The 144,179-nt window shown below is 44.5% G+C and overlaps 3 protein-coding genes across 3 annotated transcripts; 2 read left to right on the forward strand and 1 right to left on the reverse strand.

Moving 5' to 3' along the window:
* Positions 1-24,528: 24,528 nt before the first annotated feature.
* On the reverse strand, positions 24,529-27,725 carry ASCL1 (achaete-scute family bHLH transcription factor 1). The gene has a single exon (XM_081999071.1). The coding sequence runs from the start codon at positions 26,871-26,873 to the stop codon at positions 26,208-26,210; it is 666 nt and encodes a 221-aa protein (XP_081855197.1). The 5' UTR covers positions 26,874-27,725; the 3' UTR covers positions 24,529-26,207.
* Positions 27,726-36,164: 8,439 nt separating this feature from the next.
* PAH (phenylalanine hydroxylase) lies at positions 36,165-74,979 on the forward strand (the record flags this gene model as incomplete). Its single annotated transcript, XM_082012833.1, has 13 exons — positions 36,165-36,221; positions 40,483-40,590; positions 51,251-51,434; positions 59,375-59,463; positions 61,615-61,682; positions 64,471-64,667; positions 65,037-65,172; positions 66,467-66,536; positions 68,148-68,204; positions 69,226-69,321; positions 69,647-69,780; positions 74,208-74,323; positions 74,936-74,979. Exons 1-13 carry the CDS (start codon positions 36,180-36,182, stop codon positions 74,977-74,979), a joined length of 1,341 nt encoding a protein of 446 aa, XP_081868959.1. The 5' UTR covers positions 36,165-36,179.
* Positions 74,980-82,494: 7,515 nt separating this feature from the next.
* Positions 82,495-112,890, forward strand: LOC309402898 (tyrosine 3-monooxygenase-like; the record flags this gene model as incomplete). The annotated part of the gene is made up of 12 exons (XM_081996863.1): positions 82,495-82,692; positions 83,591-83,765; positions 87,816-87,904; positions 91,167-91,234; positions 92,117-92,167; positions 95,901-96,046; positions 99,654-99,789; positions 100,446-100,515; positions 102,203-102,259; positions 105,388-105,483; positions 110,961-111,094; positions 112,731-112,890. 12 exons carry the CDS (start codon positions 82,495-82,497, stop codon positions 112,888-112,890), a joined length of 1,380 nt encoding a protein of 459 aa, XP_081852989.1.
* Positions 112,891-144,179: the final 31,289 nt, after the last annotated feature.

Below are 144,179 nucleotides of genomic sequence, written 5' to 3' on the forward strand. Positions count from 1 at the left end.
GAGCTTCCTATCTCCTGCCTTGTGCCTGTTTAGACTGTCAGATCTGTTACAGCTGTGAAGGGATTGTATCTGGCATATATAGCCCCTTATTTCCCATAAACATTGCTAATTCAAGAATTTCTGGAGGTGTTTATGGATGGCAGAACACCACAGAGCACTATGAAGGGTCTCACGGCCATTGGACAAAATCCATGGTCTGCACAGTACATTCACAGAGACCCAGAACACCCTTTCTCTTAGACATAGTTTAAAAATCACAGAGGAATGACTAGATGCTATATATCTACGAATCATGAATTAACTGTGTATTTAGTCCCACAGCCATTGTCCTACAAGGCTCAAAGGTTGGCTGGGTGAACACTGTGTAGCATCCAAAATCTGCTGCTTCTTGTACCAGGAAAGGTGGTGTTGACATAGAAAAGAGTGTCTGTATAGTTGATCAATGAACATATTGACTAAGTGATCCCTTGGTGTTGAAGATGTTAGGTTAAACTTTGCACCTGAAATCTGTGAACCTTGCACTACACCTAGACCAGTGCTGTATTAGCACAGCATACGGCCAGTCACTCTCAACCTGCTGATGTCTCTCAGACCTGCCTGCTACTCATGGAGCTAACTTCCATACATAGACTCCATGTCATCCTTCTAATACGTATGGATCTGCTTTTCTAACCATCACCAGAAGGCTCATCTTACTTAATCTTGCTGCTGAAACAGCTTCTTTCTTGGCCAAGTAGTGAGCGTTGAGACTTGGTGAACTTCAGCTGTTGTGTCCAGGTAACACTAACTGTTCTTCCACCATTACACGTTCAGCAAGAACCACAACCACATTCCCCTGGAAGCTAGGAGTATCATCTCAACCAGGCCATCACTTTTGAAGTCCTCACTGGCTAAGGAAGTAGCTCTTTTGTGGCTCCGTGCTGGGGCATGAGGGGATGCGCTGTTGTTATGGCCTGTATCAGCGTGCTGGATACGAGTTATTAAAAATGTACCTGAGAAAACATTACTGTTACAGGGAAAATGCTCCTGCCTTCGCAGTCCTATGTTGCAGCATGGAAATAAAGATCTTTTTGATGCCTTTAGTTGTAAGAATGATTTCTGGGTGGGTGTATTTCCTAGGTGCTTAAACCAGGTGATTCTAAAAATATTCCCTTTGAAACAAAAGGGACTCGGCAGGGGTTTTGGCTGGTGCGTTTTACTGGGGATTGGAAATACTTCCCGCGTGACTTTGCCTCTCGCTCCCAGAAGTATTTCCATGCTTTTCAAGCAGGGCTACAAGCGCACCGGTGGGAGGGAGCCTCAGCGCTGGCAGCGGGCCGGGCCGGGCCGGGCCGGTCCGGGCGCGGCGGGGCGGAGCCGGGGCCGGAGGGGCGGGGCGCTGGCGGCGCGGCGGGCGCTGTCCGTGGTGCTGCCCCGGCGGCGGCGCGGGGGTGCCTCTGCGCCGTGAGGGCGGGGTGTGGCGGGGTGCGTGTGCGCCTGTGCGTGCGTGTGCGTGGACATGTATGAGCGTGAAGGGATGCGCGTGTTTGTGCAGGTGCGTGCATAGGTGGTTTTGTGCAAGGGGGCATCGGTGTGGGTGTGTGCGCCTATCTGCATCTGTGCCTGTATATGTAAGTGTTTGTGTGTGGAGGCATGCGCGTATGTGTGTGGGTGCGCATACATGCGTGCAAGTGTGCGATTGTTTGTGTATGTCTATGTGCACAGGTGTGTGTGTGTTGGGGTGCTTGATTGTGGGTGAGTATGACTGGATGTTTATGCGGGTGTGTGCACACACGCAGGGGCGCATCTGTATGCATGTGCATCCAAGTGTGTATGTGTCCATGCAAGTGCAAGAGTGCTCATACAGGTGTGTATGGATGGAAATATGTTGCAAATGGCATGTTCTGAGCTGTACTTGTTTATATATGTGCATAAATGGTCATGGACATGTGCTGGGATGCATGCTTGTGCATGCAAGTGTGTGGGTGTGTCTAGGTGTGCCTGTACATACGTGCAGACCTGTGTACAAGTATGTCTGTGGGCTTGTGGGTGAATGGTTGGCTGCATGTGTGATGTGTATATGTGTCTGTGTGTGTGAACTTACGTGCATTCATATGCATTTGCGTGGGCTTGACTATATGTGTGTGTGGGCAGAGATATATGCAGGTGTGCACACGTGAGCTTATGGGCTCCTATCTACTCACAAACATGCACTTGCTCACACAGAAGTCTGGTTAAGTAATAGAAGTTTTTTCCAGTGAGTAGGCATTTTAATAACACTTAAGATGCATAATTCATTAGCAGGAGATTAACATCTTTGTCACACTCAAAAGCATACACTGAAATGACAATATAGTCAGTTAAAATTGCAAACAGCACCAAAAAAAGTTGTCATCTTTGTTTATCATAACAGCAGTTCTCTGTAGAAGACAAAACATTCAGCTCTACTATTATTATTTAAAAGTTTTATCATTTTTATATCTTATCATTATAGACACAGAGTCAGACTCTCAGTGCAACTCCCAGAATTTCCTTACAGGCCTGAAGTTTTCAAAACCTGAGCAAGATAGAAAAGTCAATATGAGCCAGAGAAAAACAGCATGAGTTACTATTGCCCTCATATCCCTCTCCTTCCCCTGTTAGAAATACTACACAGAGAATGTTTCAAAATAGATTGAAATATTTCAGAAACCTTTGAGTGATTCTGGTGATCATTTTTTCACTGCTTGGTGCTGGTAGAGAGCAGAACTTGCCCCAACAGCTGTTGTAGCATTTCAGTCACATAATAGAAATGCTGCGGGTTATTTAACAACTTGCTGGGAAAAAAACAAAACAGACAAAAAAAAAAAAAAAAAAAAAACACAACCACCCACCTTTTTGCTCTATCCTTCCAAGATTGATTCATTCCTGTGAATACAGGTACAGATGCCTGTTTCAGTTGCAGCCCAGGTGTGGGATTGAATATTTAAAGTGTTTCTGCAGTACCAGAGAAACCAGCCAGCAAAGGGACCCTGGCAAAGCTGTTCATCAAAACCCATCTTGCAGCTGATGGGATGTGTCCTATTGCTTCATCTCCGGGCAGCACCTTTTCTGCTGCCCATCACCTAGGAATCCATTCCTGTATCTTTTTGACAGAGTCATGGCCTGCTTACTCTGTTGTTTGCTGCTGGCGACCAGCACCTCTTAATGACCATGCTCCCTCATAATTAGGTAACCTGTGAAGAATAACCTTTAGTCTAGCAGACGTTTCACTAACAGCAGAATATGCCCCGCATTGTAAGAATATACTAATTTGGGTCTGAAATTCCATCCCTCCTTGGGGTGGTGGGAGGGTTCTTCATGGAGAACTCATCATTCATGATATTTATTTACAACTCGCCCCAGGTAGCAGAGTTTTACCCAAATGCAATCACAACTAAGTCACAATGGAGACCCCATAAGGGTTTTTCTCTGTGTCTCTCCATGTGTTTTGATGGTGTCCTGTGGGGCACCAAATCCTTTCCCAGGATCTTACCACAGGGAATGTGACAGAGCCACTGGGGAGTTATTTTGGTCCGCAGGATGCCCACAGCAGCTGCTCCAGCTCTCGCCAGATCTGGAGCACCACGGAAGCAGCTGCTGGTGGGCTTTGCACTCACTGGGGATCTGGGGATGTTGTTCCCACTGCCTAGTGCTCTTGGTTTGAACCTTTTAGTGTCTGTATGCTGACCTTTGCGTACTTAGCATCCTCTTACTGGAGTGAAAGGGACGAGTAGTTCTCGCCCCTTTGTTTCAGAGAGCAGTTCATTGTCCACTCTGTTTTCTAACACAAAATAAATAAGGAAATCATTTAATCATTATTTGTTAGTTTGGCTGGTTTTTAATAGGGCTGTAGGGCAGCTGCACGGTGCCCTCAGAGTTTCCTTAGAAAACCTCAGGCCTTAAATACTGAAGTAAAGTCCTGGAGAGGATGAAGAATGACAATGTACTTTGCTGTCTGTAATTGGCAAGACTGGCAAGTGGATATACAATGTGTTGCCTAATTACAAGGACATCTACCATATGATCAATTATCCTTTAGTTTCATCACTTTACTAGTATGTCATTTTGGATTTGTGACACATTTGGACAGCACATATGACCAAGGCTGGGGATTTGGCCTGTCTCAGTGAATAGGATCTGCTCGTCCCCATGCCTGCACCCAGTATCTCAGAGGTGGAGGTGCCTGAGGGAGAGTGGGGGTTTAACTTTTCTCCCTTCCTCAGCAGATTCATGTTTCTAGGCTGAAAATAAGTATAGGATGCAAGGGGAATTATACACAACAAAAAACCCCATTCTGATGCACAGCTTAATTCAGAATTTTTTTGTTGTTGTTAGTAAACAGAAAAAACAAAACCACAACTACAAAGCCCAGCCCTTCTCAGACCCCTGAATGCAGGAAAGGTATTAATTTTAGCTACTTACCTCGGCCCATTGCCCAGAAGCCTCACACACTAATATTTTCTTCTCCACCACCCCCAGAATGCAAAATGCAATACTTTACAGCTGGAATCTGAACGACAAGAAGGCAAACCATAGGGCCAAATTGTAGGCCCCATCTACTTGGCTTTTCCAGCTTGCCTTTCGCTGTAACACAGCTCGGTTCATACAGGCAGGACACTCAGCTTCCCCTTTTCCCCTTCCAGCTGCAACTTTCGTCGAAGGTTAGTAATCAGGGTATGGAAGGTAAATGATGCTTCCCACCAAAGTATCTCTGGTGAGATAAATACCTCTCCGTGAATCTGACTGACATCAGGAAAACAGCTGAAGACACAGTCTGAAGCCTCAGCCCCGCAGGATCGTTAAGAATATTACTGTCCCGACCTAATGAGCTACCACTGATCCTAAACAATGTCTAGGACAAAAGACTGGAGGGGGATTGGCTGCCCTCTCTCTGCTGCCAGCAGACTTCTGACAACCCATTAAGATTATAGCTATTCAGCCCTGTTCAGACAGCCCTTTTTTTCTTCTTTTTTTTTTCCCCCTAACAACTCCCAGCTAATGAGCAGACAGCGTTATTTTCATTTTGCGCAGGGAACGTACAGCTAAATAGGCGCCTGTGCATGGCTCGGGAAATGGAGTGAGATGCGGGAAGGAGAGGGAGAGAGACCAGAGGCCTTTCAGAAATGTCCCCCTCACCTTCATCCGTCGGGCAGAGAGGTTTGGCTGTGGAGTCTTCCTTGCGGGGACGGGCGAGAACTCGAGGCTGAGCCCGCGGCACGTTGGGCTAGCTGAGGGCGAGCAGCCTGGCCCTGCTGCTTCTTGCAGAAATGAGCAGGGGAGGCGAAGCCAAGGCGCGGCTTGGCATGCGCCTTCGGCTCCAGGCGCTCCTCGGACGCTGCCCTCGCCGTGTGCCACCTCCATCCACTTTTACTATAAAAATTCCCAAAGGCGCCAGTCTCTCTCTCCCTGTGCCTGCCCCCCTTTCCCTCGCACTTTACTAAGTGATTGGAGTTGCCCTCTTCCTTTTGCGCCTTCCCACCTCCTTCAAGCTCCCTCTTCAGCGACAAGCAGCATCACTAATTGCTTTTTAGGGTCTCTTTTCTGCGCTCTGTTCAAAATTCACGGGGCATTCCCTGGCCCCATTATGCTCCTTTCTGAACCTTTTCAGCTTCTTTTACAAACTTAGCACTTTCTGTGCTTCTCTTAGACTTTGCGGGGAAAAAAAAAAAGTTTGGATTTTTTTTTTTTTTTTTTTTTTTGCAAGAAGGCCCCCTCCCTCTGCAGCCCCCCTCCCTGCCAGAAAAGCACACGCACGGGCCCGCCTCCCATTGAATGGGTGGCTTTGTGCGGGGAATTTCCGGAACACAGCCCAGGGCTGGAGGCTCAGTGTGAGTGGAGGGGCTTTGGGCAAGGAGCCTCCCTTAAGCCCACCCCATTACCACGGTCACTGTTTGCCCTGGGCTCTCTAAAAGGACTATTGTTGCCTGTTGCCAGGTATTCCTTAGCAACACTTAAGCCAAGCTGCCTCCTCTATTTATGGCAGAAACTTTTCAATGGTCTCCAAAACACGTGCTTGTCAACTTGGGAGAATACCTTCAAACAGACACAGAGGAGGAAAAAAAATAATCCCAAGTGCTTGCTTTAGTTGAAATATGTGTGTTGGGGGTGTTTTTTGATTTCTTGTCATTTACATTGGATCAGCAACCCAAACAATTGCAATTTGAAAAAAAAAAAAAAAAAAATCCCTCCCCATCACATTCTCCCAGCCCCCGTCCCCTGCACTACCGAGTCTTTCTACTGGTGGGTGAGTTGGGGGCGTTCATTAAATGGATGAGCCTTTGCTACACTTGGAAACTTTCTGCACAAAAGGTTTCTTCATTATTTTAAGACAGATTTTGACTTCTTTTTTCGTGCCAGAGCCTTTACAGGAACCACTGTACTTCTTGTGTTGTCTGCCTGCAAATGACCTATTACCCAGAGGGGTGTAGGGTTGGGGAGGGTGACAGTTATATGCCTGTACAGCATAGGCGTAACACCACCAAGTTACGTCACCAAACAGTTGAGGTAATCTCTTGTGGTGGATGCTGGATTTGAATACACACATGCACAAGTGGTTTTTTTTCCAGGAAGGACAAAGTTTACACACTTACATTTCTGCAGTAAGTTTGGCAGTTATAGACAGCCTGTGGTCCAGTCCAGTTCAAAGAGGGAATTAAGCCGTTGCATCTGCAAAAACGTGCATACACATTTTGATGACCGAGTGTAATGATGTGACAGAAAAGCTCTTTATGGCAAGTCTCCCTTGATAGAAACAGTCTTTGCTCTTTGTGCGATGTGTCATACAAAGGATTCTAGCATAAACTGGTGTCTTTGCCTACTAGCATCGTATTACTTGCAGATTGTTATTGCTACAAAGCAGTAAAGTCATTGTCACTGTTGGGAAAACCTTATCAGATAACACAGAAATGTAAGGTAAGGCCAGGATTTGCAAAGACAGCTGAAGCAGCACGGTACCCAACTCATAGTGAATTCCAATGGGCTGTGAACGTCTCTGAGCTGCCCATCCGTATATCCATGCTAGCAGCGGGTGCATTTCCACTGCCATGGAGGACAACACACTGATGGAGTGTCAGCACCGTGTCTGGCGTGATAATCTGAAGTTTTCCCATTTGCAAATTCATACCAGTTTTCATGACTTGTCCTTTAAAGAAAGCTTCAGTATATCAACATGACGACTCGTTTCTTAGTTGTAACCTCCAAGCTGCTGCAGTGGCCCCACGAGCTGAGCTGCACAGAGGCATGCAGGAGGCCAGCCTGAAGTGTCTGCCTGCGGTGTGAGCACCACAGAGGCTTTCGGAGCTGAAGCAAAGCCCTAGGAGTGAAATGGGACAGCTGCTTTCAGACAGCCTTGGGTCTGACTGACAGGGAAATACTGTGCTGCTTTTTGCTGTTCTCTTTCCAGAGTAGATGGCAGAGATCAGAGCTGCCTCTCTTGTTCTGACTGCAAAACTGAAAATATTGCATAGACGTTATTCATTCTGCATGTGATTTGGGGTTGCAACTCTCTGGTGAGCTGTGTCAGGCTTGTAGGAAGATCAGAGCATATAACAACACAGTAGTTCTCTTTTACGACCTATAACTATGGAATCTACTCAATCAATGAGAGTGTGTTCTTACTCCAAAATGACATGCACATTTTGTGGTAATATGTCTTTTCCCAGGCACGTATGCCAGTGTCTCCACAGAGAAGTAAAATATAGCATACCCCTCTGTCTGCGACTGGCGCTGGTGCTTCTGCATTCCCGTCTGCCACGGAATAGTGCCTGCTCTCAGCTCAGCCTTCAAGACTCAGATTTGTTTCTGTTTTATAGAAATACTCTAATTAGAAGATGCTACATTTCCTGTGTTAACGTATTCCCCTGCAAGAGCTTGACATTTGAGAGAATGTAAATGGTTTCATGAAGTACAAGATTAGGGCTGTTTAAATAATTGTTGTAATTGGAAATATGTGTATTATTATCTCTCAAGTTGTTTTAGATTAAATTAATGAAGTTCACATCTGGAGGAGCAGATATTAACCCTTTCTGGAGGAGCAGATATTAACCATTTATGTGATTCTGATCCCTTAACCAGGTAATACGAAACTCAGATTTTTGCTCCAGCCTTCATAACCCAACTGTTCTTAGCTTTGAAAAATACTTTGTCTTAGCCCTTGCTACTTATTCTATTAACCTCTGGATTACAGTGCTCACCTTAAAGCAAACGCAGCAAAAACTAGCATCTTGATCTGTGGAAAAGTCAGCGCCATAATTCCTATTAAAACCAGCAGAGTATACAAGACCCGATAGAGGTACTTGTCTTGCCCTGCATTTCGTTAGCAAGCAGAATAAAATACACTAGAAGGGCAAGATTTTTATTTCTGGAACACACACCCGCCATTGTTCTTCTGCATGACCACAGGCAGTGTGGAAAAAGGGAATTCCTGTTCCTTGCAAAGTCTCTCCCAGGTTCTTAACTACTTTAGCCCCATGACCCCATTTTACCTATCTTTGACTCTTAAAGGTGCTCATCTTAAAAAGAGGCATGGAAAAAAGGATTCCCTATAGAGGGACGGATCACTCAATACTTCCTATTTATTTACAAGGGTTAACTGCTCCTGTGTTTGCAACCAGCTGACATGAATCCTAAAGGTGATTCTGTAAGCTGAGCAAAAACAATGGTTCCCAAGTGAAGCGAAAGATATAACTCTGGGCAAGCTGTTCTTCTGTGGACTGGCTTCCTTAGAAATAACTGTGATCGTCCCTGTTTCCCTGTCTCAAATTGCACACTTGTGACTTCCAAAATAACCCATGAAAATGGTGTTTGCCGCTGTTTCCCAACAGCCAGCATGATTGTTTGTTACACTTATTGCAAAGAAATGATCTACTAGCTCAGATATTCACTGCGTATTTGGCAAATAGTCATTGATATATATGCCAGTGTTTGAAGTAATACTGGGTGATTCTGGGCCAGATTTTTCAGCTTCTGATGAAATTCATAGTTTTCTTTTCTCACTGCCTTATGGAAAATTACACACTTGTCCACATTCTTGAAGCTATGATACTTTTACCTAAACTTACTTTCTCTCTCATCAAAGGAAAGGTCTGGCTTAAGTCACTCTCAGATTCCAAAATATGTTAGTATGTGCCTTCCAGCCATGTGTAAAAGTCTCTAACTTCCTTAAAACTTGAATCCCAGCACTTGAACTCTGCCCCTCCAGCAGTGCTGAGCCATCACACAAGACTAGAGTCTTTCCTCCTGGAACACCTGGGTTACAAGAAGTTGCCAAGATTGAAACTGGAGTGATTCTTATTTCTCCTGTGTTCAAATGCAAGTCATTCTTGGAAAGTAAACTGTATCTACTAGTTAAATTGAATATGTATGCAAACTGATGGTTACCTCAGTATGACATGTCCAGTGACAGTGTTTCTGTCTCTTTCATGCTATCAAGTCACCCAGTTTTGAAACAAATGACTGATTTTCTCTATATTTTCTTTATTGCCCAACCTTATGGTTGTTGCACACTGAGCAGTATGCACAAACATATGTACTCAAGCACCACCTGGGAACTTACAGTTTATGAAATGCCTTTGGATGCGAATTCAGAGGAAAGAAAGCCTGCCTTCCCCCTGCCAATAATCAATTGTAGTATCTGAGCCACACCTCAGCCAAACCTTTTCTGAAGGTTGGAACAGTTTAAATTACTTCCCCTTCTCTGCCACGTGATCCTGTTTGTGTTCCATTTTCCGAGTCGGTAAGGAAAATGCCAAAATACTTCAAAAGCCCTGGTTCTAGCAGGCTTCCAGTCTGAATAGATCCAAGGTGGTGTGCTAAGAAACCTGATGGACAACTCATCTTCTCATCCGTAGACCAGTTCAATTTGAACATGTACATGGTTCATATCAAGTATGAAGGTGACTCACTCAGATAACTGTCAATATGACTGAATTTGCAAAAGAGTTTTTCAAAAACTGACTCATAGTTCTGAGTGTTCAGGGTGAGATACCTTGAAAGAGCTTGGTTTCCAGAAAGCAGTGAAATCATCCTTCAAGAAAATGAAACCCCTGAAAAGTTTCCTCTTGCATATTCAGACACCATGGTCTTCAGACTCTCTCATGACCTCTGAAAATCTCGGTCCAGTCCATCTTTAAGCAACAGTTCAAACTGAGGTCACTAAACACTAGGAATTGAGAGGTGATGCCTAGTGTGAAATAAGGTTGACCTCATCACATTGCCTGGCAGGCAGTTGGCTGTCTCACAGAAAACACGTCCCACATTTGAGACTGCTGGTTCTAGTAGGAAAGCCAAGGACATAACTGTTGTGGAGACTGTGTGTCCCTCTCAGGGCTAAGCTTTCCACAGAGGATGGTGGAGGTTTGTTGCCAGGTGGAGATCCTTGTCTTGCTCACATCCGAGTTACTATTCATGTGGATGTGGAGGTGTAGAGCAAGCTCCACTCACACAGAAAGCAACTAAAGATGCTTTTAAATTAGCATTCACTGTTTGTCAACTTTCTCATCTTTTTCAGAATCACTTGTGGACTCCCAGACAAAATATTTCCTCTGAATAGGCCACCTCTGGCCCTTTTTTTGTTGTGTGGGAAGTGCATACTTATACTGCTTTCTGACTTTAACTAAGTCAAAGAGGAGTCCTAAGCAGATTTGGAGACACCATCCACCTGAGATGACGGGTACTGATTTTCAGAGGCACAGGCAAGGCTGGGAGCTAGAGACCATGGCATTCTGAGAGTGAAATCTGAGAGGTTTAAGAGCTCCCCTCTGCCCCCTTTGCTTCACTCCCTGAGTCAGGAGGAGTGGTTGATTAGCACAGGAGCCTCCAACCGCAGCTAATTAGCACAGGGTCTCCAATGATCCGGTTGCAGCAGCAGGTTTTTGCCTCTCTGAGAGGCAGTATCTTCCAGCTACTGATGAGCTCTTGCTGTCCTGCGTAACCTCTGCTTCGGGGCTGATAACCACAGGCTAGCAGAGCACCACTGAAAGGTTGTTGACCTCGATCTAGTCCACCCCTTTGCCCCGAAGGCGGTGTCAGCCACACAACCATTCATAGTTTATTAGACTTAAAAGCACAGCAACACTATCATGGCTGTACAGCAGTGTGCTCACAGCTGATTTTATTTATTTATGTATGTATTTGAGGCAAAGATTAGTTAAAACCTTCGAAATAGTAGGGCCTCCACGGCGCATTGCTGTGGGTTGGCTCTTGGCATAAGGGTGAAAGCCCCTATACAGAGGGGAGGGTAAATGTTGCTTTGCTTGAATGTGTTCATAGCCAGAGGTTTCTGACCCCTTCCTCCCCATCAGCAGGAAACTATGACAGCTCTGAGCGTTTGAGTTCTATATTGTGTATTTCCTATTTGTATTTAGTATTAAAAATGTTTCTTTAAACAAGCACTCTCTAACATGTTGGATTCTGAGGCCAGAGCAGAGGGAGGTTGCTGTCGCCTACAGTGAGATCAGAGAAAGGTCTTCTTCCCAAAAACCTTGGAGACATCTCATTCTTCACTCTGGACATAGACTAAAATGTCATTTATTTGCTTAAGCCTGGATGCAGAGAAGCACTTGTACTTAAACCTGGAACCACGAAGGTTTTCCAAAATCAGGGTCTCAGCACATTATGTACAGGACTAATATTATGAGGGTACAATGCTACTATGAAGGTTCAGTGTTAGCACAGTGGAGCTCCATCCTTGTTTAAAGCTTCCAGACACTTCCATAATAATGATAATTATGATAATAATAATAAATGATGTACAGGATAGATCGGCTATCTGCCTTTCCAGTTCCCCTCCCCTCAAGCCAGACAAAAAGGAAACTTAAACGGGATGAATCATTAAAGTGAGTGTGACCGCAATGGACGAATACCAGAACTCTTTTGGTTATGACTGAATTGTTCAGACTGCATCTAACAATTAATAATGGAAACGGGAACATATATAGATTATTCTGTAATTATTTTTCGTAAGATAGCTGATGTCCTTCTGAAAGACAGGCTCCCTCTATAGCTCTGTCCTTGCTTTTCCTCTTTGCGTTTGGTTTTATTGAAAACAACCTCACAAACAGGAACTATGGATTTTGCAAGGTAATTCTCATCAGAACTCATGTTTTGAATGAAAAAAGTTTATAAAGCAGTTATAACTCTACAGACAGTTTTTAACCAGATACATATCCCATTAAAATCCGTAAACAAATCCTCATAACCTATTCCTATATGGAAACTGAAATGAAGACAAAGCTTTTGCTTCAAAATCTGCTTAGATTTTCAGATTTTGTTTATGGCATGGGTTTCCAAAGATTAACTTTTCTCTTTCAAACTGCATTAATAGCATTAGGCCTCAATTAATCAGATTCAAAATTTGGAAACAAAGAAAGTATTTTGTCTGTATAATCACTGAGAGGCCATATACAAGGATCTTTTCTTACCAGTCTTTTTAATGGTTATTTCGGTCCAGAATTTTTTTTTTTTTTTAAAGGAACCGCTGAAATCTAGGCTTTGAATTTTGTAAATGAGCCTGCTGCCCAACGCACTTCTCGGCAAGATAAGGGCAGAATGGCATTTGCAGAAATGCTTAGCTATCTCTCTAACAATCCTGCTTGGTTGTGGGCCCCTTGGTAACAGCTTGGCAAATCTGCAAAAGGAATGCGACTATATAGTTTGTGTGTGGATTGTTGAGTCATTATAGCCTCCAAATTGCACAGCAGATCATTAATCATAGGCCAAGATAGGCAATCACTGCAGAAACCTGATGAAAAGGCTCCAGAATAATGCCTGCTAAATCATGTTTAACATGCAGACCTTGCCTGTGCCGATATGGAAAGGGGGAGGTAAGGAAAAAAATCATTCCCCTTTTAGGAAAGAAAACTTCTACTTATCTTTGATTTGCATTCAGCCCTCCCTCAATAGTCCTTAAGCCTGTTATTTAATTCATTTTGGTGCCAGGTCCCATCACAAAGCGAAAACCCTAACCAGGACCTATGCAGTCTATGACCTCCAAACCCCCTGTCTTTTCTTGTCAGTTCTATGTCATTTGTGCAGTTGAACTCCACCAATTTGAAATGCTGACCTCTTCCATAGACAACCTTATTCTCCTTGAGTGAAAGAAAGGGCCAAGGCCTACAAACCACTCAAGCGAGAGATGGCAAGAAAAGAGAAAAGTGGTTGACTCGTAAATCAATTTCCACAGCCCACCCAAAACCCACATGGACAATAACAACGGTATTTTTTGAAAGTTGCGTTGTTGTGCTTTTCTTCATTTTGCTCATTCTCTTTAGCGAAAGTTTCGCACAAAGTAAAATTGTTTCTTCGGGGTGGAATATTAGACTAGATCCCACTCACAACCCACTTCAGATCAGGGCATATTTATATCAGACCCCCGTTCTCACCTGTCGTCCCTGCAGAAAACGCGTGCAGCTTCACAAACAGGTCTTTGCCCGTGCTGGAAGAGGTGACAATATCTAAAGAAAGAGAAACATTTGGGGCATAAACGCCCGCTCCGTCCACGCAGTGCCAGCATGCAGGAAAAGCAATGGTACCTGGCTTCGTGCCGCACAGCCTGCCCACACGGACGTAGCTGTGCTGCTCTGCATTTGGGCCCCCCCCGACCCCACACGTGTGTCTGCGGCCTGTACCGAGCCCCTGGTGTGCTGTAAGCGGAGGAGGAACATGTGCACGTAGAGGCTTCCCCGAGCCAAGCGCACGCATTGTGCTTTAGAGACGTGCGAGCAGGCGTCCAGGAGCACAAACCAGCGAGAAACCTGCCACCACACAGCGAGGTAAATTTTTAAAGACCCATATTTCACACCCTGGGGGTCTCATTCTGTCTGTGTTGCTTGCTCGGGAAGGTTTTCTACTCCTCAGGTGGTCTCGCTGGATTCAATGATTGTGTCTTTGAAGAGCAGCTGCAGAAATTGCCTGGAGCACATCACGCCCCAGGCCCTCATCCCCACTAGCAGCTTTCCATTTTTCAGCGGCCGGGATCTGGCCGTGCTGTTTCTTACCGGACAGTCACATCTCTGGGCTTAAGGCTAGGACATCCTTAAACAGCATTACCCACCTCCCCGGTGGGAAAGAGCATCCCTCCCCTGCCAGGCTGGCGTGTCTCAGTCCTGCTCTCCCGGGATCACAACCCTCTGGAGCACAGGATGAGAGTTAGTCTCCGTCAGCAGAGGCAGGTCCGACCTTTAGGTTGAATATAACAAATGAAACTTTTAAGATTTCTCATCGATCGGGCTTAGTTTTAAACGCACCCAAAGCTTAGTGCCACTTACAACATATTTAGACAAATCCGTGGCAGAAAAAAAATCTCTGGGAGGAATTAAATACAGTGACACTGCCTTTGGCTCTGCTCATCTTGAGCCGTGTGCCACTGAAGGTGCTACCACCAGCTGCCACCCTTTTCTTATTTTTTCCCTTCAGCCTCTGGCATTGGCCCTTTCTGTACAACTCAAACCCTCCCTCCCAGTTGTCTTTCTTGAAACAGAACAATGGTACTACTTGGTGATCTAAAAATCCTTCATACCTTACAAGCAAAATACAGAGTGGGTGGTGTGATGCAGGTAGGAAAGTTTCTCCACCAGAAGAGAAGCAACTACACGGGCAGACTAAGCCCTCCAAGGAACCTGGCCTATTGCATTGGATTTTCTCTAAATTGCTGCGAAAATACTGATGGGATACAGTCAATGGGAGGAGTTCCTCGTCTGGGAGAGCAGAAGCTCCAAAGGAATCTGCCTGCGGAGCCTGCTCAGCCAATGTGCCCCCGTTGGCTCTGCGCCTGCTTGCCGTGGGGTTTGCCAGCTCCCGGCCCGTGGGCAGAAGGGAGATTTGGAGCTGTTTATACCACTTGACCCTCCATCCAGATGACCTTCCATCATGTGGGGCCAGCTGATGCTAAGCAGTAAATTAAATTCAGTGGCGTGCTGTCTCACCTCTCAACGGTGTTTCAGTGTGAGGGCTGGAGTCCATAGAGCAGGGCTCATTACACGCCGCTACAGCAGCTGGAGCTGAGGGGAGAGTCAAGCTCATTACCTTTTATAATATGCCCACCGATGGAGCTAGGTGTGCTGTAGATGGATTTGTCAGAGGCCAGCACTTTTGTTTGGGGGTGAAGCACTGTGTTAATCCGACAGGCAAGACTCAACATTATGCCAAAGGAAGAATTCAACAGGAAACAGATGCACGTGGATAAAAATAATCAGTGGTTTTGCAACCTGCACCTCTGAGTGCAGCATCATCTATAGCAGTAGAAAGGACATATCCTCTCCTTCCTCACATCTTTTCCTCAGCAAACCAAGGCTTATGGCAAGCAGTTTGCAAAGTTTCATTCCAGTTCAGGCAAATCCTTATGTGTTACCAAAGTTTGCAGCAATAATTTTGTTGGCTTTCCTAGTCAGCTCTGTGTATGTCATTGTCTAGCCCAATAAATCAGAGATGATTTTCCTCCTGGATGTCTGAAGTAACGCACCAAAACTGGCTGTGCCCAGGATTCCTGGATAGATAATGCATATCTTGAATCTGCCCATTAATATCAAGATCTTTTGGGAAAAAGAACCTTAGATGCATAACGATGAAGTCAGAACAGGGTCTGCAGGGAGCCCCTTGCTGGCTGTTGTCCATGCAGCACAGGGGTGGAGAGCTGAACTGGCAAATTCAAGAATAACCCACTTGTCATTGCAGACTGTCTTCCTGGGAGCTTCATTGCTTAAGATCCTGAAGGATAAGAGGCTGTTTCTGAACTTCTGAGCTCATTAGTACTTTTTGGTTATGGCCACTGGGTTACCAGTGGAGTGCAGCGTCCCTGCTGGAGGATAAAGAACAGTTCACAGAGCCAGGAGGAGGTGGACTTAAGGGAATACACTGGCATTCTAAACCTTGTCCTTTCTGTGCCACTTGATTTACATTTCACACACCCTGTTAGAAGAAGTGGGCTGTCGTATGGTAGGTGGGAACCTTACACAGGCCCATCACGGAGGCAGACAATTTTAATTTCCTGTTTCCTTAGATAAGGAGATAGCAACGTTATGTGTGCGTTGCCTCAATTACAGCGGTAGCAGCTAGCAGGCATGCATTTAACAGTGGTGTTTAATAAGGCACATGCTCCTGGTTGTGTCTCACAGAAGTAGTTGTGCAGCCCTTGCTTCTTTTCGTGCTGTGGTGGCATCTGGCACAGCTAGATCCTTGTTTGGGTTATTTAATTGCTTCTTTGCCTGCCTTATGCAAACTACATTTGTAGCTGAGTCTGATGCGGGCTTCTGGGCACTCCGACCCATGACTGCACTGCATTTGGTAAGCACTTTGCTGTGTCCCGTAGGCAGTATTTCACATAGTCACCCAGTGACTTTAATCAATTTGCTGGTCCCCAACGTTATTGTCACTCTGCATCATTTACCAATACAATTTTCACAAACAAAATTAGTCATTGCAATGTAGGTGTATGGAATCCGTCCCACTCTGGAAGGATTCATTAAAATTCCCATAATAGTCTCCTTGCCAGGACTCTTGCCTGCTGTCTGGGAAGTATTTCAACAAGTCTGTCCTACTGTTGTGTTAATTAAACATTGTTCTATTTATAAATGCTCCATTGGTCAGTAGCAGTTCCCCACACAGAGAGCAAGGAGTAGTGGTAACTACAAGTGATGTGCCAAGAAGGCAGGATTTGGCCATGCAGAGAGGCCAAGGGACAACCCAGACTGAGCAGAGTGCCCCTCACGGACCTGTCATTGTCCTCATCACCTGCCCCTGCAGCTGTGGTGGTCTTCTGACATGAAACTTTGGAGCAGGGGAGGAAGGGAGGAGGTTCACTCGCTGCTTCAGCCAGCAGCTATTTTATTTCTGTTTGTCTGCATGTCATAATCCCTTCACGGTGATTGCCACAGGGAGTTGTAGCTGGAAAAAATATACCTGGGTTCAGAAAGAGACCAGGTAGGTGAATGGAGGATAAAGCCATCATCCTCCTGTGCTTGTCCCACACTCCCACCTGCCTCCCGTACCAGACACTCGCACAAACACGTCTCTCTCCTGACATATGTGTGGACACAAGGAGAGGGAGCCGCAGGAGCTCCGGGCTGCTCCTTGCTGCTATGGGATCATCACCTGGGGCTGGCACTGCCTGGGTCTCGCGGGTGTCTGCCCAGCACTGTTCTTTCTGTATGCTCCCGTTTTGCTCATCAGCACCCCTGCTCTGTGCTGACATCCTGCCCAGCGCTACGTGGCACTGCGCTTTGGCGGGAGCCTCTCTCCTTTTCAGAGTTACTGTGACTTTCTGCCATAGCGTCTTGTACAGCATCCTGTGATACTGCAAGGACCATGCTGGACCCCCTCTCTGCACAGGTGGGGGCAATTGCCAGCATTTCTAACCATCTACAGGTTCACTGGCCTCAGGGACAGGAGAAGTTGGCCACCATCCCCACCAGCAGGTGCTTAAGAGGCAGAACCCAAATCTTTGGTGAAGCCCAAGGGAATTTAGAATTCGGGTGGGTAGTGTTTGCAATGAGATGCTTCTGAAAGTCGTGTCTGTGCTTTCTGCTTGATTTTCTGGTCGCCTTCCACCCCGCATTTGTTCTCAATATGCTATGTTGGCAAGGGGTGTGAGAGTGCCTGGATGAAGGTGTATGCAAATAGGTACTTACCTTGGAAGATGGTTCAAGGTGTAACTCTTGAGCTACTGCAGCCCCAGATATGAGAAGCAATGGAGCCTAACTGGGAGGCCACAGTTGTGGAGGAGAAGGAAGCAAAAATCTGACAGCAGAAAGTGTAAAATGCTGCCAGGCTCATCCATGGACACATATCTGTCTAGAACCTACCTTACCTGGGTGCTCAATTCCAACTTCATTGAGCATGCAAAATCTGTGAGGCCCACATGAAACATTGGGGTTCATCTGAGCGGCAACAGTAAGAGATGTGAGAGATAAGCTGAGCCGCTTCTTTTTTGGCAGTACCTCAAGTTTGAGAGGATATGAAATGCTGTAAGTCTCCTTGCTAGGTCAGGGCCCGTAGCTGGGCAGACCAACCTGATGTACGTTATGGTAACCTAAAAATGCGGTTCGCTACGAAAGTTAAAACAGGATGAAATGTGTGTCCCACTGCCTGTTCTTCAGCCTCTTGGGTCAGCAGCTCCAAATGCGGTTTCTACGGCATGGAGGAATATGCACAGACATTACTTAGACGCTTCAATTAAAAGTCTCAGGTCTTTGAAGAACACCCTTCATCTGAAAGGCGGGGGGGGTTATTAACAACCAGTGACCCTTTGCTTGTAGACTAATAGTCTGATGTTCCCCCATACATCGTGTGACAGCTACCGCCGTCCCACAGTGGCACAGCAGCGGATGTAGGAAGCACTGCAGGTTTTCTGTCGAGTGGTTATACCATCGCTGGCTGCGGTACCCTCAGAGATGCAACAGCGAAAGTCTCCAGTACAGTGAGGCGTTAAGCACGTGCTTAAATGTTACCGACGCTTAAGCAGGCAGGCTGGCCTCCTGCCTTGCTCAGGGAATCCCTCCGTCACCCTCGCGCAGGCCCTCGGCACAGCAAGGTGGGGAACAGCCCCGCGCGATTGCCCGGGCCGTGTTTGTCCTGGGTACGATGCAGGACTTTGCTCTCCCGCCCTGTCAGTCAGGCGCCTTTCGGGAGCACCGCGTTCACTTCTCCGAGTGCACACGTGAGCTATTGTTTACTCTATAACAAGTCAAACGAATTCCCTCTCCTATTCAAAGCAAACCGCAATGATAAAAGAGGGCTGATTTCCAGCATTATTAGCGCTGATTAATGTCTTCCCTTCGCTTGACTCTCTTTATTTCACGTACAGGTGGCTTTTTTTCTTTTTTTTTTCTTTTTTTTTCTTTCATTATAGAAATGTCATCGCCACTTAATTAGCAACGTGTTGTTACCTGAAAGTAAAAGCAAGCCTATCTTAGACCATATGGCAGGAGTTTAATCTGCACTGCCATGGTATAATCCTGTCGAAATAGCTTCCCTTTTCAGCCAAAACTGCATTTCACACTTTACTAATATGGGGCTTTTCCTTTCCTGTTCCAGAGCAATATAGCCCTGCCGGTGCAGCAAGTGCAAGTTAAAAGAGCTCACAGCTCCAACCAGCAGCGGGAGGGGAGAGCGAGCGAGCGAGTGGTGTGGCGGGGGGGCGGGAGGAGGACCCCATCCCAAAAGGCGCTTTTTCTGTGACCCGCTTCCGTGGCATTGGACCAGACGAGTTCGGGCTCCATTTCGGAGGACAGTCGCCACCCCTATTGCAAAGGCCTGGACTATGCCGCTGGGGCTGGCTACAGGGGCCGTCTTCCTGATTTTTACCTTTCCTTCCCCAGCGCTATTGGGAACCCCACATCAGGAGGTTATAAAAGCAGAAAGCAAGAAAGCAACCTGTTGCTGCAAATTAAGAGTGACCAGCAGAAAATGTGGGCAACTTGACTGCTGCAGTTGTTTAACAGGATCTAAGAGCGTTGAAACACACGGCCTGGTGGGTGACATTTTCAAAGGTATTTTGCTCCCAAGCAGCTTCCAGGAAACATATAGGACAACATACAGGTGTTTGCTCTGATGTTTTAGGGGAAGTGAAGCTCTTCTGGGAAAAACACGTAACTGTCCCTCTCTGGGGTGATAGGTGAAGAGCACAAACAGGATTGAATCCTGTTGACAGTGGGATGAAAGGAAACATGGGTTTTCTGCCTCCAGAAAAATAAGCCAGACTAGTAATAGGCACTGGCTCTTCCCACAGCACTTTGCACAAGAGCAGAGTCTGGAGCAGCGATCCCCTCTGACTTGCCAGCTTTCTCATCTTCTCCCACTGCTGCATATCCCCAGGCACCTGTGAGGAACCACTCATGGTGTCTCTTTAGCATCTGTGGATCTCAGGCTCAAATAGATTGAGATGGGAGCTTTCCCTTAGTTGCCCTTTCCTGCATTTTTACCCAACCTCTCCCTCTCCAGTTAGTATAGTAAGTACCAGGCAGAGGGAGAAAAGGGACCTCATGAAACTTCTCCCCTCTCCCACCGGTTGCTTTGTGTTTGCCAAGAACAAAATGTCAGAGCCAACGAATGTACCGGTGCTCAGTGGGGCTCTTCCTTTGCTTTACATCCTTCTGGGGCCACAGCTGGCCTTGAAGCCGCAGGAAACGCCTGCCTTCTCTGAAGGGGGAGAGCCAGCACCATCCTGCACTGTGCTGCTCCAGAGTGTGCGTGGGATGGAGGGCTGTGGCTCCTGCCCCCGAGGCCAGAGCTCCTTCCCTGTGGGGTGTGTAGGAATCACACAGCTCTCTAACCAAGTCTGACTTGTCTTTCACATGTTGTCTGAGCTGTGTTGCTGTGCCCCTTTACCGGTAAAACCCCCTAGAATACCTCAGGTGACGTTTGGAGATACTTGGGAAAAACCCACGCTTTGGACAGGAAAGTCAAAGCTGAGATGTTCACTTACAGGCAAGCGTAAGGGAAGCTTTAAAGGGTTTTGTGTCCTTGTCGTTAGATATTTCACTAGGGGAAAAGGACTGGAGCGTGTGGTTAGTGGGTCTGGGTAGTTAAAGCCGTACATTTGAAATACATTCTCCTAAAAAATCTAAAGAGCAAGATAGCTCTGGTGCTATACATGAGCACAGCTCCTCTGACATGAGGTGCTTCAGCCCAGCTGCCTGTCAGCCACACTGGACATCTGCATGGCCACAGACATGGAGACTTAGAAGTGGGACTTCGGAGGGAGCAGAAAGCAAGAGGTGATAACAGCTCTGCTGTGCTGCTGTTTCGCCGGGCTCCTCACGCGTGCTTTGCAGGACCAGTGCGGGAAAGGGTTGAAGATGCAGAGAGGTGGTGTGAGAGAAAATACAATCTGGAGCATGAAACAGAGGGATGAATATTGGGGGTTGGACTAGGTGACCTTTAAAGGTCCCTTCCAACCCAAACAGTTCTGTGATTCGGTGGTGGTATCAAGAGAGAACATCCAGCTGCAGGTCCTTTCCCCTTCTTTTTCCAGCTTTTGGATGAACTGCAAAGCCAAGGGGGACTGTTAACAGCCTGGGCCTGGCCCATTTGTCTCTCTCTCTCCTTCCCTATCCCTACCGCCCCCCCCAACCCCCGCAGCTCCGGAGGGTGGAGGTGCGATTCGCTATGCCAGTTTTTTATTTCCAGCACACTTGACAGGCTGGGCGAGGAAGGCGTTAATGTTTTCTGACAGGCCCCCTCTAATTGTTGGAGCTTTTCTTCTCTGCCTTTTCTGTGAAATTCTGACTTAGGCGAGCAGCATAACAAAATGCTGTGGCATTGAAATGTGCGCTTGCACTACACTGGGCTCGGGGAAACAGCATTATTCATGAAGATTTTCAGCTGTTTTTGTCTTTTAACTAACCTTTGAGTTTGATCAGAGGCTAGCCGGGCTCCCTTTCTCAAAAGGCGGTCTTGGCAACCCGACAATGGAGCCAAACTGTTTTCCCTGTTAAAGAGATAACTATGCCGTTGAGTTGGTACATGGGGGAAATTAATCTTCAGGCGCATACAAATGATAGCTTTACCGCGGTCTGCAGTCGCCTGCATGGGATTATTAATCGGACGGGGGTAAGGAGCGGGAGAAATTCAGTCTGGGGCAGGGAACTTTATTTAAAAAAAAAAAAAATTCTCAACCCCAAACCCATCATCCCTTTTGATTGCATAAAGCCCGCGATTGATTCCTCACCACTTGCCTTTTGCAGCAGGAATTAGCCCTGCATTGTGCGGGCTGACACGCTAAGAGCCATCTCGCTTGGGAGCAAGAAGTTGCTGTGCGCTGCGACGGACCGGGGCGGGCCGGGGGAGACCGGGGGGAGACGGAAGGCGAGGAGCGGGGAGGCCCAGAATCCCCCCGCGCTTCGGGGCGAGCTAATCCCCGGACGCGCGGGGTGACCAGCGCTGCCTTAGGGAGCTGCGCGCAGCGCCGGGCCGGGCCGGGCCGGGCCAGGCCGCCCCCCCCCGGCCGCGCCCGCCTTAGGCAGCTGCCCGCTCTCCTCGCGTGCTGCCGGCACACCGCGCCACGGCCCGGGAGACGCGGAGCGGGGCGGCGGCGGCAGCTGCGGCGGGCGGGCGCGCGCGCGCGCGCCGCCCCCGGGCCCGGCGGACAGTTCCCCCCCCCGCCCTCGCGCGCGCCGCCCCGCGCTGCCGCCGGTGGAATAAAGGGCTGAGGCGTGACACGCGCGGGGGCCGCGCTGCCCGCTCGCTGCCCGCCCGCCTGCTGCCTGCCCATTGCCTGCCCGCTGCCTGCCCATTGCCTGCCCGCTGCCCGCCCGCCTGCTGCCTGTCCGCCTGCCCGCTGCCCGCCCGCTGCCCGCCCGCTGCCTGCCCGCCCGGCCCCCGCAGCCCCCCTCCGTGCCCCAGGGAGCCCGCACACAGAAGGCAGGACCCGCGCGGGCGGGGGAAGGAAAAGGAGGGGGAAGAATAGGGGGAACAAACAAATAAACAAACAGACAAATTTAAAAAAAAAAAGAAAAAAAGAAAAGGAAAAAGACGGGGGGAAAAAAGAAAGTTTTACAAAGGGGGAAAGCGCCCCAGGCTCCCCAGAGCCCAGTGCTTGCGGGGCCGGTGCAGGCCGGCGCCGCTCTCCCAGGCGGGAGAGGCGGGCCGGGGACAAGGGGGGTGTCCTCGGGGTTCCCCCCAACCCGAACGCCGCGGGTCGCGGGTGGGGCGTGGCGGGGGGCAGCACTGCCCACATCCGCGACCGCGGTGAGTGCCTCGCAGTGCTTCCCCGTCGCTGCCCGAGGGTCTTGATGTTGGGGCGTAGGGCCGGGGAGGGGACACACACGGACAAACGACTCGGGGAGCGGGACACTTCGTCAAGGGGACACTTTTCCAGCATTAGGAGCAATAAATACACAGGTAAATAAACTAATAAACCTGTGGCCCAGCAACCTCCATCTGTACTCCCCCTCCCCCGCTCCTCTCCCACCCCCCGGCCCTGAGTGCAAGCTCTAAAACTTACACTGCGCCCAGAGAAGTCCCTGATTTATGGAGTTTACTAATGCCAACTGAATGCTGTCTGTCCGGCAGCGCTGAAAGGCTTCTCCGCGCTGACACAAGAAAAGGCTTTGTGTTGCTAAGCGATTAGAGCAGATGTAATGAGATTTACCCCAATCCCGCTTTGCCCTTTCCCTATCTTCAGTAAAATTGTGTGTGTGTGTGTGCGTGTGTGTTTTCTTTCTTTCTTTCTTTCTTTTTCTTTCTTTCGGGAGGGGGCTGAGGGGAAAAGGGAGGGAGGAGGTGGTGAATTTCTGAGCCTGCCTTACACATTGTAGGGAACAACGGCGTAACTTTGCCTTTAGTTTAATGAGTCTGGATATTTACTATTCAGAAGTGAGCAAAAAAGAACACCTGTCTACACAAGGAAGAGAAATTTCGCCTTTGTAACAGAATGAAACATTATCCTAATGTTATATTCATAGCTATAAATTACCCGCTACACTTTCTTTGCATACCTTATCTGTGCACTTGCAAAAGTGGGTAAATAAAAAAGGAGATGCTGTAAAGGGGGAGCGGATGGAGGCATATAACGGTTATTATTTTCATAACTAAACATTAGTTCCACGAGCGGTTAAAACAATGAGTGTTTGTCCTGAAGTAATGAGGGATTTCGTGACCCCAGCGTGTCCCGTGTCCGTGTCCAGCCCCCCCCTTCCCCGATTAATTCACATATTGATCATTTCAGGGGGTGGGGGGAGGAGGGGAAGGGCAAATGCGTGTATACTTTTAAAGCAATGCAGAAAGGACTATACATTCATACGCACACCTATATATGTTCATCTATGCATACGCGTGTGTGCGTGTATATCTAGTTACACATACATACACACACAGAGAGAAAATTCCGGGGTGTCCCACCAAAGTTTTTCTCTCTTTTTTTTTTTTTTTTAAATAGCGCATCCCTCGCAACTCGACGGCACATTTGTAGCGGAGGGGGCTAGTTTTTTTTAACTCCGTACGACACACTGGCTCTCCCCGGTCTTTGTTGGGTGTTTTTTTGGTTTGTTTTTTTTTGTTGTTGTTGTTGTTGTTTTTTTTTTTTTTGAAGATGCATTTTGCGCTTTGCTTTCCGCTTGGCTTGATGCACGCAAACTGAATTTGCAAGTGATGCAGGAGTCAGGCGAAAAGGAGAAGGCGAATTCTGGTCACGTCCTTGCTAACTGACAACAAGCAGGCTAGCCAAAAAAAAAAAAAAAGCGGGGAGGGAGGGGGGGAAAGAGTCCAATTTCTTTTTGAGTCTTGGTAATTGGGTACTTTTACAGGCAGATCACGCTATTTGGGTAGAATAACAAGCTTAGAAAGACCAGTGTCTCTAAGCTGCCACCCATTTCTACTACTTTATTTATTTATTTTATTTTATCTCCCTTTGCCTCCCGCTTCCCGTCTTCCCCCGACGGTTTTATTTATCCAGTCACTCTGCGGAGGCAACACAGTAGCTCGTGTTTTCTCTGCCTTCCCCTCCGTGTTTTTCTGCCCCGTTGGGTCAGAGCCACGGAGGACAGGGTCACACCGCCGAAATGCGGGATGGAGCGCCCTCTTTTTTAGGACCTGGGCTTTGGGAAGGGGGGCGGGGGAGAATTCTTTAATGTGCAGTGATTTCAGGAAGGACAATGCAATCATTAATCATCCCCTCGCCTTTTGATTTGGGTACACATTTGCAACACAGAAGGGCAAGAAAACAATGGTGATACCGCTAGATCTTTGCATATTTATATAGAGATAGATAAAGATATATATGTTACATCCATCAGGTGCAAACACTTCCTACGCAACTTAGCTCTGGCATAACATCATTTAACATTTTGTCCTTACATTCATCGTTGTCAATGGCAGAAAGAAAAGAAAAATCGCATGTAGTAGGCAGTCGATCATTTTAATTAAAAAAGTTTTATTACGAAACTAGTTTGTATAAAACAGGGTTATACAGGACATTTGTAAGTTGGTAATAAAACAGTAAGAAAAGGCAATGGCGTGGGGAGGGGGTTGTTTGTTTGCTTGTTTTTTTTTTTTTTCAAAAGGCAGCATATAAAAACAAATGGCTACCATTTTGTGTTTGGACAACAGCTGCATAAACTTTGTTCACTTTGAACATTGTTTAATAACATTATTAATACATTAACAAAGTTTCTATAAAGTAAGACACGTTGGTGCTAAAGTACATCTGGAGGAAATCCAAGTCCTTTACAAAACCACATACAAAAATGGCAGTTGTAAGGTAACGTCGACTACAAGTCTAAACATGAAGAGGTAATAGGCATTACATATTAAAAAAAGTATCAAGATATACACATTTTAAACCATTTGTACAAAACCTCTATAAATCTCTCTCTCTCTTATGTACAAAAATAGCTTAATATATCCCCAAACTGGTTAGGATAGATACAAATAGATTTTCTTATAATAAAAAAATTCACACACACAAAAAAAAAAGATTGGAAGCATTCTATGATGGAAACGAGAGGGAAAGCTCGGAGCGCGGGGAGGGAGAGGCACGGGGAGAGGGGGCGCCGGGGGCTTCTTTGAGTACAGCATAGCTTAATTTCAACATCTCCACAAACGTCGGGGAACTAGCTTCGTCCACAGAGAGATGAACGCCAGTCTCTGAAGGGCCGCGGCGGGGCCGGGGTGCGGAGGAGGAGGAGGAAGAGGAAGGAATGGGGTTGCCTTTCTGCTGGGGAGGAGGCAGAGCTCCTCCGCCCGGCCGGGGCCGCCACGGCTCCCCCGTGTGACACCCGCCCCGCCGGGGCTCGGTCCGTGGCGGCGGGACGGCGCGCCAAGGCCGGCCGGGCTCCGGGGCTGGAGGCGGCTGCCCCCCCGCCCGCCCCGCGGCTGCGCCCTCCCGCCGAGAGACGTGCCCGCACCGCCCTCCGACGGCGGGGGAGCGGGAAATGCAACAGGTTCTTTTGCTGGGCGGATTTTTTGTCTGTCTTTCTGCGTGCGAGCTATTTCTGCGGCTTGTTTTTGTGGGTGGTGGTGGTGGGTTTTGTTTGTTTGTTTGTTTCCCCCTTTTGCAACTGTCCTGTAACAATAAAAGAGAGAGGAGATCAGAGCCGCGCCGGGACCAGCGCAGCGCCGGGCCGCCGGAGCCGCTCGTAAGTACCTGCGGGGGCACCCGGCGCGCCCCCTCCCCCGCCGGCTGCACCCTCCGCCACCGCCCCGCGTCCCGGCCCACCCCCCGCCGCCCCCCGGCCCTCCGCGGGCGCGCACCCACCTGCCGCTGGGGCGGCCGGAGCTCAGAACCAGCTGGTGAAGTCGAGCAGCTCCTGCTCCTCGGGGCTGAGCGGGTCGTAGGAGCCCTCGTCGGAGGAGTAGGAGGAGACGGGGGAGCCCGCCATGGAGTTCATGTCGTGGGAGTAGCTGGGCGAGATGGTGGGCGAGAGGACGCCGGCCTGGAAGGCGGCGCTGACGGCGTCGTGCTCGTCGAGCAGCTGCTGCAGGGCGCGGATGTACTCGACGGCGGAGCGGAGCGTCTCCACTTTGCTCATCTTCTTGTTGGCGGCGCCGTTGGGGACGTGCTCCCGCAGCGTGGCGAAGCCCAGGTTCACCAGCTTCACCCGGTTGCGCTCCCGCTCGTTGCGCCGCGCCACGGCCGCCGGCTGCTGCTGCGGGAGGCTGTACCCGAAGCCGCTGAAGTTGAGCCGCCGCTTGCAGCGCATCAGCTCCGGCGAGGCCGAGCGCTGCCGTTTGGCGGCCCGCGGCGCCGAGGGCTTGCCGCCCGGCGAGGGCTGCCCGCCCGCCGGGCTCGGCTGCGGCTGCGGCGGCGCCCCCGGCGGCGGCGGCGGCGGGGGGGCGGCGGCGGCGGCGGCGGCGGCCACCGCGGCGGCGAAGAAGCAGGCCGGCTGCAGGAAGGGCGGCTGCCCGGCGCCGCTGGCCATCCTGGCGGGGCTGCCGCTGGCCATGGGCGCGGGGGCGTCCTGCGAGGCGGCGGCCGAGCGGCGGCCGGTCCCCGTCCGCCCCCACTCACACCCCCAAAAAACGAAAAGAAAAAGTAAAAAAGAGGAAAAAAAAAAGATATCAATATCTACGGCGTTCGCTTAAAAAAAGAAATAAAAAGAGAGACAGGCGAGGGCGGGCAGGGGAAAGGGCAGCGGCGGCCACCGGGAGCGGCGGCGGAGCCGGGCGGCGCTGCCGCCCCCGCCCTCTCGCCCTCCGTGCGGCGGCCGCGGGGAGGCTCGTGGCGCTCGCGTGTGCGCGGGCCGCTTCGCAAAGCCCCTTTTGCAAAAGAGTGGCTGGGGAGCGTGTCTCTTATAAGGGGCGGACGGGGCTCGCCCCCCCCCCCGCACACACACACACACACACACACACACACACACACGCTCGCACGCACTCTCCCCACGCCGCCCCCCCGCACTCACGCACACGCACACTCTGCACCTTGCGCCTTCCACGCGCTGCCCGGCTTTTGCCGGCAAGCGGCCGCGGGGCGCCGCCGCCCTTTCGGCGTGGGGCCGGGGGGGCCGCGCACACGCACCCCCACTCCCCCACACACCCCCCGCGCGCGCACACATACACACGCGCACACACACACACCCCCCCACCCGCGGCCCCCGGCGCACACGCGCTGGCCGCCGCGCGGCCCCGCCTCCCCCCGCCCCCCGGGGCCCGCCCCGCCGCCCCCACCCCTCGCGGGTTTGTTGTTGCAAGTGCGTGCGCCCGGCGCGTGCCGCGCTCCCGGCCCTGAGCAAACACCCGCGCCGGGGCGCCGCGCGGGGCGGGGGCGGGGCGGCGGGGCGGGAGGCGGCGCGCGTGGGCCGCCGCGGGGAGGGGGCCGGGGCGGGGGTGGGGGGGAGTAGTCGGTGGTGAGAGGGCGGCGGGGGGTGGGGGATGCGGGCGAAGAGGAAAGGGGGGCCCCGCCGAGGGAGGGGACGCCCCAGCGCCCTTTGCCGCCGCGTCCTGCCCCGGCGCCGGGGCGCTGCTGCGGCGGGCGAGGGGGGCGGCTCCGGGGAGCCGGGCTGCAGGCCGGGGCGGGCAGCCCCGGGAGGTGCGGGGCGACCTCAGCGGCACCCGGCGGGGTTTGAAGGGGAGAGCCGCGGTGCTGGCGCGGAGGCTTTCCGTGGCGTGGGCAGGCAAGCCGGTGCATGCCCACGGGAGAAGCGCCCTTGTCAGCGCCGGGACGCGGCGTGTGCATGTGCGCCGGCAGCCGGGAAGGGAAGCTTCTCCGTCTGTGGGACTGCGAAAGGGCGGTTTTGTCCTCGTCCTTGCCAGACTTGAGTTCCCTGAGTGTCCGCGACCTGCCGCCCCCACCCCTGGGCGAGCTGCTCCCCTCACAGCGGCCGGAGCCGCCTGTGCTCGGCGCCGCACACGCCCCGCGGGAGGCCTGATGGCTCCATTAGCTTGCGGCGGCGGCGCGTGAACGGGTGCGGGTTTCGGGAGGAGCGCTGCCCAGGGCAGCAGCTCCGTAGCCGCGGCAGAAGTCACCCGGAGCTAGCTACCCCTCGGCAACGCCGAGCGCCGAGGGGCCAGCCCCTCTGGGGAGAGGGAGTGAACCCCACTTTGCATGCCCCCAAAGTGGACGGTGCCCGGGAGGCCCGAGGGCCACCGTGCTGCTGCCGGCACGAGGGCAGGAGGTTTGTCTCGGAGGGCAATGAAGGTCTGGGTGGGCTAAGCAGGGCAAGCAGACGCGGAGTCAGCGCTCCCTTGGCTGCCAGAGCCCTTTCCCAGGTCACGCAGCCTGCTGGCTGGCCCCCGGGAACTCCCCGAGCCCCTGCTGCCTTCCACAGCACAGGGTGGAAGTGGGTCCCTGCCAGACGGGAGCAGGCCACCACCTCCAAGCGAGTGATGGCATTTACTCATAACTGGGGAGCCAGGATGGACCTGGCCTAGGCAAGAGAAACCAACCTCTGCTGCCAGCCGAAGTCTCGCTTGCGGAAAGTGGAAAAGCAGCGCTGAGGTGCTGAGGGCTGGAGGCTGGTGTGACATGGTGGTCACACCGACCCTTGGGGCTGCAGGGATGTGGGCAGCCTGGGAGACATGTCCAGGCTCAGCACCGGGGAGTGCTGGTGGCCCTGCTCTTGGCACCAGCAGCAGAGAGGACCCCGGCATGGGCTTCTCTCCCCTCCTGCCTTTCGCATAGCCACGTTGTCTTTGCAAGCTTCAACACATCTCCTGCCTTCAGCTCTGTCTCGTCTCCAGTTCTCTCTGCATCTCTCTGCTCTGAAAACTCAGACCTGTGTGCTCTCTAACCCCCTAAAAAAAGCAGAGCCGTGGTGTGACAGTCTTGCCACGGGTGAGATTATGGCTCTAGGAAGTCCCTGGCAAGTGGCTTTCTTCCCTGGTGCTCACACCAGCCCGAAAGCACAGAAGGAGGGGACCTGCACAGTCCCTGTTCAGGTTTCAATGGAAATGAGTGCAAAAATAAACCCTGCTCTGCTGCTGGCCTCAATTACAGCAGCCTGGAGGTGTAGAGAGCACTCCTCACCTGCCATGGATCCCTGACCCTGGCTGGGCACGTGAGTTTAGGCAGTGATAAGCAGCAGCGTCATATGGCAGAACCTTAATGTGCACCTGCTAACTAGTCGTTCAGTAACTTTAAATGTGGCAGCTCTTAATGCATGTGTGATGAAGAAGGTGAAGTAGTTCTGTCTGGTCTAACCTCTGCCATACTTATTTCAGGGCCCTCTTCACTGGTGACTGAGTTTCTTTCTGATTTTTAGCCTACTGCCTCATCACGTGTGAAATGTGTTAAATGATTTTAATCTCTCTTGGGCAGGACAGCCAGACCTCAGCAGGACAAAACGTTCGGTTTTACATTCTGTGTAGGGAGCTCTTCCTCTTCAGTTCCCAGTCTTCTGGATGGTTTGTTCAACATCCCTTGTCTGACACCTGAATTCTCTGCACTGGAAATCGTTGTTGCATCATCAACTCTGCGTTGTGACATCACAGGAGCCATGAGCAGTAACGCGATTTGCATCCCAGTGCTTTGGGAAGCAGCAATAGAAATACCCAAATAATTGCAGCCCTGTAAACTACATATGTATTTAAACAGAGTAATTCTTCTGGAGTGGCCCGCTACCAGAACTGGCGTGGAAACACCAGGTAGGGAAATTCCTGCCTTTCCCCCCAAAAATGGCAGGATGAGACCAGAGTTTCTGGCTCCTTCCTTCCTGAGCCTCAGAGGGCTCTTAAAAAGGCCAAAGACGCGAGTCCCGGAGGTCACTGAGTGTAACTCGCCTGTAATTTTGCCTCTGTGGCTTTGTCCCCACGGGGGTCCCCCAGCTCCAAGACCAGGGGGCCAAGAGGTGAGAGCAGAGCCCCTTCCCATCCCTCTCCACCCGCTGCTGTCAGGGAGCAAACTCACCCCTCGCATTGCCAGAGGTAATGTCAATCCTGCCAGCTCCCCTGTCCGCTCCCTGCGCAGTGCGAGGGGTCTGAGGCTGCCAGATTTATAGATAATAAATATTGTTTCAAGGTCCCCTGCCTCCACCCGCTTGTATGCACAGTCCTGCACCTGCACTTCGAAATTCTTAATTCTAACATAATGATAAATAGCCCTTGCCCTTTTCATTGGGCTTTTTTTTTTCTTTTCTTCCCCCCCCCCTTTTTTTTTTAAAATCTTGAACTGTCATTATTTTATAGTGGCTTTTTTGTGTGCCTAAATTGTAGCCACACTCGTGAGGTCTTTTGAAGTCCTTGCTTTTTAAATTTTTTTTTTAAAACTTTGGTATGCTTTTTTTTTTTTTTTTACCCCTTTTCTTTTTTAAAGGCCATTTACGTTATGATTAAATGCCGTCTTGGAAAAGCAGAACGAAAGTCGTTAATCTATATAGATCTTCAAAGAATCGATACATTCGGGACTTCTGTAGGATTTGTTACACTCCATTTTGTTACAGTAGGCAGCTCGTCTGGATTTGGGCACATGTGTTTCTCTCCCTCCCCTCGCCCTCCCCCTCCCTTTTCCAGCTTCCCCCCCAAGAGTGAAAATAAAGTAAAAGGTCTTTCATGGTAAACAAAACCAGCTTATTCTCCACATAGAACACATGAATAGCTGGAAAAAAAACTTACAATAAATGGTGCATTTTTTTCTCTGCTGGGTATAGCATTCAAGATCAGTCCAGTATTCAAGAAGCAGTCCATTTTTTGCTCAGCAAGAGAGTTTAGAAAAGAAGCGTGGGGTCTATTCAAGGATCTTTTCCCTCTTCACAATTGCTGGGCTTTATGAAACCTATCTTCCATGCCTTGTCAGAGTATTTCTGGGGACCAATTAGTGCTTTGTTGCGAGGCTTCTTTGCTGAATCTTTGAGCAGCAAGAAAAAGCTCTCTTGAGTCTCCCCTTATTTTGACTATTTCAGTCATTACTCAGTGTAATAATTAATATGACAACTGGACGCTGAAGTTTGTATAGAAACACCTCGGCTGCAGGAGAGAGCGTGCAGTGGGTGGTAACAAGCTACAGATCAGACCGAGAAGCCACACACACAAGGAAGGGGAGGGAAAAAAAAAGAGAGGGAGAGAGAATAATGAATGAAAAGAAAGAGAGAAAGAATAAAGATAAATAAGTAGTTGGCGCAACCTGAAGAAACATAATACGGACTTGGAAGGCAGGGGGAAAAAAAAAAAGGCAATTGGGGGGGACGACTCCAGAGAGGTAAACTTATTTTGAATCAGTTTCTGTGTGAATATAATTTTCAAAACTTTGCTACTTTCAGAAGGCAGGAAAAGCGATTTTCCCATGACGACTAGTTCTTTGGCGTAAGTAATTTTCAAGGAGCATCTGCCTACACTTTTGCATTCTTGACGAACTTTAACGTCTCTTCCTGAGCGTCCCTTCACAGAAAGAAGGACTTTGAGCATCAAACCGTGTTCGTGAGCAATTGTTGCCCATCCTGCCCGGAGCGGAGGGAGGCTAGCTCTCGGGAGAGCAAATGGCACGACTTTTCGTAGCGTTGTTTCGTCTACAAGAGGACTAAAGCCTGTGCCCCAAATGAAGAATTAAAAATGACATTTGACCAGGGACACTGCTGAATTCTTCTCGAGAGACGTCTTGGGATGAACACTCATCACTTTGCAGACATTTCTTGGGCTGCCAATTAGGGCATAATAAATAATTAGAGGTTTTAAGCATATTAGATACAGCTCATGCTAATGAGCTACATCAAGTCTTGTACTAACCTGAAGTGACAGTTTGCATATAGGGCTAAAAAAAAAAAAGGGGGGGGGGGAAAAAAAGAAAAGAAAAGGTTAAAAAAAAAAGGAAAATAAAAAAAAGCAGCCGCCGCTGCAGTCGCCTCGGCCCCGACCCGCTCTCCTCTCCTCCGCCGCCGCCGCGGGTCCCGCCGGGCTGCGCCGTGCCCCCGGTCCTCCGCGCCCGCGGAGCGGGGCCTCTCGCCCGCGGCCCCCCCGGCCGCCCCCACTGTGCGGCCACGCGTCCCGCGTCCGTCACAGCCCCGGAGGGGGGATAAATCATACCGGCTGCACCCCCATTCCCCTCCTCCTCCCCCATCGCCACTTTTTGGAGAGCTAAATTTTGGAGCCTGGGGGGGTGTGTGTTTTTCCCGGCGCCTCCGCGGCCGCAGTCCCTTGGCGGAGGGGGTGGCCTGGCAGGCGGACACCCCATCCCACCCGGGGGTCAGGCGGCGGGGACGGCCGGGTGTCCTGTGTGTCCCTCCCACGCCGGGTCCCGGCTGCCGTGAGGCCACAGTGCCACCTCCCGGCCAGCTCCTCCGGGAGGGGGTGCGGCCAAAAAGCATTTAGCAGCGGGCTGGCGATGTCGGGGAGCCCCGGCTCTGCGAGGGTGGGGGATGCAGCTGGGAGGTTTTGCCGTCACGGTGCAGGCCGGGGTGTGAGGCCGTGCAGCCCGGCTGTCACGTAACGGAGAGCTGCAGCGCCCGCAGACCTCTGGTAAATGCATGCACGATATCGATAAGGGAGGGGTCTCCCCCGCTCCCGGCCATCACCCCCCACCCCACCGCGACACTCACGGAACCCCCCTTCGGGAACTTTTCAGGAGCTTCTGCTTTTACTCGAAAAGCTGCTCTCCATTGCCCACCGCTCCCCCGAATCGACTGGGACGTCCCGCTGCAGCGGGGCAGGCAGGGAGCCGCAGGCCGCGCACGGTCCCACTGTCCGTGCGCGGGAAGGGACATCGCTGCCCAGACCAGAAAACACGCCGCTCCGGGGAAGCCGCCGCTCTGCAAATACCGGCTGAAGGCAGAGGCGGGAAAGAGCAGTCTGAAAAGCAGCCAAAGTCCGTGGCCCGGCGAACTTGCATCATGCCGGCCAGGGGAACCAGCCAACTTTCAGTGCAAAGAGCCCTCTTAGCTGTGGCTGAGCAGCACAGCCAGGAACGGGCGTGTGTGTGTGTGTGGGGGGGGGGGGGGGTGTGCGCCCGCCTCGAGGTGGTGTGTGTTTCCGAGGGCGAAAAGGTGTTTTTAGACGGAGGCAACGTGGGACATCAGCGCACATCTGCGTATGGCTGGAAGGGCTGGGGTTGCACCCTACTGCAGCGAGAGCCCAGAGCAGGACTAGTAGACCCAAAGCTCAGGTGGTCACCCCGGGGCTGGGGAACCAGACACATGGGGCAACTTGAAACCCAAGCGGGAAATCCCAGTTAGCCATGCCACGGCAGGGGGACGAACCCGTGCTTGGTATGCTGAACTAGGACTTCAAAGAGGACTGGGGAGCTCAGGCAACGTGGACTCTGAAATGGTCCAAGGTAACCAGCACTGATGCAATTGCATGTTTATACTGTAACGGTGCTGGACAAACACACGTGTGCGCGCGTGTACACACACACACACAGAGAGCTTTGCTCCAGAACAGGAGAATTTGGGAATTCTTCCTGGCAAGAAGGAGCTTTGCTTCCCCCAGCCAGTGCCTTTTGCTAGCAGGCAACCTCTGACAGTCCAAGCTGATTAAACAGTGAACTGCTGGCAATACACTGGTGATATTATTATGATTATGTAGCAATAAGAGTAAGAGATAAGCTTGCAACATAAATAGAAAAAGCAGGGGGTAGGGGGAGTCAAAATAGATAATTATGAGGATTTGCATGAGTGGTATTTTGCATACCCAATATTTCACTTTGCCTTGCCATTACTGTCTGGGTAGAGTGAATGGAGGGTGTAATATGTGAGAAAAGGAGAGGGAGGGATGGAAGAAAGGTAAAAAAGACTAAGTGCATGTAAAAGCTACAGAGAAGGAAAAGAGACAGATCAAAGACTAGTGAAAAGAGAAGGAAAAAAGAAAGAAAGAGGAAGGCACAAACAAATAACAGAAAAAAATAGTTTATGACTTCAGATGCCACAGTTACTTTGGCCAGCCGTAAGACATGCATTTAAGTTTTTTAAAGTCTAGTTGAAAAATATACCAGGTAGTGAGGCATGGTGTGTGTGGAAAGTAAACAAAACCAGTTGCTAGAGGCTGTCTTGTCCTGCACACGGACTACTACAGTCAGTGTTGTCACCATCTTCATGTCACTGTTTTTTTTTTGCAAAGTGGCCTGCAATGTCCCTATCATGGATAGGGCTGTGCCTGGTGCTGCACAAACACAGGACACAAAATACTGCCTCCCGTAGTGAGCTTTAGTGGCTGAGCAGTTCAGAAATAGTAGTTTTTATACTGCTGGCGATTACCAAGGTTAACCTCCCTTTCCTCTACTGCCCCATCTCTCCTTGCCCACCCAGCCCACTGCCCCATGATGTCAGCAGGGCCCAGTGTGTTATGTGTGTATCACATTTGGGTGCCTACCTTGACCTGCCAGCCCATACCACAGGCTTGCTGGTCGCTTCAGAAAGTAACTTTCTACTCCTGCGTGCAGCTGCAGGGTGCACAAACAAGCAGCTTTTCTGAAAAAGGTATGTTTTCATGTCCAAAGCACTGAGTTACTTCAGGTGCACGTTATGCAGTCAGTAATTTCAGTGGGCTGGATTCTGACTTTGCCATCATGGAGTTCAACACGAGTTTGGACTGAGATCCCTGAAAGTGGCTCCACTCAGTCTCCCTGTGGCAGGGCTGGTCGCATTTAGCAGCTGTTGGACTTGGTAAGTACAAAAAATTCATGGTGAGTCTTTGCTAGCATTCACCAATCTGAGCTGGCTCTGGTGCATGCAGTAGAGCTTTTTTTTTTTAGCTGTAGAGAGGTGATTCCTCTATTCTACAGAATTTATCTTTATCACTAATATATAGCAAGATTACCTGCCTTGACATAGCTTGGCTCGGTACAGACTTCAACCTTCCATATAACGAACAATACAGATACTTGACCAGTTGTTCACCTGCCATCTGGTACTGGGCTACAACATTCCCTCAACCCCTTTGGTGACTCTTCCTAAACCAAGCCTGGCCTCTTTTATACCAATCCTTTACCAGCTGTTTCTGAAATCGTTCACACACCCTAACCCCATGCCCCTTGTAGCTCTCCATGGCTGACACTATATACAAGCACACATACATCTTCTGCAGTTCTTCTGCATCCTCATGCCCTGCCCTCTAGCTCTGACCTACTCTTCCCTGCTCCTTTTCTTCCTTTACCTTCTTCCCTTTCCCTCTGTCCAGACTCATATCCCAGTGTTAGGTTGACGCAGCTAACTCATGTCCCACGCTTCCTTTGCACTGGGTATCTCTCTCCAACGTCTGGTGTGCGGAGCGATGCCTCCTGCTCTCCGACCTCTCGGATGCAGCCCAAAAGGCCAAATCCCCCAGCTGCTGTGCTGTGCCACAGCTCTTCTTGGCCCCATGTCTGGCACCCGAAGAGCAGATCCTGGAGAACATCTGATCTCTGGTCACGTGGAGCGAGCCCCGATGGGAAACCCACCCGAGGCTGAACACACACGCAGCGGGGGGAATGGACGGGGCAGGAGACTGAGCCGAAGGCGACGCGTTGACGTGCAAAAAAGGAAACGGCGGTTGATGTTGATCAGGAGGAGGAAGGCTGTTAATTCAAAGCATGCCGCTCGTCCACGTTGGGCGCAGATAGAAACAATATGCCGGAGTGCCGCTATGTGCCGGGGTGGGACTCGCAGGGGCCGGCCGGCGCGGAGCTGCTTGTCCATGTGCCAGGGGTGGGGGGGGGCGTGCAGGGAGAACGCCCCCTTGGCACGGTGTCCGGGGGAGGGAGCTGGGGAAGTGGGGGGGAAGGGGATGGCTTTGCCTCGCTTGCCTCACTTTAAATACCTTTGCACAGAGCTCTGGCGGCTGTAGCAAGGTCAGAAGGCTTCACCTGCAGCGGCGAAGGGGCCTCCCTGCGTGGGCATTGCTGCCTCTGCGACATGGACGCGCAGCACTGCAAAATGAACGGCGACCCTTTCCAGGTAAGGGATGGGGTCTGCGTGCCTGCTCTTCGCAGGGGCGGGGGGGCTGTGGCTGCCTCCCTCCTGCCCCCCCATGCTCGCAGTTCTTGCCCTCCGCTCTCTGAGAGAGCGTGTGACCCGAGATGGGAGGAAACAACGCGCCTGTCTCTATGCTTTGTGGTGCCTGGTTGCCACCGCTCTGCCTTTTGGCAGCGGGCATACTTCCCTGTTGTTAATTGCGCTTGCAAAAGTGCCGAGAGAACGAAAGTGCACATTGCAGCCGTGTCTATCCTTGCATATACGGCAAGGAGAAGAGGCAACAGCAAAGACCAGCAGCTAATGAGAGGTCTTAAACCTGTGTGATGAAAGCTGTCGTCTTCTGTTAAGGGAAAGCAGCTGAAGTTACATGCTCTTCTGGTGGAGCTATTTGTTAAATCTTGTGACTCTGACGTCCCCTTTTTAAAGTTTACTGACTTTGAACTCTCTGCTTTGGGAAATACAGGAAAGTCCTGAAGCCCATGCCTTTCCATTGCAGGCACTATAGTTACTGCAGGGGCAAGTGACATAACCTGAGGCCAGCATGGTTAACTATTAGGACCAAATTCTGCATGTATGTGTCCTATGCAATGCTGCTGAAGCCAGAGACAAGCTGCAGAAGATGTGCAAAAAAGGGCTTCAGTTTCTACTAGCCTTTTTAAGAGCAGAGCAGCCAAGGAAGCCTGTTTTCCTACCGCTTTGTGTGCTGAGACTGAACTCCCACAACAATTCTCTAGGGTCTCACCTTGCTACTTTTCCAAGTTGTATAATTGCTTGGTACCAGTGACATCTATGGGAGCTGAGCATCTAAATGCCTTAAGAAAGCTGACTTGGAAACTAGTTACATTTTTAGAAGTAACTTAGGAATCTTATTTCCTTTAAAATATTTTTTTCCTCCCTCCCCTTCCTCCGCCCCCCCCCCCCCCCCTCCATTTTGTATATCTAGTAAGTCTGGAATTTACGACACAGAGGTGAAATTTTTCATGCACTGAAACTGCAAGAAAAACTTCCTCTGGCCATAACAGTGCTGGAATTCACTCTGAAGGGCTTTATCTAACCAGCTCAGAAATGGATTAGAAGGCTGACAGGTCTGTGTTAGTGGCCTCTAATACTGCCACAAGTGTCAGAAAGGCAATATCAATCTATGTGTGAAGTGGTTAACTAAAAATGCAGATTTGCATTGCACTTAGGTAAACCCATCCTTGCATCTACGCATCACCTATCTTTGAGGTTGTACTAGGTCCAGGGATGGATGTTCATGTTCACTTCCTGAAAAAATAAAAAGGAACTGGAAGAAAATCAGAGCTTAATTTATTCCACACTACAGTTATAAATCACATATACAGGTCATATAAGCAATATTTCAATGACAGTGAAACAATTTGTTCAACTCTTAATCATAACCACAGTAGTAAGAGAACAGTAGAACTACCCCAAAGTTGCAATTCCTCTCTATATGTTGAAAAATAAGAATTAGAATTAGAATTGAGAATGGATAAACTGTGATTGACAGTTAAAACTATGCATAGGTACCACAAAAAACTCAGCAATAAATATAAGTGCCTGTGTGTATGTTAATGTATGTTACCTCCAGTATGTATGTTGATGTATATTTTCTTCAGTGTGTATTGATGCATATCGCCACCATATATATTGATACCTCATATAAATTGATAAGAACTGGGTACTGGGAAAATGATAATTTTACTCTTCTTTCCGCTTGCAATGAAAGCTGTCATCTCTAGGGACAGACCCAGGTATGAACTAATGTTTGTGCAAAGATCTTCCAGTGAACTGAGTGCGTAGGCAGATGTGCAAGAAGTTAAGAAAATATCACTGTTTGCAGCATTACTGCCTACTCCCTGCTGCAATGTGTCTAACTTTTAAGCACCAACATAAAATCAATTTACAAGAGTGGAAAAATGAGTGACAACAGATTGAAAGTGGCTGATCTCAACACACCGAGGCTAGTGACCAATGAGAAATTATTTGGGTTGGAAAGAAGGTTTTTAAGGCATTTTTGGGTAATCTCATGGTATAAAGAGATCAATTAACATCAGAATTACCTTGCAGAACTTGAACCTTGCATTATATCCCCTGCAGGTTTGCAAACCACAAATTCTTCCTTTGTCATGTAGATTCAAATCAAGAAGCTGGTTGTCACGACATGCCTTGGCAAGAGCATTTTAAACACGTAACTTCATGAATTTTAAAACAGTTCCAGTGCACACCATGAAACCCAAATTCTAGGTCCATCGGGCAGACACTGGTGTAGCACAGTTCCATCCTTAAGATTAGTTTTGGTTGTGGTGGGGAAAAACAGAAGGGCAAAGCAACACATGGACAGTATTTCAGGTGACAGTTTTGGTTACACTATCATAAAATTTCTGGGCTACTGACATTTGGTTTGCCTTTTGACAGAATCCTATCACTGTTTTCTCTTGTGGTTGCTTGAGGTGTAAATGGGTTTCATTATCCAGCTGCCACATCACTCCTGACTGCTTTTCCTCTTGGTCCCCACCATATAAGAGCTGGGCTGGCTCCCTTAGGTGGGTGAGGGCCCAGGAGACACCAAGGTGCTGCGGGAAGTGTCACAGCTGAAGAGGTGACAAGCTTCCCTCCAGTGCATAAAACCAGTATTTGTACTAAAGTTCCCACTAGAGGTTCCCCATGAAGGTGGGAAACATTCGGATAACGTTTGCGACCTCTGGAAAGAAAGCCAGAGAGAAAAATCTGTTGCCAGTCTCTGGCAATGGATTCTCAGGTTAGCAGCAGTCTCAGAGACAGCTTGAAGAATCAGGTATTATTTACTTTACAAAAGAAGGCAGTTCCTTATAACATTGCATCAGAAAATGTAGTCCCATCAAGAATTTTATGGCTTCAGGGCAGCTGGATTTGATTATTAATTTGTCTGCTACAAAGACTGTCTTTTCTAAGGACAATATTTGGGAACTGAGACTCAGAGTATAACTCTGATTTATATGTTAAATTAAGCAGTAGCTATAATGAGGACAGGCTCTGACTGAAAATACAGATCTTCATAAAGAAAAATTGAATGGATACCTTGAGTCAAGTTTTGGCCCAGGACTTGTTACATCAGTACCCATCTGTGTTGCAGATATCTGATGTGATCTTTGAATTATCAACCGGAGGCAATTTGCCCAAGGCCAATAGATGTTAAAAAACCCCAACTAATAAGGCCTTATTTAGGCCTTATTAAAAACCCCAACTTATTAGACCTTAATTAATAATAATTAAAGTGACCTCCAAAAGTTTGTGATGGTTGTGCATCAAATTTACTCTGACATCAGAAAAATTAAGTGATTCTGGAAATCTCACCAGGCACTTACCTGCCATGTCAGGTAGCCAGATAATTTTGAAAGTCTGGTCCCACTCCAGGACTCAGTTTCCTGTTTCTGAAGTGGTGAAATAGCTCTTCCCTACTTAACAGGGCTTTTATGAAAAGAAACACATGTACTGAGACCATACTAAGACATTCTGGTAATGAGAACCATGAAAATAATTAAAATATTCTCCTTGCTTGGGAATACTGGAAATTGCTTTTGGAATTTGCAGAGCAGAAAACCAATAATAATAAGAGAAAGGGAACAAGCATAAATGAAAACACATCTTGCCCTAACTGGGTCTTTACTCACTGGGGGATTTAGGGAAGATCTAAACATTTTTCTCCAACATATTTGTCTTTTTTGTTTATTGTTATTATTTAGTTTTTAAACCACCTTCCATATCCCTCTTGTGACTAGCACCTCTCCTGGGGCTACCTGGAAGGTGCAAGCATAGATCATGGCCTGCATCTCTCTGCACAGAGCTCGTCTACATTGCTGTGCCTAATCCTGAGCGTTAATGAAAAGAAAGCCTGAGGGAAGGTCTTTGCACTGTAGCTGAAACCAAAGTGCAGTAACATTTCCAGTCATCCCTGAGCTTGATACACTTGAGAGGTGAAGGGAAGCAGAGATGATATTAGACTATTTTCGTGTCCTTTTTGACTACCTCGATCTCACATGGACCCCAGTTTGAGAGAAGGGATTTGTGTCTCTACCATCTTAAATCAGAGCAGCCCCAGAGCTGCTCTACTTCTGGCAGCAACAGTTACCTTGATTCCCACTTAAAGCAACTTTACACCCTCTTTACATTGCTGATGTCATGCAAAAGGGAAATGGAGCCAAGCCAAGCTGAAACCTAGGGTGAACGTAAATCTTTTTTTGTTTGTTTTCTTTTATTTCAGGAATCTATGTACATTGAAGAGTCCTCAAATAAAAATGGTGTGATTTCTTTGATTTTCTCTCTGAAAGAAGAAGTTGGGGCACTGGCTAAAGTTCTGCGCACATTTGAGGTAAATATTTTCCGTCAGGAGACTTGACCAAGTCTTTACATTTTTGCTTTGCAGCAACATTTGCTCAGGATATTTGTGGTCATGTTTGTGATTCCGTTTCATTGCCATAATGGGGGAAAGCAGCATGCATTTCTTTTCTGGGGTTAAAATCCCTTAAAATCTTGGAGCAGAAGTAGCCTTTTTAAGTTAAAATTTGATTTCAAACTTTTAAATGAAAATCTCTACTTTTAATTGGGCCATAATCTGAGATTGACATCTGAGTATGTATATGTATATGTACAGAAAAGCAAATATAAGTTGCCTGTGAGCCGTGTGACTCATAGTACATGTCACATGAAGTATTTCTACTGGGGGCAGCTACCGTCCTCTTAGCCCTTGACCATCTCAATAAATCTGATTTAAATAAGGCCATCATCTCCCATCAGTAGTACTTCTACAGAGCGGGTAGAGGGTACCAACAAAATAGCATGAAAATGGCAGCACCTTGTTTACACCAAAGGGACTCAGCAACTTGTACTGGCTGATTTGGAAAGCTTTTGGGAAAACAAAGAGCCATTTACCTTTCAGGACATTGTGTGCCTATTTATTCTTGCAGAAATATTTCCCAGATGTCATGGATGCTGTTTAAAAAGCATGAAATCCTTGCAATTCATGATGGTTGTGTTGCAACACACAGAGCTGTGTACTCTGTGCTCCCAGGCAAATACACTGTTATATTGGTTTCCTGACTTCTTTTTTGTTAGAACATCACCATGTAATAGTTGTGTCTGAAAGCAGCATTTTCTATAGAGCACTGTAAAAAGTTGTGGCCTGCATACTTTCCATTCATAAACTGAATTGACTAGGAAATTAAAAGTTTGTGTGGTATTAGGATAAATTAAAAATAATTGAGTTACGGGACATATTTGATTCATTAAGATGAAGGAAAATTCCTACCGACAACAGCAGAGCTAGTCTAAATCTGTGAAGTGAACACTGTAATACAGTCCTGCAAAATGACTGTATGTTAGTGGCGTGCATGTCTGTAAGTGAATTAAGGAGACTGTTGATATTCTCTGGTTAAATGCATTGCTGTCTACTAATCAAATTGCTGTCAGCTCTAAAGGAAAAACTGCAGGGGAGCTAGTGTAGCAAAGAGACAAGTAGCCACTTCTTGGATGAGACTCTTCTTGCCCCAAAGAAGGTACCTAAACTAGACCGGCTGAGTCATGGTTTTCCCCAGTGACCCTGATGGCAACTGAGGGGATGGGGCTCAGCTAAAAGTGTCTGCACTGGTGGCTGGGTGGCTTCCCATCCCAATGAAGCCAATTCTTTCTGTATGAACTTGCAGTTGCCCTCAGCACCAAGACTTAGCAAGAGACATGGCACAGGTGCCCTTATATCCGTTTTGCATGCTGTTGATGATGTAGTAGGGAAGTGGATGGGGGGCTGGAGGACAGGGTTTTAATGGTACAAGCCTGACTTGCAGCTTCAGTTCCTCAGGGCTGTCATTAGTGAATTCATGAGTGTTGGGGTGTGTAAACCAGAGCAGCCCTTGGGCTGTTCTAACTCAGTGCAAAGGACCTCACCCTGTGTAAGACTCATGCACGTGCACAGCTGAGATAACCTCCACCCTTTCCCACCTGGGCCATAACCACGGTGCCTCAGGGACACAGGCTTTGTGTTCAGTGACATCCACAGCAGAGATGGAGAAGACGTTGATACGCAAGTGAAAGGTGGGGGCAAGAAGGAAGACCTTGAGAGCATTTTTTCCTCTTGTATCCCTTTTTTGCTTTAATAAAATCAACTGTAAGATGCAGGTCAGTTACAGGATTTAGTTCAGACTCTCTGTTGGTGGGCTCCTCTGGGCAGGGAGACTCCTTGCCTTGTCCCCAGGGTTTCTGTCGCTGTCTCAGCGCTGGCCTGGGGAAATGCAGTGGGTTTGTCTCAGAGGGGTGGCACAGGGAGGAAATGGGGGGCCAGCTGCTCTGGCTGTCATTGCTTCACACAACCACATGAAGTAGGAAAAAGGAAAATACAAAACCCACAAAATATGATCAGACTGTTCCTTGGAGCAGATGCGGCACTGCAGCCATTGAGCCCTACGGAGGGCCAGACCTTGTGCAGCTGCTGGTGCTGATGGCCGTGCGTGGCATGTTTGGAACCCCTCTGATCCTTGCTGAGCCTGGGGGCTGCCCAGGCTGCTGGGGTCTCTCTGGTCACTGGCATGTGGGAGTGCAGGCGGAAAGCACAGCTCAACCCCCTCTCCCTCTTAGCTCGTACTTGGGGGTGACTAAGGGACAGTGCCTCCAGCACTCGCTTTGAGGGTTTTGCCTCTTCTCTAGCCTTATAAAATGACTCTGGGACATGAAGGGGGGACAAGGAGGGATAAGAGAGCTGTAAATATGAAAGTCTTGAAAATAAATCTTCCTTCAAGACAGGGAAAAAATTGTGGAAGCAAGACCCAGACTGAGACACAGGGAATTGGGGGATACCTAAAGAAAGGAGAGATCTCATGGTGCCATCAGCAGCCAGGCTGACTTTCTCTAAAACAGATGTCTGTGTGGACCTGGGGAGGTTCATACCCTCCTTGGTTTAAGAAAAAAGGTCTTAATTTTTGACAGGAAAAAATTAACAGGAAAAAATTTCTGTTACTCTGGGAGGGCTGTTCAGTCACTCTTGTGTCCCTGCCTAGGATGCAGGATCAGCTTCTTACTCCCAGGTTCACATCCTGTGCTCTGTGCTGGGGTGAAACTTGGCCAGGCAGTAGCCCCCACTACAACTTGATCTCCACAAGAGCCCAAAGGGAGCTGCGCTGTGCTCCAGCCTGACCCTCCTGGCTCATCAAGCACCACGGCTGCTCCCCAGTCCAGACGTAATCTGTATTCACCAGGAGGCAAATCTTCCAGGGAAGGAAGTAGTGTCCAAACACAGCCCAGATGAACTGGGTAAGCCCTCATGGTGGGCCAGGATGGACTGAGGGTAGGGGAGCCTTATATCCAGGTAGGTGAAGGCACAAGGCCAGTGGCTACAGAAAGAGTGCTCATGGCACAGAATTATATCTTGTAACTGAGACAAGTCTAAGAGCATTTCAATGTGTTTTGGGGAAACATGAATGTTTGTCCTACTCAAACATACCTTGGGGTTGCTCATGCAGTGGACAGAGTGCTGCATGCTCTCACATTTGGATTTTTTGCTCAAAGACCCAAACTTTTGTTTTATGTTCAGGTCCCAGTTGCACACAACTATGTGGCTACAGTGACAGCTGTTGTTTTTCTGAGGTAGCCTGAAGGCTTTTTCCTGAGAAATCTCCTCTACATACTCAGCTCTTTATGTCTGCTGGCTTTATGTCCAAAATGTACTTGATTATATCCACTTTTTTCTTCTGTTTACTCTTGATTCATATTCTCTCTAATGTGTTTCAGTGTTTGGCCAATGCACGACATCCAAAAAGAGCAAGCAGTCTATATGGAAGAAGGGCTGGACCCTCAGAAGGGCAGGCACATATTTAAAGAAAGACTATATAGCTTTTTAAGCTAAAAGCATTTCTGTCTCTAAAAGCAAACCCAGACCATGTCCATGGAAGGGTTCGCTATCCACTTTGGGTGGGAGGAGAGTTCTTTCCCAGTCTCACACACAAAAATAAGCACCACTCAGGAAGACCCCCCCCAAACACCAGACCTCAGCAGGCTCCTAAGATCTTCTGACCCCTGGCTCTTGTTCCCCCTCTGTTTTGCAACTCCTTGCCTGGCTGTGTGAATCTGTTCCCCCTGGACTGCTCTGTACCCAGGGTGCCCTATGCCACTGTTGACAGTACAGTCCCTGCGGTCCCTTCTCCACCTTCCCTGTGGAGAAGCAGTGTCCGTGGGGCCAGACTCGCACTCTGACACGTGCTGTAATGTAACAGCAGCTCAATCATGCCCAGCAGTAAGCAGATTGTTAGAAATGAATCCAAGCTGCTTCCACACTAGCTGCTCTGTGTGTATATTGGGATGTGGTAAAGATTCACTTTCTGCTGATCAAACCCAATTATTTTGCACTTGAAAAGCCTATTTGTCCATAAGCTTTATCTGTCCTTGTGTGCATACAGCTTCCTTATGGGTTCTGCTTGGGCAACACCTCTGTCCTCATTGCAGGCTTGAGAGTGTCCGTAGAGCCAGCATAGACCCACCGGCAGAATCTTTACACCAACTTCATTTTAATAGCACCCGCTGTACACTAAGGCACTGCTTGGTACAGCCATATGCTGTTTATTTGTCTCATGCTATTTCAGAATAGCTAGGAAGCCAAAACTCAAATAAATACTTTAGTCAGAACATCACACATAAGTAAAATACCATGCTTAAAATCAGGAAGACAGAATAGGCATTGTGGAGTTATGTTTCTTTTTTTGATTCACTGGACACATCAAAAAGTTACAGAATGTAAGTCCAGGTCAGAAAAAGACAGAAGTATTTCAGATTTCTTATCAAAACTGAAAAAGCAAAGCAAAGCAGAACATTTTGGGTTAACCCAAGTGTTACACATGATGGGAATGTTTATTTTTCTCTGTAGTGATAGAAGTCTATTGAAATTGAGATCACTTTTTTAAACAACAACAAAGTCCATTCTGAAAGAAAAAAAGTGAAAAAAGAAGTTGTCCCCTCTCAAAGACTGGTATTTCCAAAGTTAAATTCATCATTAAAAATATCAGAACTAAACATTTCAATATGTAAAAAGGATTGGCCTCTGTTTTAGTTGAATTTTTTCCACATGAATTTGTGAATACGTTAATCTCATCCAAATTCTTTTCCTGGTGGATTTACAAGTAGTAGAAGACATGTCAGCTGTAGTATGTGGCAAACATTAGGTTGGAATATATTACAAGTTTGCTCAACCCGTTCTCAGAGGGGAGCCTTCCATCCTCTCTTCAGCAACATGACCTTCCCAAACACAGAGCAGGACTTCAGTACAAGGTCCTGCCATCAGTGGTGTTACTTACAGTGCGTAGGGCTCTAGCTCGAAAGCAGTCCCCTCAATTTGCGCTGAGTAGTACTCCTGCTCCCAGAGTAAGTTACTGCTCCATGGGAGGACTGGATGGGAGTAACAGGTTGTACTAAATGAGATCCTGCACTTTCAGAGCCAGCTCTTTTCTGCTGGCTGTGCTCTTTTTCTGTTTAGGAGCTTACTTTATTCAACAGAAAGTCCAAAGTGACTGTGATCTCTTTGTCCCTTGGGGAGGTATTGGCTCTGCAGTGGTTTGGGTTGTTTCCAGATCAGGAGAAGCGAGCAGTCACTTTGGCCAGGGGGTGTGTTGGAGGTGTCTGCAGTGATAGGTGAACAGACCAGGCATGCCTCTATCAAGAGACTTGTTTTTTTCCATCATATTATGCATATGCACAGCTACAATCATTTTATTACACCTGAACTCACTGCTCCAAATCCATGTCCCCAGTCTAGACACTCCTCTTTCCAGGGCCAGGAGAGCAGGACTCCTTGATCTAGTAAACCAACATGAGTTTAAAGAGAGGAGTGCCCTCTTGCTAGGTGCTTGTGCAGTGCCACATATTGTCATGTATGTTTTTTGGGTTGTCCCGCTCCACGTGTTTTGTGGCTAGATTGTGCTGAACGCCTCATACCAAACTTTAGGGTTGGAGCAGAAGTCCCGAGCAATGGACACCAGGGGCTGCTCCAGGGCCGTTTGCCCTCTGCAGCTGTTTGCTGGCAGGGGCCAGCTCTGGGTCCCTTTGCCTCCATGAGCTTGTCATGTGAGGAAGACCTTAGCAGATGTGAAGCAGAAGATGGGGAAGTATTGTCTTCAGCTGAGAAGCAGGTCCTTGGACAGTAAAGCTGAACCAGATGGCTGCTTTTGCCTTCACCTTGGGAAACCATGGCTGAAGGCATCGCTGTAACTTCCTAACTCCCTTGATCTCCTGTGAAAATTAGGTATTAACCTTCTACTTGTGCTTCTGAGAGTGACTTCCTTCAGGAAGCCCTGAACTAGCCCATGGCAAGGGTTAAAAGAACATGTCATTTATTTTTTTTATCAGAAAAGTGCAAGTAAATCCTTGTTTTGGGAGATTTCACCCAAGTTCTCACTGAATGTCGATTAGTGGCACTGTAGCGCTGTTGACGGTTCTTCATCTGGTAACAGTGTGGGGTCTCCTGATGAAGCCAAACTTACTTAATGACCACAGTCATGAAAACAAGCTGCAGACAGATTTCACAGCTGTACGTAGTTTTAGCAACCGTATACAAGAGCAGTTAGTAATGTGTAAACAGAAGGACATATGAACGCCATGGGAAGTAGTAGCCCATAACGTTCCCAGAAAGTATCCATCCCCACTGAAAGCTTCCTCATGTAGCTATGAAAACACAACTTTTCTATTCCCATGATCATGCCATTAAACTCTCTGAGAGTGGGACTAAATTGTCCTGGTGGTGACCTCTGCAAGACTGCTGAAGTAGTGTAACACCAGGTTGGTTTGATCCTGCCGGTGTGGGGCAACTGCAGTGTGGGAGATGCTCTGTTGGGATGGCATAATCAGAATAACCTGAGGAAAGGGCTGGAGATACTTCACAGCCTCTGACAGGGAGCCAAGGCACTGTGGGGTAAGGCAGGCAGGGAGATGGGCAATCTTCTGCATCCACCATTGTCTCTTTTGTAAATTGATACCTGTATTGCTAACCCCTGTCATTCAAGAATCATGAATTATACAAAATGGACTTAGTTCTAACTTGATTTTTGAGCTGAGAACATGTCTCGAGACTTCCTTCTCTGATGGGGACTGATAGAGATACAGTTAACTTGGATATTCAAATAACGAAAGCTGAGATCTTTCACCCCCAGGAGTGGAGGTTTTAAGAAAAAAAGGGAGAAATTTGGAGTGACTTCTGTTAACTTCAAGGGCTCTGGCAATATTGTACTCCTGTGATCTCCATTAGATGTTACACATAATGCTACCTCAAGTCCTCAAGGCAAAATCTGTTCTGAATCATTAATACTTGCTAAAAAGTATATTAGAAATGGCCTACTACACTGCTTTGTGGTCAATGCAAGGTGAACAGCTACCCCTCCTCTATCAACACAGAAGCACTCGAGCAGATATGTGGTTGTATGATAGGAGGTGTCCACACAGGAGAGAATCAACCTGTATGCTGATCATAAATCTGAGGAGAGGTAGGAATGCACCAACCTGTTGCAAGTTCTTTGCAGCTGGAATGGATGATGGGGAGAATTCAGCAAAAGCACATCTCATCTTATGCCATGGGCTCATCTGATTGCTATCAGCTCTAAAATAGGAAAGGCAGAAGAGAACAATGTTAATAGTCCACGTGTGAATCCAATCTCAGACATGCGACAGCCCAGATCTTCCAAAACCAGTTTGGTTAGGAATTAGGTTCCATCAACAAAAAATAGCTCAGAAATCATGAAGTCCCATAAAAGAAATACAGAATTTTTATTAACTGTCTTTTGAGGACATACATTGTCAAGATTTCAAGCTCTACTAAAACATATAGAGAGACTGAAAACTGCTCAAAATAAACAACTAAAGCAAAAAATGCCCCCATTCTCCTTTCTTAGGTAACCATTTGTTTCCAGAAGTTGGAGATTTAAATATAGCATCAACTACTGTGAGAAACCTGATGCAATTGCAAGATTGGGCAATGCAGAGGATACAAAAGTTTTGAACAATGTGAAACTATGAAGATTAAACACTAGATGGAGTAGTTGGACTAGAATGAAACTGAGATTTGTAAAGCAACACTAGTAACAGAGCCACTGTAAATATTTTGAAATGAGGGGCTTAGTAGCAAGGCACAACATATGAGAGTGTGTTTCTCCAGAAGAGCCAGTTCAGGGAGTTGGATGTATGCTGCTGAATTCTTGCTCTGAAAACAGTCACCAGAAGGGTTCTCCCTCCACCTTCTTTGCTGTGAGGTCCTGAAGCCTCAGTGCAAAGAGGTGATGGGTTGGCTTTGCATGTTGCTGAGCTGCAGGCACCCCTCAAATAAACAGAAAAACAGCTTCACACGCTGTGGGAAGCTGTTCTGCTTATCTCAGGTGTAAGAAAGGAGGTGATTCTCTCCATGAACTCCTTCCTCCCTGTCTTCTCTTTTTTCCTTTTTCCCAGTCTCTTAGGTTGCGGTGGTACTTTGGGAGGCATTGATGCTCCCGCTGCCTTAAGCATGTCTTGTGCCCACTCTGCAGCTTGTCTCTTCATTCCCAGCCCCGGCATCATTCCCTCCATTTTGTGTGCGCTACTGTTTGTGCAGCTGCTCCCTGAGCCAGGTTGGAGAACTGGTACAGCGGAAAAGCCATCTTGCCCCCCCGCCAAAAAAAAAAGGATATAGTTGAGGTACCTGTCTGATCTCTCAAACAGCTCTGCTATCTCCAGGGCACGGATCCTGAGACAGGGATGAACGCTTGTCTGTGGGGAAGGAAGCAGGAGATAACAGCCACCAAAGAGAGGGCCACGTTATCACAGCCTCTGCAAGATGTAGAAAGCCCAGGCAGGACCCGGGACCCCATTACCTGGTGAAACTACACAGAGACAGAATTCAACACCCCGACACACCAGTGCAAGGGGAAAGTAAAGCAGCACCTCAGGGTGCCTGAGCCGAGCTTTTGACACGGGGAGGTTTTCCACCCACTCTCCCACCTCTGTCAGTGGCTCTGCAGAGCAGCCGGACGGCCCTGGGCTCCAGGTGCCGGCCCCACTTTGCTGCACTGCTCTCCACAGCGCAGCCGCGGCAAAGGGGCCGGCAAGGCCCCTGCGCCTGCTCTCTGTCAAAAGCTGCCCAGCCCCGAGTCCTCCGAACTTCCAGCTCTGGGCTGCCCCACCTCCCAGCGCCTCACCAAGCGGAGGGTACAATGTGTGGTCTGTTTGCGAAACGGGGCTTCGGAGGCCTAAAACAAATTGTCCTCAGGGCCCAGGACAGTGGCGGCCATTCTCTCCCCCAGACGGCCCTGTGAGGACGGCGGATCTCAAGAGCAGCAGTTGGCGAATGCGCTTTTGACCTTTTCAACTTATTGTATTGGTATCTAGCCAAACAATTTAAGTTCATCTGTAGCGTGTGACACTCAGGAAACAGAGGAATGACATGCATGCTGTTTCCTACCAAGTAATAAACTGCCTTTTGTGATGGAGTGAATGAGGCCTTTGCCGCTGATGGCCAGATGCCCCCATGCACTATGCAAGCACTGAGAGGAGCAAAGAAAACCTTAAAGGGCTTGAGAAGCTCAAACTAGAGGGAGGTACAGAAAAAAAAGCTTCCCTCTTTCTTCCCTGTAGGTTACAAGTAGATCCTCGCAGCACTTCTTCATGGATGAAATCCTGACTCCACTGCAGCAGGGGGTTTGACACTGACAGCAGCAGGGCCATCATTTCACCCCATGTTGTTTGGGGTCTTCTTAAGCCTGAAAGCAGCAAAACAAAAGCTTCTCCAAGGCTGCTGAGCACCATGTGTCAGCTCCTCTGACTCTTCTGTGGTTGATCTTCAGTGCCAAATTTCCTCCAGGTGTTTGTCTATTTGTCCCAGGGGACAGAAGCCCAGACCCGTCTTGGCATGCTTTGGCCATGGGTCCAGTGTGAGCCTGACAGGAAGGTTGGGTGGTAAAGTCAGCACCAGCTGAAATCTGCTTAAAAGGTTTTTCTAAAAAAAAATACACCCTAGTATTTTTATATTCAAATTACAGTGCTCAGGAAAACATTTGAGTTCAGCTAAACTGAGGTAGATTTCCCTGGACTTGTGTTTAAATGACTGGAAAAATAGGATTTTTAGCTACTTGTTGAGTAGCGGTGAGGCGGAATTTGAATTTCTATACTAAAGAAAAGACTTTGCTGTGAGAGTGGTCACACTCTGAAGGAGTTGCCCAGAGAGGTTGTAGAGTCTCCATCTGTGTTGATACTCAAAACTCAACTGGACATGGTCCTGAGCAATCAGCTCCAGTGGACCCTGCCTGAGCTGGCTTCTTGCACTAGATGATCTCCAGAGGCCCTGGCCAACCTCAGCAGCTTTGCGACTGTGATTTTGTGATCCTGTGGTTTAAAACACCCATGATTTTATTTGCACAAACCTGGGCTGCCTTTTTGGTGCAGTTCTACATTGCCCATTGGATCTCTGCCCAACACCTGCTCACAGCCCTGGAAAATGTGCAGGTGGCTTTGCAGGTGACTGTGCAGTGGGTTGGCAGAAGCTTATCTCACAGGGTGCCCAGCTGCTTGCTTTTCCAACCTCCTTTCAAGATACTCATAAATACAGCATTCACTTTCTCATGAGAGGGTTCTCTACAGGTGGAACACCTACTTTCCATGTTGATCCTGGGGAAATGTTCTTGTCCACACAGACAAGCTCCCAGTATGTACTTGTGGCACTAGAGGCACCATTTACAACACAAAGCCTGTTTACAGCTTGTATCCTGATTCCACCTTTTTCAAAGGTTTATGTAGTGCATAGTCTTTGTGTTGGTGCTCTGCACAAGGGCAAATCCCACACCCTTCTCATTCTTCCTTTTTGTCTCTCTCCCTGTTGTGAAAGTACTCCGTCCAGTGGCCACCAGAGGCAAGTCTCTACTTTTGATTTTGAGTTATTTGGATTGTATAGTATGGGTTGTTGACTGACACATGAATTTTAGCTAGTCTTTATGTCATGCTTCTTCCCCCAAGATCTGTGGGACCAAAAGCTCTCTTTCTGATAGGAAAAAGGTATAAACCTGACCCACATTGAGTCCCGACCTTCCCGTCTCAACAAAGATGAGTATGAATTCTTCATTAATTTGGAAGGCAAGAATGTTCCAGCACTGGACAAGATCATCAAATCCTTGAGAAATGATATTGGAGCAACCGTCCATGAACTTTCACGAACAAAGAAGAAGGACACTGGTAAGGATACACTGACAAGGATAACATTGATAAGAAATATATAGGTCACATGCTTAAATGACTTTTTTTCTCGTAGGTATGGCTGCATTTCCCTCCCTCTGCCTATTTTGCCTATGTTGTAAGCTTTTTCATCTAGAGATTTTCTCTCAGTGTGAACTGCCATGCTCCATGTTTTGCCATATTTCTGACTAGGTCTCCTGGGAACTGATGTTATGTTGTGTTGTCGTCTAACTGATTGGCAGCACTCAGTCTCTTAAAGACAGCTTTGTTGCGGTAGCTTTTTACACTCCCTGCAGAAGTTAACAGGGATCAAAGGATGGTTGGAGTTACAGGCTAAGGGCTCAACTTGTAAATCCCTAAGCAATGCTGCTGGAAGTTGTAGGTACATCTATTTTCTGCTGCTGGTCTTTGCCCTATTTTAAAATAGGCAGCATTTATATACACAGTTTTTGGCAAGTCATGCAGGGTGGCAACTTTTGTTCTTGATAAACACCTGTAATGTGAAGGAATAACAGGGGTGCAGGTGGGACCCATACCACCATGTTAAATGCAGAGAAGTTAGCTTATCAAGCCCAATGACATGTCCCCTGACTACCATCCCACAGCCTTTGGACCGCTGAGCACTGAAAGCCACTGCAGGGCTTGTACACTTTTAGCTTTTTCCTATGTTGCCTGTCCACACGAGAACTTAGACGAAGAGATCTCGGTGTGGGATGCACTACATCTGTCTAGTTACTGTCTGCCCTGATTCAAAAAGCCCACATAAACTCAATCACAGTTATAAAGGGCAAACAGTACCAGAAAAATCTGCAGCTGCAAGCATGGGCTTGGCTTGCAGATGGTAGATCAATTCCCCTGAGAAAACCAGGCCCCCCACTCCCTGCTCTCCCTCACACAGGTACATGTGAGTCCAACACCATCCTTCTGTCTCTCCTCTTTTTGGATGCTCCTCACTCCTGCTGTTGAAACTAGGGAGGCTCTGCCACCCACTTTGATGGGAGCAGGAATAGCTCTTTATTCCTCTAAGAAATCCCAGGGAGGTCAGTTGTAATTCTTCAGAGAGAAATGAGGAAAGATTTTGTGAGTTGTCTATGCTCCTAATTCTCAGAGATTTGCTGGAGTTGAGGCTGCTCGGTACAGTGGTGGCTACTCAGCATCCAGTCCGAGACATACTTAAATGCCTCTTCAGATAACAGATGTGATTTTAATAGGATTTCAGACTTTAAATACTTTAGGTCTGGATCTTCCTCTTCCTTCCTAGGAACAACATGAAAAGACATTAATACCTTCTCGAGATCACTGCTGGTAATCCTTTTACCGTTTCCTTTGTGTCCTACCCATGACATTACATTTGGAGATGAAAAAGAAGAAGGCAGATACTCTTTGGAGTCAGTTCTCTCCATTCATGAGATGAAGGGACAAAAGGTTGATTAGGCGATTTATGATCACATCAAATCAAACAGGTTCTCTTTTGGGGGCTTTCTTATTTCCAGAAGAAAGCTACAGGGCCTAGCAGGGCTTGCCATTACTTTTGTTTTTCTAATTATTATTAAGAAGTTAATAATAAACTTCATTAAAAAATATAGTTGTGAATAGCATAAGGCAGAGTCAGATAGAGATACAGCTCTAAATATCAGCCAAGAAAGGCTTGTGAGTGAAATTCTGACCTCACAGAAATCAAGACTCCTGTGGTCAGCTGTAGGATTAGGAATTCACTGCATGTTACTGTGTTGATCAAAGGGTTTTTGAGCTAGATTATCCTGTCAGTGCTGCAGAAATGGACTTGATCCCCTTCTGTCTGGGAGGATAACTTGTGTTTGTTTGTTAGTTTCAGAAATTCAGAAACAGTACAAAGTGGGAGCAATTTATCGCCAAGGAAAGAGGAAGATTGATATTTCTTTTTGCCCTTTCCCTTTTTCTTTTCGCCCTTTCCCTTTTTCTTTTCTTTTTTTTTTTTTTTCAATTTCAACTTGTCTCATGAGTAGTAAGGGTCCAGTGAAACTGAAATCCCCAAAGAGCCATATTTTAAAAGGTCAAACAAGCCCTGCTTCGGGGCTGAACTGTGGGTGGCAAATTCTGGGCTGAGGCAGCTACAAAGGCAGAAGGAGATGGGAGCAGCCTGAGCTGTAGGAAGTATAGTAAGATACTGTCCTTTATCAGCGATGACATTAACAAATAACAGGCCTCATGGAGCCTTTTAGGTCATCTTGCCTTTCAAATGTATCTTCCTGGTAAATCTGGTCATAATCCACAGATGCACTTGTGTGAAATTTTATCCCTAAAATACAGAATGACAACAATATGCCCCCAGGGAACAAAATCTCAGAAATATGGTTTAGGGGGATATTGCCACATTTTTCTCAGTGGGCAGGTAAAGGCTGGGAAGGTTTCCTCCTGGAGGCAGTCCAGGGGCCCTGGGACCGATTTTTTTACTGCTGTCTAAAGATGCTCTCAACCCTTCCTGGCTAAGGATTCATTTTGCTCGTGCTCATGATCTGAGGAAAAAAAATCCTATTTTACTCAGTTTCCTGTAGGAAGTATACAGTGCCATTCCTGGGGCACTGCTTTGCGGACAGTTGGAGGAAATTTTGGTATTCTGCCCCTCCTGTATAGTTCAGTGTTAAACACATGTCTGTGTGCTTTATTGGGCAAGGTATAAAAGAATGTCTTTTTCTTTTTATTTTTTTGTCTGGTGACTTTAACTGCTTTTAGGGGCTTTTCTCAATTAAATGCAAAATGTAATTTTGGTTTCCCTTTGGTACACCCAAAGAGTTACAAATACCAGATTTGGATCAACAGTGTAATTTTAGCTGAGAGCAGGCCAGTAAAAAGCTCTAAATCCAAAGGTAGTTTTAGAGCGTTAGACGAGATGGGCTAGCAGTCACTGGGCCAAAAGCCCTTGCAGAGATGGAAAGATTTGTCGTGAAAACACAGCGCATCTCTTCATGGCTCTTTTGGGAAACAAGCTGGGTATCTGCAGTCCACTTGGAGCCCATGAATAAAAAGAATTAAATATTATTCTGTTACAACATTAGGGAAATGCAGACAATTTATTCATTTCTGAGACAGACTGAGAGCTGAAGTTCTTTAGGGGCCTTGTTTGCTAAACCCTGAGGCTGGCCAAAGCATTTGGGACTGTTTAAAAAAGGACTAAACCTGGGCCTCGAACTGCTATAAATTGTGTAGACCTGTCTTTGACCCTCCTCACAATGGTCCAAATGGAGGAGTTCTGCAGAAGTCCTTGCTGCCCCTGCTTTGCTGCCTCTCATATAAATGGCTTATTAGCATTCTGCTAAGCATTTGACCCCATGGTAATTTGGTCACCACTTGGGTGTCCAGCACGATCCCATAAATGCTGCTGTTTCACTTACAGACAAATCAATATTTATTACTGATCAGCCCACGTTTGCTCCTCAGACACTCACAGAGGCCCAGTGTTGCAACAGCTTGTCCTGGCAATTCATTAATGGCCGTGCAGACAGACAGCGAGTCTGGTGAGAGGGCTGGAGGAGGATGTCGCAAACAAAATATGGGATAGATTCAGCCAGGGGGTAATTTGATTTGATCTTTTAAATAGTTGCTGGGAGGGCTGGGGACAGCCTCCTGGCACTGCACAGCTAGGCAGAAGACCCAGTAGCCCTTTTGCACCCTGGTCGTGATGCAAGGGCTGTATGGACTTGGTGCAGTGCCTGCGCTGGGGCTGTACTCAGGACTTTTGATTCCCATTTCCATGAGAGCTGGGAAGGCTCAGGACTTTCCAGGACCTGACTTAATATCAGCGATGCTGGTGCAAATGGCACTAAGCATCCTCAGGATTTCCCTTTCACAGCCCATCTCTTTCATCCATCTCTGTGAGCTCGGATCCACTCTCTCTTAGCTACTGCCAGTGGCTGGGGGCACCTGGGAGGAGGGCAGTGATCTGCTGAAAATATGTCAGGTACCTATAGGGGCTGCATGCCTAGGAGTTAAGGTACTGCTCCTGTGTAGGGTCAAAACAAGCCACTCATCTCCGTGCATGGGACATGCATCAGCCCAGCAGTCAGTCTGTCCCAGCATTTATCATGAGCTCTGCACCAACTACTTTGGGAATCTTGAGAATAAAATGTATTTAATGAGAGTAAGTCACTATTATATATCCGTTTCATCCCTTCTTGAAGTGATGCAATGATTCAAACTCTGCCCACCTAGACCTTTCTGATTCAGGGCAGCAAAACTCTACAGTCATCACTGCTGAAATCCACTGCAGACTTCAGTTCCTACCAATTTGTCTGCACAGCCTGGACCCTTCATGTCACGGTGCGTCCCTGAGAATAGTGGTTATTCACTCTAACACTGACAAACCCTTTGCTGTGGAGCTTCCAGACAGCTTTTTTTCCAGTGTCTAATCCCAAAACATTTATCAGTGTGCCCCACCCCAGGCTGATAGTGGGGAGTCTGAAGCACAGAACAGTGAAGGGATTCCCCCACCATCACACAAAGCTCAGTGGCAGAGCTAGGAGATGAACCAGGTGCCTGGCTACCCATGTAGAAGATAGAGGCAGGGCAGCTGGGTGTGCTCAGCCTTCACATGGAGTAAGTGGGTAGTGACTCCTCTCTAGGACTCAAACACACCTTTTTCTGCTCACCCCCTCTGACTAGTTTAACTCAAGGGGTTGGAGGTGCAAGAAGATTGCTAACAGCAAGATGAGAGGGTATTTCTGGAGAAACGAGAGCTAGCGGTGCACCCAGCAAAGTCCTTTTGGGAAGATCTTCCTGGGACTGCTGCTGCCATCTAGTGACTTGTTCAGGTCTGGTTTTTAGGGGAAAGCAGGAGGGTGTGCAGCTCGGAAAGGGGGGGACCAAACCCCACTTCTGCTGGGCGGTAGAACGGGAGGCACAGCCGGAAGCACTGCCGAGCCGCCGGGACGAGTCTCTGCAGCCTGGGGAGCCCGGGGATCCCTCCCCTGGCTGGCAGCCACCAGCCGCCTGCTCTCCCTGGCCTGCCTGAAACAAATCTGAGGGCCCCCCAGTGGGAGCATCGGATGGAGCCAGGCTGGCGGTGGACGGTAGGTCAGGGTGAGTGAGGATTCTGCGTGGGGCTGGGCTGCAGCCGCCCAAAGTGTGCCCTGTAAATCTGCTGTTATTGCACCGGCCCTTCTGTGAAGGTGCCTTGCAGAAGCCCAGTGCCACAAGTGCCCTCTGTGTTGTTAGGCTCAGCAGAAAGCAAGGCTGAATAGTCCTGGAGACAGTGATCCTCTTACCCTGTAGGTGGTCCATCAGGTCTGGGATGAGCCCCATCAGCAAGGCACTGCAGGGAGCTCATGCAGCAGCTGCTGGCTGGGGATCAGGTTCACTTGACACAAAACCCAAAATCAGACAGGGATGTATGGCTGAGTGGCAGTGCTCCCAGCTAAGCAGAGACACACGCAGGGGAATGAACTGTTTTCCAAGCACTGACTGAGCAAGCGACACCCATTTGTGCAAGAAGTCTCTAAATGAACTGCAAACATTTTATTGATAGACTGCTGAGACCCCCTGCCTGGGCTTGGACCAGCAAAACTTTGGGTGATGCTAGCCTTGAGATACATGTTGCTGACTTGTACTCAGTGTGGGGAGCGTATGGGATATGATTGCATGACCTGAGCACAGGGTACATCCTTAGATGGAGGTCTTGTGCCCTTTCCTTAGAAAATATACAGTGGAACTGGAAGTGATGCAGAGAGAAGTTGTGCAGAGAGAAGTGATGAGGGTGCTCAAAGATGGCCCATGGTTTCTGTGCCTGAAATACACAGGCAAAGTCTCAGCCAGGAAGATGGACGGTAGATGGAGGATCTGACAGGGAGCTGTAAAATCCTAGGTTGCCTGGAGAAGGTGGATAGCAGCAAATGATGTTTGTATGCAGGAACTAATAAACATCAAATGCAATAATCAAGTTTAAAACAAAATAGAATAATTTCTCATATCTCATGTAAAGAAATGATAGAGCTCAGTGCTGCAGAGTTTCCTGGAGACAGATGTGCACCTGAACTTAAAGAGCAGTTTAGTTGTATTTGTGAGAAGTTAAATTCAGTCATGGCTGTAGCCTCTGACCCAGCCAGCAGGGAAGACAAAAAGAAAAGAGACAGGCAGCTAGGGTCAAAGGGCCAAAAATGTAAGAATGTGGCAGCAGAAGGGAAACCCAAGCAAGCCAAACCCAGCAGTACTGGCAGCTCCCAAGATGTGCCCAGCTGCCAGTGGTACCTAGTGGTGGTACCTACTGATGCACTTCCCAAAACGATGATGGAGCAAGGCAGGGGCAAGGGCCCATGGTTCCTGCACTCCCTCCATCGAGCTTCCCTTGTCTCAGTGTTGCAGAGGGCTGGGGTGGCCAGGCCCAGTGGTGGCTGACAAGGGGAACTTTGGCTTGGTGTGCAACTGGATCCTCCTAGAAGAGATGGAAGAGGGGGCTGTAGCCTGGTACCGCCACTGCACATGTGTGCCAAGCCTCTTGCTGTTGAGGGGACATATGGCAGGGGACTGCCTGGGCCACTGGGTGAACACACTTGAGGTTCCAGGAAGGAAGCCTGACCTGGGATGACTGCTCCATGTACCTCACGAGTTGCAAAAGGCCTCCCCTTGCAGTGCAATTGCCATGAAGACACTTGCCTTCCGCTTTACCCTGTCTGAACATATCACATCTAGAAAGCCCTGTGATTCTTCCTTGCCCTCCACCTTATGTCCTTCTGTAAGGGGAGGGCCACATGGGTATTACATGCTGTGTAGCCAGTGTGGTCCCATTTCATATCCTTGCTGCACCATTCACAGTGTGTATAGTATGTGAGTTACAAGGCAATAGACAACCAGGCCCAGGCTGTTAATTAAATTAATGTATTATTGTATAATGACTGCAGTAATACAATGCTAGTCTGAGATATTATGGTGCCATTTATCATTTTATTTCAGCATCTTATCTTAAGTGTGGCCACCAAGTCGATCTCAGAGATTTTCAGAGTGTCAAATAATCCTGCAGCCTCCTTGTTGTGGGGTTTCTTGCTGTTCCTTTGAAATGGCTGATTCTAGTTATTGTGAAAGAAAGGTGTTGTGATTTAACCCCAGCTGGCAACTAAGCACCAGGCAGCCGCTTGCTCACTCCTCCCCCCGTGGTGGGATGGGGAGCCGAATAAAAAAAAAAAGTAAAACTCATGGGCTGAGATAAAGACAGTTTAAAAGAATGGCAAGGGAGGAGAGCATAATAATAGTAATAAGAATGATAAAAGGATATACAAAATAAGTGATGCACGATACAATTGCTCACCACCGGTTGACGGATGCCCAGCCAGTTCCCAAGCCATGGTCACCACCACCCTGTCAACTTCCCTCAGTTTATAAACTGAGCATGATGTTGTATGGTATGGAATATCCCTTTGGCCACTTTGGGTTAGATGTTCTGGCTATGTTCTCTCCTAGCTTCTTGTGTACCTCCTCACTGGCAGAGCATGGGAAGCTGAAAAGTCCTTGATTTAGTATAAACACTACATAGCAACAACTAAAAACATCAGTATGTTATCAACATTATTCACATCCTAAATCCAAAACACAGCACTCTACCAGCCACTAGGAAGAAAGTTAACTCTATCACAGCTGAAAGCAAGATGGAAGGATATTCTGGAAAAATTACTACATTTTGGTAAGCCAAGAGACCAGAATAATAAACAGAAAGTCATAAACATTACAAGCCAGCCCTGTGCCAAGGGCTAGACATTCCTGATGCTTTGTATTCTTCCAACAGTGCAAAACAGCCACAAATTCAAGACAACTTGCAGGGTTGCTCTTGTCTCCTACTACAGGGAAAGGCCATTGTTGCCCAAGGGATTTAGTCCCTTGCATATGTTTCTTTATATTTATGATTAAAAGATCAGAAGAAGGGCCCAAACCAAGTAACAAAGAAACATACCAGTCTCTATTTCTTTTCTGTTTTGCAGTGCCATGGTTCCCAAGAAGTATCCAGGAGCTGGACAGGTTTGCCAATCAGATCCTAAGCTATGGAGCAGAATTGGATGCTGATCATCCTGTAAGAAATGGAGATTTATTTTTAGCATGTTTCTAGTTATTGGGACAGGTATTTCTCTCATTTAAGTTTGCTCTGTTTTAAGACAGATCTAGTAGGCTACATCTCGCATGTTATAGGACAAGAAGGGTACCACAATTCTAGAGTTAGAATTGTCCCAATCCCTGGCTATGAAGTAAATCAGACCAAAGGTTACTTTAATTTGAGCAAATACCAGGAGACCTTAAAAGTCATAATGGTCATCAGAGCACAGAGCCACCCCAAGCACACCTCTAGTTTTCCCAAGTGGCTCTGATGTGATGACTTCAGGCTCGTTTTGTGAATCACTAGCAACAAAAACTTCAGAAGCAACATATCATAGCTCAGTGATAGGAAGACTGTTTTTTTATCCTTGATTATGTACACACAGTTGAGCTTAGTGCCTTGTTATGTGGTTGTTAAATCTGACATGATTCTTGTATGGTGAGACACAACAAAAGAAAAGGTCCTTGTTTCAAAGTGTTTGTGGCTTAAATGGTAGGGTCAGAAAGTTTTGTTCATTGGCTTAACTGATAAAAAAAATTATTCAGTGGTTTTTCAGCTCTTCCAGATGCAAGAATACTTTCTGCCTCTATTCCCTTTCCAAGAAAACAACAACTTATTTTCATTTGTCAAAACACACTGACTTCCATGCAGTGCAACAGAAATTGCTGCTATTAGTTTAATTGAGATAGGGTGATTATAAATAAATTACATGCAGTGCAACAAAAATTGCTGCTATTAGTTTAATTGAGATGGGGTGATTAGTCATTCACTACCTATTGCTTAATTCCAGACGTGTTATGTATCATGTACAATGATTCGTGATGTTCAGTGTGGTCATATGAAAGGCAGAATGAAAGGAGATACAGAGTCAATGGCCCCCTTGTGTGTCATGCGGGAATAGACCAAGACTGTATTTGAAAAAAAGAAACAAACAAACAAAAGATATTAAAAGGAATGAAGCATCTCTGCTCCAGTTCCTAGAATTAGTTAGTGAGCAGTTTATGCATTAAAAAGGAAACCCAGCTGCTGGGGTAAATAGGTGTGACAGTACATAGACTGCAGAAAAAGAGAAATTAAAGGAGCCTGTGTTTTTAGTAGTTAAGTGATATGGGATGTAATGACAAATACCTCTATTCCAGGTTAATCTTGGACAGCGCATTTTTTAGGCCATTGGCTACCTCTATTTGACTCACACTCTTAGATCTCCACTCTACTTCAGCTGCCTCCTGTACTTGGTTGTGTTTCGTGGCCCCTCAGTCCAGTTGTGCCGTGCACCACTAAGAGATGCATTCGCGAACTGCTGCAGTGCCCAGTGAATTGTTGCTTTTGCCCTGAAGAAGTGTCCCCTAGCTTGGAAGGATGTTTCTACCACTTTAGGTGGTGAAGACACCTCCTAGCCCTGAGGAACTTTTAGTCTAAATAACAGGCACACTGGGATAGGAGAATGGTTATCTTAGATGAAGATTTAGAGATTATTTTTCTTATCCCTGGTTTTATTGGTAATTAGCTGCAAACTCAAGCTCCTAACCACAAGGTCTATTAGACATTCTCTGTAGGAATTAAATCCTTTCAAATGGCTGAATTTGTAGTGCGAATAGGGCTTTTTGGCCTGCTAAGTGCCTACTGTTCTTCTAACAGTTTGAAAATGAGCACCTTTAAGCGTGGTTCATACTGAAAATCTGCCTAAAAAGTCGGGCTGAGTTGATGAGTGTGTTTCTAATTTGGTTTAACTCTGCTCCTCTAGATGAGCCCAGCTGTGCCAGGAACTGCAAGAAGCACATGGTTATCTGAGTGCTGTTACTTCAGTGTATTGCTCTTGCAGGAGCACTTTGTTGGTGCTGTACAGGAGCATGTTTCCCTTTTTTGCAGCAAGTGGAAATGAGAAAATGAAAGGACTTGAGGGGTGAGAAATGCTGGGAGACTGTGGCTGAACGGTTGCTCTGGTGGCCCTGCAGACCAGGAAGGAGTGGTGCCCCGTGTGAGCTGAGCAGGGTAGGATAGAGGCAGCTTCCCCACTCACCTTCCTGCACTTCTTGGACTGCACCAGCCATGCCTGAGGGTGCTCGGTAAGACGAAGGCTGTTCACCACCTGCACTTACACAGGGAGTGACCATCTCTCTTTTTCCTTAGGGGTTCAAAGATCCTGTGTACCGGGCACGGAGGAAGGAGTTTGCCGATATTGCTTACAACTACAGACAGTGAGTGCTCAGTACATGGGCAGAAAGCAAGCCCACATCTCCTGCCTTCTCCTAGGGCTCTCACCCTGCTGGCAATCCCTATTTTTCCATAATGTCCTCCTGCTGTTGGCTTTTCTCTGCCATGTGTTTAAGTCTTCCTGTTCATGCATTTATCCCCAAATCACAGTAAAACAAAAGTAAATTGTTCCAGGCACACATTCAGAAGAGAACATTGCCTCCCTTCTTTCCCCACAACACCCCTCTTCCCTGGCTTTGTTGTCTAATTGAGCAGCAGACTCCATTGCTACTACAAAGACCTGAGCACTGAATAAAGCTGCTTCTGGTATCCTCTCCATTAAACCAGGGCTGGGGGAGGAGTCCCTATCATTTACATTAAAGCAGGAGCTGCATACCCTATTAAAATAATGAATAACTTATGGTTCTGATGCTAATCCAGCGCCTGATACTCTACTTTTATCATGTCTGACCCAGCTGCAATCAGCAATTTGGGCTCTCATTTCCCAAGAAAAATAAATGAATAGAGATGATAAATTCAGTTAGAACAGGCTTGCTTGATTGCTTTCAGTGATCAAATCTGGAGGAGATAAAATTCTGCTCCCAGAGCCACTCACACATTTACATCAGTACTACTGGGTTTAATTCTTGCTGAGACTGGTAAAAATTGTGATTGCAAAGGATAAAGTAACATATGTTGTACATTTAGGCTTCACTTTGTACAGGGCTGTGATGAAAAGATAGTCCCTGAGTCAAAGAGATAATAATCTAATCACAAAATGAGAGACAAAATTGGACTGATAGATGGAAAATGAAAAAAAGCCAGATGAAAAAAGTCAGGAGCCCAATTTATAGCTAGAAAATTTGGATAAGACTTCATGGCCAGATGTGGATGGATCTAATGTCCATTTGCAGGTATTGCAGAGAAGATTTACCTTTTCTGCATAATGGATAGAAAATTCTGGTCTCTAGTTTGCAGGCTTTCACCAAATCCTACATAGAAATAAGAAACCACAACATGTTAACCCCCCACCACGATTCAAACTGAAACCATATTTAGTAGATGAAACCATTATATTCCAAGATGTAACTAATTAATATGTAGTCTGTTATCCTGATCCTCAGACACATTGGAAACAGAGCCTATTACAGACTTGGTGCCCCAAAAGCACCTTTTATGTGAAGTTCTTGGACTTTTATTTCAGTAACAGAGCAATAAATAGGGTGTGAAAGCCCATGTCCGGTCTTCTGGGGCTCGTGGAAAGAAGGCATGTGTTTTTTGTGACTTTGGGTGTTGATTCAGGAAGGCCCAGATGGATCTGTGATGTCTGTGCTCTGGCAGACATACCTTTCAGGGTCTACAGTGGGGAGGGGAAGACAGGGGCGTGTTTCCAGCATGGAGGGACAGAGTTGCAGAGAACCAGGTAGTAGGAGAGGGACAACCAAAGTTATCAGGAATCCTGGGAAGTATCTGGAAAGGCAAATGTGCTTAGCTTTTGAAGGTACTACCCAGCTACAAAGATGAGGTGGGTCTGTGGTTGCTTGTCTTGTAATCTTCTTCCTGCCATCAATTTCATCCTCTTTTGTGTCTCTTCCTATTTTGTCCTCTTTCCTCCTGCTGTTTGCCTCTCTACTCTACCTTTGCTCTTTTGCCTTCTCTCCCGATACATTTAGCCATTGTTTTTGTTGAATGCTTAATTTCCCTGAACTCTCTTTTCTTTGCTTTTCACTTGCCTCTTCCCTCTGCCTTCCTTTGCTTCTGATCCTGCTGATCCCTGAAATTTTTTAATTGAAATTTGAAAGGTTTTTAAGCCACAGCTTCCCCCTGTAGCGCTGGAAGGTGGTTGAGGATTACTTAGGAAGTTCTATAGGAACAACAATCCCCCAAGAATTCTTATAATTCAACATGATGTTTAAAGCTCCACAGATCAAGGAAGGCTGATATGGAGAGACAGAAAATGATGGCTCTCCAGAGGAGCTGCCCTGAGGCTCAGGGAAAAAATGAGGGAGTGGGAGATGGTGGGGTGTCATCAAGAATGTAACAATGGGTCTCTGGGGCTTGGAAAGCTCCAACATTATCCCAGCAGTGATGTTAACCCTATTAAGTTACTTAAAACCCTTTGATTTTTCAAAGCTGCTGGATTCACCTATGGCCCTATCATTATTGCTAAGGAATTGATTATTCACAGGAGGCCAAACTACATTGCTTGTGATTGTGTTATTCCTGCTAGCTTCAACATGAGCTAAGCACATGGAGGCCTGAGGGTGGGATTTGATTCAAAATTACTCATTATAATTATGAAAAGTCAAACTGGCTGGAGTCTGCATCTGTTACAGCATAAAACACAGATCAGTATTTCTCTGTCCCTCCAAGAAATAGAGTTTTCTGCAGCTGATGGTTTCCCTGCTGTAACCAAAACAATTAATGTTATATATATTAGAGAAAGAAATAAAACAGCTGTTCCATATCTGGAAATGCAAATAAATTGCAACCAACAGCTGGCAAATATTTTTAGAACATCTTGATAAGACAAATATACACTAATTTATTTTTACCACAATAGTGCAAGGAGTTTTCTAAAGGCCAGTATCTCAGCTGAGGTCAGTAGAGTCCTTCCCAGGCTGTGCATAGGGGCAAGTGAGGCTCCTTTTTCACCTGCATGTCAGACCAAAGTCATCTCCTCTCCTGCACTAGCAGCTCCTGGCCAGCCCACATAAAGCTCCTGAGTATGATGCTGGTGGCATAAGACATTTTCTTTGTTGCTCCTATGGAAGGTATTAATTTTCTTTCCAGTGGCCAGCCTATTCCTCGAGTCACCTACACGGAAGAAGAAAAGAAAACATGGGGCACGGTCTTCAGGGAGCTGAAGAGTCTCTATCCAACTCATGCTTGTTATGAACACAACCACGTGTTCCCACTGCTGGAGAAGTACTGTGGCTACCGGGAGGACAACATTCCCCAGCTTGAAGATATTTCAAAATTCTTGCAAAGTAAGTTTGAAGCATCTAAAAGAACCACATCAAATGAAAGGCCTCAGCTGTCAGTGGGGGTGGTGTTTCCAGAGATGGAAAAGCAGTCTCTGCTTTATCACAGTGTCCCTATGGTGCTTGGGCACATCACTTAGCCTGTGTCTCAGGCTCCTCTCTAAAACTTCCAGGGGTACGATGGTACAGATGCTCAGATACTGTGATTGTATTACACATTGAGAGAAAATTTTCCAGTCTTTCACAATTAAACTCTGTTTAACATGAGGAGAGCAAAGAAAACAATTAACAAACTTTTTCCACTGCGAGGAGTCCGGATAAGGATAAATCAAACACACTAGCTGTTTTTAAGATGCCATTTTTTTGTCCCTTCAGCTTGCACTGGATTTCGCCTGCGTCCTGTTGCAGGCTTGCTCTCCTCTCGGGATTTCTTGGCTGGGCTGGCATTCCGAGTATTTCACTCTACACAGTATATCCGCCATGCGTCCAAACCTATGTACACACCGGAGCCGTAAGTACTTTGGCACAGAAAGCATGTAAAGTTGCAGCAGACTAACAGCAGGGTCAGCCCAACTGCTAATAACCATGTGGGACTCTGGAGCACTCCTGGGAATGGAGCTAATGGAGAACAGCCAAGTGACTTCTCTCTTCTGAAAACATTTTCTGAAGATTTCTAGTCTTTTTAACAAGCTGCATCCTCTTCTGCAAGTTCCTGTGGGACTGATCAGACATTTTTGCTACCAAAGGCATGCTTGTGTGGTGGCTGGGATGCAAGAGAGCAGTGTACAAAGGCATTCAGCTTAACTATTAGCACCCAAACAGTGGTGTGAAATCTAGTGCAGGAATGACTCAACATGTTGCAAGCAAGTTTCTGGCAGCAAGATAGAGGAAGCCCAGATCATTGATCCTTTCTCTTTTTCAGTTTTACGCTGTAATGTTTCTCTCTGTCCCTGTCCATTGTCCTTTTCCACTTGCTGTTTTCAAAACAGTTTTCTTCCCCTGCTTTGTATTTTTACAATTTTTCCTCCCCTCTGTTACCATTTCTTTGTTTCCTACTTCTTCCCACAACCTCCTTTTCCTCTTCATTTTTCTGTCCCTCATTCTTCTGATTTTCCTCCCTGCTTCTGCTCACCTCATTCTCATCCTGCACAAAGCCAGAAATGTCTTCCACAGACCTGACCCTCCTGGGAGCATCTTATTCCTCTCCCCTTTCCATCTCACCAAATCGTTTCTCTGTCCTTGAAAAATCTGTCTGTACGTGAGTTCTTCCCCAGCAATGCCTGTCCAGCTGCCAGCTTCAACTTGTGATGAAAACAGTCCTATCTGAGGAAGGGTGAACTTCCACCTCTCAGTGGGAGGTTGTGGGCTTGAACAGGGACTGGAGTTGAGCTCTTGAGGTATATGTTGACATTTTGGTGTCTTAATAGTCTGAGCTTCATCTATAGAAGTTTCTTGTCCTTGAGACTAAAAAGTCCATGTTCTGTTTGGTGGGGTGATTTCTTTCTGGGCTTTTCTGAGCTGGGTGGGCAATTGAATGAATGGTTTTCTTCCACAAAGAAAAACAAATAATATATCATCCTTCCTCTGAGGGCTGTATGGTGATAAAAGCACTGAAACCCCTGGAGTGTGCAAGCGTTTCCATCACAAGAACGATTTCAGAGCCAAAGATTTTCCCCTGAGTCCTGAGCATTATTTGCTGGTGGGAGCAAATGCACTGCACTTCTGACTATGTGCAGACTCTAGGGCATTCATCCAGCATTGCTGGACTTTTCCTAAAGTTATTCAAATGTCATGTTTTCCTGCAGTGATATTTGCCATGAGCTTCTAGGACATGTGCCTCTTTTTGCTGATCCCAGTTTTGCTCAGTTTTCCCAGGTAAGTTGCTTAGTGGTTTTACTATTTTTATAATTGAACACACCAGAGACTAGGTAACTCAGAGGATGAACCAAGGGTAACTCAGAGGATGAACCAAGAGCTATGAGGTGTTGGGTGTTTATTAGCATATTGTTTAAGAGTGGCTGAGGCTGATTTATTTATTGCTTGAAATCTTGAGACAAATCACTTAGGTGAACTCATACACCTAGACTCCAAACCTTTGTCTTGTGTGAGCTGTTTTTTTACAGGAAAACCCTTTACAAAGCCATCATCTAAACTCCTTTTTGTTGATGTTGATCCTTCTGAGCAAAGTTAAATGGCTCATGAGTCAGATGAATAATTGCCCCACCCTGCCGTTCAAATGTTAGGGAAAGTGAGGATTTTTTTGTTGTTGTTTTCTATTGAAGCCACAGAGGAGGCTGAGTAAAGTGGAGAACTGTCACAGCTGTAAGCATGGGAGAAGGCTGGAGAGGAGCTTTCTCTTTGGTAATGTTAATGTCGCTGGAAAAGAAGCCAAACCTTGGAGGAGTAAATGTTTTGCTGCATTTTAACAGAAAACATGAAAAGGCAGAAAGAGGGAAAGTCAGAAAGACAGAGAGAGAGATAGAGAGATGGAAGGGAGGGAGGGAGAGAGGGAAGGAAAGAAGATAAAGAGAGAAACAAAGAAAGGTGCAAAGAAAGGTGGAAGGAAGGAAGGAAGGAAGGAAGGAAGGAAGGAAGGAAGGAAGGAAGGAAGGAAGGAAGGAAGGAAGGAAGGAAGGAAGGAAGGAAGGAAGGAAGGAAGGAAGGAAGGAAGGAAGGAAGGAAGGAAGGGAAAATGGTCTTGATGTAACATCGTGCTCACAAGACAAAAGTCAACTTGATGTAGTTAGTAATCATTCAGTATTGCCCTTAGGCTCTACCCTTTCCCAGAAACAGGGTTTCTTTCAAGATAAGCCCTACAGCACCTTGACTTACTAGGATTTGACATGGTGATGGCTGCTGCCATACTCTTGGTGTAGGTGTGTGTGGGGCTCTGATTTTGCACTGTGCAGTCCTCACTGGAGCAAACCAAGCAAGGTACCTGATTATATACAGTCTTGTGTGGCTGTCTTCTGAATTCAGCTACTCCATGCCTCCCAGGAAAGTCTCCATTAGCTCCTAAGATACGAATAAGCTCTTTCAAATCATGCCCTGCTATTCAGAAAAAATAACTCATTCAAGACTCCAGGAAAACTCCTGCAATCAGGGCCCATCAAAATAAAGAGAAATATTTAAGGTGTGTGGCTGTGACTGATTTACCTCCTTTTGACTGTATCATTCTCTTGGGTGTGCATTGTAGACTTGATCAAAAGCCTGTCAAAGCAATAGAAAAATTTTATTTGACCTCAATGGGCTTTGTAACAGGCACAAAGGATCATGCCTTGTAAATGACATTTGGACAGGATCCTTTGTTCACTTCTGGAGAGATTTCTGGTTTAAAATTGATGTTGCACGATAGGAACATGTCCTGTAAACATTTGTGTGTGGTAGTAAACGATGGTAACATTTAAAATGTGAGAAATTACATAAGACGAGACAGGAAGAATGTTTGCAATAAACAGCTTGAAGAATAATGGTTTATTGTTACAGGAAATTGGACTGGCATCTCTGGGAGCTCCGGATGATTTCATCGAGAAACTCGCTACGGTAATTTAATAAATGAGGGCTCAATTTTCCAAAGCACCCTGTGTTGTCTTAATTCGTCTGCCACTGAAGTCACTGATAGAACTCCCATAGAGTTGAATGGGAACAGAGTGAAGTCCATGATTGGAAAACCCCACCCTGAAACAGTTGCATTAAAGGAAAATAAGTTTGGCACCCCTTATTCAAAGTGACAGTTGTGATTAAATACAGAAGCCCAGACAAGATTTCCTCCAGCACAAACATATTGGGCAAGAAAAAATTATATGTTACTACATCCCCACAGGAAATTTCAGGAGGCAGCTTCAGTAGCTGTTCTACCTGCGAGTGTCCCTTCTCTTCCACCCTGCCAGGCAGATAATGTCCTCTGCAGTCAGTGTGGCTTACCTGAATCCTACTTGAGAATATTGAGACCCAGAACTGCAAACTACAAATAAAAACAAGGATATACCTGTGAGATTAGTGTCCCCAGTGCCAAGACAACTGGGCAAAGCATTGCACCATCTTTGCTGTTTCTGATAGATGAGCTGTTTTTTCTGAGCCAGAGCAGATATCCCTTCAAATGACAGACCAAGAATTCAAGCTAGGCCACACACCATCTTCCTTCAATATTGCACCAACAGCCCATTCCCTCTCTTGCTGCTGCAGCTAAACACCCTCTATGTGAAACAGGACACAAAATTCTATCAACTGAGGTTGAAACTTCAACTGGATTGGCCAGCCAAAATGACATTTTATTGCTATAGTTTCATTGTTTCTGCTCTGCTGACAAATGCAAGCACAGTAAAACACAACTGCATTTGTCAGGGAACTGAACTGATTTGCAGACTCATTGAGTCTAGCACTGTGCCCCTTCCAAGAGAAAAATTTCAGTTTGTGGCAATATTTATTTTATTTATACAGTTGATATTTGACACATGACAACATTTTAAATAGAAATGTGAACTCCAAATATATTAAAATCAAATATGTGCACTTACTGTTTTTGATCAAGGAATCATATGTTTCTGTCTAATTTTCTTTCTAGGTTTATTGGTTTACAGTGGAGTTTGGACTATGTAAAGAAGGTGATTCACTCAAGGCATATGGTGCAGGACTGCTGTCTTCATTTGGAGAGCTGCAGGTGTGTTCTGTAAAATAACATTTCAAAGATGTTTATAAAATTGCTCAAATTTCTCTTCTGAATGCCTTCAGATCCTTATTCTGCTTCATACTTTGTGCATAGAAGTCACATGAAATGTCATACTTCATTGAAGATCTCTGATCATTGAGTCAGTGTACAGGGGACTCATACCTATTTCTTCCTAGTAAGTGACATTGTCATTGTAATACACAGGAGCAACTCTTTCCGGTCTGAAACTGGGTGGCATTCAGTACATCTATCTCTCTTTCACAGCACATTCAAACATTTTTTAACTGAAATAAACTTCTTACCCTTTTGCTCATAGTATTGTTTATCAAGTAAACCTGAGATTCAGCCTCTTGTCCTGGAGAAGACTGCTGTGCAGAAGTACCCTGTTACTGAGTTCCAGCCTATCTACTATGTTGCTGAAAGTTTTAAAGATGCAAAAGAAAAGCTAAGGTAATCCAGTTGTTCCATATAAGACCCAATTTCTTGTCCATTGCCAATACATTGGTTCCCATTGCCAATACATTGGATCCTATTGCCATTACAGGTCTTGGGTTGACAGTGATGTTTTGAGAGGCATTAGAAAAAGTTGTGCAATGCTTAAAGAGATGAAACAGTTTTTACAGTCAAAATGTTGTTATGGGCAATAAGGGGAACATACCTTATACAGGAAGCCAAGAATTTGTGTTTAGTCTATTTAAGAGTTTTATCTGTATAACAAAAATACAACAAAAAATATTATTAGCCCAATTGCAATGATAGAATCATAGAAGCATTTAGGTTGGAAAAGACCTTTAAGATCATCCAGTCCAACCATAAACCTAACACTGCAAAGTCCACCACTAAACCATGTCCCTAAGCACCACATCTACATGTCTTTTAAATACCTCCAGGGATGGTGATTCAACCACTTCCCTGGGCAGCCTGTTCCAATGCTTGACAACTGTTTCAGTGAAGAAATTTTTCCTAATATCCAATCTAAACCTTCCCTGGTGTAACTTGAGGCCATTTCCTCTCATCCTATCGCTAGTTACTTGGGAGAAGAGACCAACACCCACCTCACCACAATCCCCTTTCAGGTAGTTGTAGAGAACGATAAGGTCTCCCTGAGCCTCGTTTTCTCCAGACTAAAGAACCCCAGTTCCCTCAGCCGCTCCTCATAAGACTTGTTCTCCAGACCCCTCACCAGCTTCATTGCTCCTCTTTGGATATGCTCCAGCACCTCAATGTCTTTCTTGTAGTGAGGGGCCCAAAATTGAACACAGTATTTGAGGTGCGGCATCACTAGTGCCAAGTACAAAGGGACAATCACTTCCCTAGTCCTGCTGGCCACACTATTTCTGATGCAAGCTGGGACGCAACTGGCCTTCTTGGCCACCTGGGCACACTGCTGGCTCATATTCAGCCATCTGTTTACCACGATCCCCAGGTCCTTTTCTACCAGGTAGCTTTCCAACCACTCTTCCCTAAGTCTGTAACATTGCATGGGGTTATTGTGACCCAGTGCAGGACCCGGCACTTGGCCTTGTTAAATCCCATACAGTTGGCTTCGACCCATTGATCCAGCCTGTCCAGATCCCTCTGCAGAGCCCTCCTACCCTCTAGCAGATCAACATTCCCGCCCAACTTGGAGCTGTCTGCAAACTTACTGAGGGTGCACTCGATCGCCTTGTCCAGATCATTGATAAAGGTATTAAATAGAACTGGACCCAATACTGGGCCCTGGGGAACACAATTTGTGACCAGCTGCCAAGTGGATTGAGCTCCATTCACCATAACTTTTTGGGCCTGACCATCCAGCCAATTTTTTACCCAGAAAAGTGTACGCCCATCCAAGGCATGAGCAGCCAGTTTCTCCAGGAGAAGGCTGTGGGAAATGGAGTCAAAGGTTTTACTAAATTCCAGGTAAACAACATCCACAGCCTTTCCCTCATCCACCAAGATGGTCACCTTGTCATAGAAGGAGATCAGGTTAGTCAAGGAAGACCTGCCTTTTATAAACCCATACTGACTGCGCCTGATCACGTTTGTGACATGTGATGGCACTCAAGATGATCTTCTCCATAACATTCGCCTGCTCCAACGTCAGACTGACAGACCTATAGTTCCCTGGATCCTCCTTCCAGCCCTTCTTGTAGATGGGTGTCACATTTGCTCACACTTAGGGTCAAAGCTAGCTAATTAACACAAAACAAGTCTCTTTATAGTTAAAATTTCTTGTAGAAAAAATCTCCTAGTATCTACTCCTTTTCCTATGAAATTATGCTCGCCCTTACACATTATTTTGCGTCTTATGTGAACAATTTCAGTCTGGTGGTGGTGGGGTGGAGTTGTCAAGTAACCAACATCTTGAGGTCTTCAGAGCAGGGCTGTGATGTTAATGAATGGAGTTTCTTCCTCTCTTTTGTGAGGAGGTGGGTGGTGTTGATGCTTTCTTTATTGTCCTCAGCCCAAGGTTTCCTCAGGGCTATTTTTATGTTTTCTAACATGCTTTACCTCTTGCTCTTTCTACATTGGTCTGCAAATCTGTATTACTTCTGACTTTGCAATTTATGTTAAATATTTTTTTCTTTGTCCCTTTTGTTTCCTCTAGAACTGGTTTTTTTTTCCCCATAGCTCCTAAGTTTGCTTTACTATGAATAAGTGCCCAGTGGGGAGTTGTTGATATCCCAGGGACCACCAGCATCATCCTATGCTCATGCCTCTAAGGCCTCTGTTATCAGCCCATGCTGGCATTCCTTTATGCTGCATCATTACTTTAAGGTCAGAGTTAGTTCACTATGCACAGCCTATATAATTTTTATATATGCCTATATAAAAATTATTAACAATAGACATTATAGCACACAGTTATTCAGAATTAAGCAAAACTAAAACAAATTAGGTAATAGCTACATGGTCATTAGACAATTGCTATTACAGTTAAGCAAAACTGCACGCAAGCCTAATAAACCCAATCCTGAGGCCAGTGTGGTTAGCTTAATACAGAGCCTCCAGCTTGTTACCAGCAGTGTGTTTACAAGACTACAGGGCTACACAGTAAATCTTTCAGTCATCTGTGACTGAAACACAGATTCAGTTCCAGTTGAATAAGACTTTGAAATAATGGTCCAGGTTCAGTTCTAGTTCTTGAAACAGGAATGGCTCAGACTGTGTTTGGGGTTCAGCTTGGGTTCCACCTCACAGCAATATTTCTATTTCTGTTTAAAAAAACACCACCATATTTCTGGATGTTAACCAATACACTGAGAGTTAGCCTTGGTTCACACTCAACAAATTTTTCATATGAAGATGCCACACAGAGACTTGTCCTAGACCTGCAGTCTCTTCTCTCTCTCTTTCCCCCCCCATTCACAGATAAACTCATACAGAGACCCAAGATATTCTGCTGCCCCAGGCTCCCTAGCTGCATGGTCTTCCCAGCTACCTCCCCTGTGCTTCCTCAGTGATCATAGGCCTGCAGCCTCTCCTTCTGTGCTTTTCTCTGGGATAATACCTGAGAAAGACAACCTTCTCTTCTGATTTGTGCTATTAATATCCTGCACACAGTTCCTATCGTCTTTTCTGTATAGTTCTCTAACTGAGTAGCAAGTTCCTTGAGAAAGCAGAAGATGCTGCCTTACTCTACAAAAATTATCTTGGAGCTTCTTTTATTTGTTTTAATGACCAAATTGGAAAAGTGGTTAAATTGAAATAGAGGTCTAGGAATTGGTCTAGTGACTATGTTTGTGGCTTGCACCTGGACATGTGTGTTTGTGCGTAATAGAAAACCTCCCCAAAAAATTATTCTCAGGCTGACCTAAAATATTTCAGCTTAAGGCACTCATCTTCTAATTAGGATCTTACCTTCACCTGAGATTTAGGAAGACTGTCTTCTAATGTGGATCTCTATCCTTAGAAAAACTGGACTGATACCACTAAACACTTTAATCCTAATCAACATAATTTTTTTCCGCTGTCACACCTTGTGGCCTGCTCACACTGAACTCTCTTTGAGACAATGGCCTTAGCTGACAATAATGAAGACTAAACCAAAGTAGCAATGTGGAGGTGGCGTCCAGCATATTCCACTGTTCTGGGCCTATGGGATTTACCATGCTGAGTCACAGTCTGTATAATGTGGCTCTATAATCAACTCCTGCGTGCTTTCCTTCCTCTTTCAGCAATAAATTCAGTAATGTGAAGCAGATATATAAGCCAGTGTCCTGCTGGGGTCTACAAGGACCCTGGAACAATAGCTCTGACCATCTCATCCCATTCAGAGTCCTCCTTTCCACAGTTCTGTGGTTATGCAAATTGATATTTTCCCAAGACACCAAAATCTTAATGTTTCTGCCATGGAATTAACTATTTTGCAGCTGGGAAAGCTGCAAATAAGGGGTGGCAAGAATGCTGCTTCGCTCCATTGACTATCTCCTATCTTTGCAATCACCTGGAAACCACTATCAGAAACCATGTCAGAAGCCAGCACTTTGCTTTCTTCTTGGTATGCCAGGATGGCATAGGTACTTGACCTTACTTTCCCAGAAACTGCAGACTTGGATCAGGATCCCTATATTTTGCATTACGGAAAGGAAAATGAGGTTTTCAAGTTTGGCAAATCTCAATAGCTACATAGTTGGCCTATACCAGGAGCAGTGTTGCCTGCCAATAGCATAATTAGTCCTGCTTGGAAAAAAACAAAGGTAGTAAGGACAAATCCAGATTCAAGCATGTTACAGAATGCTGTAGGTCTCAGATCACTCTGCAGGAATTTCAGTTATTTCCTCTTGCAGATTTTCTTATTCCCTTCGTCAACAAACGCACACACCAAGAAAAGTGTGAGTTACTGAAAAAAGGAGCTTTTCAAGTTTGTATATGTTTTTGTATTTTTGCCTCAGGAAATTTGCTCAAACGATCCCTCGTCCTTTCTCTGTTCGGTACAATCCCTACACCCAGAGGATTGAAGTCCTGGACAATGCAAAGCAGCTGAAGAACTTAGCTGACACCATCAATAGTAAGGAACTACAGATCTGTTACCTTTAGTTCCTCAAAACTTGGATCAGAAATAGCAACCACAAAGCAGATTTCTTCTGCTTGCATTTAATATTCTGAGCCTGAGCAGGATCAAGCAGCGCACATCTCCTTTCTCATGCAAAAATTTCTTGCTAATTCTAGCCAAGTTTCAAAATAACATTTCCACTTGACTGCAGTTTGTTACATCTGAAATACCCCATTTTGGTGGAGGAACTAGGAAAGGCCAGAGGGCCTTATGATGGATTCTGATGTGTGGCTCCAGCTGTTCTCAGTAAGGAAGAAAAGGAACAGCTTGGCTTTAATCACATTTCCTTTTGCCATTCTAGCCTTTTTCCTGATATGTTTTCCCCCTAACACTGGCTAGCCTGCTGAAAGCCAGCACCCCTGGTTCTGTGAGCCATCCTTGTATGGTTGATAAAGGCAAAGGGCTGACTCTGCAGACCTTCCTCCAGTAACACCTTAGTAAATGTGTCCAGTCCAGCACTTTAGTGACCTTATTCTTCCAGGGAATGGATATAAAAGGTAAATATATACAGGAGTGTTAGAAATGTGCTAGCTGTAGGATTAACCGCTCTGATTATTTCCTTTGCAGGTGAGATGGGGATCCTTTGCAATGCCCTCCAGAAGATAAAATGAAGATTTGCTGTAACTTGCTAGTCACTGGCTACTGACTAGAAGTTGCCATGTGCAAATGCCACTATTCATCTAGTCTCGGTGTATTATCTTCCTGTGTACTGCATGAATGCTTATGTTACATATCTTAATTACTATAGATTAGCAGAGAAAGAGACACCTGCAGGTGACCCTTGACTCTTTTGACCTTCAGACACTAATCCATTTTTTCTCACTAATGCATAAAAATTATCTTAGTTCTGGGAATCTGGGGAAAATCTCCACATCTCTTGTGCCAAAGGTTAGCAGAAGGAGATCTCCACCATGCAGAGCTACAGTCTGCTGCAGCTGTGAGGCTGTATTACCACCCTGGGCCCAGGGACAAGATGGCAATGACTAACAGGCTAATCCACCTCACTTTCTCCCACAGTCATCCTCATCCTCCCTTCAGTCCCTCACATTTGTGCAAGGTTCCCATGGAGTCCCAGACGCTACACTTTCAGAGGTACACATATACTGCTTGGCCCTCTGTACCTCTACTTTTACACACAAGCACCTCTATCCTGATTTTTTTTTTTCCTAAAAATGTGATATTGTCATTGATCCAAAACACAGATGCTAGCCAGAAAAACAGCAAGTATGCTGCAGCTTCATTAACAAAGATTAGTCACCGTGAATAAATAGATTGTATTTGCATAAATACCAATCCCCAAAAGGTTTGTGCAGGTCACGAATGCTGTATGCTGTGATGTGTCATTGGTTTGCAGAGCAGAGTCCTGAAGCAAGGCACTGAGGCTGCCTATCCAGGGCATGGAGTCCGTGCCTCAATACAGTACCCACAAAAAACCTCTCCTAACTTTCTGGACTCACAATACAGAAGGTTGATACCAACACCTTGGAAATGGAGGAGAAATAGATCTTACAATACAGCTGAATACATCACAGCCTTCCAAATCCTAACTCACTGTATCTGTGGCTAGATTCCCCACCAAAACTATGGAAGACCTGGGTTAGCTGTGTCCCAGTCTGAGTGCATTCAAACCCAAACATGATATCTTTCAAGACAGCTCCTAAGTCATGATGCTTTTTTGAGCCTCTTTCCTTCTCCTACTTGACCTTTAATCTCCTGCTTTTGGTTAAAGCAGTTTATTCTTCCTGGAGTACAGCTCAGCTGAGGCAGCAAATGGAAGCAAGGGTGATTCCAGCTTAACCCAAATGGCTGAGCCATGGAGAGAGGATAGCTTTGCTGTTCAGAAATCTATTTCTGTATTTTATCCAATAACTTTCACTCAAAGCAGCTAAATGCTGTCTTGGACTGGTCCAATGCCTCCCTGTAGCTCCCTAGTTGAAGGAGGAAGATCGGCATTTGTACATTGGAGCTGAATGGAGCAAAACAGAACAGCTTGAAACAATTCTGCATCATGATACTAACATGATTCAGGAGTCACATTTCTGTTAGAAGATCCAAAGATGGAGAGGGATTTGAAAGTCCACAAATCTCATATCTGCTATTGTACTACTCTTGCATTTATAGTTTGAAAATCAATGGAGTTTTAATGTAAGCATCATTCTTTATGAAGATAGAAAGTACAGCTGTTTCCATTATATTTATGGTAGATAATAACATTAATCTAAGGATACCAGCTGGAACCCTTTTCAATAGACATATACTTATGCAAAATTGTATCATTTCGGTGCTTTGAAGTAAGCTGTTTTATCTCTGTATCTTTTTTCTTCCTTTTTTTCTCATGACAATGTCTGTGTAGATCTTTCAGTCCCGCTTGGCATGTATTTTCAGTCTGAAAGTACCCCATATTTTTCTTTCTTAATATAATAGGACCCATAAGGTAACTGTGTACCACAAAGAGACAATTTCATCCCAACGGTGAAGTTTTCAAACTAATCTTCAGACAGCTTTCCAAGATCCTGTGCTTCTGGATGTTGTTATGAGTGACAGCAGCAGTAAATCTATAGTGATATTGAGAACGCAGGATTCATGGTTGTCTTTTATGTGCAAGTGGAATGGTTAAAGTGTATTGATGCTACACGTCTGATTCTGTGTCACTTAATGCAGGTTTAAATGAGCAATAACTCCAGACAAAGCAGCACAACATAGCTGTTCAGCAAGACTGAGAGATGGGAAAAAGTTAAATGTTCAGTATTTTAAATACTGAGGAAATGTACTGAAAGTAGATTTTCTTGCAAAAAAAATTAGCTTGGGCATATGTGCTTTAAATAGTACAAATAAGTTGCATTTCAAATAGTACTTCTTAATGGGTGACTTCCTACTTCCATGCTAAAGAATATTAAAGTTGTGTAGCAAGATGCTTTTTGCATTGTCTGGCCACTGCAATGCCTCTTTGTAAGATAGCCACACAGGACAATCAGAATTAAATACCCGAGTAGGGAGGAATGCCAATTTGAAGTGGGTTCCAACTCAAAAAAGGCTGGTTGGTACTGGTTGAATATCACTCATCCAGACAAGATCATGGAGCTTTAAAGTGAATCTGATATTAAAAAAAAAATAATCTCTCGATGTGCATAATTGCCTGGAAATGTATATCAAAGCCTTGATTGCTCTACCTTTGCATACTCCACATCTTTGTATGTTGCTCTGACTAACCTATCCCAAGCTACTCTTTTAAGGAACATTCCTTTCTCCTATCCCACTATGATCACATTTTTTGATGTCCCTATCTCCAGCTCTGTTTCAGGTGACCAACAAAGCCTTTTCATGAGGCCCCTTTCCTTTGCAGTGACCTTGGCCAAGGTCAGTGATGATGGTGGAGGGAGGAGTTGTCAGCACAGGTTACACAGGGAGGTGGTCTCATCTGGGTGTCTTAAGATGCCTAGATATGACAGCAGCCTTGGAGTAGGGATGCTTTATTCCCCAAAGGATGCAAAAATTGTTGGAAGAGGGGTTAGGCACAAGAAGACTCCACAGGAGTACATTCTTTTAAAGCCTGTGTCTTCACTGCATCAAACCATGCTGGCAGTTGTCAGAAAAGGCTTTTTTAATGTAACTATTTAAATTAACCTAAATAAACAGAAATATTAATGTTGCACCCATCTCAAATTAATAGCACTGTTCTTATACAAGGTGGAAATATTTGCTATGGAACAGATCAAAAATGGGCAGGTTGTGGAGATCAGCCATGGCCTTTTAAAGCATATACCCCAGGGGCTGCACAAGAGAGTGTGAGCCTGTTCTTGGCGTGGGAGATCCCTGCCTTCTGCAGGGACAAGCTGCCTGTCCCCATAGGAAAGAATGACACACTGTCCTCCAGTCCTTGCATAGCCCTTTAAACTGCAGCACCCAACCTGAGGCCTCTCCTCCTGCACTCCTAGAGGTCCCCAAAAGAGCTGAAAGCAGGACTCTGGAATATCTCAGCAGAGCTGACTAACACCATGGGTGAGTGTCGTGGTTTAACCCCAGCTGGCAACTAAGCACCACACAGCCATTTGTTCACTCTCCCCTGGTGGGATGGGGGAGAGAATTGGAAGAGTAAAAGTGAGAAAATTCGTGGGTTGAGATAAAGACAGCTTAACAGGTAAAGCAAAAACTGTGCACGCAAGCAAAGCAAAACAAGGAATTAATTCACCACTTCCCATTGGCAGGCAGGTGTTCAGCCATCTCCAGGAAAGCAGGGCTCCATCACACGTAACGGTTAATTGGGAAGACAAAAGCTGTAACTCCAAACGTCCTCCCCTTCCTTCTTCTTCCCCCAGCTTTATATACTGAGCATGACATAATATGGTATGGAATATCCCTTTGGTCAATTGAGGTTCCAGCTATGCTTCCCAATTTCTTGTGAACCCCATCCTACTTGCTGGTGGGTGGTGTGAGAAGCAGAAAAGGCCTTGACTCTGTGTAAGCACTGCTCAGCAATAATGAAAGCATCCCTGTATTACCAGCACTGTCTTCATCACAAATCAAAACCACAGCCCCATACTAGCTACTATGAAGAAAATTAACTCTATCCCAGCCAAAACCAGCACAGTGAGGCCTTCCTGGACCCATCCCAAGCATGGATTCAAGGTCATATTGCAGTGTCCACTGGCTCAGGAAGGACATTTCACCACCTGGAGAGCCAGGGCTCTCTGTGCTCATTCTGCAATGATCTGCAAATCTGTGGTGCAAGCTCTGCCTATACTGCTTCAGCTGTTACACTGGTTGATGAGTCCAGTCTGGCTCTATAGAGAAACCTCAATTCACAGAATCACAGAATCATTAAGGTTGGAAAAGATCTTCAAGATCATCAAGTCCAACCATCAACCCAGCACCACCATGCCCACTAAACCATATCCTGAAGTCTACATGTTTTTTGAACACTTCCAGTGCTGGTGACTCCATCACCTTCCTGGGCAGTGCATTCCACTCTTTCTGTACAGAAATTTTTCCTAATATCCAGTCTAAACCTCCCCTGGCACAATGTGAGGCCATTCCTTCTCATTCTATCACTAGTTATTTGGGAGAAGAGACCAACACTCACCTCGCCACAACCCCCTATCAGGTAGCTGTAGAGAGCGATAAGGTCTCCCCTCAGCCTCCTCTTCTCCAGACTGAGACATATGGAGGACCATCATGCTTCGTGCTCTACAAACATGTCGAGATTGGACAGCCAAGCTCAGAGAGTCATGGTGAATGGAGTTAAATCCAGTTGGCACCTGGTCACAAGAGGTGTTGCCCAGGGCTCAGTTTTGGGGCCGGTCTTGTTCAATATCTTTATCGATGATCTGGATGAGGGTATTGAGCGCTCCCTCAGTAAGTTTGCAGATGACACCAAGTTGGGTGGGAGTGTTGATCTGCTGGAGGGTAGGAAGGCTCTGCAGAGGGATCTGGACAGGCTGGATTGATGGGCTGAGGTCAACTCTATGAGGTTTAATAACGCCAAGTGCTGGGTCCTGCACTTTGGTCACAATAATCCCATGCAATGTTACAGGCCTGGGGAGGAGTGGCTGGAGAGCTGCCCAGCAGAAAAGGACCTGGGGGTGCTGGTTGACAGCCAGCTGAACATGAGCAGGCGGTGTGCCCAGGTGGCCAAGAAGGCCAACAGCACCCTGACTTGTATCAGAAATAGTGTGGTCAGCAGGACTAGGGAAGTGATTGTGCCCCTTTACTCGGCACTGGTGAGGCCACACCTCAAATACTGTGTTCAGTTTTGGGCCCCTCACTACAAGAAAGACATTGAGGCACTGGAGTGTGTCCAAAGAAGGGCAACAAAGCTGGTGAGGGGTCTGGAGAGCAAGTCTTATGAAGAGCGGCTGAGGGAACTGGGGTTGTTCAGTCTGGAGAAAAGGAGGCTCAGGGAGACCTTATCGTTCTCTACAACTACCTGAAAAGGGGGTTGTGGTGAGGTGGGTGTTGGTCTCTTCACCCAACTAACTAGTGATAGAACGAGAGGAAATGGCCTCAAGTTCTGCCAGGGGAGGTTTAAACTAGATATTAGGAATAAATTCTTCACGGAGAGAGTGGTCAAGCATTGGAATGCACTGCCCAGGGAGATGGTGGAGTCACCATCACTGGAAGTGTTCAAAAAACATGTGGACGTGGCACTTCAAGATATGGCTTAGTGGGCATGGTGGTGTTCGGTTGATGGATGGACTTGATGATCTTAAAGGTCTTCCCCAGCCTTAATAATTCTATGTGATTCTGTGTGACTCTGACACTAGAGCATAAAGACAGCCATAGGAGCCTGATGGATCTGCCCTGCCAGTATTTGTAACCAGTGCTTTAAACATGCACCTCAAGCCCTAGGGCTTTCATCTACATGTCCACATGTAGCTGGAGTAGGAGACCTTGTGCCATTTGCCATTTCTGCCACACCTGTGGCCTGGATATGGGGATGTGTGCATCCACCCTTCATGGGAAAGCCCCCAGTCTGGACTCAGATAGTCACACTCAGCTCAACTCTTTCTCCTGTGCCCAACCTTGCCACCACTGCTGGGGGAACGTGGGTGTGGGAAGAGCCTTTTTCTTCCTTAAAGCCCACTTCTCCCTCCATCCCCTTCAGTTTGCAGCTGGAATTCAGCCGCCTCTGACGTGCGCCCTTGCCCTCCAGGAGCCCCCCGGGACGTGAGACGGGCCGGAGCCCGGGGCAGCCCGGTGAGCGGAGGGTGCCGCCGTCCGGAGCCGGGCCGCGTTCAGCACTGCGGACAGCGGCCTGCCCTGCCCTGCCCCCGGGCGGTGCCGCGCCCCGCGGCGCCCCGGCCCACGCCCCGGCTGGGCACGGCAGCGAGGACACCTCTTCCGCGGCTGGCACTCACCGCGCCCTGCAAAACCCACAATGTCCGAGGTCTGGATGGGACAGTGTTCCTCAGGACGCTGAGACCTGCCTCCTGGGTGTGGTGCTCCAAAATTCACCTGGGGTTTGTCTGTCTCAGCCAGGCAATAAGCAGGGAAATTGAGACCTTCCCAGTGCTCTGTCTTGGGCCAAGGGGAAGCATAGTGCTGTCATGGTCTCTGGAGAGCAAAATTTGGTTGCACCATCCTTACCTTCCCCGGCTAGGGAGGAGGCAAGAGCAATACAGCACTGTGGTGTGTTACCCAGCCAGTATCAGCCTAAGGGCACATCAGAAATGACTCCATCTGCAAAGGGAGGACAGAAAGGTGGCCTTCCCTGTGGGCCTGCAAAGCAATTTTCACAGGAGTTCCAGCCCACTGTAACTTGGGACATGAGGATATGAGTGTTCATACCCAGAAACATGTCTACGGATCTCAAGGGGTGCCATGCCCTGCCAGGTGGAGAGCTGAATCTTTCCTGAGTTTGCCCTGCCAGATGTGAGAAACATGTGACCCTGAGCTTTTTGAGAGTCTATTTCACTGGAGATGAATCATGACAGAAACACATTCCACCAGGGGAATTTAGCATGGAAGCTAAGGAACTTACCCTTAGCTCTTCAGTCAGATCCTGTGGGCAGGAAAAGCTCAGAAGTAGTCAATGAGCTTTGACTCTGGCTCAGGTCTCTCTGGCACTCCCACAATTGTGTCTGTGCAGAGGGGACACTACTTGGATTGGGCTATGGGCTGGGGCAAGACCCCCTTTAGTTTCCTGGGTGCATGGTCAGTGCAGAGAGGGCTCAGTGAGGTAAGAGAGGGTGGGGAGGAAGGGCAGTCTCAGACATTGTACAGGGCAGTCCGGTCTGGTAGATGTAAAAGGGATTCAGGCTAATTGTTTCTCCACAAAGGAGCCCATCTCCAGGGGTGAACAGCTTGCAGACACCTTCAAACTGGGCAGGAGCACCATGCTTTGAAGTTATCCAGAGGAGGAGGGTTATCTTGGGCTCTTGCGCATATCCTACGCAGGCAGCTTCCCTTGATGTGTCTGGCATGGCCAACATAAATGTCCCTACACCTAAAACAGTAGTAACCAGCTTGCCTCACTGTTGTCTGTCAGCTCTGATCTCACCACCTGCACAGACACACTGCACCTCTAGTCTCACCACATCCCCTGCCCATTGCTCTGGGAGAAGCACTCGCATCCTACAGCAGTTTCCACTCAACATCTGGCAATTTCAATCCACTCCCCTGTCTCCCAAATGAAGACTGACTTGTTGGGGATCTCAGGCCAAAAAGAAGAGGCCAGCAAGGAGAAGGAGATGCGTGGCACAGAGTCCTTGAACAGGCAAAGCATCCTGGACTCCAACAGGGAGGATGGCAGAGCCACTCTCATCTTGACCCTCACCCTCTGCAACGTGAGGAAGATTGAGCTCTTTAGGGCAGCCAGAGTCTTTGAGGTACAAACCTCACCATTCCCTTCCTCCACTGAGCCCTCTCTTCTGTCCCTATTCCCTTCACCTCTCCCACTCTGCATCTCCCCCTCTCTCACCCTTCTGCTCCCTGCCTGGCTTGTGCCTCCAGCTGCCTTCCCCCTTTCTCGTTGTCCCTGTTTTGCTACGGTTGCTCAGAGAGGTTGTCTGGCCTCTTCAGGTGAAGAAGGAGAGTGCCCTGGAGGGAGGGAGCAGCTGGACACAGTCATTTAGAAGAATCGTTATTTTAGATAAGGGCTGTGTAGAGCACATACCAATCTATTATGTCTCTCTAACAGTTGTGGACAGCCATCACTAAACAACATGCCAGCATTTCAAGCACTCAGATTGTGGGTATGTTAGGAGCCAATGAATTTTCTCTGCATATTTGGCAGGAGATGCAGAGAATACAAGAGCTGTAAACCACACAGGCATTATATATTCTGGGCACTTGAAGTATCCCTACCAGGTGCTCACTCTCATCTGTGAAAATGAATAACTCAAAAGAAAAGTATCGTATTCGTTACTCATTTTTAATTGTTCGCAATTATTTAATGATTATGGTGTTATTATACATCAATAGATCTGCTTTCATTCTGCCAGGGTCTTACCCAGCAGTTACCCAGCCACTCATTCATTATTTCTGCACAGATGAAATGCTACAGTCAACAGTATCTCATCTTTCATCTCCATCTACCTCTACCTAATTCTACAGTGTTCAATCTTTAGTTCTGCCTGTATTTTAGCTCCTTCTGTACTGGGCATTATTAGGCTTCATTGCTTAACATGCATTTCTTGTTAAGACCTTTTTTAAAGACATTGTAGAAGTGTATCTAGACTTACCTGGATTTTCAGTCTTTGGAGAAGCTTCATCTGGCTCTTGCAGATGTTTGAAACTCAGATCCATCACTTTGAAACCAGACAAGCCAAAAAGCCCAAGAACTCTTCTGACGATCTTGACATTTTTGTTGAATGTGAAGTTCACAGTGCTGGTGTTAATACCCTTATCACCTCCTTAAAGAGTGTAGCAGAGGATGTGAAAACTAGCAGAGAAGACAAAGGTAAGAAATATACCCATCTGGTAGTCCTATTTTGTTTCTTTTCAGAGTAAGTTTTTTAGCATTAGCTTCATAGTAGTAATTTAATTAGTCTGAGAAACAGGTGCATTCATTTTTCTTCACTGCATGACTGTTTTCCTTGAATTGGGACCATTCCCATTGGTGGGGAAAGGGAGGCACTTCGTCATAGCCAGTGGAACTGAGGTGAGAAAACTGTCCCATCAAAAAAGGAAAGGAGAAGGATAGAACAGCAAAGGAAGAAGTTAAGGAGAAACTGGAAACTCAATGACAGGAAGACTGTGGGTTGAGAGCTGGGAGCTGTGCAGAGAACTGACTTCTCTGAAGCTCTGCAGAGTAAACACAGACACTTGGTGGGAATTCAGTGATATGGCAGAGGGTCTGAATGTTTCATTTGCTTGTAGTGTATTTCTAAAAGAAGCAATAGGTTTTGTATTGGTTTTGTTAAAAGAAGCAGTAGCTGTCTCTTTATGGTATCCTGGCTACCACTGTCTGGGTCCAGTAGTACTGTCTGGAGGTAGATTGCTCCTTCACTGAAAAGAGCTAAATGCAACAAGCTGTAAGAAACTTCCAGAGTGGAAGAGAGAGAGAGGGTCAGCAGAAAATCTGCAGGTACTGGGCACACTTGGAGAACCATGGGATGAGCTTCTTGTAGAGAGCAGACCCGCTGCCAAATCTGGAGTACCAGAGCATCAAGCATTTTCCTAGGCACCTGAAAATCTTGTTTGGAAGTTGTGCAGCTTCAAAGCTTGCACTTTAGGAACAGTATTTCACCTGGAAAAGTGCTGCAAGTGGCTACTCCACTGCCTGTGTTGTATTTGAGTCACCATCTCTACCAGTCATCAGGATGGGAAGCGAGTTTGCCAGAGGTAGGTGGGTATTTTTCCTGTTTACAGGCAGGTAGGGGATCGGTGAGTACAACAAGCTGTTACAAACCTTCGATACAATCCTGAGGATGCCAGAGGTGCCCCTGATAGATGAGAAGGCTGAGGGTCCAGCTCATAGGTTGAGTTCTCTGAATACAGAATTGCCATGAGTTTTCCCACCCTTGGCAAGGCCAGGCAGAAATCCCGAGGGCCCTCTTAGCTAATACAGTCCTGTTTGGACACCTTTGGGTATTGCTTGAAATCCACCTTCAGTCTAGTAATGAGAGGCAATCCGTGCTAAGCTGTTATCAGGCACTGTGGGGATATCAAAAGGGTATCACTTGTCATCAGGGAAACTGGCGAGCCAAAGAGCATTTTGGAGGTGAAGAAGCATTTCTTTAGGTTTTCCTTGGGAGTTGAGAGGTTTGCGTTCAGAAGTAGCAGTTAGTTTCAGGTGTGCTGGGACTGGGATCTACAACAAAAATAAGGGACTGTTAAAAAAGGGTGTGTTTTTTAGCAGAGGATTAAAGCAGATAAATATTAGGGACAAAATTTTCTTCACATTTTCCTTTTTCTTACTGTTTTGAACAGCAATCATAAAAGTAATCAGGCATATTCTGAATGTAATGATGCTAGAATTAGAAATAGAAAGGCTCTGGTCATTTGCATGCCATGTATCCTAAGTTAGCTCAGACTTACACACAGCACTCCTTAGTTTGTAAAGTCTTTTCTAGGTGTTTCAGATGCCAGAATTCAGTAGCACCCTAAGCAGTTAATTTGATTTCAAGATTAAAGGATCAAAGAGCTGGTATTTGCGGCCCACAGAGACACCTTAGGTATGGGCACCAGCAAGAACTGGGGATTTGGAGGTTTTGTCCTTGTCCTGGTTTCAGCCAAGATAGAGCCGGTTTTCTTCACAGAAGCTAGTGTGAGACTGTGTTTTGGATTTGGGATGAGAAAATGTTGATAACGTGCTGATGTTTTGAGTTGTTGCTAAGTAGTCAAGGACAGTCCAGCTTCTCATGCTGGACGGCCAGCGAGAAGGCTGGGGTGCATGGGAAGCTGGGAGGGGACACAGCTGGGACAGCTGACCCAGGCTGGCCAAAGGGATACTCCCTACCGGACAACGTCATGCCCAGCACATCAACTGGAGTTGGCTGGGGGGCGGGAATCGCTGCTCGGGGACGGTCTGTCGATCGCTGGGTGGTGAGCAATTGCTGTATTGGGCATCACTTGTTGTACATTCCTTTGTTGGTATTATTACTGTTGTTATCATTGTTGTTTCCTTCTCTCTCGCTGTCCTATCAAACTGTTTTTATCTCAACCCACGAGTTTTTTCCCAATTCTCTCCCCCGTGCCACTGGGAAGGGGGAAGTGAGCGAGTGGCTGCATGGTGCTTAGTTGCTGGCTGGGGCTAAACCATGACAGTCCTTAAAGCTCTTCATGTTTTTGGTCCTATTGAGGTGAATTTGGGAGTGCTAAAGTGTCAGAGGACTTTCAGTTCAGCTAGCCCCTAGGTCTAAGATTGGTTAGTGGCCCATTTTACTGGTATGTCTTATTGAAAGAGTCTAGCTGCAGTTTCATTTTCCAGTGGGGTTTGCAGATGCCTGTGAGAGCATATTGGTAACCAGGAGATATCCAAGTTGTATAAATATGCTTACTGGTCAGCAATTATTTTACTGGGAAGATGCAGGTGTGTACATTCTGGCTACCCCCATCATCTGAGGCTCCAGCTCCTGGGTTAATCTATCTTTTTTTCCCACATAGACTTCTTACTTTCTTCTTCGGAGATTTTAGGTGAGCCAGACAGGCCTTCCCAGGCAGTCTAAATGGACAGTGATGAGATAATGCCCTGCTCATAGTGGCTTTAACGCAAATTAATTTGGTACTCAGTTGATAAAAGCAGTGGTTATCTCCGCTTCCATGAAGCAGAGGCAGATGCAGCCAAACTGGCACCTGACAGCACTGTCCCTGTTTTCCTGGCTGCATCCATTCCTGTGACCAGGTCAAGGGTTCTGCCATGGTCCTTCCTCCCCTCTCCTTTAGCCTGTCTGCCCTCTCCCAGGACTCAGTAAGGGATAGGCAAGACGTGTTCGGGGACATACGCTGGAGGACTTATGAGCAGGTAGAGGTTTTGAGGAGATATGGCTGTAGATGGCAGGACAGGCACCTTGCATGCAGAACCGTTGGTACAGCTAACGACAGAGGCTCAGCAAAAAATTCTGGGTAGACGTAAGACATCTGTCAGACTAGTATTTCTTCCTGCTTATCACAGAATTGGCCATAACTGCGTGAAAGAACTGGAATTTCCCAACATCAGTGTGTATTTGTAGCCTTGTGCCTTTGTGAAGTGGCTCTGCCTGGATATAATATAGTAAGGCTAAAGCTAAATTTGCCATTCAGTTGAGACGTGCCTCGTTTCCTTTTGTCAAGTATGAGATTAAGGTGACCCCAAACAGACTTTTTCTGAGCTGTAACACACTAAGTCTGACCACAGTATCAGTCTGACCTCATAAAACAGTATGAACTTTGTCTCTTTTCAGTTGTTTTTTAATTGATTGGTTATAAATGCTGGCACTTAAATTGAAATGGGCACACTTCATGTTTATTTTAGTCACCAGAAAAGGTCCCCATTTCAGGACAAGGAAACTGGAAATTCAGCTAATGCTAGAATAATTTTGCTGAAAAAAGTAAAAAGGAGCTGGAAGGAAAAAACTGAAGTGAAGATTCTACTTGGCCTGTTTTATTTGTAGAATTTTAATGTTTTCTTTTTAAAATGTTTTCATTTTTAAACGTATGAAAATCTAACACTACCTTTTAGATAAGATCAAAATATTTTTTTAAATCTAAAATGTAGAAATAATTTTGTCATGCTGTGTCAAACAGAATGTCTTATTTGGCCTAAGAGGAAATGATTTTGCCTTTAAAAATTGTTTCTACTAATTAAAACTGAGAGATTATCCTTACAAGTTAGTTTCAGATCATTTTTCATCTAGTCCGCCAGTTTGGTTGGCAAAGTCAACTACTGACATACAGTGACATGTAAATATGAATATTCCTGGATATTGATGAAAAGAAAGTTTGTAATCTTCATCACAACTTTTATTTTCTGTCTCTTTTAAAGATTGTTTGATTCTATCTCATTTAACTCTTGCTGATTTCTCTCCAGTGCCCTGGTTCCCCAGAAAAATCCAAGATCTGGATAAGTGTCACCATCTGATCACTAAGTATGATCCCAGTTTGGACCATGGTCACCCTGTAAGTTTAATGTCACTGTTACTTGATTTTTTAAAAATAAACTCTCTGTAGGAAAATTTTTATAAGGAAAATTTCAGGAGTAAAGAAATACTCATGAAAGGATAGAAAAAATGGAGGATCAGATACAGGCTGATCTTCAGTGAAATTAGGGAGTGTAGAATTAACAACTTAATAATGAGAAAAGCTTATAGGTCCTGATTCATCAAGGTACATATGATTAACATCAGACACATGCTGAAGTAATTTCTATTCAACATATTCTTTAGCATGAGTTTACATTTCATTGTTTAGTTTAAAAAAATCTCTGGTTTATTATTTCACCCCTGATATATTTGAAGTATTCCCACATTGTACTAGCTGGTCCAAATAAGAGTCAGGTTCCCCAGCCTTCTGCTTTTTTGTGTTTTCTATGTTTTGACCTTTCAGATATTCCATATCTGCATTTTTAATTTTGCATATGCCAGGAATCTCATTCAAGTGCAGATGTACAGAGGATGGTAATGAGGATAAATGGCAAAGAGCTAGTAACTAATAAATACCAGATTCCCAGATCCCACAGTTTGCTTAAACTTGCAAAAATTGTCTAGACAGAAAATAAGATAACTACATGGTAGCACTGATTTGTGGATATAATACCTGAACTGAGATTTAAATGTGACTGGAGAAGCTCAAAAGGTCTAGGGATTTCAGTTGAGGTAAGCATCTGAAGTTTAAATAGGAAGCAAGTTGGAAAGATTATAATCCTAATTTACATCTAACTTTTCACAAGGCCTTTGGAGCCAGGATTTTGGCAGTTTGTTGATACTACTCTGCAAAATATTGTTAGAATGTTTTTGACAGGTTTTCCCTTGGATTCAGGCAGTAGGTCTTTGTTAGTAAAGCAAAAAGGGCTTTACTCCTAATAGTTTTGTGTGTGTACTCTTAGCCTTGTCGTAATCAGAAACTCTTAGAAGGAAGAGGAAAAATGCACTGTAGAGTCCTACTCTAGGGATGATAATAGTAAGGCAAAGTACTGGGAACAAACAAACAAACACTCGTTTCTCATCAAAGTTTTCCAACTTTAGTACAGGTAAGATATGAGTTAGGTATACGCAAAGAAGGGACTCCGAAGGGCCATTTGCTGATTGACAAGATAGGTCACAGAACTGTTGTGAATTGTTCTGCCAAACATCGCATAGAAGTGGTGCCTGAAAATGAAAAACAGCACAGACTTTGCACTGAAAAATGCAAGGAAGATTTAGGTGGGCACCAACAGAATCTACAAGATTTTGTCATTCCCTTCTCTAAATGTCTGAATTCTATTTAGACCCCTTTATTAACCTACACAATGTTAATGTTAGCTATGTACAGTTTGCTGTGGCACAAAAACACTTTCCAAGTCTATATTCTATTTTTTAGAATCACATATTAAACTACAATGCTCTAGGAGAGCTTCGTATTCTCCCTAACTGGGACATCTTTCATTCTTTCTCACATCTTTCTGATAGAAACAATCCAAGTACTTGTCATTTTCCTGAGCTTGCTCGGCGGCTGTTTCTCATGAAATAAATGAATGCACATTGGGAATTCTTTGAGCTGGACTAAGTTCCCCTCCTGCTTTGCCAAATAGGAGGTGTGAGCACTGAAGAGGATGAGAGAAAGCACCAGTGGTGCAGAGTTACCAAAGTCTTGAGTGGGGATAAATCTACGCTGCAGAATGCAATGCAATGTAGAAATACCTAAACTAGCTTGAAACAAGTTAGGTCAGGCACTGAAAACCATTTGTCTGTGGCAGGAGGGAGCACAACGTGGGCTCATTTACTGTGCTGCTGAGCACGGCTCAGAAATGGACAGTTTGGAGGAAAGTACCAAATATGCTGATCTACAGGTAGCTCAGCAGAGGCTTTGCCTATACATTTACTGCCACATAAACAGTTTGGGCTGTCCATCTCAACAGCTTCACTTTGTCCTTTACGGTCTCTTTAACGACCAGAAAAGCGAACGGATGACACTGTGACACCGGTCTCTGGGGCACCCTGACGCTGGCTGTAGCGGTTCCCCAGGGAGGCTCCTGCTGCCCAGGGAGTGGGTACAGAGCCCTGGGAAGAGCAGTGACAAAGCTGAGAGGTCACAGCATCAACGTGAATCTGGCCCAATGGCTTTTCCACGTGTTTTGAATGGACTTGTTACAGCTACTGACAAGCAAGGCTGGCATCTGAATGAACATATTATCTATAACACATGACAAAAATAAACATGCTCTCAGGATCCAGTTCTTTCCTCAGATTCACGCACACAATACTCATTAACTCCAGTATTACTGGTATTATTGCTACACTGAAAATTATGTGAATAAACCTAAGGGAGAAATTTGGCTTGTAGTATACAAAGCGGTTCCAGTAAATTCTGAATATTTTAGAATAATAAATATTTGTACAGTGATGCTGATCAACGCTGCTTTATGAGTTATATTAGTAACAGAGTGCCAGATTTCAGATTTTATTCCTATTATGAATGATGTAAAATTCAAAGGAATTTGATTCCACATCTCTATTCATATTTAATAGCTGGAGAAGCCTGCTTGAAGCTCAACTTCTAGTAAACACTGAGGGGGCAAAAACAAAACTCTGGCATTTAATAAGTAAACTGCCCCTTTAGACAGATACCACTGGATCTGTCTTTATCATAACACTCTAATAAATGGGCAAGGGGAGACTGAGCTGAAAGCCTGTATTTTCTACAGATTCAGTGGTGGCTCTAATGATTTCTAGCCAGTGAGGACCCCTTCTTCTCCCGAAGTGCAGTGCATCATGCAGGCGCGGTGTACGTTCTCTTGCGAGGTGGTTCTAGGCTTGGTACCATCACATCCATCACCGCCCTATATTGCAACCTTCCTGCTTAGCGCAGGAAAAAAATGGTTCAGGGATTCAGCACTTCTCCAGCGGAAGTGACACCCCTATTTCAATTCCATTTTTAGTGTGACTTGCATTTAAATTTAACTGTAAGTGTACTGGTCTGCGATGTAGTGTTTATGAACAGCTCCAAAACCTTCCCACCAAGCCGTGTGACTTTCCTTTCTGGTCACAGGCCCAAAACTTTCATCAAAATGTCATGGCTGTAACTGAGTGCAGTCTTTGGCTGTTCATAAGGCCCGAGATTCATTGCCTCAGGGAAAACATCTTATCTGAGGCCTAGCTTTTCTGAATGCTTCTGGCAGCAAATTTATTTATGCCTGCAAACCTCTCTTAACGTAAAATTTTTTTCAAATTATTTTCCAACTCAGGGATACGCCGACTTGGAGTATAAGAAACGGAGGGCGTTCTTCGCTGATCTTGCCTTTAAGTACAGAGCGTAAGTAAAAGGCTGCTGAAGAGAGGCTTCAGTGTCCACAAGTCCTTTCAAACACCTTCATGTGCAAGAAATACCAGAGACTTGATCATCAACGGATCAATGGGGCTATCTTTTAGAAAACAGAATTCAGCCACAGGAGCTTTCACTCCATACGAAATAGACTTTTCCCACAACACAGCAAATATACCTTAAGATAAAATCTTAGGATTGCATTCACATCTCCTTCAGTGCTGTATTTTGTCTTAGCAGAGGTGATTTATCAATAGGATTCTTTCATTTCAATTCTGCAGTTCCTTTTAGGACTAGCTCCTGAGTTGAGGCTAATCTTTTTTAAGGAACTTTAAGGAACGATGTTTAGAAACATATTTTTGATGGAGAAAACCCATTTACTATTTTTGTTATTGTTTGACAAAATGTCTCTAGACATATACATTAGCTAAAAACTAAAAACCTCTCAGGTCTTGCGTGGGTGACTGAAAACGTTTCTGCCTTTATGTATAAAACTTCAGCAGAATCACACTGCTGCCTGACAGAGTCAATCAGGTGTATGGGTGGAACTGGTTGTGGATTATCAGCCTCATGGTGTCCAAGAACTGGTGAAATCTCCCAAGTCTTGACAGACTTCTATTTGAGTACAGCTTTCTCACCACCACCACATATCACAGCCAGTGCAGCACAAAACAGCACAAAAGCCACACGCTAAACTGACTCAGAGCTACTGAAGAAGCACCAGTGAGGAAGAGGAGAGGAGACTGCCCATCAGAGAAACTAGTGATAGCCACACAGTGTATGCCTGGGCAACTCTCTGCTGATGAGTTTATGAATCTTTCTCTCTGATGATACTGTGCTGATCACATGCATTATTTCCTCTCTTCATTACAGAGGAGACCCTTTGCCTCGCATTGAGTACACAGCGCAGGAGACTGCAACTTGGTGAGTTTGTTACTTATATTCTGACTCCTGGGCCATCCCACTGCAGTCCTGGGAAAGACTGGCAATGTGAGACAGTTATAATGTTTTAAAACCATGTTTATCCATCTCAAATTTTTCTCCTTGGTTAAGTGTCACATTTGGTGATTTGTTTTGCAGAGTCCCATTCTCAGGGCTGGCCTTAACTTTCTAGAGCAAAATGTATTTTCCTGACCATCTCCCTTCCTGCCAACCACACCAAGATAGCAGCAGCCAGAAAACACCTGGAGCCTGTAGTATAGTTTCTTCTAAGTGACCTCTAATTAACCATGGCTATGGTGGCGACAGAAATGCCACCTTTCCAAATCTGTTGCCAGGAGGCAAATGCCCACTTGCAGGATGGAAGTTCACTCAAGGAATGTGGCTGATCTAATATTCATAGGACAGACCAGCCTTGCCGGCTCTTTTGGAAGTATTCATTGCTGTTAACATAAATAGGTATCATTCTCTTGAACTGAAGATAAAGAACGTTTTGGAGTGTCCTTCCAGGAAACATTTACACTGTAAAAAGATCCTTGATGTCCTATGAAATGATGGCAAGTTACTTTTACATGGGTGCAGAATTTATTCACTGGAGCTTTGTTTCTCCTGAAGGTTTGCCACTCAAAAGAAAAAAAGAAAAAAAATCCCAAAACCAAAACCAACAAAAAACAAAAAACCAAAATTAATTCTATTCAAAGTATGTTTGCAGATGCTATGTGAAGCATGTGGCAGATTTGAAAGAAAGCAGAGTTCTTATTCCACATACCTCTGTTTCCACTTTCTCCCACTCCTTTAACAAATCTCAGTAAGCAGCAATAATTACATATTTGTATGGTAATGCAAAGATAAATATGTCCAAATGTCTCAACTAAGAGCTGTGTCCCAGGACTGTGTAAATTGCCACATGTGCGTGTAATAAGAGAGAGTTTTTGTTCAGAAAAGTTTACCATTTAAATGGAAAGAGAGCCTAAAGGTGGGGAAAAGGAAGGATGATGACCACATTTTATAACTGTGGAACTGAAAAAGCTAGAGCTTAAGTGATTTGCCCAAAATTATACACAAAGTTTATGTCAATGCCAGGAATTAAATCAATACACTATATGTCTCATGCCAGAACCTCAACCACAGGGCCATCCCATCTTTTTCAGTGATTATTTTATTTTAAAAAAAATCTACTGTGCCATAGAAAGCTTGAGGGGTGTTGCCCTCAATCACATAGAAACCTTGCATCCAACTCATCCAGGCGGTCACATTTTTACTAAGCTCAAATAGGTTTTTATAGCATCTTTCAATTGTCGAAGATTGATGGTCGGTGTCATGCTCATGATTGTTACCACCAGCCAACAATCTTGGCATGGGATGGTGTGTGGGAATGTCATATTTAAGAAAATTTAATTTTGTGTTCTTTCCTGTTTTTTCCTTTTGTTGCCAACCTCCGTCATTCCAGCCCTTCTCCACCTAGAATTAGTCCCACTGTGGTAACAGAATAGGCCTTTAAAGGAGTATCTGCCCATTTCCCCAAACAGCCAGCCCCAGCAACCCAGGTTGTCTTGTTATGTAAAGCTGTTTCCAAAATTAGACCTCCCAATGGTTATCACAGCCCCATGGGGCTGGGCCCTGAGGTCAGCTGCATTACAGCACAACTTAATTGAGCACTGTGCAATTGAACGGGAAATTTGTAGCACAGACTAAATTCCCTTGGTGTTCACTCTGAAGAGTTGTTGGATGCCTTCAGTTTGTAGCAACATGGTTATAAAATGAAAACTAATCAAGTGAAGAAATATAACTTTCAGAAAACAGAGGGTACAGATGATCTGAGTTTCTGTTTTCAAACAGGCTTCTTGGAAGGCCCTGAAATGAAGTAGTTATAAAAGACATCTTATGGGTAAAAGCTATATAAGAAAAAGAAAGAATCTAGGATGAAATTATAGGGATGCACCTGTCACATCTTCATAATAAAACTGAACAGTGCCACTTTTTTCTAAAAGAATAAGGACATTTATGTAAAATAAGGTCATTGCCTTTAAAGTCTTTAAAGTGACTGGCTCCATCCTTCGTTATGAGGCTCCATTCTAGAGTATTTCATAGCCTGCGCTTTCAGCAGTTTCTCTTTCCATCTCTGGACTGAAGTACTATGAAGTAGCAGCTTGATGAACTTTGCATAATAGTACCTCCATATAGTGAGGCATTACACCTACTTGAGACACTACCTTAGGGCAAGCTCAACTGTTGTCTGGGAATATCTGCTACTCTATTGACTTTGGAGCGAACTTAGGTGATTGCCTTAGAGGTACTTAGAGAGGAGAGACACTTAGCTTTAGATTATTCATCACTAGTCTCTGAGACTGCCTACGTTTCTGTGGTAGTCAATGTTTGGACACACAGTAGAATCATACTTTGGTGAAAGAGACCATCTGTGCAGAAGTGTAAACAAGCCTGCCCTCTCTAGATTCCAGTCTGGGGATGAACTGTGCACTGGTTCAGATCCTATGCAATCCCACTGAAGTCAGTAGTATCATATGGGGAAATAAGCCAGGGCAACACTTGAACTCTAGTCCTTCTCATTTTTTCCTAATTCTTCTATGGAAATGGCCCAGTCTCCTGCGGCTTTTGCAATAGTGACAGCAGCCACTGTTTCCCTCTGTTTTTTTAGGTTTTTTTCCTCCTAAGGTTTTTCTCCTTCCCTTCATTCTGCTTCATTACTCCCACACTGTGTCAGACATTCATACAAATGAAGAGAGCCATTACCAGAGACTGGCTATCACCTCCATAGCAACAATAGCATCACAAAAAAAAATATAATACAAAAACAACAAAAGGTCATTTTCCGTAGTCAGCATTTCCAAGAATGATCTCAATTTTCATAAAACAATGTTTATAAAATTGTTAACACCCTAGGGCCATGTCTGAACAAAAATAACCATTTCTATAAGGTTCTTTGCCATCCTATTACTATTTGTTTATTTTGCAACAGCTAAATATATTCCAAACCACAACTCTAAATCCAAGCACCATCAAATTTAGGAGAAGCCTGGAGCCTGTGCCCAAATCTGGTTATATATATTTTTCTTCAGCTGGTCTCTTTTTGTATAATGGGCTGAATGCTTCAAGAAGTTGGCACGTCTTTCAAATAGCCCATGCCAGGCATTTTGAACTGCAAAAGTATGAACCTCTTTGCCTGTCCAGATGTTACTCTTCAGTATCAGAAAATGTGCCTTTTTAGGAGGAGGTTGTAGGAGTCAAATATAGGCTAGGCTTCAGCATGGAGATGGAGGGACCAGCATTTCAAGTTGTACCCCCACAGAGAGAGGGAGGGAATACCTGACTCATTCCATCCCTAAACTGCAGGACATAGAGAGGGCCACAGCCTCAGCTTTCTCCCTGGGATTTCGCTGGCACCTCCAACACCCTTATACCTAAGCAAGAAACACTTCTGAATCAGGATTAGAGTGCTGTTACATTAAGGGAGGGTGTAGGAAGGGATAAAACAGATTCACTGAACAGAACCCACCTTCTGAAGGCGAAGTGAAACACAAAACTCTTATGCTTTGCTACATCCACCCAGGTATTGGCTTCCAAGTACCAGGTGTCCTGAGTTCAGATTTTTAGACTGTTGCCTGTGCTGGGGGTTTGTGTCTTTCTGTGGATCTGTAGATAGGGCAGAGGAGTACTGCTTTGTTGAGGTGGGTCATGCTATCTGACTTTTGCTTTTCAGGAGAGAAGTCTACAGGAAGCTAAGCAGCCTTTACCCTACTCATGCCTGTACACAGTACCTGGATGCTTTCCAGCAGCTGGAGAAATACTGTGGCTACCAAGAGGATAACATACCTCAACTTCAGGACGTCTCCAGTTTTTTAAAAGGCCAGTCATTATGAATCATAGTTTATTCTGGGGTTTCCTGGATATATGTGTACACCAGTTACACACACAAACCATCTCACAGGACCCAAGCTGGTGAGCAGAGCTGATTAGCTGCAGAGTTCCCTTGTGTGAAATGAGTTGTAGCACAAGATATTAATACCAGACATATCTAGGGACCAAGCTGTAAGTAAGTTTGTGTTTTCTCTGTGAGTGGCTGCAGTTGGTGTAGCACTAACCAGCTAATTCCAATACTAACAGAAGTACATCCATAGCAGCACACTGCTCAACATGACTTCCACACATAGGTTTTTTATGGGTTTAGCTGTATTTTATGCTTCTATAGCTATGCTGCTAGTAAGACCCAAACAACTTTGCTCCTTTCAACTCATCAATCAAATGTGTGCTTAGGCTCTTTCCTGTTTTACAGGTGTGCAGTGCTCAACCAACCAAACCTCGACTAAACCATAGGCTGTGGTGTGTCTCCCAAAAGTCCTAGGCATACAGTGGATGTGTTTCAGCTACTACAACCTATGTGGAGAGGCGTAGTGCAGTTCCTCCTGTCATTGGTTAGCTGTGGGTGAGCCCTAAACTATCCCACTCCCCCAGTTAGGACATGAATCCCAGCATGTATCTTTAGCATACATGGTGATAAGTCTTGATATAATAAACTATAGGCATGCAGAGAGAGAGAGAGGAATACCCTGAGGAGAAAGTCATCATGCTATAACCAGTCCACACAGCCAGATAAACTTCAGTCTTCGCTGTTACTCATCAGTATCTGTGAACTCAAGCAAGCAATTCCTTTTGACTTCAATACAAGTTGAACTGCAAGATCTGTATAGTGTTACCTGGCCTGCCAGTGAGGCTGGTTTGATCAGAAATGAACTCTACATCATAAGCATTTCATAACTACTTGAAGGGAATTTAAATGGTTTAACCATGTGACCATTTAACATGGCAAGTGTTTTTCTAAAGGGTTAACTAGATGAACCTAAGTGCATTTTTCTTTCTAGGAAAGATGTTTGGATTTAGGCATTCATTGTCCTCCACAGCTGGAAGAAATTACAGCCAATAAACTCAAGCAAGCTCACACTACAACGCACAGGCCTGTATACATGAGTTTTTTAGGCCAAGAATTAAGCCTTACAGATAACTTTAGGTCAACTGCTCAAGACCTTCTCTTCAACTCATTCTGATTTCAGAGATTTTTGGGCAGCAGCTCCAATCAGCCACACCCCCAGTTCTCTACGGATTGCTGGTTTCATTGCACAGTAACAAAATAGAAGTTCAGATTTTGCAGATATTACCTTCAGCAGATAACTTTTTCCTATGGCTTTTCAAGGCAACTGGCCAAGTCTGTTTCATCAGCAGACTGATTCAGTGGCCTATATTTTAAAGGGCATCTCAGGGAACATAAGCTGTAATTTTCACTTTCCTTCCTGCTCCTCTGACATGGATGCTAAAGCAATATAAATTTCCCTAGGCTTTTTCATAGTACTTCCAAAACTGTGTTACTTAGGGCTTGCTGCTCATCTGATATATTTTTCAGCTGGTGCAGTTTTCACTTCACTCAGAATTTACCCTAAAGATGACCAGATTCTGAGCTTTTCACATTCTCTGGATTGGCGTCGTATGGCATCAGCAGCAAGGGAGTACCCTTCTGTGCCGGCTCCTGGCCAGTGCCTAAGGAGACGTGGCTGATGGTCTGTCTATTCCCCCAAACACCCTGCTTTCTTAACTGGGGAGTGGGGACAATAGTAAGCTACTTTACAACCACTTCCTATTTCCTGGTTAACTCTGATGCCTTTGCTCAGCATATAGACAAAGACATAATCTCCATAGATTTATTTGCTGCTGTTCAGCTTTTAGGCATTTCTGTACCCATTACCTTTGAATTCAGTGGAACTATAGAAGATAACCATGGCAAATGCTAATGACCTAGTCCCTCACATTGTCAGGTAGAAGCATTGCTGTCCACTCTTTTTTTGTCTTGTATAGCTTCAGATGTTTTGTCACATCTAATTCTTCCAGTGAAGCCTTTTTTTTCCCTTTTCTTCTCTTCTTTTTTTTTTTTTTTATGAGAAAAGTGCTAGTAGCCAGACAGAGCAAGACAAGAAATGCTGGAAGAAACATTAAAAACCAAACCAAAACAAATCTTGTAAATGGCTTGGTTTCTGGGTGGGATTTTTTTTGTTTGTTTACATAAAATAAATTAGGTTCCAGGCTCGATGACACAATAGAATATGGATAGAGAAGGGAGAATAAAGCCATTTCTGAATTTTTTTGAAAATGTAGTTTTATGCTTTAAAGAAGATGAAATGTCATTTATGGGAGCTGAGAATGCAACACAGATTTTGAATATAGGACTTCAAAAAGATTATCGTTGGCTGTCTTTTAAAGCAGTGATTTTCAATTTTCTTAGCTTTACAGACCACCAACGTGTTTCCCATGGAAATGCAGATGATATAGTCTGCCGACCATAGGGCTGGTTATATTGTTAGTCATCTCTCACAGACCTTTCATACTAATGCAGAGTGTCCTAGAGTAACACTGATAGCACAAGCTGAAATCATGGTGCGGAAGTATTGCATTTTTCTGTCCTGTTCTATGGACACATGCAAAGCAGAACACGTACGATCACATCACTGGGGACTGTGTAGTTAGCTCTAGACAAACATAATGGTGAAAAAAAACCAGAGGGGGAAATCGGGTGAGAGCACTGATGGAAACTCTGATGTTAAATGGTTAAGGACCAAATTCCAGCACTCTTACCTCTGACAAGGACCTGTTTGCTCTTTCTCCTGCATGTTCCCATTCTAACAAATTCCAGGCAGAAAGATAAAATTAATAGCAAGTTTTACCAGTGCTGAGCTAGTTTATGCATGTGGAGCGTGCACTGACAAAAGGAAATGAAGCTGAGAAGTATGCTCCGACTCTGCCTCTAGGGTATGTTGAACTAAGCCTGTTGAGGAACAGAAGAATTGCTCAAACTGAAGCAGACCCATAGCCCACCTACTTCTGTCTTCAACAGTGCAAAGCACCAGGGGTTTCAGTGTAGGGAATAAGAAACTCTGCAGGAGGGGTCTAAACAGTAACTTAGAATCAGGGAAGAGCCGGGTGCTCTCAGACAAGGGTAAGGGCAGGGAGTGTCCCTTGTCAAACTCCTGGTTATCTTTTACATATGCTATAGAAGAAATGAGAGAGAATCAAAGAATTAATAAACTAACCAGGACTGAAAATGGAGTTTCTGTCCCCTGCTTGATCCTAAGGATTGTGTGTGACCTCAGATACATCACTGGCATGTGGAACATAGTAGATAAATATGTGTAAATGTGCTAAAATGATAAACTGTGGTGAGCAGTACTTCCATACCTCACATCATTGCTGTGTAAATACATGTAGGTTGGATGATTTAATGTTACAGTAATGGACCCATAACAGTACAGTGGAACTTCGTTAATGGTAAGTCGGGATGTTCCTACAATGCTTAGGTGGAGGGAGCTACTGCAACAGAGCACAACGGCCCTTTGAAACTGCTTACTTGAAGTAAGTGTGCCATGTAGTCAACCCTAGAAACTCCTAAATTCGTTCTCACTTCCCTTTGCAGAAAGAACAGGTTTCCAGCTGAGACCAGCTGCAGGACTGCTGTCTGCTCGTGACTTCCTTGCCAGCCTGGCATTTCGTGTCTTCCAGAGCACACAGTATATAAGACATTTCTCTTCTCCTATGCATTCGCCAGAACCGTAAGTTTGGGTGCCCTGGTACAATCCTGTCCTTCTGAATGTGTTGGGGATGATTCCCTCGGGAATGGCTCTGGAGCTCTATCCGGTAGTCCACAGAATGAAACAATTTGAGAAACTGGTAGCTGGAGAGTTAGAAGGGGAAGTCATGCATGAGAGGGTGTGGGTCCCTGTCTCTCTTACAAAGTTGTCTGGGGAAGGAAAAGACTGGAGAATATCTGGTTTAATCTTTTCATCCTTCCTTCATTTACCATCTGCTGGGGTTTGATTCCCTGCTGTGAAACTCTCCCAGTAAGTGCTGGCCAGACAACAGCAATTACATTTCATGAGAAATTACAAGTTTGCACAGACACTTTTGTTGTAAGCTGGGACGAAACAGGGGCCTTTCAAAGATGTTGTGACATAGAAGACTAGTGCCCGTGCCATCCCAAGTGAGACAATAGCCAGGGTAGCGGGAAGCAGCTGGCTCCCCATGGCAGGCAAAAGGGAATGCTCTGTCATGCTCCCTGCAGAGCCAGGCCAGGCATGGAGGCAGGTACTGTGGAGCAGCCCTCACACTAGCTCCCTTTGGGTCTCTATTGGCTAAAGTCCATCATGGGAAGTTCATGTAGGGCAGGAAATAAACCCTTTATTAAACACGAAGATCACTTCTTTTCCAGAGACTGCTGCCATGAGTTGTTGGGTCATGTTCCCATGCTAGCTGATAAGGAATTTGCCCAGTTCTCACAGGTAAGAAGCTTGTTCTCCTGGCTGTTTAACCAACTGCCTGGGATAGCAGGCCAGACATGCCTCAAAGGCATGCAGCTCACCATGCTTGAAATGCTATTTTAAGACTTGATTGTGCCTGAGTCACAACCTCAAGGGGTCGTGGGCTAGCAGTGCCCCGGAGACATTTACTCCAAGGGAGTGGTAGCACTGCTCCCTACGGACATCGTGTAAAAGGAAGGGCAGGCAGTGCTTGCGGGACTTCTCTGTGGGAGGGCCGTGTCAGTCTGCAGAAGGCTGCCAGTGCAGCCTCTGCGGCACTGCGTGTTTGAGTTGTAGTGACTACGTTGTTCTCCTGGCTTCCTGTCCTACACCACATGAACCTAACCAGCAACAGCCATTGAGCCCCCAGGCTGGTTCTGTCTCTGGACGTACATTTTTATCTCACATGATACTTTAATTGTGTCCATCACCATGTCATTCATTAGAGATGTTTTTCCTTTTACAACTCACCAGATTCTCACAGCATTGCTCACACTGGTAAGGAGGCTCCAAAAAGCAAACAGGGCTTCTTTGTACAATTTAGTATGAGAAGTCAGTGTCAGACCCAAGTGAACTCAATGACCTTCTATAATTAAAGACTTCAGAGCTATGAATGTGCCTCAAAAACATAGCAGAGGGAAGAAGACAACTCATATTTTAGGCTTATCAATCAGTGGCCAGTGTGGAAACTGGCAATAAATACAGAGGGGTTACATGATGTAGGTCCCTGTCAGAATATCTTAAAAAGAAAGCCAGTTCACCTCATATAATGTGGTTTCCAGTTGTATTGACTTGAATACATGCCAGTTTCCATTTTGGTCATAAATATTGGTTATTAGCAGACTTAGATGAGTAGTCCTTAAAATATCCTAGTGGTCTATAATTTATTCTGGAAGAAACCTCTTCAGTTCAGTACAATACCAGAACTGAAGACACATTAAAAATAAGACATTATAGCAATTGCAAAACTTTCAGCTTTCCTCTGTTCCCATCTATAACGCAGACTATGCAACATGGGATCATATTAAATGAATTTTCACATTTCACTACTTTTTTTTTTTCACGAAGTATTTTTGCAGTTCGAATTCACTCCATGAAAATTCTTTTTTGTTCCATTCAACATGAGATGATGAATGGTGAAAATGCCATAATTCTGTTTGTTTGCTGCATGCTATGGCTCCCGGGATAGCTAAGAAGAGACATCTACAGATTCCTATTGTGAGAATAACAATTAACGGGAGTACAGATGAGAGTAAACAGAATCCTCCCTGCACAGATCTGACCCACTCATAAGGGCTGTCAGAAAGAGAGTGAGAGACAGAAAGGTAATGGCAAGGAAAAAAACCACCTTGCTGTCCTTCCTTCTTATGCCTCCCTATAAATGTCTGCCAGGGATAGTCCAGCATTAAGCCAAGAGATGGTTAACTTTACACAGGGAACACTGAGGATTAAAAACTCATCTAATGTGGCTCCCAGTGGTATGTAGCTGGGGGCCAGGGAGAGGTAGGCATCCTGGAAGCCATGGAAGGTCATTTTGGGTGATAAAAACAATGAATAGTTCATGCTATTCATGTTAGAAATTATGTGGTCCTCCCCCTTCCCCTCTTTTTCTCCCTTGGGCTGAATAATCATACTAGTGTAACACTGCCTGCTTGCTTACTTGCTTTAGGATATTGGACTGGCTTCTCTTGGATCATCTGAAGCGGAGATTGAGAAACTGGCCACAGTAAGTACAGATGGCAGTTTAATATCAGAGGCAAAACCCGAACGATTCACTGCATATCCCTTACTGTGCAGGGAAGGCTCTTCTCCAGTGTCTCAGATTAACCAAAAAATGGGAGCATCAGCACAATCTCTTCTCCTCATCCACAGGTTAGGGAGGTGCTGGAGCAGGGGCTAGAGTCCCTCTGGGGGAGCCTAGAAGCATGTGATTCCACCTGAGGAAATGCTTATACTTTTTGCTTCTATTAGAATACATTGCTGAAGCTGAGTTTCTACAATTTCAGCCACAGGAGCATCCCAAGTGGCTTTCCAGATTCACCTAATAGGCTGGACACCCTGTGTGGTTCCTGCATTTTCTCCTACACAAGGTGCAGGGGACCAGCAGAATTCAGTGTACCCTGTATTCATTAATCTCACAATATAGGTGAGTTCTTAAAAGCAATTTGACAACAGGTACTGTCATTCGGTTCTGAGTAACTAGGCTGTGTACGTCTGCCAAAACAACTCATGCAGCCCCTGGCTGCCATCCTAACTTGTTCTGAAAGTGGACTGGAGGCCAGACGATTTTTTTTTTTTTTTTTTGTGATAATGGCAGCTGTTTCCCAGTCTTGTTGATTTTTTCAGGGGAGGAGAGGAGCCTTACCCTCACCCAGATGGGTAAGGCTCATTCGGGAAAGCGGGTGGATGGGAGGAGACTGTCACTCCTGAAATTCCTCACCCAGCCCACAGCCTCGGTCATGGAAAAGTGGAACAAAGTGCTGTGTGAAGGAGATTACGGCTCACCTAAAATCCATCTACATGTGTCCATCCTTGGGTCAGAACTAGGTAAAGCTAGCGGTATCTCTAGAGTTGGGAGTCCAAAAGGTCCCAGTGCTGGATTTTTTGTAGCATCATCCAGGTCCTGGGCTGGTGATGTGAAGGGACTGTGTGGGAAGAGGCAGTGACATGTCCACATTTCCACTGCAATTACCCCTCTCTGGGTCTGGCGAGGCTAGAGTAAGATTAAGACCCATGTTTTTGTTAGGATCAAAAGAATTATGGGTCCCAGACAGCCATTTTGCATTATTATCAAGTTCTTGGTGGGACTGGGTAAAGGCCAGTAGCTTACATAGAATTCCTCTGCAAGCATCCCACTCTGACCCTGGGCAGGGCAGGACTAGATTAGAGATCGAGCTAAGGTTAGAAAAATGATGGGTCTCAGGTCTGAAATAGTCGTAGTATCATCTAGGGTGGTTTGTGGAGGTAGAATAAGGGCACCTTTTTGAAAGGGCTACCTGCAGTTTAGGATTTGTGAGAATACAATTTTGTAAGTGCCGTTCAATTGTTCTGAACAGTAAACATATTCTGGATTAAGATCTCAATCTTTAGTTGTTTGAAAGTTAGACATCTAATCTAGGCTTATTGTTTAGGTTCCTTCATTAGAAAGTGAAGACAGAGAAGAACCTGTAACATATTCTCTATCCTGACATAAATGACTAACATCGTAAATCCTTTTTTCTCTCTGGAAGTCTCTGTCATTCTTTGTTCATTATAAAGAGCATATAGGTAACTAGCTTAGATGATATGACAACATTTAAGCTAATTAAAAATTTATCTAAAGAATCACAACTTTACTTGTTGTTATGGTTTATAATATCTATATGACAAACTTTGAAACTTTGAATTGCCATTATTTCATTCAGTCCCTGGATTTCTCTAAGCAGGTGGATCTGTGCACAAGAGCTGGGAAATTGCCGGTGTTCATGTTATCCACAGAGTGCCACTAGTACCGTGTCTTGTACCCTATTAAGACAGTGAGTGCCTAAAGAACCTCACTAACTAAAAGCCAAATACAGGATATCTAAGGAAACACTAAAAAGAATTTCTCCTCCTCCCATGTCTCATTTTCCAGTCAAAAAGAACTTTTGTGAAAATGAGGAGATACTCGAAAGACTTTTCACTGCAAAATAATAAGAATCAAGATTATTAACACGATAAAGATGCATAATTATTAGCTGAACTGTAAAAAAAGCAGCTCAGGATTCTGCAGAAAGAAAGATCCTGGCATGCTGTTTCTTTAGTGGTAAATTTGCAGGCTAAAACCAAGTAATTAAAATTATAAGACATATGAAAGTGGGTGGGAGAAAGAAAGAAAAAGAAAGTAAGAGGCAGAATAGACAGAATAACAGAGAGTTTCACATTATTTTACAAACTGCATCCAGTTATTTGAGAAGGGTGCTGAGAATGCAATACTTATGGCTAAAGTGAAGCCAAGGTCCAGCCCTGTGTATGAGGCAGCAAAGAGCTATGTGACCCTACAGGAACCTTGAAGAGTTGTGACACAAAGCTGTATTCTTAATCCTCATGTTTTCCATGTTTTTCTTTTGCACAACACCTATCCAACAGCTCAGGGGTCAGGCTGTGGCCGGAATCGGTCCTCCACTGTCCATTTCCTTAAATGCTCTAATAAGGGAAGGGCTAACAGGTTGGCAGAGCCAAGAGTTGCTTTTATCCCACTACTGTCCAGCAGGTAAGGAAGTATGGTCCTAAGCATGCTTTATTGCAAGAAAAACCAAGAGAGATGCATCTTTATTTTTTACTGGAGCATGATAAATACACTGTTGGCATAATTTTAAAGGGTACAGTGCTGCTAAGGGATAAGTCATTCTTTAATTCTTCCGAATGCTATCATACAGACAAAGGAGGAGGGAAACTGTCCTTTCAAGCACCTTTCCTAGGGTCTTGAACCCTCTGTGGGGGTTTACCTGTCCTTCTGGGGCCTATGGATTGAAATCTGTCAGCTTCCACTGACTATAACGAAGTTAACAGCTTGCAGGGTAATTTGTAACAACTTCCAAAGAAAGAAGAGGATAGGACTTTATGACTTTATTTACTCATGTAATTAACACTAGCAATTTCTTTTCTTTTTTGGGGAGTGAGAATGGGAAGGATGGCAAGTTTTGAAAAAATATGTGTTATAATTTGTGTGTTATATAAGTTGAGAAAAAAAATAATCTTAAAACATGCAACTATAAAATTTGAAGACACAAAGACATTAAGGGATAAAGATAAAAGAAAATGAAAGGAAAAATTAGAAGCTTAAAAATGAACTGCCTGTTGAGACTGTTTTTCACAAATTGTTCTTATTATCAGCTTTATTGGTTCACTGTGGAGTTTGGTCTCTGCAAGCAAAATGGATCCATCAAAGCTTACGGGGCAGGACTGCTTTCGTCCTATGGGGAGCTTATGGTATGTGTCAAATGTATGGTATTGAAATATTTCTATAATCCAGCTTTCTAAACTCTCTGGTAAAAGCAAAACATTTTTTCCTTATATAAACCTATATGATTTAAAATACTGATTTTTCTTTTGCAAAGAAATTTATTCTCCCTTCCCAGAAGCTACTGAGTAGGGAAAAACTACTGTAGGATTGTACCTGTCTTTCAGCTAAAGAGATGAAATGCAACAAAAGCAACCAACCCTATAAAGTATTAGATTAGCTTCTTACTGCTCCTGTCACCTAGTAATAGAGTTGACTTTAATAAAAAACTCATGTACCTTTCTGAATTACTCACTAGAGGGCAATATTATGCCTATTATGAGCTCTGCTACTTCCTCATGCGCATATGAATCGGAAAGGCACGGACCAAATAAAGTGCGAAGAAACTGTAAATAGCATGGATACTGATAAAAGGAAAATGCTTTAGAATTTTACATTCCTAAATGTGCTTCAAAGCTAATTGCACCTCGAGTTTTACGTAGATGAAAATCTGTGCACACAGGTTTGATACTGCTCTGCCAGGACAGATTAACTGTGGAAAGAGGGACTGTACACCCTTACAGAAAACTTATGGGTTTCCCCTCCTTCGGAAGAACGCTTGATAGGGGAGATATTAATTTCTCCTCAATTTTGCAGAGCACTGAAGCAGACGATCAGTTTCTAAGTGCAAAAGCCCTAAACTGGTATCAGTAGGACTCATTTGCTTCAGGTTGTGCAGATACTGGATGATTTTTTTGAATTAATAAGAGCCAAAGGAAAATAAAACCCACTCTTTTCAAGTGTTTTTATAAACCAGAAATCAATTTTTTCATGGGAGGCATATTTTACGTTTAATACATAGACACAACAGCCTAACAGCCAACGACATGATACATCCACATGGAACCATGGCTGGATTAGCACAGCTTGGACTCCCGTAGCTGGAGACAGTTGGATTGCTATGACAATAAACCTATTACAAAACTCTCCTAATGGTATATAGGTCAGACCCCTTCCCAGTCAAGTGACAGAAGGACGAAACAACATGTTAACGTAATTCAAGATATTGATAATAGGAGTCCCAACAGCGACCCAGTTGAGAGTTAACGTATAGAAAGGGGAATCCTCCCAGTCATCAGCCTCCATTTTGCCACCTGCCAAGTGTAGCATTGGTTTTCTCCCAAAACATGCAGTTTGGGGACTTCTGTGAGCAAACTCTGTGGTATATGATTCGCAGTGCTTTCTCTCTAGATAAAATGAGAGGTCTGCATGCTCATTAGCTCTCTAGATAAACAAACATGCCTTCCTTTCTACATAGCTACCTGATCTTGTGCCTGACTGCTCATGAACATGAGCAGAGCTGTGCTAGCACTATTGTGGCACTCATCTGTAGAACAGTGAAACGCATTGTTTTGAAACAGCAGATTAATGAGCTCCCCCACAAATTAGGCTCCAGTGCAACGCATCTGATTTACATGCCTATCTGTTCTAGGATAACGCCGATGCTACAGTTTTTCTGAGAATCCTTCAGTATTTGCTATATTCACAGCCAACTAATAGGAAATCTAGGCTTGCATTTATTTACCTGGTAAAACCAAAAAGGTCCAATATCAAAGCATAGTTCAAGGCAACATTTATTCTAGTCTGCCTGCCTGAATACAAGCATTTACATGTGAAAAGGGCAGAAGTAATCATATCTCTGATACTTAATGTAGCTTTCATGGTAATATGCACCACAGAATCTATATTCATGGTTACCTCCTTTTCTGTTTAATTTTGACACTGATGAAGGTAAAAGTTGCACCAGAAATGCTCACTTCTGGTGGCTGGAGTTAAGTGGACCAGACTTGTGCTCCCTCTCCTCTCTTTCTACTCTTTTCTTCACCAGACACTTACAAGCTCTTCTGCTGTCAGTTAAAGTAGTAGGCAAGAACTGCTTGTTCACAAAACTGTGTTATATAACAAAAAAGTATAACTACATCTCAAATTCCCTACCTCTAAGGTTGACAATGGAGGTAGTAACTGTCCTTGAGTTGATAAGTGGCAGATTCTCATCATTACTTTTATCATCAGTAGCTGTTGGGTAATGCTGCTGGATAAACTTTTGATACAGCAGGGTCCACCTAGGTCTTCATCCATCATATTACTGAAATTACATGCAGATGTGATAGCATTCAATAAGTAATGGAGAAGGATTCCTCCCCCTTCCAAAAGTGTGTCCATCTTGCATGTCGCACCTTGGACAGTCTGAAGATGGGTAAGTAGCTCACCAGCAATGCTACTATGCGCCCTGTACTACCTCTATATGAGCTTTGAAAGTTCATCACTCTGTAGCTTTTGGGACGGCAGCTTAATGGGTTCTGTGCACTTCACCTTGAGCATCTGAAACTTCTTGTACACAAATTAATTATATCCATGGCCTTAAGTGCTGAAGTTTCCTTTTACAGCTGACTGAGTCATCTCACAGATTTTTATTTGGAACAAAACTGAAATACAGGAATGTTTCCATTTAATCATTCTAGTCTGCATAAGCATCAGGTTCTAACTTCAGTATAGACAGTGGCAGTGTGAGTAAAGTGCCGAGGTCCTATGCCTAAGCACCTGCTAGCAACTTGAGAATGTATACCGTTTCTTTTACAGATGAAGAGAAGAAATATGTGTAGTGCAGTGCCTATTTCATAGAACAGATTTTTTTAGAAATACAGCAGTGGCTAGGCAGTTTTGTTAAAGAAGATGAAGGTTGGAAGATAGTGAGGCTCATAATAACCTTCAGTTTCTTGCATAGCTCATTTTGCAGTCTTAGACTGGCTCTTGAGAAATCTCTAGATAAGTTTTGCTACTGCTTGCGAGAAAGCCATTGCCCATCCTGATAATTACCTGCCAGTCTTCTCAGTATTGTCTCAGATGTGGGCTTGTGGATGGAGGCCCCGAACTTGATTCCATATCACTTAGCTGATCGGCATATTTGGCACAGGCAGACTCACTGCAGCTCATGTGACCGAGGAGACATGCGGCAGCAAAGGAGGGGTTTCCTCATCACTGAAGGCTTCTGAACCAGGAATAGAAGGATGATTTGGTCTCTGAGGAGACAATAAAGGCAAGAGTTACTAAGGCTAGGTGGCTGGCTGCAAGAAGATAGCAACTAACCAGCTGGAGAGGGTGAGCAGCAGTACGTCCAGCTAATGTTATGTGAGAACGTAGTATCAGCAAGGAGCCTGGGAACATCCCTGAACTGCAGCCTGGACTGACTGTGGGTGTGTGACTGTAACCCAGGTAACCACATCCTGACTATGAAATCTTCAAAATGTTTTCCTCTTCTCCACAGCACCCACTGACCGGTTTGCACTCAGCTTCGGGTAGTTATTTTCTGCGGATGAGCTGATCCTGCCCAAACTCAGGGCATAACCTGGGGGAAAGGCAGGGGATTAGAGGCAGAGCTGGCCGGCCTCTGCATGAGACTTGCACTTGAATCCATGTTATCTAACAAATCATTAGCGACAGCAGCTAGGTATCGGAAGGGACAGGATAACCATACCCAACTCTAAACTGAACAGTTGTAACCGGTCTGACTGCTGGCCAACCTTGCCTCCTTTGAACTGTAAGAATTCCTCCCCAACAGCCCTCAGTATTGCACTGTTTATTTCACTATATTCTGTCAGCTGTTCTACATTATCCAAAATGCTTCTCTTGTTAACACTCAGCTGGACTCTGTCCTACGTACTGTAAAATCTTATGGCTCATACCACACTTCTGGCAGCACTCAGTGCTGCATATGCTTTTCTTGCAGCACAAGAAGTACTTAACTTGTAGAGGCCTTTAAGGCCATCCGGTTTCAAGCTGAACTTCCACTGAAATCAGTTCTGTTTCAACACTGACGGCATAGAGGGACCCCTGTCAGATTTTGAGTTTCTAAAATCTTTTCCCATTAGTCCCCAGAGCTTTTAAGGTTATAAGAGCGGCCTCATGTTTGTGTATACCATCCATCTTAGATTGTGTGAGTGCTCTCCAAGGTTTATTCTTCAATTACACACTGCAAATGAAGAACAGGAAAAACACCATCTTCTAGCATTTTACATTCTTGTTCTTTTTTTAAAAAAGGCCCTGTATTAATTTCTGCACCAGTTCTGCAGCAAATTGGCCTACTGGTTAAGGCAGGGCTCCAGTGATGGAGAGTTCAGGCTCAGTTCAGTGAAATACCTAAAAATGTGCTTAAGGGTACTGTCTGAATTTTTCCAGTTAGCAGATTGAATTGAAAGTCTTGTGCAGTGCCACCTACTCTTACCAGTTCTTTACTTGGGATCATGAAATAGTGAAAGGAGCCTTCTGAAGACCGGTGAAGAAGAGAGAAAGACAAACAGTCAGACCTCAAAAAAGGAGTCGGTGTTGAAAGAACTGTCCCTAGACGGATGGGGCCCACTGTTCAGGCTGAAGGCAGAAAGAAAGGTCTCGATGTTGACTGGGATGAGCTGCCTTTTTTCTTTTTGTTGTACCCAGGACACTTTGTCAAAGTGGCCATGGCACTCACCATCCTTGTTGACCGGAGGCCAAATCAGCTTTTAGGCACATTTACAGTGCAGTTCAAAGGGCACTGGAGCCGAACTAGCTTTAAACTAGCTCACTTGGGTTTCACGAGCAGACAAACTGTGCAGGAACTCACTTTGAACTTGAGCTGCCCTGCCTTCCCAGGACCCTGTGCAGGTACTAAACAACCAACAACAATACCTATGCAACCACACTGCCACCAGCTGTGCTTCTGGCTCGTTTAAAGGTAGCTCCAGTATGTCTAAACAAATGATAGATGTGCCTATGGACTGCAGTGTGGATATGAATGGCTTCCATAACCCTCCTGTTTGCCTAAGGGGAAAATGTAGAAGAACCAGAGAAGAATGTAGAGAAGATCCTCTGTGGGCCCAAAACACAAACACACGCACACATAGAGTATAGTATTGTATCTTGGATTTCAGAGAAGCTTTTAGGATGCTTAACTGGCATGGGAGCTGTGCAGAAAATACCAGGAGCATTCTGTCTGTTCTTCAGTGCAGGAGGAAATGTGAGATTTGTGACATGGGCTGGCGACTTTGAAACAGTGCCGCACAGTACTGTGATTCTTCTGTGATACTGGTCGAAAAAAGCAGCATGATATTATTTTTTCTTCTAGATATTCAGATTTTGGGGGTGGCATAGACTTTCCCCTCCCTGTTCGAGAACGTGGCTATGGTACCCAATCGTACATCACTATAATACAGGAAATATATATTTCTTTTTTTTTTTTCATTTTTCTTCTTTTTTAAAATTACTTTTATTTGGTTCATTAACTGCTAATTATGAAAAGCAGATTTCACCTGTGAAAGAACAGGAATTGATATTACCTTTAACTATTCCACAAAGAGCATTTCACAGCCCATTAGGCACTAATTCTTGCTATGTTCATTCACCTGTTCTAACCTGTGTTGTTCCCATTACAAAGTACGCTTTATCAAACAAGCCGGAGTACAAGCCTTTTGATCCAGAAGTGACTGCAGTTCACCCCTATCAGGATCAAGCCTTCCAGCCTGTCTATTTCATTGCAGAAAATTTGGAAGATGCCAAGGCCAAGCTTCAGTAAGTAAAGTGTTTGTGGGTATTTTCATTGAGAGGGGCACACCGGCTTGAATCCCTGTCTGAAATACGTCTACTCCTACTGCAATAACCATGCCACGCTGTCTCACGACAATCTGCAAACTGGCTTCACTATCTCACTTCATCTGCATGGTGGCTTTTTTACAACAAAGTTAAGCATCAGATTGTTTATCTGATAAAATCTTCATAGAAAAACACAGCTATATGTTGTGATGCCCTGTCCCATGTTTCATCTTAGCAATGCCTCATTTTGGCAACCTTTGTGGTAAATGCTGTAGCGGATAGTGAGAGTAGAGCACGACCCCACAGTCAGGGTGCATCTGTGCTAGTCCATACAAATAAGAGGTCGTGAAGAACTGATTTACCCAAGGTCACACAGAAATTTTATAGCAGACTCAGGAATTAACATGGATCCACAGGGGGCTTAAAAACAAGATTGCCTTTCTCCTCTGATTATATCTGCACAAGAATGCAGAATCAGCATTCACAGGCAATCTAATTTCCACAAAGTAGCTGACTGCAACCTAAATAACATTATTTCAAATTAGCTTGAGGTGTTTCTAAATGCATTTTTTTGCCCGTGTTATGTTATGCAATAAGTACTTTTTTAAAAAAAAATTTTTTTAAGTAAGCATGGTTTAAATTCTGACCTTAATCTCCAACAGTTAGAATAACATGACCAATTCTGACTGGAGGCAGGAGGCTGGTTGTGGAGCTACTGGGGAGCATGTAGGAGCTGAAATGAGGTATTTATTAGAGGAAGAGAACCTGGGCCAGAGTTCTTCTCTACTCCCTCCACCTCTTCTCCAGAAGCACTGTCTACTGGGGTTACAGCAATGGAAAATTAAGCCCCCCATCTTAAATCTGAAGTTTTACATTAACTTATTAACTTGGCACTGTGTAAAAATGTGGCTGAGAACTCACTGGCAGAAGAGCGAGGACTTTAAAGAGCATTTGACTCAGGCAAACCTGAAAAGAACTTACAAGGACAAGGAATACACCATTCTCAGACTTGAAGCTCTTCCGTACATTTTTTTCAAGATAGTTGCGCAGCCAAAGCTGCTCAAAATAACCAAAGGCACAAGAATCTGTCAGAATGGAAAACATAAGGCAGCATCAGTACAGGGGGTTCCTACCAGCATGTACTTAATGGAAACATTGTCAAAAATGGCAAGCAATCATGTTTTTTTCTTCTGATAGAGATGGCAAAATAGCCCAGGATGCCTAGTATCAACAGGTTTTTAGAGTTTCACTCAGGAAGAGCTACTCCAGGTTATTTCTTGGAAGTGAAGGTGGCAGACATGCTGTGTTCCTGCATTCCTCAGCTTGTGGTTGTAATAATTCTGAATTATGTTAACGTAGAGCTGCAAGAGCACAGCCGGGTCTTAGCCAGCCACGCTGAAAAGCAGGCACTGCGGATCTTTTGGGCTGCAAGTAGCTCAGCCATGGGGAGGACATACAGCACCAGACTACGTTAAGGAGTAACACTGAGGAGGGTGTCACATCAGCCTCCGCTCCCTGATAAGTCCATGCCTACATACTGAGAAATTAGGTCCTGCAGGTTTTACACTTAGGGAAATGGCTTCTGAACTAGCAGCTGTGTGTTCTTCTCCTACAGAAACTATGCGATGAAGATCAAGAAGCCTTTTTCTCTGCGCTATGACCCATTCACCAGCAGCATAGAAGTTATGAACACACCGCAGAAAGTCAAGAGGGCACTCTGTCAAATGAAAAAGGAACTGAAAAACCTGTGCTTGACCCTTGAAAACCTCTCCTAAAACTACAGCAGTGCATCTCACCTGGCACAGATACTTTTAGACAGTTCCAGCACTTGAAGATTTAGTGATGAAGTTGTAGTTGCATGCAAAAATCTTTAACCCACAAACAGCTCTGTCAAGCTAATCTTTTCACTGTAATTTAGGCTGCTGGCTTAGCCACACTAATGAGTTCCTATTGAGTATGTTTCAATGACAAACAAGACCAAATTACTCCAATTTTTGGTAGGTGATATGAGCTACAGCTGTTCGGAGTGTGTTTATCTGTTACTATTGGACCCCTAATTTTTTTTTTAATTCACTTGCCACCTTTTCAAGTTATCTGTCATGAAATAGCACTGTAACTCTTCAGCCACAGTCTTTTACTTGCTGCTTAAATTACATGATAATGATCTTCTAGATTGGCTAGCTGCCTACAGCTAACAGTTCTTGCAACTAGCACATTTCTGCTAGCAATTACTATCAGCTATTGTGCTCACAAACTATGAATGGTTCCCTTACAATGTGCAAATGCAAGAGTTTGTAAGAGGAACCCTTTACTTCTATGCACTATTTATTTTTTAGACACTTGTCTCATTCAGTAGCCTTTAAATACAGCTAAATAATTTCCTGCCACAACTGAGATCACAGAATATTTGTCCCTTGGCTAAAAAAAAAAGCAGAAAATAATAGGCCCATGATACTCTGGCTTTGTCACATACAAGGAATCTTAATTTGAAAGGGAAATTTGGATTCTGGGAAGGAAATTTGGGTGTAAGGAAGGTTTTTCAAAGAAACCTGCAAGAAATAGAGTCCCATTGGTTTTTCATGGGATTCAGATACTCCTGGAGACCTTTAAAAATCTTTGTTTCTTATTGATGTCATGATGACTGTAGTAATAAAATCTATTGAACACCTAGTGTAAAACCTAAGATCAACCGCTAGCAGCCGTATAAACTTGCTATGGAAACAATATCAGATGTGTGCTCCAACTCATCTTGCCTCCCTCCCTTAGGGCAACGAAGCTGGTGAGGGGGCTGGAGCACAAATCTTATGAAGAGCGGCTGAGGGAACGGGGGTGGTTCAGTCTGGAGAAGAGGAGGCTGAGGGGAGACCTTATCGCTCTCTACAACTACCTGAAAGGGAGTTGTGGTGACGAGGGTGTTGGTCTCTTCTCCCAAGTAACCGGCGATAGGACAAAAGGAAATGGCCTCAAGTTGCACCAGGGGAGGTTTAGATTGGATATTAGGAAAAACTTCTTCACTCAGAGGGTGGACAGGCATTGGAACAGGCTGCCCAGGGAGGTGGTGGAGTCGCCATATCTGGAAGTGTTCAAAAAACGTGTGGATGTGGCGCTTCAAGACATGGTTTAGGGAACATGGTGGCGCTGTATTAATGGTTGGTGGCGCTGGATTAATGGTTGGACTTGATGATCTTGAAGGTCCTTTCCAACCTAGTGATTCTGTGATTCCCTCTCCAGTCCCTCTCTGAGACATGTCTGAAATTTATCTATGCAGGTCACGTTTCCCAGAATCGAACCCATAATTGCCTTTTCCAGACTTTCATGCTCTTTGTGTTCCCTTCCTTCCTCTACTATCCACAAGTAGAGACTAGTTCGGGAAAAGAAGAGGCTCATGCCTAGAAGGATTCCCTCTCCTCTTAGCAGCAGCGCAAACAGACGGGCTTGATGCAGGTTACAGGTATGGCATAAGCCGGGGCAATGTGGATCTCATGGCCCAAGCTCGGCGACAGTGATCCACAAATGTCTGTGTAGATTTATCCCGTGTAGCTTAGAAGCTCTGTTTATTTTTTCAAAAGTGTATTTAGCACGTGACAGACAGCAAGCTTATCCACTGCTATCCACTAACTGCCTGCGTGCATGGTCTGAAGTCTGAGGTAAATGTGAGGTGGTTTGGCTCTTGGTGGAAAAGGAGACATCATCTCTGTCTTAACTGGTCCCAGTGGGATAGGAGCATGTACACAGAAAGTCACAACAGAGCAATTCACATGCTGTTACTTCATACAGAGCTTATCTCACTATAATTTGTCCATGTGCCAGGCTGTAAAGAAACTGTCTTATTGAAAGTTAGTGGGATTTTGCCTCTTAAATCTTCATGTCTATAAGCACTTCAGAAAATTTTCCCATGGGCAGTAATAGAGTATTCAAGATCTGGGGAGATGCTGCAACTTCCCCATTTTATTAAAATGTGGTGATGCCTGAAAAATTTGGAAGAATCTTGGCAAAAATGGATATGAGACCCCTTCCTCTCAACAGCAGGAAAATCACAAGTTCTTTCTTTTTTATTTAAGTCCAGGATTTTTCTCTTCTTCTCCAAAAACACTTGCATATCATAAACTCCGTTTTGCTAGAGATTCAGACAGGGACAGAGCTGAAGTGAGTTCCTCTGCTTCCAGTATATTTCTGCTGTGATGGATGCTCTCAGCATGCTTTCATGGATTTAATTCTACTTATCCTGCTCATACACACACACAAACACGATTTCTCTTCAGAGAAATTTGTTTTGTTACATATTGTAATAATTTATCTGTCCACTTCCTGCCAATTGGTGCATAGGCAAAAATGCTAGATAGCTCACAACAGATTGTTTTCAGAAGTATTATTTTCATCAATCGGTTGTTTTACAGTGAAAACTGAACCATGTGCTCCAGTTTTGTGTGTTTTCTTTTTCTTTCTCTTTAAGTGGAAGATAATGCCAGAGTGGAAGAGCTATCAAAATGTTTTCTATAGATGGACCCTGTAGGCCATAGGGTCTTTTTCATGTATCGGCTGAATGTGGCGTTTAGGACTTGAGTTTGGCTATTGCTCAGAACAGACCTATATTTGGAAGAAATGAGAGACCTGATGGATTTGTTTTGCCCAAGGCCTCACACTTTCCTTGGAGGGACTCCAGGCCCGCCCACACACCCTTGTCTTTTCCAGTTCCTGTAGCAAGGAGAGAAAAAGAAACCATTTGGAGCCAGATTCTCCCACCCTTACACATGATGAGTAGTACCCGATCTCTCAAGCAATCCCAGCAACAGTACTGAGCCTATTTAAGGTGCTGTACACAGACAGTAAGAGCAGGATTATCAAAACTTCTACCGGTGTACTTGCTTTTTATTGTCTTAATGGCAGTCAGCCTGAATACATGGCTAGGGTAGGCTCCAGCGAAGCTTAGCAAAGCTTCAAAAGTAATGAATTTGACTACTTGAGCTTTTAAGAACTGTGAATATTTTTCCAAAGGAGGCAAACCTTTCCCTCCTTACAGGCAAAACCTACCCCAGGATAGCCATGTTTGGCACTCCCCTCTAAGGAGGTCCAAATTCTTCTCTTCTGATTCAGTGTAGTGACAAAGCAAAAGCCTTCAGGGTTACATCCTGGTCAGGTACACTGGTCATGCTGCTCTTCCAATAGCCATTCTTTCATTTCCTCACAGAAGCCAAGAAGTACCTCATACTTGTGTCGGTCTAAGGCAGGGGTGATAGGGAAGGCAGTGATGGGGCCTCCCGACAAAAATAATGGCACAGAGGAAAAAGCACCAACCAGTAAAAATATGGCTTTTTGTCAGTTTGCATTTCAGCAGTTTCACATTAATCTTGCACAAGAAGGCTCCAAAGCCAAGTAAAACACATCTTGTGACTTGAAACTGAACTGATGAACTCCCCATGGGTCCTTTGCTTATCCTGATAAACTTATTTTTCCTAGATGGAGTGCATTTAGAACAAATAGTGTATATTATTAAATCTGTATTGTGTTGTTCTGTTATACATGGGAGAGTTAGTAAATTCAGTTCATGGGTTTGGGTTTGTTTTGTTTTTTGGCTAACCAAGTCTGTCCTCTACCAATTTTGGTCCACCCTCAAGCCTCCAGCTGCTTCACTGCTTCCCTGCAGATTTATTAGGGATGCCAAGGGTACCACTGTGTAAGGAGAATACACAGTTATGCAATTTGGGGAATTTGGCAGGACAGGAAGAGGAAATTTAGGCAGGCCTCCCACCCAATCCCATGAGAAATAGTATTGTATTACAAGACAGAGTTGTCATCCTCAGAAAGACCTTCTCAATCACTTCCCTATGGTTCCCTTAACATTTTGACCTTTATACTACATGGTGAATGTAAACCTTACTTAACCCATTAAAGAAATACCAGAGAAAAGAAAAAAAAAAAAACCCCAAACAAAAAAGAGACCTTCCAAGAAAGAAAACTTCATCACACTCCGTCTTGCTTATCTTCATCACACTCCGTCTTCCTTATCTCTGCTGATCCATGAGGGAAGAAGCAAACAAAAAAAGCAAAGTTCCACAGAAATGATAGTGTATTCTTGAAGAAACTTAAAACATGAAATTGTTCCATGTACAGCTACACACATGAAGATCGCCTTACTGAAATGCCATAACTTACCCAGCAAATCATGACCATCAATTAACCATGCAGAGGTGTTACATGACTGCTTGAGGCAGGAAATGAAGCTACCAGGAAAAACCCTCTGGTAGCTTTGCCTTTTTTTTTTTTTTTGCGCATACTGCAAAAACAGAAGGTTCTCTGGAGCCTGCTTCAGTAGATACCCTACAGTATGGAGAAATTCCAGCTGGCAAAGAAACAGAGGTGTATATACATACATCCCCAGTAACCTTACCCACCTCTAATCAGGAGTTTATACGTGGGCTTTGAGATTTAGTTAGAGGACATTACTCTGCAGCATTCTCCAGCTGGCGCGTGGTCAGAGATTGGCAGAAAGGGTTACTGGCTGTATCCTATTAAATATATGTTAACTTTGGGTAACGCTGGTGGCTGAGGCCCAAACTGAAAGCAAATCTCTGGCAGTCTCTCCCACCACAAGAATTCCTCAGGGGAAAGAAAGTCAGACTAGAAAAGGAGTCTGGCTGACAGCTGTCAGAGCAAAGGGACAAGGAATGGAGAGGACTGGTAGATAGGCCTAAAACCTGTGTGTTTTGCATATGCTGTTTCATTACATTCGAGAAACATTTCTGTTTGAAAGGGGAGCTTTTTAGCATGAAGGAGGAAAGTTCAGACCTGTGAGAGTGTAGAGGACTCGAGGTCAGTTAAGACTTTTTAACTGTGCTTGGGGAGTGTTAGCCTGATCCAAGACATTTACTTCCAGCATGGGGTACAAAGGTTAGAAAGTAGAAAAGGGGTCTTTGGGAAAGAGGTTTTTACATGGTGTGTGGGAAAGCTGAAGCTGACCAAGCCTTGCTGCCATGCAAGACACAAGGATCCTAAATTTTGAGTGAAAACTAGAGGGGAAAGTGAGCAGCTGGCCAAGCACTTCCTCGCCAGCAGAAGACTCTGAAACTGTTATTGCTATAGCTGTATGCTCTATAGCTGTATGCTAGGTGTTTTCACCCTGTTTAACTATTTTGCCATGAGTTTTCTTTTCTCTCTTTATTAAAAATGTTATTTATTCATCCCTTTGGCTTGGGTTTGCAAATGGGGAAAATTAGATCACTGAACATGAGAAAGTTTAGTATTATTTTCCCAGGGTTTTGGGTGAAACTTGTGCAACAAACAGACCTTCTTATACTTAAACATGGCCCTTGTCAATGGCAATTAAGACCTGGCAAAATGGTTACATTTGGGTAAAATAGGTGACAGCTACCTCTTGATGTATCCAAAACAAATCTCTGCTCCCATCCACAACCAGTACTGTTAGTCTTCAAGGTACATCTTTCACAAAATTACTCGTGATAGATTTAACCATAAACTGAAAAATATAAAATCTAACACATAATACCTGTCAGGTACAGTAACTAGAAAAATCCTCTGGTTTGGAAGTTCAGTATCTGGCTGCTTTGTAACAATATTGGACACGGTTTACAATTACGTGGCCTATTTCAGCTGTCACTGAAGTCACGGCGTTTGAGCATGGCATGCCATAAAGCAGGATACACTGTTGACTTTAGTAAATCTGGTTTGACTGATCCCACTTACAGACTCCAGATCAACAGCAAAATTTCTGTTGAACAGGCTAATAGCTGAAATGTGGAAGTAAAAATAAAGGATCCTCTTACAGTCATATCACTGTGCAGCATTTAGTATTTTCCTCTTGTATTTACTGACAGAGAAAAAATCCTCAACTATCAGTATTATAGAAACATTCCTTGAAGTGGTAGACTGGCACACTTTAAATACTCTGACATAAATAGACAATTAAAATGAACTCGTAGAAGGAAAGTATCTATTAATTTGTTAATTAACAAATGCTGTCTTTCAAGAACATCTCACAAGATGACACAGATGATCATCATCATGTTTTGTACAAGAGCATTAGAAACATTCTCAATAGAAGCCATAAAAAAAAAAGGTCTGTTTTTAAGTATTTCCTGAAAGAATCCCAAAACTGATGGGTTAGAAATGGAATGTGTGTTGGATGATGATATGAATTTTGTACAGCGTTTAAGTCTTGTACTTCAGACATTTCAATTTGTTTCTGACTCTTGCGTTAGTTCATATTTCTTGGTTTAAATCTGAGTAAACAAAATTATTTCACTCGATTTCTTCTGTCTCTAGTGTCCTACAAAGGCAGGCTTTGTAACCAAATCTGAATTTTAGCCACCTTTATGAAAAATTGTGTTAGTTGCAGGGAGCTTGAGGAGGAAGGAGTTTCATAAATGAAACTTGCTGGTCACTGTTGCTTGTTGTAACTTTCTTTCAATTATCAATCTTTATCCCTGGGCAGGAAACAAGTCAAATGTTACCACAACAGGCTTTCTATTACAAATATATCATCCAATACTGCTATCAAGTGCATACAGAGTTTGGTAAAAATTCCATCCCATCACTAATGTGGTAATGGCTTTATGATGATATTGCCTGGGCAAACTATTCAAGCACGTTTTCTCAGTACTTTGTGATATATCATTACTTTCTGCATTGCTATCTTACTTGGTTAAATGAAGTTAAAGATAGATAAAAAAGCAAGTGGGTGAAGAAAATTCGCTTTCCTATTGCCTTGACATCTCTATTTGTCCAGGAACCAGACTGAAAACATGAAGTAAAGAAGCAATGATGTCATTATGCAGAAAACTACAGAACACTTCACTCTTTAGTACTGAAATGGCAAAGATAGGCTATACAAAGATTTTCCTGATTAATTTCTGCAAATTGCTCTTCACATTCCAGCAGTTTACTAAAGCCTTTAGGTGCTCACTAACAGCTGAAGAAACTAAAAGTTACTACAGAAACAGATGGGCCCAGTATGATTCCCACTGATGGCTTAGTTCCGTATCCTAAGCTGATATAAAATTACTCCACCAGTTTCAGAAGAGCTATCTTAGGCTATGCTACATGGCTCACTATGTTGCCTGAGAATTCAGGAAAGGAAGTTCAGTTTTTGAGCCTTCTAATATATCAGTTTTGAGATTATGGAAACCTGTTTATATTTGTGTGCAAGACAGAGTAAGATAAATGATATCATTTAGGAAATGGAGCAAGGAGAAATAATTTTTTACTTAAGGAACCCAACTCATAGAAGTAAGGAAGAATGTACTCCCATCGCTGAGGACACCAACAAAAACCAGCAAGAACTGTTTTGCTCTGAATGCCACCTACAGCACCATCACAGAGTCTTCTGTTAGCAATTTCTCTCCAGAGAAATAGATTCAGCATCTGTCACATTACCAGACTTCCACCCTCAGTAAAGAAGTTGTTATTTTCAGGATGACATGAAAATCTTTAACTAGCAAGATCTCAGTAGATGAAATTAACACATCTTTAAGATTAAGGTTTTTGGTACACAACCCATTTCTCTATGACACCTCTGTTATTTCACAGTATTGGTCAGTGGAAGAGATGAGAAAAATGACAAGAGGTGTGCATAAATGGGAGACAGTCCGAGATTCACGGTAATCCTGTGTAGCAATTTTGCTGTGACTGAGGCAGAGCAAGGGGTGACTGATCTAATCCTGAATTAAAAGACCACTCTTCCGCAGAGGTGGAGTGGAAGAGCACCTGCAGTGCATTCATTGCCCCTCATGCCCTAAGCTTATCCTGTGCTTCTGCCACACCAAAAAATAATATATATACTTTGGTCTTTCCTGTCTCCTTGTAAGACAGAAGCTGGGGCCCAAAGGGAGCTGTGATCCTTCAATAAGTTCCTTTGGGCAACAGACATTTGAATTCCTAAGGCAGGGAAAAGTGCTGAAGAGAGCATGAGGACTCATACATGTCCCACAATACCTGTGGGCTGAATGTTATCCTGAAACTCTCAGAATCAATAGAAATGTTTTTCCTCTCTCTGCCAAAAAATGAACAAGAAGTTGTATGCAAGAGCATTGCTTCTATCAGAACTGTGTCTGGAACAATGAACATGTTACTGAACAGAATCACAGGGATTGGAAGGGACCTCTGGAGATTGTCTGGTCCAACATCTTAGAGCAGGGTCAACTGGACCAGGTTGCTCAGTAATGTGTCCAGTCAGATTTTCAGTATCTCCAAGGACAGAGACTCCACAACCTCTCTGGGCAGCCTGTTCTAGTGTTTGACCACTCTCAGAGCAAAAAAAACTTTTTACATTTAAATGAAATTCCCTGTATTTCAATTTGTGCCCATTGCCTCTTGTCCTTGCACTGGATACTGCTGGCAAAGTCTGTCTCTGTCTTCTTCACTCTTCCCATCAGTTATTTATACACACTGAGCATTGTCTTTTCCAGGATGAACAGTCCCAGCTCTCTCAGTGTCTCCCTGTATGGTCAGATGCTCTAATTCCTAAATCATCTTCATGGTCCTTCATTAGACTTGCTCCAGTATGTCCGTGTCCTTGTACTGGGGAGCCCAGCAACTGTCTGCAGCACTCCAGATGGGGTTTCACCAGTAATGAGCAGAAAGGAAGGAACACCTTTCTCCATCTGCCTGCAACAGTATTCCTAATGCAGCCCACGATGCTCTTAGCCATCTTTGCCTCAAGCCCAGATTCCTGGCTTATAGTCAACTTGTTGTCCACCAGAACCCCCAGTTCAGCTGGCCTCTTCTGCCAAGCTGTTTTCCAGAAAGTGGATCCCCAGTCTGCACTTAGTGCATGGGTCTAATCCTCTTCAGGTGCAGGATTCTGCTTTTTGCTGAACTTCCTGAAATTCATATTGCCACATTTCTCCAGTCAACAATGCAGTGAGTTCCTCAGCCTTTTCCATATCCCCATTCAGCAACATGCCTACATTTCCCCAGTTTTTTGTTGCAGATATGCTTGTAGAAGCTCTTCCTGTTTCCTTTTACATTCCTCCCCAGATTCCACTCCAGCTGGGCTTTGGCTTTTTTGGCTAACCTCATCCCTGCATTATATAATGTCTCTATATTCCTTGTGGGAGATCTGACACTAATTCCACCTCTTGCATGTTTCTTTTTTATGTTTGAGTTTTGTCTGGAGCTCCTTGTTTCATCCATGCAGGCCTTCTGCCATCTTCCCTTGGCTTCCTGCATGTCAGGATGGACGATTCCTGAGCTTGGAAGAAGCGATCCTTGAAAAAAATGCTCGAATTTTCTTATGAAAATGTAGGGAATGGGGGAGGTGAGACAGAAAGAAAGCAGAAACAATTTTATGCCTACTATTAAAGCAATCTAGTAGTAGTTAGTAGTCATGTTAGTGCTCATGTGCTTGCTCCAGTGGACACCTAATCTTCCATGCGAAGAGAACTACTCTAACAGAAGGGTAACTGAGGAAGGCTTGCTCTGTAATATGAAATAAACTGTGGTTTTTGGGCATGTTCTCCAGATGTGGAAAGCCTCAGTTTGATTCTGTGTATCAAATCAGACCACAGAGAGAATTTGGCATCAGTATAATCTGGACCTCTAGCCTATTAACTAACAGGAGAGTCAGTCCCTCAAAAACTTTTGTCTTCAGCCATTAAGACCCAAATCAGACCATGCCAGTCATTTTGGCATGTAACTGAGATGTCTGAGTAACACTTGTCTTTGAAATCGTTATGTAGTTCTTGTGTGAGGAAGCACATCAGACAGCACATAACCTCTTGGTCATGCAGAGTTTCAGATCTGCAGGCGGATTCCTGCAGTTTTAAGGAAAAGGAAGATAGGGTTTTGAATAAACCTTCTTCTCTTGGAATTGACTAAGTGTCATAGGGCACTTCACCTTGATGGGGTGAAGAGGCCCCTAATAATATTTTTATTAATAACATGTTCAGTAACTGAACTTTCAGGCGGTGTTCTGCTTTCTATTCTTCCCTGAAACACAGCATTGAAATGCAGTAGCGCTGCTGTAATCACAGCAATGTGGAGACAAGACCATGGAGGAGCTGGGACTCCAAGGTAACACACTGCCAAAGGACTTGTCAGCTGAGGTAGCAGGTAGCTAGCTGACAGCCAAAGAAGCTGTAGGTAACTCTGAGCGTTGCGGTTGAGAGCAGGCAGGTCGGAGGAGTTGCCTATGTAAAGGCATTGGTACTGTAGTATCATAGGAACAAGATTTCATTCCTACTTGCTTCCTTCTATATCGTAGAGGAGAATCAGACTGTCATACCCCTTTCAGGGGCACCCTTCACCCGCTATCACGCTTCAGAGTTCCAGCAGATGTTCACAGTCTGTTTGGTTTCTGTTGGCTGCCCAGATCTTGAACTGGCTCATTCCGGAGGATTCAGAGTGTACTGTTCTTGTCAGCGAGGCTGCCCGCAGTCACACCGTCCCAGCCAGCGCTGTACTGATGTCACACGGGCAGGGTACCTGCGTGTCGAACAGCTCAGCGCTATTTACCTTTTGTCCACAAGGTGGTAGCGCAGCATTAGCATTAATGTAAACATGGTGACCCACCTCACTTTCGCCCAGTTACCTGACAGATTCCCACTACTGGACAAACGTTGACAATCTTCTTCCTTTAAGGAACAGCGTGATATATTAGGCCAAAGACATATACACCAGGTTAGTAAATATTTGTGAAAATAAAGAAAAGATACAGAAATCTACCCCATGCCCGAAAGGGCTATTTGGAAAGAATGAGTGATAGGGATAAAATCTCTGAGATTTTGACTTGTTTCCAGAACTGGTGAGGCCAACTATTATCAAATGCTGCTCAAGGGGGATGATACTGGCTGAGCTGCAGCGGACCCTAAAATCACACTTGAGTGACGCTCTGGCTGCAGCGTGTGGTGTGATACAACTTGTCCTCTCAAGGCCCACCAGAACCCATATCTAGCAGCTTGTAGGACCACATGCTGGCCATCTCTTTAGTGAAATATTTAGGCTCTTTTCTAAAGCTGGTTTAGGTTACAGTTTTTGCCTTTGGCAACAAGAATACCGGCTTCAGACAGTCCCAGCTACAACTGCCTCCCACTTTCCCACTGCTCATTGCTGCCCGCCACAGCTAGCGGCATGACTATGAAAGATAAGGAAACTACTTCAACGTTATTCTTCTCTCCCTTACACATACCACTTTTTTGACTCAGATTTCAGAGGACTAGTTCACAACACAGGCTCATGAACAGTGGTGCTGCCACCATCGAGAAGGTATTGTGCTTGCAGCAGAGGGTCAGGAGTGGGACAGAACACGTTAAACTGGAGTTAAGCCCATGAATGCTTTTCATCATGGACCTGTGGCTGTAGCTCCCCATAGTGAATGAGCTCTCTTGGCAGGGTTTGTTTCTTATTTTTCAAGCTGTTGTATCAAATGAGGTAAAATGTCCTTTAAAATATGTATTTCATATTAATGTTATGGAGATCACTATTTAAAAGTTACTTAATAACAAAATATTTTTTAATTTTTCATACAATTATTACAAGTTAATGAACACCTCATGAGGATTCATACATCCTCAAAACCTCTTCATGCTCTCAGGTCACAAAATAAAAGTCAGTTTGCAAGTGATTTTTAGTAGTCAGTCTTTTGTTCAACATAAAATCAGAGCATTCATACAAACCCTTTGAGCTGTCATCCTACCCCCAGCGAATTGTACTCAACTCTGGGATACATAAATTAATCAAGTAGTGATTTTTGCTGGAGAGGAAGGGGTAGGAAGAGAGCTTTATCTCCTAATTAATGTGGTCTCTATCTTCATATCACGTCACAGGACTGATTAGCTAGGACACTCTCTAGATTGCCTAATTTGATACCACCTTTAGCAGGTTACCAAACAAAGTGGCTCTAACTTCAAACCCAGGCTGCTAGGCTTCTTACACAGGGATGAAAGGACAGAGTGTATTAGTGTCAAAGAGATCAAAAGAAGGTTTTCAACCTAGTTGGTACCAGAACATAGTACTGGAACAAAATTCTCTTGTTTGAGTCTATTTACCAGTAATTCTAGGTGGTCTCCCATCAAAGTGCTGGAAAGTCCTCCTTAGTGTCATAGTGACTGCCCACAATCCTTACAACCAAGACAAAGTGTTGCACAAACTACGCAGGCTCTTAGGTCTCAAGGGCATTACTACATACCATGGGTCTGACTATAATTCTTCATCTGTTACTGTAACTTTAGTAGGAGGCTTTTATTTATGTCAGAGTACCCTTATAGTGTGCTGATAAAGTATTATGAAGCATTCCAAGGAATGGACATAGCTGTCTCCAAGAAATGGAACTGCTGTTCCAGTCTAGTAAAACTATCCACTTGAGTGAAAATACTTATATTGATGGTAACAATTTTGCCAGTATGTTCATGCCACTGTTGGGGATCTCACGCTCCTGACAGACAGAGCCTGGCAGGAATTTAGAGCATAGGTGGGGCCTAGATCAAATGAACAATTTGGAGTTAGAAACATATAGCAATGATCCTTTCAAAATCCTTTTATTTACAGAAACATTCAACTGAAATAAAATCTCTTAACAGGAGGTCTTGATTACTTTTCCATTTCCAAACCACAGATCATAATGGGGATGGAATGTGGTTACCATAAATTGTTGGTTTACAAATCATCACTAACTTGTTAGCAACAGCTAGGATGTTAGAGTTAGAGCAACAGTTTGGATGTGATAAAATAGCAAGAGCCCATTTTTCATGGCATCGTTGGAATGAATATAAATGAATTCTTCCCAGAGATTCATTGTGGTGGTTGTGGTAAATAACAAACTGCATATTTCCTGCTCATGTTGAAATCAATGGGAGTTTTATTATTGGCATCAGGAGAAGCAGGATTTGACCTTAATAGAAAAGAGAAGAGTAAAAGAGAAAAAGATGAGGAAAAAAGAAAAGAATGAGCCTGAGAGTTCTAAAATGACTAGCAATTCAGATGCCTGACTGGAGACACTTCAAAAGAGGAGTCTGAAAAGCACAAAGTATCAACAACCTGGAACTGGGGCCCCTTTTCATTTGGATTTCCTTCCAAATTTTCCTTTGAATTCTCTGTTTGTGAACTTTGAAACTGAGGAATAACCAATACTAGTGACTGCTGAAAACGCAGATTTTCAAATTTTCCTTTTTCTTGGAAATGTTTCTGCCTGTCTAATGTCACTGAAGAGTTTTCTTATTGGGTTTTGGATGAAGCCTACAAAAATCAGCAAAGGCATTCTGTCAGGGAAGCCAGCACAAACTTTCTTCCATACTTGTGTTTGAGTCATGACATAGATCACTATCAGTCACTTAACCTTGCTCAAGCAAAATCCACATTTGCTAATAGACAGAATTAGCAAAGCTTACCTCTGTCATATAGGTAAATCTTTACAAGAGTACTTCTGCATTAGAAACAGAGGAAACAGGAAGCTCTGGCCCAAAAGCGATCACTACTCTTGCTTAACTAGTAGACTAAACTACTCAAATTTTTTGATTTCTCCTCAAGTGCTCTATAATAATAGACTAAACAAAACAAAATAACAATGTGTACATTCTCACCCCATGGTACAACACATCACAAACTTACTTCCTTTATTACGTGTATTCAAAGCACTCACCAAGGTCACAATCCCTAAATATAGTTGTTTAAATATTTAAAAGAGTGAGTGAAATCTGGTCCTCTAAAGTCAACAGCAAAAGTTCCAATGAATTCACATAGACTAGAACAGATGCTTGGCTAAGTCAATTCAATATTAGTAAGACTAGGATGATCTCTATTAGCTGAACATTTAGTACTTGCCTACTTAGATTTTAACAGAACAAACATATAAACAACCTTCCCAAAGTATAGACGTCCTTAAAAATAGCTAATGGGGATTCCAATAAAGATATGAAGAGCAAATGCAAAGAATAACTCTTCCGCCCAAAGGTGTACCGGTCCATTTCATTGATCTATCCTTCAATACCCACAAACCGCACCTCCTGAGAACTCTCACCTTAATGTTCAACAACTTACAGGTCCTGAACCTCCTTTTGGACCTTCAGACTGGCACACAGATGTTCAAAACGATCATTCTGTGCAACTACTCCTGAGCATGCTGATAAAGAATTTGGATAACGTATGAGTGTTTCAGACCAGGTCCTATAGCAATGCAAAGCAGGATGAATTTAAGTTTTGCTAACGAAAACTGAAATTGCAGTATACATTAAATAGACTCTAACATATTGAGAGAGAGAAACTGTCCAAAATCACCATTTTTGATTTAAGGTAAAGGACTAATGCAGTTCATTCTTTCCCATCTGATATTTTTTTTTTTTGGTTCTCTGTACAAAATTCTCATTATCTGCAAGACAGCCCTTTAAATAGCACATGTTGTCCCAGCCAGATGAGGAAGGTTTGTAAAGGAAAGTTGTGCCTAATAAATGTAATTTTTCCTTAACGGAGTCAGACATTGTTGAGCTTTAACATGTAAGAGTAGATGATCCAACTGAGATTATCATAAGAAACGTTAGAGGAATTTAATCCCATCCTTTGAATTTTAAATAAGGTTTCTTAACTGTGAAGTACACAAGGAACTATATTGACTATTGTCATATCTGGCTAGAGATCCCATATCTTACCAAAGTATTCTCTAGAAAATGATCCTTTATCCCCAAAATGTTTCTGATGTTGCTTGAAAGAGACAGCAAACACAATTGAGACTGATTTTGGAGGAAGGATATATTCTGTGTTCTAGAAAAGTCTAACCTGCCAAAAATTCACTCTCACAAAAGTAAAAGGTAGTTAGTGCTTCTCAGAAGATGCACTTAAATTTATTAGCTTCATTTTGCCTGGATAACTTATCCCAAAGCTAATCACTGGAGTACACAAGGTCTCTACTAAAGAGGTACCTGTTACCCATTTCACTAGTCTGGTAGATTTGTTTCTCATTCCTCCAGAGTGGAACAGAGGTCTTGGGTCCAAAATAGCAAAATACATGTGTTGCACAACAAGAAGACTTATATTCCTCATTAGTTCACTGCTCTGCAGAGGATTTCAAAAACACCACTTCGTATCCAGTTTCACTACTTTCCCCATGACAGCTGGGATGTTCAAAAGGGAAGCATTCAAAATGGTATCTTGGAGGTGTGTTGACCTCCTTTTTTGGAAGTGAATTTGTTTTCACTAGTTTGATTTGATTACTGTATTTAAACTCTGAGTAAGTCTGGGCTATGGTTTTACTAGGTGGTACAATATCCCAGACATTATGAATAAAGGTACTGCTACTAGATTAATTTTGAAATGTTTCAGCATTTCTTTACATGGCAGACAGAATGGTTTTGTAACGTAGACTTACCTAACCTCAGCCACCTTACTTGTGCACTGGTAGCTGTCTCACTGTGCCAGCAAGGAGCATAGTAAGGGCTACTTTGCCCATCTTGAGAGGGTTTTGCAGCCTCTGCTGAATTTCCCACTCCCATGACCAGACTTTCCTGGCACTCATTTGCAGCCAGAGGCCACGTCTACTGCCTTGATGTTTCAGCGGAATCAAAGCTCACTCTTAAGGTGTCCTAGTATGTGCCATAGTAATACCAGTTAATAAAGTACTTGCCTGACCTACATGAGTTTTGATTAAGAGCAGAACAACCCAAAAACCAGGCTTGGGATTCCAGGAATTACAGACCAGAATATTTAGAGGCTGTGCAGAGCTTACATGGCAGACCAAATTGCCTTTGAATGTATTAAGATTCAGGCATAACAAAGTCATTTTCTCTATCAAGATGTTTAGAGGCAGTTTACTCTAATTCTGTACATTCTCTGTTTATTTGCCAGTAACCGATGACTTCAGGTAATGACATTCTTTCAGGATCACCCTTTTAACCACAAGCACTTCCACATCCCCACTTGTCCTTTTAACTACTGCTTTTTCTTTGGCCTTAATTCTAAATTTGGGAACTTCCACATTTCAGCATTCTAGCGTTTAAGAGAAACATTTAAGTGTTTCGTTAATAGACGTAGTTAATGCAGGGAGCTACTCACAATCAAGTGGTGGGTTAGGAGCAGGGTGTATTGAGACCTCACTTTTGGGATATGCCCAGAGAGGCACTGAGGGGTCTTCTCTGCCAGCACAATCCTGAGAATGCCCATGAAGTTGACAGACTCTGTAGAAACTCCTGTGGAGATCAGAAGGTGCTTCAAACTGGGTGCTGCTTACATCCTGCTTGATGGATATAATAGCAACTGTTTGGGCATTTGGTAGCCTTTGGCTATGTGCGTCCTACATAGCGTATAGTACTGCATACTGCTTAAAGAGCACAAAGACTGTTGGTATGTGGTTTATAAACAATGCACAAGCCAGAATGTGGTATTCAGAAAACTGATGCGTTTCTAATGTACGTAGACATTGTTGTTACTAATATCTAAATTATACCCCCCCCACCTTCTAAACTGAGTCCAAAGAACCTATCCTTGCCAGGGACAACAAAGTAACCCAAATTTGGAGTTTCTCGGTCAAGATAGTTTTGAGTCATGACATTTCTTTAAAATAAACATTAGGAAATTATCCAAAAAGTGAGGTCACCCCACTTTTTAAAATATCTTCCTATCTCCCAAATGTTTTGCCTAATATCAGTCAAGTTTTCCTTGTAGTCTGTAGAAAAATTGTAGTCTGACATAGAAGTTTGCCTGTGCAATTTCAGGTGGATTAATTTCATCTTGAAAAAGTCAGGGTGGGATTCAAAATCAAGCTTATAATGGAAGATCTTGCATCAAAATAAACTGTGGCAGAAAGAAGCATCTCTCCATCTTCTATTTTCTCTCAGCCAGAGCTAACAATAACTTTGCTTCTGCTACTGAACAGCCGAGCCAAAAAAACAGAAAGACAAAAGCCAAAGACAAACCAAAAAGACAAGAAGCAGAGACAGCAAAGAAGATAGAGAGAGAAAAAAAATCTACCCCACACACAAACATTGCCCTGAAATCTCAAAGATAAGAACAACAGCCTCTGTAAAAGTCAGTTTCGACATTAGGAGATGACAGAAGCAGCAGAGATGGCAAAGCACCTAACCTGACCTACCATCAAGAGATGCTAATGAAAACAAGATGGGAAAAATAAGGGAAGTTTGTCACTTCAAAAGAAGAAAGTAATTTTTAACACTGACAGTATGCAAACCAATAAAATACTCAGATGTTGGATCAGGTCCATATCGAAGTCAGCCTATAATTACATGAGAATCAAAAAAATGTCAAAACACAATAATAAAGATACTGTGGAGTGCTTTGTCTTTTGTGGAGCAAGCCCATCCATACCACCAAATAAGGGAAAAAGTTAAAGAGGAATTCAGCGTGATGATTACAAGAAGGAAACCATAATGGAAGGGAATGGGCAGAAGTGGGAAGAAGAGAAGAAAAGAGGCAGAAATTAATAGCAGTGAATAGTGACTGAAAAAAAAGAGGCTGCCTTGTGCTAGACAGATACCTGAGAAAGAGCTGCAACAGTCATGTCTTGAAGAAATCTCCATATCTAAGTTTGCGGAGAAAAATCGTATCTCGCATCACTCCAACTACTACCATTAGAAAAAACACAAGCATGCTTTCAGAAATATGGGCCAACCTTCAGGTATGAAATGGAAAAAGGGTTTTATATACCTTGAAGGTTGTCTTATTTTCCAACAATATAAGCTGGAGTAACAAACATATCACATCTTCCCACAAAACTGACTTTGCCTGTATCCTTAGGCTATCATAGCTATATCAATACTGTCACTAGAAATTCCCAGGACAGAGGGTCAGATAGAAATTGATTCAGCTACACTGAGTAAAGTGAATGCATACAAATTTTAATTAGTTGATAAATCACTTCAGGGTCTGGCCAGCAGCATGCTTAGTCCTAATTGCTTGACAGGGAATGCTCCCAAAAGTGCTCATCATTTATGTACCTTTACTCCTATTGAAGTGAGCAGAAGCATTAACCTTTCACTTTGGTGGGAGCAGGATGAGGCCAGCCCCAGGTGCTTTGAAAAATCTTTCCTATTTCAAAGAAAAAATTCTCTGCCCTTATAGGTGTAAATCTCCCGTCATTTAAAAATCAGACAAGAGAGTGCTTGATTTAACTCCTTGTTTGTGGGTACAACATTGATTATTTTGAATATTTCTTCATTACACTTTGAACTGTATATCAAATGCAAAGAAATGGAGAACAGAAAGTGTAAGCAAAGTAAAGTTATCACTAACTACTCTACCCAATGGCAAATGGAAGGATCAAAAGGCAAAAAACCCCAGCCAGATAAAACCTCCTATGCTTTCAGAGTGCACATTTACACAAAAAGGGACAGCAACCTTCTGTCTGCCTGAAGCAAGTCCTTTTTCTTCTTGCAAACACCTCATTTAATCTTGAATCATAAATAATAATCCTGAACTTCCTGCATTTTATCCTAGATCTACTACTGCAGCCAATGGGAGTTTTGAAAGTGCAAGGAGCACACACTGGGCTAGAGCCTGTGGTTGTATGATCTAAGTCCAAGTCTGCACCTTTTTCTATGCCCAAAAAGTGCCCAAAATTTTATGGGTAACGCCTAATTTGTTTACATTGTTTGCTTTCCACTCCCCAACCTCATAATATGAACAGAGCTATCACGATGATCTATTATAGTTGGGGCCAGTCTTGCTGTACAAAACTCTGTACAAGCTGAGAACCAAAATGTAGTCACAGCTCCAAACAGCTTGGGGATGAAATGAATTCTTTGTCTGTCCTGCATCCTAAGTGCATCCAAATTATTCTAGTATCCATATATCTACGTGGACCACTTAACTCCCTCTTGAACTCTCCTTAGTGCTTTAAATTGCTTGTCAGCCACATGTGAAAATCTCTACCTCATGTAAAATTTACATTCCAGAGCTTTCTATTACTGCTTTCTCTCAGCAGTAAGGTTTCTTCTCATCTTGGTGACACTGGAACAATGGGACCGAGCTGCTCCTGCCTTCTGCACAGATACTCAGAGTTGTGTGTGGAGCAGACATGTAATCAGCCCTGGGCCAGAATTTCAGCAGTCCCTTATTTAGTGCATGAGCATGGGGGGAGAGCTAGCTGAGATAACAAGGTAATGTGATTGCTGCTGCTGGCAAGAGGACAGATGTCAACATTGCCTCTCCTTTTCACGGAAACATACCTGGCTTTATGAAGAATAGGTTAGCAAATATTTTAATACAAATAGTAACCTCAGCAGAGCTGCCAAAGCAGGCTCCAAAGAGACTGACTTGTTTACAGTCTGGACCAGTGCCTTAAAACCTGACGTGCTTATTCAACAGAAAATTAACCCCAAAACGGGTATCATCATTACTGCAGGGAGAAGCTCCAGAAAGATAATATCCTAACTCTCTCCAGCTGAACTCAGGATATTGTCCACGTTTTATCACATCAAGTGCCCTTGTAGTCATTCAGAATAAACAAGCAAATAAAGAAGTGAGGTATATCACATGTGATAGCTTGGGTCACTGGGACTGCATAGATGTTTGGATGTGGCCCAACCCCCTGCCTTCACTTGAATTACTACTGGAATCTAACTTCTTGCATTGTTTTAAGAGACTAAATTGTTCTCTCTCTGTACTTTGGTCATCCCAACTCAGATGTTATCTTTTCCTTTTCCACTCTAGTTTTTGGCTACAAAAAATATACATAAAGAAGAGTGCTGAGAAGAGCCTTTTTTTCCCAGCTGCAGAGTGTGTGCCTGTGTGTCTATGGTGCTGTTCTCCTCCAAACACCTTTGACAAAGATTGTAATTTACGAGGTCATTTGTTTAAGAGGTTACTAGTGATGCTCATGAAAATGAATGCTGGGTATAGATTTGACCTTGGAAGCAACGTTGGTACTACCAAACTGGTGTAGGTAAAAAGGGGTAGAAGTTGTTTCCAAAGTTACTGTAAACATTCAGTAATGGATGAAAACTTCATAGGGAATGGTCACTGGTCGGGAAAAGTCACTCTGCACAGGTGTCATAATCTTTAGCTATCAAATTTCTTGGAAGATGGAGGGAAAGACTGATTCTGGAAGTATTATGCAAAGGCCTGTAATACTGGATTTACCAATAGAGACCTCGGTCAGTTTTTGTTGCATAATTCAGTTGATTTTAAGCAACCCCATGGGGGAACAAGAGAGAGAGATGATGCGTGACAGTTAAGAGCCAGGACTTTCCTATGTGACCTGCTGGCAGAGCTCTGTGGGAGGCCATGCATTGCCCCCATCCTCCACAGATGTCAGTGGCAGGCACTGGTCTGGCAAGCTTCTAGGTCGAAACAAATGAGGGTGGTGCTTTTCATGCCCATTACCTGCTATGTCAAAGTCCACTTCTTTGGGAGAACCTGATATCAGACCTCCATACCAGGTGTAAACTGAATTAACTGGATTTGGATTTCAGGCAAGTATTCACGGATCATGAAACTTTTACTGAAACTAGAAACTACAAGTATTGAAAGGATCTAGAAGAAAGGGTGAACATAAGGAGTTATTGCTTGGGGTGGTCAAAGGAGATATTGTGATGGCAGAGGAATAGTGGCACTCTTGATGACTAGCATGGAGGCACATGACTTATCGCCTTGTTCACCTCCTCTATCAGTGAACTTGTAGCTGGACAAGGAAGCTTCCTGAGGCTGCAGCAATATGTCATTTCTTTTAGGGACAGAGTAACAGTCTCTGTCAAAGTGGTGGGCTGTTGTTAAGAATGCAAAACTGAAGCAGCTTGTAGCTATCAAGTCACAGGAAGGTTGGGGACATACCCACTTCCACTGAAAATACCTGACAGCACCTCCTCTATACTGAAAGCATAATAGAATGCAATGAAAATGGAAAGGTTTCCCACAGTATCCTATAAAACTTTTAAAAGAATTGTATCCCTTTTGTAGAATTCTATAACTGTTCAGAACAAAACCAGAAAAAAAGAGTATCACTTCCTCATCTGTCTGTATTTTTAGAGTACTATCCACAAAAACCTATTACAGCCAACCCTACTACATTCCTTACAACTGTCCCACAACGGTGGTTCTTAAAGTGAAAAAGAATATCTTTTTCACTTACATAGTCTGTGAGGCTATCTAGGAAGTTTAGCGGTATACAAGTCCCTGGCAGCAATAATCAAGGTGAAGAGATTTCTCTACTAGCTCAGCCTTGTTTATCCACATGTCTTCCTGTACACGCTTGTCTCATATCTCTCTCTGCTCCTGAGAAGGCGAAGGAAAACCACATTCCCTTGAAAAATGTCAGACTGAACTAGAATGCAGTGTTTGGATGACTGAAAAAAAACTTACATATTTTATGAGAGCTGCTTCTGGCTTTCTTGTGCTGGAAGCAAATATTTGCCTACTTAGAAGTCTGGTTGGGTTCAAGTGGCATAGTAAAATGTTCCCTAGCTAATGCTTACTACATTCTCTGCCTTTCCTGTAAGTAGCCCAAGTTCTCTAATCTTTTCTATCTAAACTCACAAAGGGGCAGAGTCCCCTCCTCTCACCCTTGATCTGGAACTCTGGGCCTAACTCATACCCCTTTCGCCATTCAGTGTATTAACAACTCTGCGCCCCTGCACTGTTTTCCCTCCTCACATGCCTGGTACAAAACGTTAAGCATCCTTGTGGCCTTTAAACATCCTGCATAGCTCTCCATGTCCTCTTTACGTGTTCCAGACTCATCTCCGTCTCCTGTTAGAAAATCCTGTGCATGCACCTGGCTTGATGACATCAGCATAGAGGCACACAGCTGAGCTAACACATTTCGGTGAATCCACTGCAGAAGCAAATGGAAATGAATACCGCTCCTTCTGTCCCCAGTCCAACAGTTGCTCTACTATGGTATCATTTTGGCCAGAAAAGAGAGTTATCTGCAAATCTATTTTTACTGTTACTCGAATGCTGTGATGTGGGGGGTAGAAAAGAAGAATACTGACAGGATTTTGATGGTGGCCACCAAAAACTGAAACTATTTCAGTTCCTTGTGCTTGAAACATCACCTTCTATCGGTGTTACTTTTTTTTTTTCCCCCTCTTTTTTCTTACTAGATGAAGTAGCTACATATTCCAGGAGTAATGTGTGAGTAAAGTGAGAATTGCACGAGAGATCCAAGACACATACCAGTCACTATAAGCAACTACATAATTTACCTTGAATGCAGACAGTCCAGTAGCTGTGTTTCTCAAGATCTCTGCTATGGACATTGCTTTTTTCAGTGTTGTTTTACTATACCTAAGTGGGCGATAGCTGTTTCTTTAACCTGAACAATGAGCATGCAGGAAACACCAGGAGGAGGCCCAAGGATCATATAAATGTACATGCACAGCAATATGTTTGATCTGTAACCCTGAGTTTGACTGTAGAATGCACTCAGTCCTTTCTCCTTCAAGGGTAGAGAGGTCCTGGATTGGAGGGCATTGTAAATAACTCCTGACTCCTGCTGAGCAGGACGAACCAGTGAACAGAAGTGTGGGTTCATCACAGGCACCAGTTGACTGAAGGAGAGCAGCAGTGTAGGAAAACAAGTGTTATTAGGAATATAAAGTCTGCTCTGGTTTCTTGTTCTGAACTTGACACCAGGGTACCAGGAAAGTCTCTGTGGGAGAGTTTGGAAGACTTCAATTCATGTCTGGTGGAGCAAACAGCAGTTGTAAAATCTCAAGAGACAAGGGCCACCCAGAGTGTGTCAGTTTATCAGCTGGACAGCTGCGGTGTGTCTGCAGATGCCAAACCATAAGCATATTGGCAGGGGAAGCACAAATTGTGGCCAGCACACAAAGTGGCTCCTGAGTTTCTGAATTGCCTGCCCCTCAGAACACGCTTATGGTCCAGGCCAGCCTGCCAGCTCCCGCAAAACTACCGTGCAGCAGGCCAGTGACATAAACACAGCTCACACCTGGCTTCACAGCCTTTGGGAAGATTTCTCTAATATAGAGCATGGCAGTTTGGGAATATTCTAGAACTCTGCTTACCTCCCTGCCTTAGGTAGGGTAGCGAGATGACGACACTGTAACTGGAAGGACCTTAATATACTTATTGCTCCTCAGCTAGAGAAACAGCGAGCTACAAGCAGTGTAATACAGGGACCTTCTGGTGGCAGAGAAACCACCGAGGGACTTGATAAAACACTCTTCATCATGGGAGTGTGAGCATAGCAGTAAAGCTACTTTTGCACAAACACTTGTGGTCTTACCACAAGAGAGCCCTGTCTTTTAAACCAAAAGGGTCAGTTCTTGCCGATGGCTGCATTTTCCACCCACATGAAAAAAAAAAAAGCTGGAAAGCAAAACAAATTAATCACAAGACGAAGGCAGAGAATCATGCCCTGAAGAAGAACGTGGGCTACAGCGACAAGATAACCAACGTCGACAACAAATGCCAAAGGGAGGTGGACATGCAGTAGATTAAATATTGAATGAAGTGTTATCCAAAATATACATGATATTTTACATCAGCCTTAGGTGTCCTTCAGATGTTGTACAAGCTGTGATATTTATGATTATTGGTGTTTATAGTAGCAATAGTAGCAGCATTAATATACCAATAGGTTTTGAAGGGATAAACTGTATTCCTAATGAATTCCTAATGGAGTTCTAGCGAATCCTAATGGATTCTGCCTAATCCTAGGGTTTATTTTATCTGGATTTTAAGCTCCTAACACTGGAAATAGGGGCAGAGGATTATCCAGGCTTCTTAAAATCCTCTAACCAGTGAAGAGTTAGGCAAAGGCAAGGTGAAGAAGTTAACAGAGAGAGGAGGGTGTCCTCAGAGACTAACAAAAGATGGAGTCTGACTCCTTTCCTTGTGAAAGATCAGTGTCTCTGGAATTCTTGCAAGTAACATGGACACTTCTTCTCTGCAAATGTATGGAAGCAGTCTCAGAGTATTATACCAACCAGGAATCAGGTACCGGTGGCGCCATTTTAATGGAACTATTGGTAAAAGTTTGCAGTGATTACACAAATATCCCAAACTCTGGCTTATGGTGATTATTACGACTGCAACACAGAGAACAACACAGACTGATTTAAACATGTTTCCCAGAGATGAGATGAATCAACACATGGTCCACATCACAGGGGTTGGACTAGATGGTCTTTAAAGGTCACTTCCAATCCAAACTATTTTATGCTTCTGTGATCTCTGCAGTTGTGTAGGCATCCTGGAGCTGAAAAATGGAGAGATGGGCATTGAGGCCCTTTAGGGAGCAGATGGTGATTTGGGATAGCAGGGGACATCAAGGTGTGTGCTAGTAAGAGAATGAGGAGACAGCTGCTGCGGTTCTATTTTTCTATTCCACCATGCCTGTGAGTTTTTGTGTATTCCTTAAGAACGGCACTGATGCCTGTTCAAAAATAATGCTGCTGGACCAGGCAGCTCCTGCAGGCAGGTGTGGGGAAAGTAGGCAGGGCTGAGCAGGCACCAGCTGTGACCGTGTGCACAGTTGCCAAGTGGCACCATGCCACTACGTGAGGACTTGCCACCAGAGCATTCTGTAGTTTGTTGGTCTCTAAGTCAAGTTGTTGTGAGGAAGATGTATATCACTTTAAAAATATGGTCCTGCTACTCAGCTGGTGAATCCTTTCTGCTCTCCAAATCAAGTAGAAGTGGAACTGTCTGGCATGGGCTGACTCTACTCATCTTACTCCCTGGATCTTTTGTCATAATCACAGGAAAGGGTGAAAAAAGGGGAAAGAACCCAACCACAAATCCAATATCACTTGTGCCTCTTTACCTATAAATACAACACCTATTAAAACAAACTTTTGGCTACTGAGGTCAGAATGAGCAGTGAATTTTGCATGAAAAATGCAAACAGAAGGAACTTCTAATTTGAAACTTTAACAGCAATATCCAAGCATAGCCTTGCAACAAAATCCATCTTATTAGTTACAGTGCACAGCTACAGATTTTATTAGGACAGCTCTAACAGGACAGAATAAGAGGGAAAGGGTTGCATTAATGAGATGCAGCCACAAAGAAGATGACAGCTATGACTCTAGCATGTTTTGCTAAAGAAAGGAAAGTATTAATGTCATTGCAAAAAGCTTTGGCAAGCCTCTGTTATGAATACAATACAATTCTGACCACCCATGTGCAACAAAGATGTATTGAAAATGAAGCAGGTACAGAGAATGGCCACACAGCTGATTAGAGTCTGCCTCATAGAAGAGGACCTAAATCAAGAAGTTGTTCAGTCTAGCAAAACAAAGGCTGCTGGATGTCCCAATGATTGTAAGTTCAGCAGACGTAAGAGAAGGTGTAAAAGTAGATACAGAGAAGAAATTTGAAAATCTAAAGACAATAAACAGTGTCAGTTCTAGGACTAAATTTAGGCTGGAAATTAGAAGGTTTCAAACTTTTGGAAGAATGAGTGGAGCTTTGGTGTTCCTTTCCCTGCATTCCCTACTCTCTGTCCTGCATGGTGTCCTCTAGTTGCTAGTGCTATTTCTACCCAGGCAAATCTGATCCAGTAGCACAAACTGTTTTTCTGACTGAATAGTGTCCCCAGCTTCCATAGTTCACATGAAATTACACTCTTTGAGTAGTAGCTGTCCTTCTGTGCACTAGCAGTGAGCAGTTTTTGCCCTACCCTACCCTTCATTCCATAGTAGAGTTGAATGGGTCATGTCCCATCCCATTCTGTAACAAGGCATTTAGGTTCACAAAGCACACCACTTTTTTTTTTTTTTGCAAATGTGCTAAAAAAGTAAGTCTCAACAGCAAAGCTACTATGTTTTCCCTTATGACAACAAAAAAGACATAAGGATAATCAGATTTTTAATAAAGACACAGAATTCTGAACACTGAAGATAGGCTGGATGCTTTAAATTATCCACCATCTGGTACAAAATTTGTTTCCTACTAACTGCTCCATACCAACTATTGAAATATCATTCATCCGTTCTGTGAACTGCTTTCATCCCCACCACACATTACAAAATGTAATACTAAAGATAAGAAACCATCAACAGCAGCTTCACTGCTTTCAATGCATCGGCCTTCTACTGCTTTAAGAACCAACACCAACAATCTTTAGTTATTTGCAGTAGCAAATCCTTATCATTAGTCTGAATTCTGGCAAAAACTCATACAAACAGAGACTAGCACAAGACTATTGAAATGCATTTTATTTATCTGCATGGGTACTTGTTATTTTGCTCATAAACATGGGAACTGTCATATTTAAATATTTCTCCAGTACAGTCATAAATCTCTCTTATAACCAAATGTCTGAGTCTAGCTTTCTCTTTGAACTTTATCTTGTCTTTATGGAAATGTATTGTCTATGGTTCTTTCTTTTTAGTTTAGTTGCTTGTAGTTTTGTCTACTGTCTGTGTTACAGACGTCTGGGACTTGTTAAGTATTCCTATGGAACAAATGAAGACACTGTATCTACAAACATAAGTATGTACAAGGATTTACACTGGAAATATTATACACTCATCATCCTGATCCCAAGTCCAGTGAATTCAGAAACAGCTTTTACCCACTCTATTTATTTTTAGTTAAGTCCTCTAAAAGAGATTGGCCTGAGGCATGAAGCATAGATCAGAAGTTCATTTTCATTAGGGGCTCTGATTTGAAGGCTTCATTTAAGCCACACACTACCTATGGAGCAAAGAATGGTGCTGCAACTGAGAAAAAACTCTGCCAAATACACAAGATCATATGTAATACTACATAGTTACTTTTTTAAATTTCAGATTAGGAACTTCCAAAGAAAAAAAATGAGATGTCCACTGTTCTAAACAAATTAGTAGTAAAAAATGAATAATCAAACTATTGTGTTAACACATAAAGAAAAGCGAAGATTCTGTCCCAAATTCAGACTTAAACTGGTTTCAACATAGAAAGGCAGAGGGAACAGAATGTATGATTGCAAGTACACTGCTATGAGGTTTGTATGTAATTATTAGTCTCAGAAGCCCATATTAATAAAACATATAGAAATGTGCTCTCTCATGAGCCTTGAGTGGCAAAACTTGAATTAAATGCCAGTGAAACTTTTTGTGAGAGGTCCATGAAAATAACTGGGGGTTTTTGGACATGATATAATTTGTTCTTCATTAGACCTTTACATAATGTAACCTTCCGTGTTTCAACTGGATTTTAATACACAAGACCTTGCTCCTGCACACATGGTTAAAAAGGCAAGGAGACTCTTCAATTTCACTGGAATTATCAGTAGCTTCTAAATAAGTTAAGAAACATGGGAAATTTTCTCCAAGCTTGATCATTATCAGGAAGTGGTACAGGGGAAATCTGTTATCATGTCACCATTTAAGTACAGAAGATTTGCACAGTGAAGGTCAGCTTTTAAGTCTCCCAAAGCACAAGATTAGCTTAATCTCAGTGCACTCTTTTAAGGTTTGCCCCAAACTTCATTACCTTTCCTATGAATCAAAACTCTTTTTTTCTTACTGTGAACGGGGATCTAGCTAGAAGTGTGTAAAATGCCATGGTTTAGTTACTAGTGACAACACGCAAACATTATCACCTACTTCCATAGGAATATACTCAGCCTATACAGCACTGACAGTTTTGGACTCATGGGAATAATGTTTTAATGAGCTCTCAAACTCTCATGTTTTCCCTGTCCTACTCACAGATAGCAGGGGAAAATGACATTTGAAAATGTCAACAGTAATGACCAATTCTGCCCCAAGATGGAGAATAGTGAACACAATATTTTTAAAAATGCCCTTTTCCCCCCCATCTATAGAGTTGAAGTGTGATGTCAAACTCAAGAAAGTCATTAGAATGTGTTCCATAGGTCTGGTGAAATGCTTGTATCTATAGCTTGATGGTAAAGAAAAGAAAAAACCAGAAGAAATTCCTTCTGTTTTAGTGATTTTAGTGAAATTCCACTAAAATCTACTGGGTCCTGAAAAAGTTAGTGCAGGAATCCAAGAACTTCACTCATTATGCTGCATTACTGTTCAAAAAAATCAACAGAAAGAAGGTAAATGGCTATATAGTGCTATTTATTATATGCTGCACCAAGAGCAAAAACCTGGGAAGTCAGCCAGTTACACAGGAAGGTTCTTCTTTAATCTGTATATTCAATACATCTTCTACCCTGAAATCTCTACAATTTCTATAGGGAGGTTACATTTTCACTTTCTCTTCTGCTGTCTGTAATCAAACGTTCTAGTGCCAGACATCATGGCTGGCCACAAAAGGATCATAAGAGCATTCATAAGTTCATAAAATGAATGGATACTATTGCTAAGAGACAAAAAGCTGAAGGAGGAAAAAAATTCTAACAGCACCAGAGAAATCAAGTTCTCAATAGCCAGTATCACTTTAAACCCTATTTTACCATAGCTTTTAAAAGGACTTTATCACAAGCCACTAGACCTTGCCAGAGACAACCTGCCTTGTTATCCAAAGTGAAACCTGCTGGGAAATGTTGTATAAACTCTGCTGGCTTACTGAGGTAAGTGCCTTGTTATCCATTCTGACATAAAGGAGGTGGGAGCGATACCCCAGAGAAGGAGTCCAGAAGACAGCCTGAAAAATCTGGCAGAAGGAACCCTAGAACCAGACAAGCTTGGGGAATTGGCAGAATATACATGAAATTATTGCTAAAGCACAGATTAATAACAAAAGCCCGGAGCAGATGGACTCTTGCAGCTTCAGACCCAATAGGAGTACCATTCTGCACTTTCCACCCATCCCAGGCATTGGGAGGGCCAGTAGGGCTCTCTTCTGACATATTTGAAGTGCATCCAGCCATTGTCGCTTTCAATACCTCTTTGTAACGTGTGCAGCCCTAAAGTTGTCCTGTAGGAAGCAGCTGCTGTATGAAAAGGGGATGAGCTTCCACTGGAAAAAAAAAGTGCTGTTATTGAAAATAGTCATTACTTCACCACTCAGCATGCTAAAACATTAAATACAGGAAATTGCCTCTCTCAAATCCAGTATTGCTAGACATATCAAAAAATATACAGTATTTGCAGGACTCCATCTTTGCTACTCTCAGTTTAAAAATCAACTTGGACTCCCTGTGGAGGAAGCAAGCAAGCCTATTTGCTTGTTTTTGCAATGTCTGTGAGTACACTTAACAACACGGACACTAGCAGCAAGAATGATATTACTGTGGTCTGCAATGAAGAAAATTATGACAATCAGAACAGCTTCATAGAAGGAGCAGGTCATTATGATGGTGACAGTCATGCTGCCTATTGAAGGCCAGAGCCCAAGAAAACTTTCATGTACCCATCTTTGTGGGTCATCAGAAAAAAAGATATGATGACAAGGAAAACTTAGCAGATCTCCTGGATCATCTCAAAGGAATATTGCTCCTACAGTACTAACAGCACCTTATCCTGATACAGCAAAGTTGTTTCCAGTCTTGCTCTGTACGGAGTACTTAGCTCAAAATGGTTGTTGTAAACTAGCACAAAGAGCAAGCCAAAAATTGTGAGAAATGTCAAAATCAATTTTTCCTTCAAAAGGCACTAAAACCTGAGTAAGGAATCCTTAGAGTTTTCTTTCCATCCTTTTCTTTTGTGCATGTTAGTTATGTCTTTTCCATGGCCATGTACTATCCTACCTCAAAGCCAAGGAATAAATAAATGCATACACACGTATGTAGTAGGGTTACTGAACGCTGAGGAGGGGAAGAAAAATTTATCAGATCAAGTCTTCAAATTAGAGATGGATGTCCTTCTAAAAGATACCATAGCAATCAAAATGAAGAAATATATTAAATAAAGGAATTCTCAGGGAATAATTTATGGCTGGTGTTATATAGGAAGGGCTTGAAATGAAGGGGGAAAGTTATGAATCCAGTATAAGGGGGAGCCAAAATCATTTGACTCTCACACAGAGAAGACTCCAACCCTATGGGAGTTAGGGTATATGGTAAACTTTGAAATCAGCTGGAACAGAGAGCCAGCACCATGGAGCATATGGCCTCTGGTGTAAGACAGCTGCACCCGGCCCCCAGATTCCTCCGAGGTCTAAGTCCAGGGAGACAGGCAGCCGTGCTTCCCGTAGTGGGAGGACCATGCCGTACTGGATTGCAGCAGCTCCTCTTTTGGGCTTGGGGTTTTGAAGTGATTTTGCCATAAAGAAAAGCAAAATATTGCTTCCTAGGTAACTGGGTCTCACATAAGCGTACCGAGAAACTCAAGAACACCTGTACAGGCTCAGACAAGCTCTGTTGAGCCCACTAGCCTGTCCCTGACAGGAGATGACTGGTTAACCATTTAAACCCAGGGAAAGCACAGAGGATCAAATCCCAGGCAGACGCCGAGTTCCTTTCGAGCTCAGCGTGTGGCAAAAGTCATTCAAATCAGTATTGCCCCTCAAAAAATACAGAACACTGTATATGGGAAAAGCGGGATTTCTGAGCCAGCACGTGTCATTTCCTATGTATAGGAGCTCTTAATAGGAGCAATCACTGAATTTCTGGGGTAGTGCAAAAAAATATCTTTCCACAAATAATGGTAGTACACTTGCATTAAAAAACAAAAAATAAAACACAAAAAAATCAAAACACACCCCAAACTTCCATGTGCCATTGAAATACTTGCTGTCGGAAATTAAATGAAGAGCAGTTGTTCTTTCTGCTCTTCTGGCTTTAAAATCTGACAATTTCTAATATTTGTTCACCTTTTCAACATAAAATGTGTAGAGGGGCTCAAAACTCAGAAACCTCATGAACATATTTTATCAAGAGTCAAAAAATGGTTTCCATTTCTTTACGTATAACACAGTAACTCATCTCAGTCTTTCTTGCATCTGATGACTATCACTTGTAAGTCAAGAGCCAAGACTGTAGTAGGAAAAATAGAAGTCACTTTAATCTACACTGGAAGAATGGATATTTTTTCTAGTTGACAGGCTGGCAGGAACTCAGAAGAGCAATACATGAGACAAATCTCAGAATATGGTTATTTATTCTCGTTCAACCGCAGTACAAATTTCCTTATGAAGCTGGAGTTTTGGAATGCTTGAGCAGATCTCTGTGAACCTTATTACCATGGTTGAAATTATCATGAATTACTGTTGTACTCATTAGTGGAAGTTCTTAGAGACATCAAGTCACCTACTGGCTGACCTTCTGGAGTAGTAGATTTACATTACCCAAGACTCAAAAAATACC

Source organism: Phaethon aethereus (assembly GCF_964289735.1).
Source record: "Phaethon aethereus genome assembly, chromosome: 1".
Lineage (NCBI taxonomy): Eukaryota > Metazoa > Chordata > Aves > Phaethontiformes > Phaethontidae > Phaethon > Phaethon aethereus.

Coding starts and splice junctions, on each gene's coding strand:
- ASCL1 (XM_081999071.1), bottom strand. CDS start 26,873: ATGGCCAGCGGCAGCCCCGCCAGGATGGCCAGCGGCGCCGGGCAGCCG.